Consider the following 138756-nt stretch of genomic DNA (forward strand, 5'->3'; position numbering starts at 1 on the left):
GTCAGGGAGAATACATTTTATGTGCTGTGATAAGCCACTGAGATGGGGATTTTTGTCACTGCAGCATAACCTAGCGCACTCTGACTGATGCACCAGCTGCCCACGAACAACAGCACATCTAGCCCCCTGGGGACTGCCGTCTGGGATATGACCAGTCATCCCCTCTGGATGCTGTCCCACTTCTGCTCATCTGCGTGACTCTTGTGGGCACTTAAATCTGGGATGGTATGGGAATTCCCTGGCAGTCCAGTGGCTAGGACTCTGTGCTTTCACTGCCGAGGGTGTGGGTTCGATCCCTGGTTGGGGAACCAAGGTCCTGCGAGCCATGTGGCTCGACCAAAAAAAAAAAAAAAAAAATGAGGATGGTGTGTTAGTGTGCTAAGGCGGGTGCAATAAAAGGTCACAGACTGGGCGGCTTAAACAACAGAAATGTATTCTCTCTCAGCTCTGAAGGTTGGAGACCCAAGATCAAGGTGTGGGCAGTGCTGGTTTCTTCTGAGGCCTGTGAGGGAGGATGTGCTCCAGGCCTCTGCCTCTGTCTGTCTCCTGTTTTTATAAGGACACACGTCATATTGGATTGGGGCCCACCGTATTCCAATATGACCTCATCACAACTACAGTTGCAGCGACCCTATTTCCAAATAGCATTACACTTTGAGGTATGGGGGGTCAGGACTTGAACATCTGAATTTTGGGGGGTATTCAACACACAACAGATGGCCTCCCAGAGGAAGGTCCAGGGGAGCTGGGCCAGGTGAGCCGGGCTGGACAGGGGAGGGTGGGGAAGAACCCACGTATTTCCAGCAGAAGGAACCATGTAAGCAGGACTTTCTGGCAGGGTGGTTCTAGAAGGTTCTTAAGAGACTCCCGGTGGGCACAGAAAGTATGCGAGTGCATGTGTGCGTGTATAGTGGGGGGCCCACCTCCCGCTCCTTTCCAGGGTGGAGACAGCCGGAGACATGCAGAGAAAGTGGAGGGGCGCGGGAAGGGGGGCCTGTCGGGTTTGATCTTTTTGGGTTTGTTTTTGACTTTCTGCTGACTCTGGAAATGGACTGACATGGGGGTGGGGGTGAAGGAGAGAGGCAGGAAGGCAAGGGAAGCTTTCAAAGCTGCAGCCATGGGAAATATTTTTATTTTCTGTTTGAAAGAAAATGCCAAAGAAGGATTAAAAAAAAAAAAAGGAGGGAGGGGGGTGAAGAGATTAGCGCTCGTGCGAGCATGCATGCGTGCATGTGTGTGTGTCTGTCTGTATGTGTGAGAGAGAGAGATCCTGGGAGACTGTGGGGATGGGAGACTCCTGGGAGACCTCGGAAGAAGGGTTAGGCCCTGCTGCCCCTTCACTGGAGATGCCAGCACGGGCCACAGAGGACTGGCGGGGAGCACGGGAGGTGCAGAGCTGGGCCCAAACCTGGCTGGCTTACTTGTTGCCACCCAGGCTCGGTGACTTTGGGAAGTCCCCCCACTTCTGTGGCTCACACGGACCCTTTTGACGAGTGTGTCTCTAACAGGGGCACAGATGTGTGGGACAGAACACATATGCAAGGAGCAGACACCCAGAGGAATGCCCAGAGACTGGGGTGTGTGTGTCAGAAACCGGGAGACCCAGAGCGGGAGGGGAGATGGGATTCTCCGGGTGCGTGCTGAGCCCAGAACTGGGAGCCCCGGCCCCCTGAACTCCCGACCGCAGCCCCCTCCCAGCTGGGAGTGCAGGCCAGGCTCCCGGGGTCAGCCTGACCTCGCCCTGCCCTTACTGGGCCCAGGCCAAATGGGCTCCCATTAACCTCTGACCTCTGTTGCCTCTCCCCCAGGCGAGGGCAGGAGAGAGGCCCCAGGAGAAGGCGGAGAGGATGGACGGGGTAGGACAGGAAAGGGGACGGCAGGCTGGGGGCTCCCAGGGCTGCAGGGGCTCCACATTCGTGTCCCCAGCGCCCTGCCTGGCTTAGCTGAGGAAGCCCGCCACGTCTTAGCTGTGTGGGCCTGTTGCTTCTCTTCCTGAACCTCTGGTTTCTGGCCTGTTAAATGGGCGTGACAATACCCATGTCAGAGGGCTGTCCAAGCCTGCGCGAAGCAGGGGTTTGCATCGGAAGGAATTTTCAGACCGAAAGAGAGGAGGCCGGAGGGTTCTGCTGTGGAAGGATTTGCCGGGGCCACGTGGGTCAGGCCGGTGGGAAGGGATGGAGGCGCCTGTGGGGGCCAGGCTGGTGGAGGAATTTGCTGCAGAACTCTCAGCGCGCACAGGCCTGCCCCGCAGGGGTTCAGAGGCCCGAACAAAGCTGCGAACCAGCGGCAGGAGACGGGGACCTCGAGGAGGGGACCGGGGAGCCCCCTCCTCCCCCCCAGGTACAGTGACGCCCCCCCGCCCCCCGGCAGGCACACCCCTTCCCAAACACACGTGCTGCCGGGCCCTCCATTAGTCACCCTGGTGCTGACATACATAAATCCCATTAGTCACACCGCACAGACTGGCTGGGAACACACCCAGGCACACCCGGACAAAGAAGGCCCCCAAAGAGGCCTTTTCTGCCCCTCATGACTCTTTCCCAGCGCCTAGAACAGGGCGGGGACCCTGGGCGCTCAGTGAACACGCAGTCGGCGTCCCCCAAAGCGACCACCTCCCACGGTAACATCCCCACAAGCCGGCACTGCCGCCCCGTCCCCTCCGGGCACACCAGTACCACCTAAACCCGCACGAATGCCCTTGGCCAGTGCCTCTTCCGCTTCTCTCTGGAGGGGGCACGGCTGGCATGGTGTCCCTCTCCCCACGCCTGTCCTCTTGACGGGTCTAGCAGGAAATCCATTCCCCAAGGTCAGCAGAGCTCCTCAGCAGGCGGCCCAGTGCTGATTTATTGGTGGTTTATTTGGAGAAACACAATCGCTCTTGGATTCTGGGGGAAGAAAATGCTCACGGTGGACTTTAACCTTGGGCTGAAACCGCAGAGCTTTGTTTTCGGAGGCGCTTCCTGGGGCGCCGCGGGGCTGGGGCCCAGGGGGGAGGCGCGGCTGGAATGTGGCTCAGCCGCCTCTCCACTCCCAGGCGGCGTTTCCGCCGCCGAGGCGAGTGCTCAAATTCTCCTGGGCTCGGCCAGAGGGCCTCGGTCCCTCCTCTTGTGCTTTTAGAAATTCTAGGAAGGAGCTCCCCGGGTGAGTGTTTCCCAGCAAGGTTTCCAAACCCTCCGCCTCCGGCATCTGCCACGTGCCAGTTTGCCGTCGTGTCACTGGCACAGTGAGGCTCTCGGGAGGCACCCAGAAGGGGTGAATGCCTCCCCCTTGCGCGGTTGTCCCCACCCGAAGTCCCGAGCAAGAGGTGGTGGTTCGGAGGTGGCCGTCCCCATCAATAGAGCAAACCGCCTGATGCAGGTCGCCAGCACGAAGGCCTGTTCCCCGCCCCTCTGGTAAAGAGACAAAGTTGGTGACATTAAGCGTTATTGTTGCAAATACACCCTGTGTGGATCTGCACCCCTGTGTCCCCCCACGCCCCTCCCCCCACCCGGGGCAGAAAGACTGCCGCGCCTACCAGGCTGCTACCAGCGCCGGACCAATCCCTGCTCTCCCGGTGGTTTGCCTATTTGCGCCAAAGCGGGTGGCCGACCAGGGTGCCGAACTGGGGCCAGACGGGGAAAAGCCGGAGGTGTCCCCGGCAAGGAGGAGAAGATGGGCTGGTACCGGGTGGGGAGCCAGATGAGCCCCTACCTACAGGCACGGCGCCTGCAGACACCCTGCTTGGTCCTCCGTGCACACAAAAAAAGTCCCCCTCCCCGCATGGTGCGCCCTCAGAGGGCTCCAAGGGCAGAACAATGGCCCAGGATTAAAGCACGGTCTGCAGAGAGGGGTGGCAGGCTGAGTTCTGAGAAGCCACTGTGACCCTGATGTCTCCCCTCGATGGCACAGGTAGAGCCAGAGTTGGGCTCAGGTGGGTAGTCGCGCGCCCATCCCAGCCTCACCTAGCCTTCCTAGGAGTAAGCACCCCGTCCGGGCGCCCCTACCCTAGGCAGCGATGCGGTGAGGCCCAGGCCACCTCAGGGTCCGGTGACCGCGGGGATGGAAGATGGTGGCACGGAGTGGACAGGGCCGCTCCCTCTCTCTGGTGAAAGGGGAAGCTTCTGGCTGGATTCCCTGCGCAGTCTCGGGGCCCCCAGGCCCTGACCTGGAGAGCGGGGCATCTGGTGCGGTAGGGACGCGGGGTCGACGACCGGGAGTACCCGTGCGTGCAGCGGGAAGGAGGGCCCTGCGCCGAGATTTATGGCCGCAGCCAGCCCCCTGCGCACGGAGAGTGTCTCGCTTAGAGCCAAACAGTAGAGTGGAAGACCCGACCCGGCCGGGGGAAGAGGCCAGGGCCGGAGGCGGAGCCGAGAGCCGCCGGGATCTGCCGGGGCCGGGCCTCGCACTTCGGTCCAGGCTCTGCCCGCCGTGCCCCCTGGTCCCTGCGGCTTTCGTGGCTCTGGCGCCGCGTCCTGGGTCTTTCTGGCGGGTCGGGACGCATCTCGGCTGCGCTGGCCGAACCTCGGCTCGGCGCTGAGTCGTGACTGGGCCCGTCCCAGCAAGGGGATGGCGAGCCTGGCTTTCCCGGGCGGGGCCTCTCCGGGTTTTAGCGGCACCCGGGCCAGGAGCTCCCTGGTTGTCGGACCTGGAACCTGGAAACTGGCGCTTAAAAGACAGCGTCACGGCTTCCCGAGCGGGCAGCCGAGGCCGGCGAATGCCCGGGGCTCCCTTCACCGAGAGGCTGGTGGAGGCGCGGGGATTTCGGTCCCCACCGCGAAGGGCCGTTCGGGGCGACGGGTGGAGGTGGCTCGGGTGTCCTCGCCTAGGAAAGGATGCGGGTTTCTTTTCTGGGGAAGGGGGTGGGGGAGAACGCGTCCAAGCGGTCGGCCACACCAGGATTCCGGGGAGCGCCGTGTTCGGCCCTGAATAGGACAGGATTGACCGAGGCGCTGGGGACCGAGCCCGCGAGTGACAAAGGCGTAGTCAGGGAGAGCTGAATCCAAGGTTGGCCTGTCCTTGGGTTTTAAAACAAAGCGAAATAATTTTGTCAGTCAGGCCGCGTCCACGGAGCTGGAGGCCTAGGAATATACAAAAGGCCTCGTTTCTGGCGGCCCAGGATGGCCGCGAACAAAAGCGCTGGCTTGGGCGGGTTCTCTGGGAACTGAGGTTTGGGGTTGCAAGGAGGTTCCCCCCTTCAGCCGATTTTCCAGCCAGCTAGTACAAAACACACACACACACACACACACACACACACACTGCGTCAACACACTCTTTTTGGCTCCGGATCTTGCCGAGTAAACACAAATACGTGGGGGGAGGGAGTGGAAGATGGCGGCGGGACCCGGGAGGACTGCGGGCTGCGCGTCGTTATCCGCTCCGCGCAGGGCGCCCCGGCCTGGTCTTTACGTTTCTGTGGCCACCAGAGCGGGGAGGGTGTTTCTTTCCCCAGACCCTGAAGCCCAGCCAGGGGTGTCCCCGATGCCCCCTACGAACGGCGAGGGTCTTGGAAGAAGCCCGGGCTGCGCCCACCACTCGGCTTGGGATCCGTCCCCCGCCCTAAAGATGGCTTCCGGCCGCTGCTTGCCCAGCGACTGCGGACACCCGGGCAGCGGGGCGCGGGCCGGGAGGGGGCAAAGATCGGGACGCGCGTAGGTCGTCCGAGGCGGGTGGCTCCTCGGAGTAGCCGGCTCGCGCCCCCACCCGAGCTGCAGCTCGGAGAACCGGCACTGCCGGGCAGGGTCTGTCCGGGGAGCCCCGCTGCGCGGCCGGGAACCGGGAGCCGCCGCCGCCACCTACGCGTTCCCAGGCCCTGCACCCGGGCGAGCTCTGGCGGGAGGGCCGCGCAGCGGCTCGCGCGGGTGCGGGTATGTGCAGGGAGGGGAGCGCAAGGGGGCTGCAGCCCACAAAGACCCGGGGTATGGGTGGGGGAGGGGGCCTCGCCTGCCCCGAACCTCGGCCCTAATGAAATGCAGGCTTGGTTCGCCACTCCATCCAGGCGCACACTTGGAAAATGCAAACGCCATTGGCAAATCCAGGGCAAACAGGCAGAATTTTTATTAGCAACTAAATGATTTATGGCACACATACCCCGCCGTCAAAATTACGGCGTCTTGAGCATCCAGGAGTGAAAACATTAAACATTTATAAAAATAGGCTTTTGGTTTTTTCCACCCTGCAAGTCCTTTGTATTCCCCACCCCAACTCTCTCAACATACATATTTTTTTCTTGAGCTCTATTAAAACAAAGAAAAACATTCCAGATCCCGGGACAGGGGATAATGGAATGGAGGTTCAGTGTCTGGGGTCTGAATACTGAGCGATGGGGGCTCGGGAGTGGGAGGGTTTACTAGAAACCCACAGGCCTCTGGATAAGACTGGAGGACACTCTGCGCCCACCCGGGGTGCGACCCCACGCACGGCCCCTTCCCCAGTCTTGGCTTTCAGCAGCCTCGTGCAGCTCAACTGCATTTACTTTATTTTCTGCCGTCACCCCCCCTCCCCCAAGGCACATAGACACAATACCTCCTTTCTCTAACCCCCCTCTCCTCTCCGTCTTTGCTCTGGCCGTCCCGGGGCTGCAACGGGAGCCTCCCGCCGCCCCGGCCGCTACTGAGACCTGCGTGCCCTGCTCCGCCGCTTGTTCCCCTCGGCTCCGGCTATTTTCGTGGCTTTCTTTCCTTCTCACTCCTCCCTCCCCCCCACCCCCGCCCCGCAGAGCTCCAGGTTCCAAAAGAGGGCAGCCTAGAAACCAGCGCAGGAGGCTCCAGGAAGGGCAACTTGAAACTGCCCTCAAGAGGCTGAACTTTTTTCCTCAAACTTATACTGGAATTAAATTAGACACCCCCAGTTCGCTCTCCAAGCCTACCCCCCTTCTTTTTCTAAAAGTGGCGAAAAGAAAATAGAACGAATGGGCGCTAACTAGCTCATTTTTCCCCCCTCCAGAAAAGTTGCCTTAAAAATGGATTAAAAAAAAAGGAATAAACGATGCGAAAACGCTGAGTCCGCAGCGCAGGGCGAAAGAGCGGGCTTCTCTAGTTTTAATTAAAATCTAATCACCGCGGTTGCTCTCTGAGGCAGGATCGCCAAGGATTTCTGCCCCTCCAAGCTTCCTTTTGAGGGTACGTAATGCCTAGCCGGGCACGGGTCCCTGCGGGGCTGCGGAGGGAGCGGGCCCCTAGGGCTGCCCCTCCGACCGCATCCGCACTCCTCGTGCCCGCAGCCAAGTAGGTTGCTGCGGGCAGCTCCCGGCTACTCAACCCAGAAAGGATTTTGCTGAAAGCGCAAAATAAAAGTACAAAGTCTGGGGGATTGGGGCTCCCCTCCCCCTCCGGCTGCCGCGGCCAGCCAAGCACTTTTTGGGCTTGGCTGCTGCTTCCTCTGAGCTCAACAGATTTTTTTTTCCCCCGGTCTCGCCCTCCCTGGAGGGGGCACGGCGGATGGAAGGCGAGAGAGGCCCCCAGCCAAGAGGTTTTTAATATTACACTTTAATAGGTTTCAGAAGGCCCCGTGGAGAAATGCTAATAGGCTGAAATGTCAGAATCGAGAGGGAGTCAGTTCGCGCTCAGCCGATCTAATCCTTTTTTCTGCTCTGATTTTTTTTTTGTGGGGGGAGAAAGGGAGGGGAGCGCCCACGCAAAGAGAGCCTTTGGGGAGGGGCGCGGTGCAAAGCGCCGCAGCCCGGGCCGGGGCCGAGCGGGGGGCGCGCCCTGGCCCGCGTTTCTATAGGAACCCCTTTTAGGAGATTAGAGACTCACCCGCTGCCCGCCGCCGCGGCCTCTCCAAAATATTAATCAGTAACCATCTGACACCGCGTTTCAGGGAGGAACCCGCAGACCGGGGCAAGGAAAACCGCCTTCTCGCCTGCCCATCCCACCCAACCGCGCAGTTCGGGGAGGGAATGAATCGCTGCTTTGTTTTAAAGTGGGGTGGGGGGAGGAGGGAAAAAGCAGCCCTTGTCCGTTTTGGCGTCTCCACCGCGCGTTGTAGAAGGCGCGCCCCAGGGGAGGTGGGGAGCCGGGGGCCCGGGCCCGGGGTGCAGCCCGCCGGGCCTCTGGCTCTTCCCGGCTCGCTCGGCTTGTCACCTCCTCCTGCGAGCAGGAAGCTGACAGGCGGCCCATTAAACTGCGCCTTGCAAAGCCCTGGATTGCGGCGACAACCATCTTCCTCTATTTTGATCACTCAGCCCAGACGCTGGGGGAGGGGGGAGGAAAAAGGAGGAGGAGGAAGGGGGGGGTCCGAGCTGGTGGAGGGGGAGGGCTGCCTAGAAACGGCCCGGAAAAATTCTCACCACCAGTTTTGATCATTCAGCCCCACCGAGGGGAGCCTAGAAACTGCTGGAGCCCCTAGGTCCGTAATTGGTTTTATAGGGATGGCTGAGGGCCAAGGTGTTTACATGCGCGTGATTGGCGGCGCGCGCGGCCAATGGGTGGCGGCCGGGGGCAGGCCTGGGGGGGAGGCGGGCACCCGGGAACAATGCGTGTTTCTTCGCCGTAGAGTGTTCCCCTCCCCCACCCTCCCCTTTCCCGCCCCCCCGCGGCTTTTTTTTTTTTTTTTTTTTTTTTTTTTTTTTTTAGATCCAGCGAGAGGAACTTGAAAGGGGGGTTGTGTAATGTACCTTTTCCAATCCCGGGCTGTATATGGAGATTTGGGATTCTTTAAACCGGCGCTACCTGGATTTTATTAAAAAGCGGGGAGCTCGGCGGGAGGAAAGCTGGCTTTTCCGGGGGCTGCGGGAGCCCGGCCGCGGGAGGGCGGAGGAGTTGGCGCGCCGAGCGCTCGGCCTGGGGAGCGGTTTTCTACCAAAAAAAGGAAAGGCGGGCAAAAAGTGTGAGGCGGCTGCGGGTGGCGAAGGGGAGCAGCGGCCGCGGGATGGCGGGCAGCACGGGCGCCTAGCCGCGCCGGGAGCCGGGGCCGCCACCGGAGTCGCCGTCGCCTGGAGCCGGGAGCCCTGCCGCGCCAGGTACGCCGCTGGGCCACCCGCCTGCCCCTGGCCGGGCGCGATGGTCTCCAAACTTCTCCAGATGGCCCCCCACCCCGCCTCCCCCCTCGGGGTGCGCCGGGGATACCCTCAGCTCTCCAGCTCCCGAGGACAGAATCGGGGGACCAGGGCCGGCGTGGTGGGGTGCCCCGGGAGGGGTGGGGGCAAGTCCCTGCGCCCCGGGCGCCCACCTGAGCCCCCAGCCCTGCTCTAGCCCGCCCAACCGGGCCGAGGGGCGTCGGTTCCCTTCTCGGTTCCCGGCAGGCGGTGGGGGAGCCAGGGACGCCTAGACGTTTTCGATTATAGGCTGTTTTTAATTAAAAGCCGGAATTCAGCCATTTTAACTGCATTTAAGAGGGGAAGAAAAGTAGGGAGAACGCAGCAGAGCCCGCAGATGACCGAGCCAGCTTCTCTACCAGAGCAAGGGTGTTCCGGGGGGCTTCACCCCGACTTCCCCAAAGTGGGGCGCTGGGGCATGACCCGAAGCGCTGGCTTTTAAAAGAAAGCTACACAAAGAATTTTTTTTTTTTTAAATCACGGAAAGCTCATCGCCTGACATGTATCTTCGGATGTGGCGATCTTAGATTTTTCTAAAGTAAACGCGGATCTGGTAACCAGAGCCTGATGGGAGGCAGCGAGGGAGGGAGGGGGTGTTTGTAACCAAAACCGGGTTAAAATAAGCATCCTTAGCAAAGTTGGGGAGGGAGGCTGGAGGACGCCGGGGGGTTGCGGCTGAGAGGGTCTGCAGCTCCGGGGCCTGGCCGCCGGTCGCGGGGAGCAGGGCGGGCACCCGGGAGCCGGTGGCTTTGGCTTGACCGGTGGCTCTAGGAGCGCCCGGGCCTCTTGGAATCAGGAATCCGAGCTGCTGAGGGCAGACGGAGAGCGAGGGCAGGGTTGGCTCCCAGACCGCCTCCCGCCCCCACGGGAATCGGCAAATCTTTAAAATAAACAGCTTTATACTGGAACTACAGGGGGATTTGCCCAACGCTGGGGGAGGCGCCCCCCGGTCGGCCCGCGACGCGAAGGTTTTCTTTGTAGGTTATTTTTGGGGTTGGGGGCAAGCTAGGGTAGGAGCGAGACCCTTGAGTCTCTCCCTTCCCCTCTGACGCCCCCCAAATTCCCCGCGCCAGGCCACGTCCTCGGGCCGCAGGATTCCCAGGCCAGGGCGCTGGAAAATGAAACCAAAGCTTGTTTTGAAGGATTCTTTCCAGTCCTCGGGCGAGAATGCCACGTCTCGGCTCTTCGGACTTAGGCTCTGCGACTCACAGTGGCCCGAGGGGGGTGGCACGAGGGGGCGATGAGTCTCTTTAAAAATAATAAACCCGCTTAGCACCCTCTTTCATGAAAAAACTACTAATTCCGAGGCTCGGGGCGAGCTCAGGGGAACCAAACTCAGAAAAGGGAGACAAGGGCTCCCAAAGGTTAAGTATTAAACTTTCCAGATAAGATAGTTACATAGTGTTTAGGGAGACATTTCGAACTGCTCATGGAAAGGTTTCACTGTTTGAAACCCCGGAGCATGTGACGCCCAGGAATCCAACACACTTCGGAGGTTTGTATTGACGCGCTCGGGGAGCGGCCGAGGGGCCTTCCCCAGTTTCGGGAGCACCCGTGAGCTGCCGAGGCAGAGTCTGGGGCTGGGGCGTAGCGCGCCACCGGCCACCTTTTGAGCCGTTGCCCGTGAGCCCGATGCCGCCGAAGGAAGGAGCATGGAATTTAACATTTTATGGAAAAGGGGCTACTCCCGATTTCATTTCTGGCCACCACATCGGCAGCCCCCGACCCCGAACGGCATAGACGACTTTCTGAACTTGTTTCTTTTTTCCCCTCCTTTTTCTTTTTCCCCCTTCTGTTTCTTCCGCGGCCCGTCTCCTCTCCCCGCCAAGACGCCTTGTGCGCCGCCTCGCGCAGCTCCGCCTGGCCGCCCGGAGGGGCTCCATCACCGGCCGTCTGTGCGCCTCGGGCCGCAGGCCCGCCGCCGAGCGCAAGACCCGCTGGCCGCCGCCGCCATGCACGCCGCGGAGCCCCCGCCGCCCGAGGACTCTGGGACTACGTCGAGGCCGAACTTTTAGGTCCCACTGAACTAGGCCCGCGGGCCGGGTGGGGGGCTGGCCGCGGCACTCCCGCGGAGGATGGATGGCCGAGACTTCGGGCCCCCGCGGTCTGTGCACGGCCCCCCGCCGCCGCTGCTGTCCGGCCTGGCCATGGACAGTCACCGCGTGGGCGCCGCCACGGCCGGACGCTTGCCCGCTTCAGGCTTGCCCGGCGCGCTGCCGCCCGGGAAGTACATGGCCGGCCTCAACCTCCACCCGCACCCGGGTAAGTGCCTTGCGCGATGCCCGCCCCCAGTAGTCTCCTCGGGATCCTGGGAGGGAGGCCCGGGGAAAGTGCTAGGTCCGTTCCCCCCCCACCCCCGGCGTTCGCAACGGGGGTTCGGCCCCTCCTTCTCCCTCGGCCGGTCCACTGGGTGCCCATGGGTTGCCGGCAGGCTCAGTTCCCGGGCCGGGGAGACCCCTGGGCCCGGGGCAGAGGCCAGTCTGGAGGCTCCGGTGGAGAGGGGCGCGCGACTCAGCTGCCTTCCCCGGCGCTTCGGGCCCTCCCAAGGCGCTCGAGTCTGCCGAAACCGGAGCCACCAGGGGCTATTCCAAACCCCGGGCTCCTGCAACTCGAGCCTGGGCTGGAGTTTTCAAAATCTGGGCGAGAAAAGAACAGACCAACTCCATACCCTTTGAGACATCTGCTCCCAGAGCCGGAATAGTTTTTGTGGCAAATGTTTTTTCAGGCGCCCTGGGCCTGGGTTCGTTCCTTAGCTTCTTAACTCTCGTGCGGGGTCTCCAGCCAGCCCCGGCGCCTGAGGGTGCGGACGGACGAAGACCCCAGCCCTGGGAACGCGGCCTCCGGGGGGCGGGCGGCCGGCGGCCCTTGGGAGACCCCTCATCCCCCCCCCCCCCACACCCCCGGGAAGGAGGGCAGCAACCCCGGCCCCGGGGACCCCTTGTTTTCCTGCGGGAAGGCAGGGATGCAGATCCTGGGCAGTCGCCATCCCGAAGCTAGGGGAAGGAAGTGGCGCAGGAGCGGATCCGCGGGGCACGATCGGCGGAGGGAACACCATGGGTCTGACATGGCAGCGCGGGAGGAGGTGTCCGAGAAGGCCCGGCGGCTTCTGCCGTTTCCCGAGAGGGGCTGCCCAGGCTCGGTGGGGGCCACACTGGAGAGGGAGAAGACTGCCCCACGCGGGCCTCGGCCGCTCCAGTCCGGCGGGGTGGGAAGGGAGACGCGGGGACCTCCAGACTTGCCTTCGGCCGCCGCAGAAAACCCGGTTCCTCCTCCCCCGGCTGCCTCCAGCTTTGTGCCTGGCGTCCCACGCTTCAACTTTAAAAAAAATCCACCTCGGGCTTCCCTGGTGGCGCAGTGGTTGGGAGTCCGCCTGCCGATGCAGGGGACACGGGTTCGTGCCCCGGTCCGGGAAGATCCCACATGCCGCGGAGTGGCTGGGCCCGTGAGCCATGGCCGCTGAGCCTGCGCGTCCGGAGCCTGTGCTCCACAACGGGAGAGGCCACAGCAGTGAGAGGCCCGCGTACCGCAAAAAAAAAAAAAAAAATCTACCTCTCCCACAACAAAGCGTAGTCTGGGATTCCTGTGATTTCTCGGGGAGCTCCCGACGCTCCCTTGGCCTTGGGGCCTTGGAGGGGACAGCTCTGGGCCGCAGCAGCCGCCTTGGCCCTGCCGCACCGACCCAGCCCGCTCGGCAGCACTCGCTGTTTTTGCCCCTCTCTGATTTTTCTCTTGGAACTTTTCAGGAACCAGAGTCCCAGGGCTCGGCGGGACAGAGGGCCTTTGTGAGGCGCCAGGCGGGGGAGGGGCACGCACGGGGTCGGGGGGGCCGGGAGCGCGAAGATCCCCTCCTGCCCGGGGGGCGGGGCGAGGACCGGGTCGTGGCCTTGGGGTGCGCGTGTCCCCCCCGGGAGCTCTGCCCGGCCGGCCACGCTGAGGGCTAGGCTTTTCTCCCAAGTGGTGCGCTTCCGGTGAGGGAGGGGTGCCGGAGACCCTAGAGGAAGGGCTGGGGGGCGGCCCTGGTGTACAAAGGGCCTGTCGGGCTGTTCCCTTTTGCGCGCGCCCAGAGGCCGCGGTCATTTTTGTGTTTGCGCCCTTAAGGTCGCTTGGCCCGGCCCGGAGAGGTGGCAGGGTTCTGTGGCCTAGAAGCGAGACCCCAGTCACTCTGGCTGGCAGGGCCTTCACTCGCCTTCCGAGAGTCTGGGAGAGGGCGCCGCGGACTCCCGGTGTCCAATCTGGCTGGGGCCTGGCGGCGGCCAAGTGTTCTAATGAGAAGCAGCCGGGGAAACAGCCACCGCTCAAGGGGGCCAGGGCCGCGCCGAGCCCGAGCGCAGCAGCCAGGCCCCCTAATGCCCATTAGGTGGATGGGGAGGCTGAGGCACGGGGGGAAGGGACTCGGGGGAGGGGCAGGCAGGACGAGGAAGCAGCGGGAGGTGGCCGCAGAGGCCTGTGCCTGCACTTTGTGAGTTAGGACCTGCCTGCGTTCTGCGTGCTTGGCGGCTGAGGTCATGGAGGAAAGAGCAGCCGGGCGCGGGAAGCGCCGCCACTCAGGCCGGTGCTCGCTCACCCAGCAGGGAAGGGTGGGGGGTTGACGCTGCCTCTTGCTCCCCGCCGGTCGAGTGGCCGCACTGAGACCTAGGGACCCCCAGACCCTGGGCCAACGCCCAGACCAAGCCTGGTGCTCATCCCATTAGCCAGGCGGTGGGGAACTGCTCCCCGTTCACTGCTTGGGGCGGGGCAGGCTTACAAATTTCTCAACCCAGCACCCGTCCCCGCCTTTCTTGCGGGGTGCAGGTGCTAAATTTTCCGCTTCCAAGGCGCATCACCTTCTTGGCTGTCAGCTCCCTAAGTCACGCCAAAGTTATCAGCCGCATCTTTGTTTATGCTTGTACTGGGAAGCCTGGAGAAGCTGAGCTATTTGCCTCAGGTCACACAGCTGGAGAGGCCGAGTTACCTCTGGACTCCAGCGTGGGCGGGAACTCCGGGTGAATCCAGCTTTCCGAGGCAGAGGGAGCTGCCCCCAGGAGGGCTCACAGCTGGAAGGGACCCTGGCTGTGGGGGGGTGGCTGGGACCCTATTCAAGCAGCTATTGACAGGGGGGTTGGGAGACAGCTTTCTGCATCGTGGATCCGGGTGCAGAGGGATGGTTCCTTCCTCTGCAGAAGAGGAGGTGAAATCAGGAATAAATGGGGTTTGGGATAGAGGGTCCCGGTTACCTTTCCAGTAATCTTGAGTATTGATAGGTGTGTGAGCCCTAAAATACTCACAGCAGTCGGGGAAATGGGCAAGTAAGTGACAAACGCCTGGGCGACCTGCTCCTCTGTTCTGGGGTTGGGAGGCCTGGACTCAGTTGCCCTCACCATTGCAATTAAAGAGCTATTAGCAGGATTTTGTGCTTGGATGTTTATTCTCCCTGACCCCACACCCTGGGCCGGCCCCTGGAGGATATGTGAATGGGGGGTGGGAACCCAGGGTCAGAATGGGGAGGCCCTGCACTTCGGACCGGCCAGTGGACAATAGCGGGCCGTGGGCCTTCGCCAGGGTCTGATCAGCTCTATCTCTGGAAGCCAGTCAGCCTCCTGAGATTGATTTAAGAAGATTAATCAGCGGGACTGGCTGGTGGAGGGATGTGATCCTCAAGGGAGATTTGCTGGGCGCATCCTTGTCAGGGCAGAGGCATAGGGGAGGCCTGGGGAACGTTCTAGAATCTGGAAGGGCCTCCACAGCCCCCTGGCTCTCTGAGCCTCCTGGTTCTTTAGCTCTCAGCCTCAGCACTGTCTTCTTTCCTCACTTGTTCATTTACTCAGCAAAGGATTTCCAAGTGCTTCCTGTGTGCCAGGCACTGCTCTGGCCCTGGGAATCGGCGGCGACCAAACACAGAAAAATCTTTGCCGTCATTGGAGCTCCCATCTTAGTGTGTGGGGGCCAGGCAGTAAACATAAGTCAGCGAAGGAAGTCATTTTAAAGAGAGAGATAGGCTGTGAAGGAAAGAAAATACCGAGGGACTTTTTTGGCTGGAGTGGTGAGGGGCTGTGAGCCCTGAGAATGGCCGGAGCTGGGGGGAGGGGGAGGGGGAGGGGAGGGGGGAGGGGGAGGGGGGGAGTGTGGGACCCTGTAAGTCCCTGAAGGCCAGTAATGAGGTCTTGGAATTTCAAACTCTGAGGAATGAGAAGGCAGGGTTTTAAATGGAGGGAGTGACTCAAATTGAGGGACATTTTACAGAACTAGTCTGGACTCTTAAAAAATGTCAGTGGCATGCAAGACGAAGGCTGAGAACTGTTCCTGGTTGAAGGAGATGAAAAAACTGACAGCAAAAAGGCCATATATAGCCCTCGATTGGATCTCGGATCAGGGGAGAAATTGCTCTAAAGAACATCACTGGGGCAATTGACAGAATTGGAATATGGACTGTAGGTTCGCCGATAGCATCAAGTGAATATCAGGTTTCACGAAGTTGATCACGGTAATGTGATTATGTAAGAGAACGTCCTTGCTCTTGCGAAGTAAGAACACTGAAACGTTTAGGGGCAGGGGACTTGATGAATGCAAGTACTCTCAGGAATGGCTCAGGAAAAGAAAAAAAACAATATCTAAAATTTTTAGACGTGGGAGACAACGATAAATCAACTGATTTCCAATAAATCGGCTTCTCACCCTGTCACACGTAGGGTGAGAAAGCAGTTCACAACTGCCGAACCTGGGGAAGGTCATATGGCAGTTGGACTATTTGCTAGCTGGACTGTTTCAGACTTTGAGTTTGAAATGATTTCCAAATGGGCATTTAACAAAATTAATCTGGATTGCTGGAGATCGGTAGACGGGAGGGAAGAGGGAACTTGTCCGTGGTGAGGAGGTTGTCGGGGAGGTGATAGTGACCAGGGAGGGAGGCTGGAGGTGGCCAGGGTTTCGTGTCTTGTGGAGGTGGGGCTGCCGAGATCGATGTGGAGGGGCAGATGAGGAGGACAGCAAATGGATTTTTGGTCAGTGCTACTTCTGGAGGAATGGGGAGGAACAGGTTTGAGGAGAAGCTGGTGATCGAGCGTTCTTGATCTGGATGTGGCCAGGTCGGGGTGATCTTGGCTCCTGGCGTGGACCAGTCTGCAGTCTGATCTCACGTAACTGCCACCTGGTCCCTTAGAGCCCTGTCTTTGGTCACGTGGGGTCCTGTCTTTCACCCAGAATCTACCCCCATCATGAACCTCACCTGTCCTTTACTTCCCAGCCCAGCTTTTGAAGGCACCTGTGGGAGCTGCTGCTCAGGACAGGTCTTGGGCCTCCCCAGGGGCAGTGGGGACCCCTGGCCAGTGGCCAGTCTTGGCCCTCAGGGCTAGGGTCCTTGCCACGCCAGCTGCCCGTAGAGGCCTGGCATCTGACTTTGGAGGAAATCAAGGCCATTTGATCGGAATCACGAAAACAAACCATCTTTGCATGCCGTGAAGGCATTCACCATCTGCATCCCAGGTTCTTTTATGAGCTAATGAAAGTGATGGACCCTCAGCCCAGAATAAAAAACCTGCTTCACACACTCTCAGTAATAATTTTGCATGTTCTGGGCCTTATGCACCAGCTTAGGTTCATCTTGCAATCTCCAGATAACTGCCGGGGGCAGGAGGGCTTCGGGGCTGAGGTCGGATTTTGCTCTTCCACTTACTGGGTGATGACTCTAAGCCTAGATTTTCTTATCTGTGAAATGGGTCCATTAATGGTACTGAAGTGCCTAGCGTACGAATAGCCCTGTGCAAAAGTTACAGTAAAAGTGATGGCTGTAATTAAAATTGTCCTTAACCAGTGACTCACGAATCCCTGGCTCTAGTCTGGTCCTCTCTGAGGACCTCTGAAATTGTGTACGTAGCCCCTTTGTATGGTCCACGGGCTCCTTAGACTCCAGGGTGCCAACTGGAACCCATTATTTTTATTATTCTCCTTTTCTGGTGGAATGGATACTCTGTGAAACGCTTCAATCCTGAGTGGTCAGTATTTGCAGTTTTACAAAATGAACACACTGATGTCACCACCAGCCAGCTCAAGATCAGGACGTTTCCCGCATCCAGAAGGTTCCCTCTGCTCTCTCCTGGTCACCATCCACCCCACACCCAACTTCATTCTTATTTCTGTTACCTTAGATTAGTTTTTCCTGTATTTGAACTTTCTGTGAATGGAGTCATGCAGCCTGTCCTTTTTGATTTTTAGCTGTTTTCACTCACACCAGCGTGTAAGATTCATCTGTATCTGAGGTGTGAAACTGATTTCTGGTTGCTGTATAGTATTCCACCGCGTGAATACGGCGCAGTTCACATCACTCCTGTCTGTTGATGGACATTTAGGTTGTTTCCAGTGTTTGCTATGAATAGTGCTGGTATGATCGTGCCCTTTGGGTGCATGTAGGTACACGTTTCTTTGGCCGTGTAGATAGTATCTAGGACTGCAATTGGTGGGTCACAGAGTATGTGTAGGTTCAGCTTATGTAGCTGTGAGCTTTCCAGTGGTCGCACCATTGTGCAATCCGTTCCCTGTCTTCCCAGCACGTGATATTGTCAGTTGCTTTAAATTCTATTCATTCTGGTGAGTAAGTAGTAGTACCTAATTGAGCGTGCATCCCCTCCATCCCCTCCACCCCCACCCGCTCTGCATCTTAGTTCCCCAACCAGGGATTGAACCCGTGCCCCCTGCACTGGAAGCTCAGATTCTTAACCACTGGACTGCCAGGGAAGTCCCTGTGCCTGCATCTTAAGCACTTTTTTTCCCTCATTTTTTAAAGCTTTATTGAGGAATACTTTGCATCCTGTAAAATTCACCTAGTGAAAGTATACACTTCTGTTTTATGCAGAATATAAACTTTAAAGTTAGGTGTTGTTTAAAAAGTCAGATGGTGTTAGCAGGATTATAAGGAGAACCAGCAATCCCTTGCCTCCTGTCTCCCCATTCCTGATGCCCCCTTTAAATTCTCTTGGCGTTTTTCTTTTTTGGCCTTTTCATCCCTATTTTTCTGGAATCCCCTGCGTCTACTGCTAGTTATTTTTTAGATTTTGAGATTCTTTATTGACTTTTATAGAAGATGTGGATTTTGCATAGACCGTCCAAGTCTCTATCCTGACTCTCCCATTTATTAGTGTGAGACCGTAGGCAAGTTTCTTTACCTCTCCTACCTTGATTTTCTCATCTGTAAAATGGGGATAACAATAGTATCTACTTCATGAGATTGTTATGAGGATTAAATCATTAATACACGTAAAGCATTTAGAACAGTATGTAGAAAATAAGAAGCACTTAGTACACGTTGCTTGTCGTTGTTGCCTCACGCCATCCCCCACCCCCATTCCTCCTTCCTCTCTCCTCCCAATATTTGTGAAATACAGTTTTGTTTTGTTTTTTGTTTTGGCCGTGCCACGCAGCCTGTGGGATCCTAGTTCCCCCACCAGGGATTGAACCTGGGCCCTCCTGGACCCTCGGCAGTGAAAGCACAGAGTCCCAGCCACTGGACCGCCAGGGAATTCCCGAAATACAATTTTGTTGAGATCAGTTTTATTATTATGGCTTTGGATCTGTAAATGTTTGTATTTGAGCCAAGTGATACAATAAAATTCATTTCTTTATTTCCTTGAGTTATTAATTGCCTCTTTCCCCCCCCCCATTTGCAGGGATTTCTTAGAATCTCTGTCCTCTCATCTCTTGGTATAGTTCTCATTTGGTTAGATCTGTTGGATGAGCTGCGTCTTTCTCTTCTTGGAGATTTCCTTCCTGCAGTTTTTCTTCTTCCTTCTCTAGTCTGGTTTGCCTGGTGGCTGGGCCTGTTCAGACTCACTGTCCCTCTGTGCTGTGTTGCATCTCCTGTTTCCTGATTCTCATTCCTTCCTCTTTCCTGCTTTCCTTGTTTTGGTGGAGCATATCTTGCAGTAGCATTCTGTGAAAGGATACACAGAAGGCAATTTTTTTGAGGCCTAGTGTACCTGAAGATGCCTTTATTTTACCTTCAGGCTTGACGGGCACCTTGGAAATCATTGGAGGAACTGCAACATCACCTTCCAAATTCCAGTGCAGCTTCTGAGTGTGTGATGTTATCTTGATTCTTGATCTTTGTACGTGAACTTTTTGTCTTCCCTTTTACAAACGCCTAAAATCTTCTAGAACCACGGAATAGTTATAGAGCACTGGCTCTGAAATTCTTACACATGCTCTTCCACTTGCCACATAGCCTTGGACATGTTACCTAACTCTGTAAGCTTCAGTTTTTTCTTTTGTGAAATGAGTAATAGTGCTTACCTTTTACATTTTAAATGAAGACTTTTTGAATTACTATTAATTTTATTGGTATGTTATGATTTGCTTCTCACCATTTTTGCTATTCTTTCTAGCGCCTCTATTAGATAGTGGATCTCCTAGAACGATCACCTACTTTTCTTCTACTTTCTTTGCTATTTTCCATCTCTTTGTTTCTTCTGCTTTCTAGATGGTCTCAATTGTGTCTTCTAACTGTGCAGTTTGATTTTTTAATTAAGTTGTCATATTTTTAATACCTAGGAGCTCTGTCTTATAACCTGGATGCTCCTCTCTTTTTTTAAAATATTCGTTTATTTTTATTTTTGGCTGCGTTGGGTCTTTGTTGCTGCCCATGGGCTTTGCGGGCTTTCTCTAGTTGTGGCGAGCGGGGCTACTCTTTGTTGCGGTGCGCGGGCTTCTCATTGCAGCGGCTTCTCTTGTTTCAGAGCACGGGCTCTAGGTGCACGGGCTTCAGTAGTTGTGGCGCACGGGCTTCGTTGCACCGTAGCATGTGGGATCTTCCCGGACGAGGACCAGGGATTGAACCCGTGTTCCCTGCATTGGCAGGCGGATTATTAACCACTGTGCCACTAGGCAAGTCCTTTTATTTTTTCAATCGCACCCTGTTCTTGTTTCATGGATACATTAGTTCTCATCACTTGCAGGATATTAATTATATTTTTTTCTGGAGTTTTCTTCTCTCAGGCATGGTCTCTGTTCCTCTGGGTCTTTTCTGTTCATTTGTCTTTCACGTTGGAGACTCTGCAGGTGTCTGGCTGGTTCTCTGATGTCTCTTCATATTTAAGAAAGAGGCGCTAACAGGCTGATGAGACTGGGATCCAAGGGGGGGGACTTGTTGACCATTGTGGAAGTTTCTGACAGTGTCTGTAGGTCTTCCTTTCTGTCTTCCTCAGTCTCCCAGGCTGGAGTCCTGTTAACAGCCTCCAGGGAGTTTAAACTTGGCCGCCCCTCTTCCAAGAGCTGAGTGTACCTTTTAAGGATGAGGATTTGTACTCAGATCCCATTTTCACTTTGGTCCCCACACCAGCCCTGAGAATCCAGCCTGAGACCCTCAAGGGTTCCATTCATGCGCAGAAATGTTTCCTTTTAAAACCGTGTTGCTGCCATTTTTGTGAGTGTGCTGGCACCTGGGGAAGGATTTTTTTCTTTTCTTTCTTTTTTGGGCATGTGGGATCTTAGTTCCCCAACCAGGGATCGAACCGGTGCCCCCTGCAGTGGATGCACTGGACCGCCAGGGAAGTCCTCTGGGAAAGGATTTGTCATACTAGATCTCAGTGCCCTGGGATCCGGCTGCCTCTCCTCCCCTGGCCCTGTGCCGGAGAGACCTGGTTCCTCTCTGTCTCCGCCTTCCCACTAGGACACTGCCCTGTTTTGGGCCCATAGTTCCTAGAAGGCCCTCCCTCCATCCCTATCTCTACTTCCTCTAGGCCAGGACCTCCTTTAGGGGGAAGAGAAATCAATGGGGAAATCCTCTGTAATTGCTTTAGAATTGAGAAAGTCTGGAGCCCTGGGGCGAGGCCGGGGTGGATGCATTTGCATATCATTGGCAAGGCTGAGGCCTTGACCGCTCTGGGCTGCCTTGGGATCCCCTTTATTTAGATTTGAGCACCTACTTTGTGGTCTGGGTGTCTGGTGGGAGCAAGGCAAAGTCCTAGCCTACAGGGGGCCCAGATTCTGGGCTGGGGGAGGGGCTGGAGTTAAACCCAGATCGCCCTTCTCTTGCTGTGACCTCTGCTGGGGAGGAGCTGGGAGGTCTGGGCGGCTGAAAGGTGCCTGCGGGATCCAACCGTCTTGGGGTGAGGGCTGGCTCCAGCGGGAGGGGAGGGAGGCTGGAGGTAGCACTTAGCCTGGAGGAGGGAGCTGGAGGAATAAAGCCACTCGGGCCAGCCCTCGGGCCCAGCTGGACCCCTCCCCTCGTAGGTGGGCGGGGCAGGTCAATCTGGCCTGGTGGCTTCTGAGCCTCTGCTTAGCTCAGAGGAAGAACCTCTGCAGCTCAAGATTCTCAGCCACGTGTACCGCACGGATGGGAGCTTGGGGACGTTGGCAGTGGCCACAGGTCCTGTGGCCCAGTCACAGCACCAAGAATGTGCGAAGTAAGCCCCCCACCCTCTAGCTCTGTCCCTCAGCCTTGCTGGTCTGTCTTCTTGTGTCACCTTACTCGGGGAGAGGGGAGTGCCATGAAGCGGAGGACACAGGCACGGCCCCAGGCACAGTTTCTTTCCTTTCTTGTCTGCCCTTCATTTTACTTTATTTTTAAAGGTGAGAGCTTTATTTTATTATTATTATTTTTGTTGGCCACACCTTGCAGCTTGCGGGATCTCAGTTTCCCCACCAGGGACTGAACCTGGGTCACGGCAGTGAAAGCCCGGAATCCTAACCACTAGACCACCAGCGAACTCCCGATTTTACTTGAGAGGAAAGTAAGGCTCAGAGAGGTTGTGTCATCTCCCCAAGGTCACACAGCCAGGAAGTGTGGGATCTAGGGGCCAGACCTGAGCTCTCTGGCGAGAAAGCCAGGGGCTGGGGAGAGATGGGGTATGAATGAGAATTTTTCTTTCTCTTTTCCTTTCTGGGCTCATTTTTATTTATTTACTTGTTTTTGTTTTTGCAAATTTTGTCAATGTGAGAGTTCCATGAAAATTACTCATGCTTGTGTTCAGATTGGCCTCCCTCTGCGCTCAGTTTTTTAAAGGATATTTTTTTATTGGGGCTTAAAGGACACACAGAAGTAAGCAGAGATCATAAACGTACAGTTTGGTTATTTTTTCCACAAATGGAATCAACCAGGTTAAGAAGGAAACCCAGGTGCCCTGTTCTGTCACCCTGTCCCAAGGTGACCCCAACCTGGTTTAAATCACCTGCTTTGAATTGTCTGTTGGTGCCCCTTCACGTTTGTGGAAGCATATAGTGTGTTCTCTTGGGTGTGAGTTTGTGAGATTTATCCTGCCCTGGTTGCTGTAGTGCCTTGTCCTTGCTGAAGGGGTTGCCTCCTGTGAGAACGTAACAATTTGTTTATCCAGCTCTTGTTGGACATTTGGGTTATTTTCCAGTTTTGGCGATTACTGGTGAGAAGATCTTTGAATTCCAATTTGCGATCTTTCTACGCAGACCTGCGAGGGCATTGCTGGGTCAGAAAGGTTTCTAGATTCTGCCAAACTCTTTGAGAATGGTTGTACTAACTTATGCTCCCTCTGGCCATGTATTAATATTGTCCATTTTTCCTTTTTGACACGTTAACCCTTCTGGTGGGTGTGCAGAAGTTTTCATTCGCATTTCCTCCATGGTTTATGAGGCTGAGTACCTTGTCATGGATTTACTGGACACTTGGACGTCCTTATTTGCCACTCTCCTGTTGCATCTTGCCTGTTTTTACATCGTGGTGTCTGCCTTTTGCTTGTTGATTCTCAGGCGTTCTTTATATATTTTGGATACATGCCCTTCAGTGGGGCACAGATCTTTCTCCACAAGGTGGCTCACATTTCCATTCTCCTAATGGCGTCATGTGATGAATAGACATTCCTAATGTTCATGTACTTCAGTATATCAGTCTTATCTTTATGGTCAGTGCTTTTTTTTTTTTTTATGGTCAGTGCTTTCTAATGTGGTCTTTAAGAAAGCTTTGGCTGCCCTTGGGTCGCGAAGGAATTTTCCAGTGTTTTCTTCTAGAAGCTTTTGCCTTTCCAGTGTTTTCTTCTAGAATCTTTTGCCTTTTGCCTTTCTGCAGTGCACCTGGAAGGGATTTTTAGGTATGGTGTGAAGTAGGGGGGTCAAGATTCATGGCTTTTCCCGTATGGGTGTCCAAGTGGACCAGCAGTGTTTATTGAAAAGACCATCCTTTTTCTACCCCGTGCAATGGTGGGCCTGTTTCCGAACCGTCCTGTCGCCATAGGCCTTTTCGTGTACCCATGTGCCGGTATCACACCAGCTGCATTACTGGTGTTTGATAGCCTAAGTCTTCCCACGTTATTCTTCATCTTGAAGGTTGCCCTGGCTATTCTTGCTTCTCTGTGTTTCTATATAACTGTTTCTTTTAATTAGTACAATACATGTAAGTTTGCCACTGTAACCATTTTTACGTGTACGGTTCAGTGGCATAAAGTACATTCACATTATCAGTCAAGTCACCACCATTAACAGTCACCACCATCATCTCCAGAACATTTCCATCCTCCGAACTGAAACTCTGTCCCCATGAAGCACTAACCTCCATCCCCCTCCCCCAGCCCCTGGCCCCCACCCTCTACTTCCTGTCTCTATGACTCTGGCTCCTCCAGGGACCTCCTAGAAGTACCATCATAACAATATGTGACCTGTGTCTGGCTTACTTTGCTTAGCATCCTGTCTTCAGGGTTCATCCATGTTGGGTCAGGGGTCAGAATGTCCTTTCTTTTTAAGGCTGAATGATATTTCATAGCATAAAGATAGACCGCATTTTGTTTATCCAGTGGACCCTTGGGTTGCTGCCATCTCTTCGCTGTTGTGAATGGGAATAACGCTGCTATGAACATGGGTGTGCAGAAATCTCGTCTATTTTTCACCCGACTTTCAATTCCTGTGTAACTTTTAGAGACAGTTTGTCAATTTTCACAGCCCCTCCCCCTCTCCCAACCTTTGCCCCTACTGGGGTTTGGATTGGGATTGCATTAAATCTCTCCATCAGTTTGGCTGCAGCGAGCATCCTAAGAAGTACATGTTTGCCCACAAAGGTGATTTCCTTGAGGGGGACCCCCAGAAGTGGGTCTGGGCTTTGCCAGCTTGCTGACTTGCTTTCCAAAAGCCGGGGATGGGTTGGCTGTGTCCTCACCCTCCCTCTGCTGCTCCACAGACCCCCCCCAACCCCCCCCAATCAAACTAAAAATATGCTGATTTGATAGCTGAAAATGACGTCATCCTGTCTCGGTACTTGTTTGCGATACTAACCTTTTCCTGAATTGGGTCATTATTTACTGTTCTTCATTGTGAATTGCCTGGGATTCTGATTGAACGATAAGGCCCTTTCTTTAGGAGACAGGGCATTAACCCCTGCTCTGGCTTAGATGTTACAGAAATCTTGGGATGGATGGGAGTCTGAAGGTCATTTTATCCGGAGGGTCCTCGGACTATTTTCAGTGGCTGTCATAGAAACGGCCAAGTCACATGTCTGTGCTCTGGGCTAGAATGGGCTCTTTTCTTGGGTGATAACCCTGATCTGCTCATGCTGATGAGATGCTCTGATAGCCTTTGGTGGCTTCTTAAGGAATGCAGTTCCTTTGCGAGGCCAAAACGTTTTCAAATAGGAAGGGAAAACACATTTGTCTCTTGTTTGGTTGTGGAGGGGTCTTCGGGAGTGAAGAGATGAAAACAGGGTCTCGAGTCCAGGTGCTGTGGCTGAGTGAAAAAGTGTAGTTCAGGAGTCAGAGCCTCAGTTTCCTCATCCGTAAAATGGACAAGAATCTCTCCCTCCCAGAGTTGATGGTGGGGGTGGGTAGTTTGTGGGGAGGGTGGCATGGGGGTGGCTGGATTAGAGACAGCATGAAGTGAAGCCTTGAAGCCCTACGCTGGCTGTGAAGTAGGGCCCAGGAAAGGCTCCTCTTCGTCCTTCATCCAGTTCTAACTGATCGTGACCTTGCCCATCCCTCCCATCCATAAATATTAATCGAGCACCTACTGTGTACAGTGTAGGTACACAGGGGGGCACTGGGGATGGTGTAAACCTACACTGTAAGGCAGGGGTCTGCAAACTGCCTCCGAATCTGGCCCATCTCCTGTTTTTTGTAAATAGTTTCACTGGGACAAAGCCCAGTAGTTTTAAGTATTGTCAGGCAGGCAGAATAGGCCTGCAACGCCTCAAGTATTTATTATCTGGCCCTTTCAAGAAGAATCTTGCCTACTCCTGTTCCAGTGGGTGGAGAGGGACAATAAGCAAGGAACTACAATAAAGGAGGAGCTAATGTGTATATGGTCTGATAAGTGGTGATAAGCACCGTGGAAAAAAGTCAGGAAAGGGGGTGGGGGTGGGGCAGGTTGCAGTTTATGGGGCCCTGGTGACGGAAGGCCACATTCGTTCCCTGTCACCTGGGCTGCAAGAGAAGGGAGTGAGGTATATACAGACGGGAGTATACAGATAACTTGCAGTATCTGGAGGGAGGAATGGATTCCAGGCTGAGGTGCAAAGGCCCTGGGGTGCAGCCCGTGGGGCTGTGCTGTCCCATATTCCCGCCCGCCCCGAGCATGTGATAAAGTCCTGTGAGTCCTTCATTGTTTACCAGACCTTTGTACCCACCATGATCTCATCCAAGTCCCCCTCCCCTCTCCCACCAGCGAGGACTTCAGGTATCTATTATATAGGCAGTTTCTAGAAGAAGCCCAGTGACTCCCATCCATTACAGAGGCAAGGTTCCACTGACCGGCTAAGGTGGCCTCACCGTTGCCCTCTCTAGGGACCAGCAGGTGAGCATAGTGCAGCCCCCTGTGGGGTTCATCCAGAAGGGCCTCATTCCCCAGCCCCCAGCACCTGGGAGCCCTGCCTGAGCAGTGAGGGGAGGAAGGAAGGAAGCAAACACCTCTTCAGGATTCGAGTTCTGCCTCCTGGTGACCTTGGCCAGCCTGGGAGTCGGCAGAGCCCTGAAGCCCTTCCTGTGTTCTCAGTGTGGATGAAGGAGGTGGCGATGGCTGAGAACAGGCTGGCCTGCACCCCCAAACTCATGGCTCTCTGCTGTGTTCCTGAGATGCAGTGCATGGGGTGGGAGGGCCTGGGATGTTGGCGGGTCCCAGCTTGGGAGGGCCTGTTAGCTCAGTCCTGGAGGGGCACAGGCGGGGTGGGGGGGTGCCAAGGCTGGGTGGAGTGGGGGGGCCCATGCCCAGCTCCCTGCTGCTTACATTCCCAGAGGGACCTGGCCCTCTCCCCCGGGCAGTGGCAGGGGCACGGGCACGTTGCCCCATAGCCAGGCCTCCGGACCTCCTTTCTTGCCCCGGGGGCATCCTTCCTCTCTCACTGGGACCGGAGAAGGGGAAAACCATTTTCCAAGCACCTTCGAGGGCCAGGCCCTGTGTGAGGGGGTTCCCTCACTCAGGGTCCGAGGGACAGTGGCCGGTCTGGAGCCAAGGGCCTGGCGTGCTGGGATTCCTGAGCTGAGGCCTTGCCGTGCAGTGTGCTTGTAGCACCAGCTGAGCGACTTGGTTGCCCCGGCCCGGTGATGCCAGACAGTCTCTCTGAGCCTCAGTTTCTTAGTCTGTAAAATGGGGGTAACAAGATTCCTTCACTCTTGTGGGCTGTGGGAGGGTGAGCCAGGACGGGAAGGTGCCAGCCCGGAAACCTCTGGGCCCTGGGGCGCCCTGGGCAGCGAGGTCAGGGAGAGATGCAGTGTTGGATTCAGAGGCAGAGAGAGGAGCTTACGTGTTTTTTTGTGTGTGTTTTTTTTTTAAATTGAGGTGAAATTCACACAACGCGCAATGAATTATCTGAAAGCATGCCTTTCCGTGGTAGTTAGTGCATTCATCATGGGCAACCACCAGCTCTCTCTAGTGTCAGAATTAAAAGTTTTATTTTAAGGAAGGACAGATGGAATTTGGGTAGAGGTGATAGTCCCACTTGGACCCTGACCTGGAGCAGTTGCTGGGCTTCTTCAACCCCCAGGTCACGTAGCTATAAAGAAGGAGGCCCTTCATGAAGGCGTTTCAGGAACGTGAGTTCATTTAATCTGTGTCCACCTGGAGGGGAGAGATTGCTGTTCTCCTACTCTTCAGCCTGGGGCAGTGCAGTAACTCAGACTCAGGGAGCCGTGGGCGTTGGGGCCAGGGTTTGATTTCCACTGTCCCCTGGGGACCCCCGCCTCTGTCGCACCTCTGTCCATGGTGGGGGCCTGGCCTGTCAGAGGTCCCGTCCCTGCCCTGCTCCGGTTTCCAGCAGGGAGGAGCCTTCCATCCAGACTGTGGCTAAATTAAGTCTAAATTAATTAAAATTTAATAAGATTGAAGATGCGGCTCCTCAGTCTCACCAGCCCCACGTTTCAAGTGCCCAGTGGCTCCTGGAGTGTCCAGCGAATATCTGGAACAGGTGTCTTTGATTCACCAGGTTTTGGTCTGTCCAGGATGGCGGGCAGGCCGGTGGGAACGTTTTCCCACGGGGGATCCTGGTGGCCCTCGAGTGGCTACCCTGTAGGAGGGGTGTGGGCTGCACGGCTGGGCTCCGGGTCAGCCCTGGCTCTGCCCCTGGGCCAGGGCTGTGTGGCTTTGGGATTGTCCTCTGTGCCCCATGAAAGGCCTGTGGGAAGATTCCGTGAGCGTCTCCGTGTGAAGCCCGGTGTCTGTTGAAGTTGGGTTAGGTCCCCCTTTCTAATTATGAACAGTGGTACTTTATTACGGGTTCATTGTGTGCTCTAGGCTTGGACAGTCGTGGAGTGAGATACTCGCGTGGGTGGGCAGGTGGCATGGAGGCCTCTGGTCACCAGGGGGCGGCCTGGGACCAGGGAAGGAGGGCCAGGCCTTGACCTCAGTCTGTGTTGAGAGGGATGGAGACCTCTCCCACCCCAGGCTGTGCTGGAGGACTTCCAGCCAAGTCTAGGGAAAGGCGGTGGGCTCTGGCTGGACTGTCACTGCCCCCCAGAGCCCGGAGGCCTCCACCCTTCTCTGTGAACCCAGGAGGCCACCGCTGTGTCCCCAGGGGTGGGTGTGAGTGGAGGATGTGTCCCTAGACCCTGAGGAGAGCTCCAGGGGTGGCGGGGGGGATGCGGGGGTGTGGAGCTCAGAAGCAGTCCGGAGATGCCGGTGGGGCGGGGTCGGGGGGTCAGCTGCTTGTCTTCCACCCTAGGGGGACCAGGCAGGACAGCGGGAGTGGCACATGCGTCCTCAGGTGTCAGGAGCTGTGCTTGCCTTCTCTCCTCATCCTAACATGTGTCCATCTGCTTTTGCCCTGAGAGGATCAGACACAGTGCAGTCACTTAGGCCAAGAGCTGATGCCTGCTGTGTTCCAGGCCCTGGGCACGTCGGGGGAGGCCGACTCCGCTCCTGGGGGACACAGGTCTACATTTCCACGTCGTCCTGGGTGGAGGGATTCTCTGAGGCCCAGGGAAGGCCCCGAGGTGGGAATGAGCGGAGGGGCCGGGGGAGGGAGTCCCAGCAACAGGGGGTTTATCTCATGTGTCTGAGCCCTGCCCCTCCGCCAGGGGGAAGGGAGTCCCAGCAACAGGGGGTTTATCTCATGCGTCTGAGCCCGGCCCCTCCGCTGCCTCAGGAGCATCATCGGGGGAGCGGGTGGGGACAGTGAAGTGTGCAAATAAACGCCACTGTCCTGGGCCTGGCGGTGAGGGGGGCTGGCACGCCCGGTTAACGGAGCTGCACACCGCTGCTCTGGGAGGGCCCAGGCCTGCCCGCCGGGCCCGGGGGAGGGAGTTCGGGCACCGTTGAGCCCCGTGGCAGGCGGGAGCTGTTGGCAGCATCCGGACCTGGGGTGCCGCTGGGCGGGTTTCACAAGCCCGGGCAGGGGCAGGCCCAGGGCAGGAAGAGCCCGCGGCTGATGTAAGCCCTTGCGCAAACCCCTGGCTGCCGCTTCCGGAGCCGGCCACCCGCCGCCCGCAGAGGAGGAAGCCTGGGGCCTGGCGGCCCGGAGGCCCCGCTGCCCGGGCTGGGGCTGCATGGGCCGACTGACCGGCCACCATGGCCCTGGGTCCCGAGGGCTTGGCGCTGGAGTCCGGTGAGGGGGCTGGTGGGGATGGGATGGGATGGGGGGCCCGGACGTGGGGTGGTGGTGATGCCACGTGGTGCCAGGTGTCCTCCCATCGCTCCGCCTGATGCCGGCCCCACTCTGGGCGACAGGGAGGAGGCCCTGCCCTTGTGTGCGCCCTGAAGGGCCTGGGGGGACGTTTGGGCCTCCTGTGCCCCCGGGGAGGTGGTGAGGGCGGGTCTGTAGGCCCTGCGTGGAGGGGGGACTCAGAGGGTGTGGGTGGGCGTCTGCGAGCCCCCTGAGGGCCGGGCTGGGGTCCCCTGGGCACCTGAGTCACACGTTGTCTGTGACCCCCTGCAGCCTGTCACTCTGGGCCGCTGCAAACGGCACCTGCGTCACAGGGGCTTAGAGAGGTTACCTGAGGGGCACCCGGGGAGCTCTTACCTCGGTGGCCCGAGCTGGTGCCTTCCAGTGAACGGGCGCTGCTGCCGTTTATTGTGATTATTATTGTTAAATGCGAGCTTCTTCCTTCACTGCGATTCTCAAGGGAGGCGTTATTATTATCCCCATTTTGCTGACAAGCAAACAAGAGGCCAGGGAAGGGGAGCCCCCCCCCCCCCGCCCAGGTCTCCTAGGCCTCCCCCGGCCTGTGAGCTGGGGGCCTGCCAGCGTCTTGCCCTGAAGGACGGGCACGTGGAGCTTAGGGGCAGCACCCCTGGATGGCAGGAGGGAGGACACACCCCTGCGGTGGGGGCCTGGCCACATGGGGCGTGGCAGGGGCGGGTGCGCTTCCACCCAGGCCTTAGCCGGTTGTCCTTCCTGGCATCAGTGGGCCCCCATGCCCCCATGTGAGGGACCCCAGTAGGAGGAGCTCTGCTCTCTGAAGGGACAGGCCTCCCTTGTCCACTGCTTTCATTCATTCCCTGATTCACTTGCTAATTCCCTGGAGTTCTGGGACAGGCTGCTGGGCTGCATCCAGAGCCCCTGGTCACAGCTGTGGGATCAGGCACTTCCCGTCTCTGAGCCTCAGCTTCCTCATCCGTTAAATGGGCACATGGTTCCTCCCGCAAAGGGTTGGCTGAGGGGTTGGTCCGGGCCTGTCCAGGGCTGCCTTGGGGTCCTTGGAGGCCATTCTCCAGCTCTCAGAACCTGAGCCCCCTTCCACCTCGTCACTCTGTGGCCTCTGGAGGCCCCTGCCCCGCACCGAGCCTCAGCTTTCGGGTGCAGGTGGGAAGAACCATACCCCCTCTGGTCTGGGGATGGTAACGCCCTTCTGCCAGTGTCGGGTGCCCTGGAGGCATCTGGGCTCTTACTGGGCGGTTTTCTCAAGCCCTGAGTCTGGCTGAGTTGACTCAGGGTGGTCCTGAGTCCAAGGGGCTGGGGTGGGGCTGGGCGGAGGAGGTTTGATTGGTCTCCCTGCCAGTGTCAGCCTCGAGAAGCAGGGAGAGGCGGGGATCTCGGGGCGGTGGGCTGGGCGGCGGTGGCCTGGTGGCTGCCTGACAGCCCCCCTTCTTTCTGCAGGCGAGGCCTTCTTGGGCAGCTTTGTGGCCAGCGGGATGGGGCCCTCGGCCTCATCCCATGGGAGCCCGGTGCCCCTGCCCTCTGACCTCTCCTTCCGCTCCCCCACCCCCAGCAACCTGCCCATGGTGCAGCTGTGGGCCGCCCATGCCCACGAAGGTAAGGAGCGAGCCAGGCGGGCGGGCCGAGGGCGCTGGGCCGCTGTCCCCAGCACTTCTCAAGTCTGCCGCCTCCCCTCTGTCTCCACGGCCACTCCTCCATGCGGTGGCCTGCGGGGCCCAGCTCTGGTCATCCAGCCTCCCTGCTGTTCTTCAGATGCTCAGCGCTCCCTCTTGGCGCTGTCCCAGGGCCTTTACACGTGCTGTTCCCTCCACTTGCAGCCCCGCACCGCAGCTCACTGGCTATCTCCTGTTCCTCCTCTAGGGCTTGGCTCAAACACGCCCCCCACCCCACCCCGGTTCCACCTCCCACTTGTGATGACACATTCTTCTGTGTGCTTTTTCATGAGATACCTGTTTCCCCGCCAGTGAGCTCTGAGGGCAGGGTCTAGTTTGTTCTGCTGCCTGCTGTCTCCTCAATGCACAGTCAGCTCGTCAGTGATTGTCATTGTGGGAGCAGTGGGACCAGGTGCCATTGGGCTCTCTTGTTGCTGTTCTGCGGTGACGCCCCTAACTGTGGGGAGGTCTGCCGGCTTGGCTTCCTGCCAGCCCAGAGCAAATCCTGGGCCTCCGTGGAGCCTCAGTTTCCCCTCTGTCAGTGAAGGAATGGGCCTGGGGGACTCTGAGTTCATCCTCCACCTTGGGCTCCGGTGGAGTTTAGATGCTGGGTGCTCGCTCGCTCCTGCTGCCTCCTGGGTGTCCTGGGGTGCTCCCGGGTCGGGCGCCTGTTGCAGGTTCAGGCTCTCCTGGGCCTTTCGCCGCCCACTGTCTCCCTACTTCCTTCTCTGTGCCAGTTGTCACCGAGTGCTTCCGTCCTTGTCCTGACTTGTGTGTGCCCCGCACGGAGGGGCGATCCTGCCTCTAGGTCTGGGATGGCGGGCAGTCCTTCCGGGCTGGGGTCCCATCTGAGCCTCCCATTTCCACCAGCCCAGAGCGGGGGTGCTCGAGGGGCCTGAAGGGCAGAGGCTGCCTCTGGTGCCCGTGTGGCATCAACCTGACTCCCTTTTCTCCTTTGCCGGCAGATACCGGTAATGATAGTAATGATAGCAAACGATGCAGTGTCCTTCCTATGAGCAAAGAACTGCATACTTGAGCTCACTTCGCCCTCAGAACAGGCCATGAGGAGGGACCATTATGCCCATCTTACAGATGGGAAGGCAGTGGGAACCAGTGCCTACCTGGGAGTGTTGTTTCAGTGATGAAGCGAGATAACGTCTATCAGGTGTTCCTTATCGTCTTGTGATTGTTGTTAATGTAATTGTCCTGTGGGGCTGTGGGTGAAGATGTGCGCCCAGTGTGGCCAGGGACGGGTCCTGCATCTCTGGCCTCAGAGGGAGTGACTGGGGGGCATGGGGGACCCAAGTCCCTCAGGGATGGATCACCAGTGGGTCTGAGGTCCTGTAGGACCCACCGCCCAGGAGGAGAGGCAGGATCCTCCTCCATTGCCCCGGCACCTGCTCACCTGTCTGGCCTTCCTGGCCCTGGTGAATGGCTCTTGGGCCTCCATTCCTTGTGTACTCTTTCAGGCCTCTTGTTTCTTTCTCTGTGGCCTCCGTTTCCTGTCTTCTGCACCCTGTAAGGCCCTGGTTCTGGGGCATCACTGGTGGGGTGGAGGGGGTTGTGGGAGGTTAGGAGGACCCCTGGCAGGAGGAATTCTTTCCTAGAAGCACCTGCCTGGGAGACCCAGCAGCTGGAGATGCTGGGTAGGCTGAAGTTCAGAGAAGGCAAGAGACCTGCTTGGCGTCACACAGCAGAGAAGTTAAGCCAGTAAACCACTCAACTGGGTCCATGTTGGGCTGAGGTTAAGAGTTCTGGTGACCTCAGTTCAGAGCTAGGCTCCTCTGCTGGGGGACCTCGGGCAAGTGGGCCTCTCTGAGCCTCAGTTTTCTCATCTGTAAAACGGGGATATTAAGAGTATTTGCCTCACAGGTTATTTTCCTTTGAAATTTAAATAACAAAGGCAAAGCAGTTGAAAGGGTTTGGTCTGTGATCAGAACTGCCATCTATCTTCATCATCCTCATTGCCCTGCACTGGGTCCAATTTGATTCTCTTCCTGGGGGATTGGAGAGCCCTAGCCCCTGGGGGCTGCCGGGGACTGGAGTGCCAGGATTGGGAGGGGGCAATCCTTGCTGTGGGAGCTGGTGGTAGACCTCAGGGCTCCCAGCACCAGGGGGCTGACAACCAAGACACGTTATTTCCAAGAAGCAGAGAGGGTGGAAGTAAGCTCCCGGTGGGAGGCATGAGGTGTCCCAGCTGGCTTCTTTTCTCTCTTGCAGGCTTCTCCCACCTGCCCAGCGGGCTGTACCCATCCTACCTCCACCTGAACCACCTGGAGCCCCCCAGCAGCGGGAGCCCCCTCCTCAGCCAGCTGGGCCAGCCCAGCATTTTCGATACCCAGAAAGGTCAGAGGGCAGGAGTGGGGAGACTGGGGGGAGCTGCGGAATGAGGTTGGGAGGGACCACTACCCAGTACTCCAGGCAGCATCTCAGCTGTGTTTCCCGAGACCCCAGCCCCCAAGGGCCCCCACAGGCTTTCTGGGCCCACCCATAGCCTCCTGGAACCTTCTAGTTGTCCGGCCCTCATCTAATCCTGTTGGGCCCTCTGGGCAGCTCTTAATTCTGGCCTCTCCCCCTTAAACAGATGAGAAAACTGAGGCTCAGAAAGGTTAGTAGGTGGCCAGGGCGGGGTTTCAGCTTGGTTTTATCCATTTCCAGAGGCTGCCCTCTCCTGGGGCTGCGCTGTGCATGGCCCTCCTCCTTGCCCTGGGGTCTAGGGCACCCTTTGGGGCCTCCCTTCCCTCTCCCCCGGCAGAGGGGGCACTCGCTCACGGGCTGCGCTCTTTCTTCTCTGCAGACGGCTTCTACCTGCCCGCCCCTGGAGCTCCGGGTGCCCTGCACTCTCATGCGCCCTCCTCCAGGACCCCAGGCGGCCACTCGTCGGGCGCCTCGACCAAAGGCTCTTCTCGGGAAGGTCCAGCCAAGGACCGGATGGGCCGCGGCGGGGAGCCGCCCCCACTGTTCGGCAAGAAGGACCCGCGGGCCCGCGAAGAGGCAGCGGGGCCCCGCGGCGTGGTGGACCTGACCCAAGAGGCGCGGGCGGAGGGCCGCCAGGACCGCGGGCCCCCGCGCCTCCCGGAGCGCCTGTCGCCCTTCCTGGCCGAGCCCGGGCCCCCGCGGGCACCGGGCACGGCCACCACCGAGTCCAAGGGCAAGAATCCGCCGCCGCTGCCACCACCGGCGCTGAGCCTCTGCAATGGCGCGGGGGACGCGGGGCTCCCCGCACTGGTGGCCGAGGCCGCCCGCGGCTCTAAGGAGACTGCGCGCCAGGACGAGAGCGCACGGCTGCGGCGCGCAGAGGCCCTGCTGCCGGGGCCTTGCCCCTGCCCCTCGCCGCTCCCGCCGCCGCCCGTAAGCAAGGGCCCGCCTGCGCCCCCCGCCGCCTCCGGGGCCTTCGCCGCACCGCAGCCCGCCCCCGCCGGCGTCTACACCATCTTCCCCGTGGCGGCCGCGCGTGAGGCGGGCCGTGAGCACCGTGTGGTGGCGCCCACCTTCGTGCCTTCCGTGGAGGCCTTTGACGAGCGCCCAGGGCCCATCCAGATCGCGTCGCAGGCGCGTGACGCCCGGACCCGGGAGCGCGAGGCGGGCAGGCCTGGCGTCCTGCAGGCCCCGCCCGGCTCTCCAAGGCCGCCCCCGGACCGACCCGAGAGCCTCCGCGAGAAGAGCTCCGTGATCCGCTCGCTCAAGCGGCCGCCGCCCGCCGAGGCCCCACCGGCGCGGGCCGCGCGCTCCTCCCCGGACCCCCGGGCCTACCTCCCCGCCAAGGAGCTGCTCAAGCCCGAGGCCGAGCCCCGGCCGTGCGAGCGCGCCCCGCGCGGCCCCGCTGTCGCCTCCGCCTCCCAGCAGGCAGCCAAGCTTTTCGGCCTAGAGCCAGGGCGGCCGCCCCCGCCCGCCGGCCCTGAGCACAAATGGAAACCCTTCGAGCTGGGCAACTTCGCCACGACGCAGATGGCCGTGCTGGCCGCGCAGCACCACCACGCCAGCCGTGCCGAGGAGGAGGCTGCCGCTGCCGCCGCCTCCAAGAAGGCCTACCTGGACCCCGGGGGCGCGTTGCCCCGCGCCGGGGCCACCTGCGCCAGGCCGGGCGCCGACCTGCACGCCGCGGCCCACGGGCCGGGAGAGGCCTCGGCCATGCAGAGCCTCATCAAATACAGCGGCAGCTTTGCCCGCGAGGCCGTGGCCGTGCGTCCCGGCGGCTGTGGGAAGAAGAGCCCCTTCGGAGGCCTGGGCACCATGAAGCCCGAACCCGCTCCCACGGCTGCCCCACGCGCCCAGGCCCGCCTCCCGCACCCCGCGGGCCCTGCAGCGGCAGGGGGCCGGCACCTGAAGCGGGACCCGGAGAGACCCGAGAGCGCCAAGGCCTTCGGACGCGAGGGCTCCGGTGCCCAGGGTGAGGCAGAGGTGCGACACCCACCCGTGGGCATTGCGGTGGCCGTGGCCCGGCAGAAGGACAGTGGCAGTGGCCGGCTGGTGCCTGGGCTGGCGGACCAGGAGCGTTCCCTGTCTCTGAGCAACGTCAAAGGTGGGTCCCGGGTCCCACCGCCACCCCTCACCTTTTCTTCCCCCTTCACCTCCCCACCTTTGCTCACTGCTTCTACCTGCCTTCTGCACCCCTCTCTCCCACCTTCCTGGTACTGTTTGTCCTTTATCCCCCTTGTGGGCTGTGGCTGCTGTTTAAAATTTATTGCTTTTTCTGTCACACACATAGAAAAATGTGTAAAACGCAGGAGAGGAGAAAGAAGAAAAGGGACCGTTAGATTTTTTCCACCACCCTGAACACTTGGAGCTCTTTCCGCAGATGCATTTTTCTGTTTGATCCGCAGAGCCTCCAGTGCACTGTGATCTCGGGCCTTGTGTTTTTCCCTTGTGGGTGGGCTCTTGCTTTGCCAACTCTTTATAAGTATCATTTTTAACGGTCTTTGGTGTTTTGTCCAGAGCGTGCACCGTAGCTCAGTTAGCCGTTCCCTCGTGGCATTTTAGTTTTCCCTTCTCTGATGTTTTTGTGTTTAGGAAGTTACTTTGAATACTTTCATGCATTGCGGCCTCCCTGATACTTTGAGTCATTTTCTAAGAATAGATTCCTACGAATAAATTAGCTTTAAGCGTTCAATTCCAGGTCCTTGAGGGAGGTAACCGTGCCTTACTTAACCTAGTTCAGCGTTCCCAGTACCTGGCGCATAGTAGGTGTTTGGTAAGTGAGTGAATGAGTGACTGAGTGTGACAGATGGCAACTAGGGCCCCGGCATTCCTGTGGTCTCGATATTGAATGCCTTTGTGACTTCTTAGGTAGTTAGAGAGTTTATATGCTTGTTTGCAGTCTGTTTTGTTTTAGACTCCTCAGAATTGTGTTTTAACGTTACTAAAGAAAACCCAAACAATCGTCGTTAAGTTCAGCAGGGAGGAATGGTGTGTTTTAGCTATTAGTAAAGTTGAATATCTTTCCAGAACTCGGCTGATTGGTTACATTTCCGTTTGTCCCTGGCATATTTTGCCATTGGACTCCTTCCTGAGATTTTGGAGAGTTGCTATTTGCGGCATTTTGGTTGGAACTCTGGACTTGGGCTGCCCAGAGAGAGCCCAGGATTGAGCCAAGGGCCTCACCTGTGGGTCAGGCCCTGAGGCTGCCCCGCTGCACCAGCCCGTGGTCAGTGTGTTGAGGTGTGGGGTGTTGGCAGGCTGGGGTAAGGGCCCCGGAAGGAAGGCTGTGTCCCGCTGCCCCTAGCTCATGTGACTTTTTAACAGTCGGCCTGGGTTTCCTCCCCGAGTCTCTGTCTCCGCCCCCAGTTCGCTCCCAGACGCGCCAGCTGCAAGCTCAGGCTTGGCTCACATCGCGGCCCCCGTGCGACCGGCTTCCCTGCGCCTCCTAGATTTTCCAAGGTACACAGGCATCTTGGGTGCACGTCCCTGTGTCCCCGTCCCTCCCTGAGCCTGGCCCTCCTGTGCCCGCCTGCACTGACTCCTGCCTGGGCTTCAGCCTCCGTCCACAGTGAGCGGCCAGTGCTGCGTCCTGTCACAGCTGCTTCCTAGACCCGTAGCCCCAGCCCTGCTCTCCCAGAGGAGCCTGGTGAGGCTCCAGGCTGCCCTGGGTCTCGCCCGGTCACTGCCCATCTGAATGTACCGCAGCTGCAGAGGCTCAGAGCAAGTGATGTCTCAGGGAATGTTTGTTGAACTGAGCCCATTGTTCTGTGTGGAGCCCCCCTGGAGCCAAGGGAGGCCCGTCCTCTGACCCCAGGGGCTCACAGGAGGCCCTGCCTTAGTCTGGGATTCAAAGTCTGGGCATTGGCCCGTGGCTTGGAGGTGGCCGGCTGGGTGGTGGAGAAGCCCGCTCACTAGGTGGGCAAAAGATCTTTTGGGGTCCTTTTTTTAGAAGAATGCTCGTGTGACATGATATGACACCCCAGTTAGGACTCACGGCCCCCAGAACTCATCCTGGTGGCCAGAGTACCTGGCCGTGCCCAAGGGACCTGTGTCCATGGGGTTGTGAGTGTGTGTGGGAGAATGTGTATGAGGGAGTGTGTGTGAGAGAGTGCAGGTGAGAATGTGTGTGTGTGAGCGTGTATGTGTGTGCAAGTGTCTGGGCGGGGGGAGGGGAGAGAGAGAGAGGATGGGGCAGTTTGGGGTGAGACCTTCAGGAATTATTGGGCTGAGATTGCCTTTCTGTTTGCCGGTGACCATTGGAAAGTGAGTGGAGTCTTACTCTCCTTAAAAAAAAAAAAGCCTGTAAGAAGTGGAGATTTTTCCCCAATCTGGACGACCCTGGGGGAGGCGAGAAGTTGGCATTACCCCAGCTGAGTGGTTGTTGCCAGCCCCGGGGCTCCTGGGTTTCCCGACTTCCCGGCTCCTACTTTGTGGAGTGAGCCCTCTGCCTGTCAGTGAGTTCACATCCAGGCTCTACCTTTCGCAGCTGCGTGACCTTGAACCTGAGGCCTGAGTCCTCTGGCCCCTGGTGTCCCTGTTTACTATGTGGCGCTAGGGAGGGCTTCCTCGTTCCCTGATGCCAGGTGGGCCGAGGCGCTCGTAGTAGGTGCTTCATAAACAGGCCTTCCTTTTCTCTGTTCCCATTCAGGGCCTCAAGGGCTCAGAGCTTCTGCCATGAGCCCGAGATCCTTTTATGGGAAATGCCCCGAGGGCTCACCCAGGGTCTGGTCTGGCTACAGGGGTCTTGCACCCTGAGATGGATGAAGGACGGGCTTCACGTACACCTGTGAACCCCAGACAGCAGTGCCCACGCCGAGAGGCCAGCAGACCAGCACCTTCCCTGCCGTGTAGCAGCGGGCCGTGTGCCGGCAGCCCCACGTAGCCCCGGCCACCAGCTCCTCCTGGTGGATCTCTTATTCTCCCAGCTTCACAGATGGGAGAGCAGGGCCTGTGGAGGTGAGGTGACTGGCCCTGGGTCACCCGGCTAGAAGAGGCGGGCTGAACTTGAACCCTTAAGCCCAGACCTGTGCCTCCCATCTCTCTGTCTTGCCTGTTATCACCTCTATGGTGGAGTCGAATTGGGGACCAAATCTGGGGGGCTCTGATGGTGCCCCCACCCCGCCCTGCTGCCCATCATACCGGGCAGAGCTGGGGTTGCATCGGGTGTAAGCGGTGGTATTGACCCCAGACTCTGGAAAGCACAGAATTGGCCGGAGTTGGTGGTCGCCATATCTGCAGAAATGCTCAGATGGAGTCCGGGAGGGAGTTGCCATGGGAACCAGGCCTTAGCCAGAGCCTCTGCCGTTACGGCCGGATTAGAGCATGTGACCCACGGAGGGGCTGTCAGTGCTGGGGACGTGGGCCCTGGGGCAGGGCTGCAGATGGGTGATGGCAATAGTGCTGCTGTTTCACCAGTGCCCACCCTGTGCGGGCTCTGTGTGTGGAGGGGTGTGCACCCTGGTGGTCAGGAAGACCCGGTCAGACCGCGATGCTAGCCTGATGCCTCCTTGTCAGTCAGTGGTGTGACCTGGGTAGCTAACCTTTCTGTGCCTCAGTTTCCTCATCTGGGATGGGCTGAGGGCTGGAACCCCCCTCCTGGGTCGATGACCACTGAATGAGCGTGTGTATGGAGAGGGCCCTGGGCCCTGCAGGGCACACAGGCGGCTTTGAAATGTTGGACGTCTCCAGAGCTCATGCCTCGAGGGTTGGGGTGAAGGGGTCCTGGGTGTGTGGGACCTCGGAGCAGCTGACCCCCTGCCCCACACGCCTCCCTGCTGGAGGAGCTGGTCCCTTGCCATCCTGGAGCTCAGCACAGAGAGGCGATGGGCCCTTTGGTTCGCTTGTCCACAGGGGGCTGGAGGGAGGTTGGTTTTCAAAGCCTCAGTCAGATCATGTCTCATCCCTGCTCAGAGCTTCCTCTGGCTTTCTCCTTTTACCTTGAACAGAATCTCAGCCATATTCCCTTCCACGGCCTGTACCCCGCTCTTCACCTGCACCCTCTCTTCCTTATTACTCTCTTCAACCACCGTGGCCCCCTTGGCACGCTCCTGCCTCAGGGACTTTGCACCTGCCGTTTGTTCTGTCTGCATAGCTCACTGTTCCTCTAGCTATCCTCATGAATTCATTCATTCACTTCCCACGTATTTGCTGAGCAGCTTCCTCTGTGTCAGGCATTGTGCAGGAGAGAGGTAGACAGCCAGGAGTGTGACTGCTCAAACCAGAGCAATGCACAGTCTGAGGAGGAGACAGACGGTGAACAACCAACAAGCAAAACAGCTGTGTGTTGTGCTCAGTGCTGTGAGGGAGACAAATAAGGGAGCATGAGAGAGGAGAGGTGGTCTGGGAGGGCTTCCTGGAGGAGGTAGCATATGAGCTGAGCTCTTTCTGGGGAGGCTGAGTAGTACAGAGGAAGGGCACTCTGGGTGGAGGGAATAGCGTGTGTGGCCCTGAGTGTGACTGGAGGGCAGAGAGGCTGGGGGTACACTGGAGGGGACAGCTGGGCAGCATGAGTCAGGCCCAGGGGCTTGGTTCCATGGGGCTGTCCCTCCGTAGGAGGGACAGGTGTGAGCAGGGATTAGAGGGAGCAGGTTGGAGCAGGAGGACGAGGGTGGTGCCCCGGGGCGAGGTGGTGGAGGGCATGTCACATTTCTTTGGAGATCAACTGTATTTGGAGGGAGCGGTCTGGGGCTCTGGCGTGAGTGACCCTGGGGGTGGTGGGTGCTCCCAGGTGGGCGGGCCTGCATACAGGTTTCTGGTGCAGGTGGCACCTAGGGTGGGAAGCCCCTGAGGGCCTGTGTGGTGACAGCCAGGGCAGTGGAGAGGCACCAGGCCTGAGGACAGAGGTCTTGGGGGCAGGCCACACTGCAGACGCCTGTCCCTTCTGGGGGCACCAGGAGCTCTGTGCCAAAGCCTGTCTGCCACCCCGGCGTGGCCAGTGGGCGGGAGGGTCTTCGGGGTTTCTGCGGGCCTGGGAGGCCATCCCTGCAGGAGAAGGAAGCTCAGACACATGCTCTGGTTTCCCAGTGCAGCTGAAGGACTCTGGATGGCCCTGCCTGAAAGCCCGGGATGGGAGGGGGGCCCACAAGCAGGGCCCCTTCCAGTCCTTCATAGAGGGGGTGGGCGGGCTCAGGGTCCCCTTGGATTTGGGAATCACATTGACACTGGAGGCCGGGACACCCTCACTGGGTCTCACCCCGAGTTGGCGCGGGCTTGTTCTCCCGCCTCCCGCCTTTCCCCTCTGCTTCCTGCACTTCCTGCCATGTGCTGGAACAGTCGTGGGGACCGGGCGTTGGCACAAGAAGAGTCGGCTCAGGGCTTGCATGGGGTGACTTAATGGATCGCCTGGGACGCACCTGTGTGACCCATGGGGACCAGGTCGGCAAGAAGACTCCTTCGCCCACTCCCACTCCTGCCCTGACGGTGCCCCAACTCGCTGGCTTTTCTCTGCTTAACCGCACACGCTGCTTCCTTGTCGCTCCAGTGGCTTCTGGAACTTGCAGACCCGCCCCCGGTGGCCCCTGGCCCATCTCCAGCTGCCTCTCGGGATGCGACCCTCCCTGATTCTAGGCTGCCTGCCCCCCCCCCCACCCCGTGTGCACGGTCCATCGGGCACGTGGGCTTGTGTGGCTGCCCCTCCCCGTGGGCTTCTCTTCTTTGTTCTGGGGCTGTGGGTTTCCACCTTCCCGAAGGGGAAGGAGAAGCCCCTGCATCCCTGAGCCTCTCCTGGGGGCTCTGTTCTTCCGGAGCTCCTGGTGATGGGGGTGCAGGAGGGGAGAAACGATGGGGAGATGCTCGACGGCCGCATTCCAAGCTGGGTCCCCGCCCACGAGGACCATGAATGTGGGGACTGCTGGGGGGGCCCCGGCAAGGTGGCCCTGGACGCTTGTCTCCAGCAGGGTGATAACCGATAAGGTCCGGGGCCCTGGGGGCGGCCTCCTCCCCGGGCGTACCTCCCGAGACCTGGGTGGGAGGACACCAGTCCAGCATGACTGACCCTAGAGAAGGAGTTAGTCCAGCCTCGGCGGTTTAGAAGAGTCTCAGCTGCCAGCTGAGTGGCTTCTGCCGCTGGTGATAGCGCCCGCCTCCTGGGCCCTAGCCGGCCCGGGGCGGCCACACGCGTGCTGGCTTCCGTTGTGTGGAGTAGAAAACGTCCAGGAAGAGTGGGGCAGGTGGGGTGAGGAGGGCTGGACCTTGGGTGCCCTCCACGAGCTCCTGCCCCTGCAGAACTGGCCGGGACTTGAGGACGTGCCTTCTCTGCTCTGGGGAAGGCGGGGAGCTCACGGAAGGTGCAGCTGGACCAGCCATGGGTCGAGGGACGTCCCCTGGGCACCAGGACAAGGGTGGGTGAGCCGGATGGCAGCCCGCATATCCTCCACTCGCCCACACACACATAGCGTTCTCTGGTTTCACTTTTCCGTCTTGATTTTGAAAAGATCAGCCACAGGTCTGCAGCAGACAGAACCATGACGGGGCCTCAGGGGGGAGGCTGATTTCCCGTGGCCCGGGCCTCGCTGTGCTTCTGAATAGCGACCGCTTTTTTGGGTTGTGGTTTCCCCTCCATCCTAACCTCTCCCAGAACCTGCCTTTCCGGTGATAAAGTAGTGAAACCGTGTCAGCGAATGCCACTCGGTTCATACTGTGTTGTTACTCGATCTGTGTTACGATGTTTTACTGCAATATCCCGGTTACCTGTGCGAGTTCCAGGTAGGCTCTTTGAGGGGCGATGGAGGGATGTTTCTGGGAACGGAGGGCGTCCGGCCAGGGTGAGGGAACCGCTCAGATGCTGAGGGCTTGTTGGGGCCCTGAGTGGACCTCACTTCCTGCCTGTCCCCCTGACCCAGGGCACAGCCGAGCCGACGAGGACTGTGGAGATGAGCGGGCCAGGCACCGGGAGGAGCGGCTGCTTGGGGCGCGGCTGGACCGGGACCAGGAGAAGCTGCTCAGGTGAGGGCCTGGGAGCCCCAAGGCAAGGGTGGATGACCCTACCTGGCTGCGGGGTGGTCCTGAGAGTGTGGGACACCCTCCCGAGGAAGGCCCCGGGGGCCCTTTGCCGAGCCCCAGCTGGCTCTTCTGTCCACCGGGTGCAGAGTCGGCCCAGCAGTAGCCTGGTGTCCCACGGTGACTTGGGGCGGTACCCCTTCTCTCCCACCCGCCCCTGGGACCGTCCGGCCTGTCCCTGACGCCCCTGTTTGCTTCCAGAGAAAGTAAGGAGCTGGCTGACCTGGCCCGCCTGCACCCCACCAGCTGTGCTGCTAACGGCCTGAACCCCAACCTCATGGTGACCGGGGGCCCGGCGCTGGCAGGTTCCGGTCGCTGGTCCGCTGACCCTGCGGCCCACCTGGCCACGCACCCCTGGCTGCCCCGCTCGGGCAGCACGTCCATGTGGCTCGCTGGACACCCCTACGGTGAGCGGGAGGGCGACGGTGGGCCGGGATGGGGAGGCCTGACGTGCTGGTGCAGGGACAGTACCCCTCCTCTCTTCCCCGTAGTTCAGCTCCCTCACTGCCCAAGCAGGGCCATTATTAACGGCGCCAGCATTGTGGGCCCTTGGCCAAGCCTGTTTGTGGACAGTGCCCAGAGCGGGAGGCTGGGCGCGCGTTCACAGCCCTTACCCTCGGCTTCCTGCTCGGAGGCCCAGGAAGTGGAGGATGGGGGAGTAGGCTGGGCCTGGGTCCTCAGCACTGACTCGGGCATGGGTCTCTCCTAGGCTTGGGCCCTCCTTCTCTTCACCAGGGCATGGCGCCTGCCTTTCCACCCGGCCTGGGGGGCTCCCTGCCGTCGGCCTACCAGTTCGTCAGGGACCCCCAGTCGGGCCAGCTGGTGGTCATTCCCAGTGAGCACTTGCCTCACTTTGGTAAGTGGCCTTCCACAGTGAGACTGTCCCAAATGCCGTGGGAGGAGGACTGTCCTCCTGTGGCAGGGGGTGTCCGCCCAGCAGAATAGGGTGGCTGTGTCCTAAAGCCACAGGGGTCCTTGTTTTGTGAGTTCCTACCCAGAAAGCCCACGTGGAGAACCAAAGCAGGGCTGCCCTGGTGGGAGGCCTGGACCCTCTGCCTTGGTGCCCCCATTCCTCAGGAATCCACTTTGCAGACCACTGGGTATAGTAGGAGAAGGTGTGGAGTCCCCATGTTGGCCCCGGGCCTGGGATGTGGCTGCCCCTGGCAAAGGGAGGAGGACAGGCTTCTCCGTCCCCAGGAAGCAACTGGAGGCCCAGCTGAGCCCAGCTCTGCCTCAGCTTCCCCATCTGTAAAATGGGGTGATGGGCACCAGGCGGTAGGTGCAGCCTCACTGTCTTCTTGCCCCCAGCGGAGCTGATGGAGCGGGCCGCGGTGCCACCCCTTTGGCCGGCCCTGTACCCACCAGGCCGCAGCTCCCTGCACCACGCCCAGCAGCTGCAGCTCTTCTCCCAGCAGCACTTCCTGCGGCAGCAGGAATTCCTGTACCTGCAGCAGCAGGCGGCCCAGGCCCTGGAACTGCAGAGGAGCGCCCAGCTGGTGGTGAGTTGGGGTGGGCGTGGTTCAGGAGGGCCATGGGGGCACTGGAGACCCTTGCCGGAGCTCCTCTGTTGTTGGCGAGGCAGAGGGGTCAACCAGCAGAAAGTCCGGTTCTGGACTGTGAGTCAGAAAAAATGAGAGAGGCTAGTGGTCAGGGGGGCCTCCTGGAGGAGGTGGCGTCTGCCCAGAGACCTGAAGAAGTTAGTTGTGGAGGAGCCCTCTGGGCAGAGGGGATGGTGTGAGCAAGGCTGAGAGGTGGACAGAGCCTGGCAAGGGGTGGGTGCAGGTAGCAATGGGGAAGCCAGGGCGGGAGAGGTGGCCCTGTGGACTGGAGATGTTTGCATGGGAACTGAAGGGATCCCTGTGTTCTCCCGCTGTTTCCTAAGCCCTGCCTGGCCCGGCTGGGTGCCTGATGGCCCTGGGCTCCCCTCTTGGGCCGGGGCTGGCCTCCACCCATGTTGCCTGATCACGTAAGATGGGCGACACTTGGTGTCGCCACCGTGTGGGTGGACTCCCTAAAGCTCACAGCCCTCCTGCCTCCTTGAAGGTGTTCCTGGACATTTGTCCTCTGCTTGGCCGTGCCCCTCCCTTCTTGTGCAGCAGCAGCTCTGGAGGAGTCAACCGAGGTGACACAGGCAGCAAATGGGGCCCTGGGTTTGAACTTTAGTTCTGCCATGCCTGGCTGTGTGCCCTCCAGCAAGTGAATTCACCTCTCTGGGTTTCAAGTTTCCTCCTGTGGAAGTGGAGTTGCTAGTAATTTCTGTGTCATCGGGCTGTTCAATGAGATTTAACAGCCGTGACAGTGGCTGGGGCATGGAGCCTTTCCTCCCTGTGTGATCGTGCGCGGACCGCCTGGCCCCTGGTGAGCACGGGCGAAGTTCGTGAGCCTTCCTCAAGCCATCAAAGACCGGGAAAGGCTCCCCCCGCCCACCTTTTGAGGTGTTTTGAGACCCGGGTGTGATAAGGCAGGAGAGTGCCCACAGGTAGTGAGTTCTCCGTGCAGGTAGCTGTCCTAGTGTCATGAAAGAGCCTCCCACCTCCACCGGCCCCCCGCGCCCTGACCGTGAGGGTCCCAGAGGGGCCTGGGTCTAGACCGGAGGGCCCCCTAGCCCCGTCTGCTGGAATTCTACAAGGAACGCTGTGCTTGTTATTTGTACTGTGACGGAATGTCAGTCTCGGGCTGGGGGCGTTGGCGGCCTGCAGCCCCAGACCCTGCCTGAGGTTCTCTGTGTGTCGCGGGGACCCCGGGGACAGGGCAGGTGGTGGGTGATGGGTCCTACCGCGCTGACCCTGCCTGCCGGCCCCCCCCCCAGCAGGAGCGGCTAAAGGCCCAGGAGCAGCGGGCGGAGATGGAGGAGAAGGTGAGCAAGCGGAGCCTGGACGCCGCGGGCAAGGGTGGCCTGGGCGCCTCGGGCCCCGGGCTGCTGCCTCGGAAGCCCCCTGGCCTGGCCGCTGGCCCTGCGGGCACTTACGGCAAGGCCATGAGTCCACCGCCATCTCCCCGCGCTTCCCCTGTGGCTGCCCTGAAGGCCAAGGTCATCCAGAAGCTGGAGGACGTGTCCAAGCCGTCCACCTACGCCTACCCCGCCACGCCCAGCTCCCACCCCACTAGCCCGCCGCCTGCCTCCCCGCCGCCCACCCCTGGCATCACCCGCAAGGAGGAGGCCCCCGAGAACGTCGTCGAGAAGAAGGACTTAGAATTGGAGAAGGGAGCCCCCAGCCCTTTCCAGGCCTTGTTCTCAGGTAGGAGCTGGTGAAACATCCCCATATGGTCATTCACTCATTCATTCCTTCAACCTGTCAATCCTTCTTTCTGTGTTGAGCACCTACCGTGTACCTGGCTCACCGCTGGGCTCTGGAATGAATGCCCTAGGACGCAGCTGGCCGTCATCTCTCTCTAGCCTTCCCTCAGTGGTAGGGTCAGGGGAAATGGGTGTAATGTTAGAAGTAGGTTCTAAGCTCAGGAGGGCCTGTCTGAGCATGAAACAGTAAGACCTGTAGGATATTTAGCACCATAGCTGGCCCATAACAGGTGCTGTGTTGTCGCATTGACGATAAGTGTGTTCTGAGGAGTACTCCCACCCCACACGCTGCACGCACACACGCGCCCTCTTCCCGTGTCCCGTGTTGGTCGGGACATGCAGCAGGTGGCCTTGAAGGGGCCTGAGGCCTGTGTTCCTCTTCCCGTGGGGGGACTTGAGTTCGAATTCCGAAGTTCAGATTTCTGCCACCGGAATGCTGTGTGCGATCTTGGGCAGGTGGCTGGGGAGATTCAATGTCTTGCTAATGAGGTCAAGTGTGGAGCACAGGCCTGGTCCCCGTGCAGGGTGAGGGTGCTCCGTGCGTCTGTCTCCCCCGGTTTGGTTCATACTGAGCCCCTGCTGCTTGCCCCGCTCTGGGCTGGGCCTGGGCCACTACAGACAGTCAGCTGAACACCATCCTGCTGTAAGGCAGATTACACTCAAGGGTGGGAGTTCAGAGTAAAAAAAGTGAGGGAGGGGAGCCAGCACTGTATTACTATTATTTTTTGAACAACTTGGATGCCCCACCTCTGCTTTAATGGCGTGGGGCGGGTGGCTTCTTGTGGGACGGAGGGCAGAGTCGGCACCGGCTGGGTGGGGACCATTTGGGGTCTTACTGAGCGTGTGCTTCTGGCCCAGCTTTGTGCTGGGTGCTGAGGCTGGAGGGACAGAGAAAGAGCCTTTGAGACCTGAAGACCCTCTGGGAAAGATGGTGGCCAGTTTTTCTCTCTGCGACGCAGACATGCAGAAAGGCCCTGGGGTTCCTCAGATGCCATCTGGAAGGGATCCCAGCCCCGCAGGCTGGCCCAGCAGAGAGGGTGGCTGGTGGGTGGGTGTTGATGGGGACACACGGGGGTGTCGGACATGGCAGGAGAAGGGGCCCCCGCTGACCCTTGGTGTCCTCGGCAGATATCCCACCCAGGTACCCGTTTCAAGCCCTGCCGCCACACTACGGGAGGCCCTACCCATTCCTGCTGCAGCCCACGGCGGCTGCCGATGCCGACGGCCTGGCCCCCGACGTGCCGCTCCCGGCCGATGGGCCCGAGCACCTGGCGCTCTCGCCTGAGGACAAGCCCATCCGCCTGTCCCCGTCCAAGATCCCAGAGCCGCTGAGGGAGGTCCCGGACGAAGAACCGCTGGCGGAGCGGGAGGTGAAGGCGGAGGTGGAGGACATGGACGAAGGCCCCGCAGAGCTGCCCTCCCTCGAGTCGCCACTGACGCTGCTCCCCGAGGAAGCCCTGGCGGCCCCGAGCCCGGCGGGCGGCTGCGCGGGTGGCCTGCTGGAGGCCCAGGCCCAGGCGCTGAGTGCCGGCGGCCAGGGGCCCGCGGAGCCCTCCGGCTGCCCGGACTTTGCCGAGGGGACTGAGGCGCGGGTTGATTCACCGCGCCGGACAGAGGCCTGCACGGCTGCCCCGGACCTGGGGGCGCGGCTGACGCCTGAGCCGTTGGTCAAGGCTAAGGAGGAGCCAGTGGAGGTGCCCGTGGACGTGCCCGTGGCAGAGGCAGCTCCCGAGGAAGATCTGGCCCAGGAGGCCCCGAGTGAGCCCCGGCCCAGCCTGGAACTGCCGGACTGTGACGTGCCCCCTGGGGAGGGACAGTGCCTGAGTCTGGAGGCCCCGGAGGCCACCCCTGTGCCGGGCAGCGCCTGCTTCCTGGAGGAAGCGGGCTCCGATCAGTTCCCGCCCAGCCTGGAGGACCCGCTGGCTGGCATGAATGCCCTAGCAGCCGCGGCAGAGCTGCCCCAGGCCAGGCCTCTGCCCTCCCCGGGCGCTGGAGCCCCAGCCCTGGAGAGGCTGGAGGCCGTGCAGAGCCTTGTCTCGGAGCCAAGCTTCCTGCATGGCATCGCCCTGCTGAGCGAGATCGCCGAGCTGGAGCTCGGGAAGCGGAGCCAGGAGGTGGCAGGTGAGGCGGGCCGGGCGGCTTGCTTTTTCCCGTTTTATTTATTTTTAGGCCGCGTGGCTTGCGGGATCTCAGTTCCCCAACCAGGGATTGAACCTGGGCCACGGCAGTGCAAGCCTGGAATCCTAACCACTAGGCCGCCAGGGAACTCCCGCCTTTCCCCCTTTTAAGGAAAATTTTTCAAAATAGGATTTAAAGATTTCAGAATCTCCAGGATGTGGTTTATTCGTGTGCACTTTATAAAAACTGTGGTGAAATATACATGTTGTAAACTCTTATCATTTTAACCGTTTTGAAGTGTACAGGGCAGAGGTGTTACATACAGTCACATCGTTGTGCAGCCAGTCTCTGGGTTCCTTAGTGGTGAAATTTCTGCTTGTTCTGTCAGTGGTGAGATGCTTTGGGTTGTGAGGGACCAAGACTTTTCTTTTAACTGGTTAGAAAAAGTCAGGGGAAATTTATTGGCTTGTGGAACCGAAGTATGTCAGTAATTAGAGAATATTGCAGGTATGGCTGGATCCAGGTGCTCAAACCAAGGAGTTTCTTTTCCCTCTTCCCTGTCGCCCCCCACCCACCTTGTTTCACTTCTTTCTGTTGGTTTCATTCAAGGTGGGCCCACTGCCCTTATAGTGGTCACTGATACTTTCTCCCAAGCCCATGGGCCTGCCCAGCTCAGCTCGGCAGACACACAAAAGAGGCCACCTGTTTCCACATAGCTCTGGCAAAGATGCTGTGATGCACTGTCAATGATTGGCTGACTGGGGTTCATGCTTTTTGCAGAAGCAAACCCTGTGGCCCGGGAGACGGGATGGACCAGGCTGATCATGCCCAGCCCTCGATGGGGGGGCAGCCACTTCCAGGGTGTAGGGAGGGGCGGTCCTCAGAGGGAATGGAGTGCCTTCAGCAGAGGGGGCCGTGAATTCTGGGCTGGCACAAAACCACTGACGTTCGACATAGAAATTGAGGTGCTCCAAGACGTGTGTGAAGAGGCTGAGCGGGTCAGGCACAGCCTCGCGAGCCCACGCTTGGGCCAGAAGCGGCACGGAGGAGGGGCCCAGGCCTGGCTGTGGAGGAGATAATAGCGCCGGACGTTTCGGTGTATTTCCTCTAGAATTTTTTCTACACAGATACACAGTTCCAAAATCAAGGTCATTTTGTAAACAGTGCTCTGTAACTGGCCTTTTTCACTTAGTATATGCTTTACTAAACATTTCTCAAAGCTGTGTGTTCTTAGAAATTTTGTTTTAGGGATTACACAGTTTTCTGCCTGGTGGAGGTCCCAGCCTTCAATGACCCAATCCTAGATTGTAAGGCATTTTCATTTGCCGCCTTTTTTTTTTTTTTGCTGTACGCGGGCCTCTCACTGTTGTGGCCTCTCCTGTTGCGGAGCACAGGCTCCGGACGCGCAGGCCCAGCGGCCATGGCTCACGGGCCCAGCCGCTCCAAGGCATGTGGGATCTTCCCGGACCGGGGCACGAACCTGCATCCCCTGCATCGGCAGGCGGACTCCCAACCACTGCGCCACCAGGGAAGCCCTGAATTCTTTTTTATTCCCGCCCTCCCTCCCCCTTTTCCTTCCTTCCTTCTTCCCTCCCTCCCTCCTTTCCTTCCTTTCTTAGCTGCTGTAAATGATGTGATGATTACTCTTGAAGAAAAATCCTTGTCCACACCTCTGTTTTCCCCGGGATTTGTTCCAGGGGTGGAATTGCTGGGCCAGAACCAGGCCATACTTTCAAGGCTCTTTCAAGGCTCTTTCATGTCATGGTCAGATGCCCCTTTCCAGGAAGCTTGGACGAGTGACACCCACTCCCCCTCAGGCGTCTGTTGTTTTGTTGTTCTTCTTCTAAAGTTCATTGTTTCTTTTCTCTCATTTAAATAGTTTGGTACCAAAAACAATTTTTTTCCCAGAAGAAAATGAAAACCCTCTTGATCCTACCAACTGGGGGGTTTTCAGTGGGGACCACAGAGGCCCAGGGGCATCTGGAAAGGAGGGGGCTCAGGACGGGTCACCCGGTTTGGGAGTCTCTGCACACTCTTGCCCCTTTTCACACTCCTACCTCATCCACCTACTCATTCAGCTCCTACTGTGTACCCGGCACCGTTTTGGTGCTGGGGGCCAGCGGTGAACCAGGCCATCTGCGTGCAGCCCTCAGCACTGTCAGGTGGTAAAAGGCCGGGAAGGGGACAGGGCAGGGGTGGGAAGGGTGGTCTCCTACAGCGCATGGCCACGGAAGCCCCTGTTGATGGGTGGGGGAGGAAGATTCTTCTAGGGAAATCCATGCCAGGCCTAAGGAACAGCAAGTGCAAAGGCCCTGAGGTGACTGTGTGTGTCGTGTTAGAACAAAGCCAAGGAGGCCAGGGGCAGGAGCAGAGCCGGAAGGGGAGAGTGGTGGTGAGGAGGTCCGTGGGATAACTTGGGTGAGGGGTGACCCCGGGGAGGTCTTCCACTTGGAGTGAAATGAGAGGCCGTAGGAAGGTGGTTTTGAGTTGACCTGATAGGATCAGACTTACGTGCGGTTCCTTTGTGGGCTGTGTGGAGAGCTGACGTAGGGGTGAGGGTGGAGGCGAGGAGACCCAGGCGGAGGCTCCCGTCTCCATCCAGGCCCAGGGTGGCGAGGGGCACACAGGCAAGGAGCAGGTGGGTTCTGGGTGGAAGCTAAGGTGCGGCCAGCAGGCTTTGCTGGTGGACTGAGCGTGGGTGTAAAAGGACGATGCCAAGGGTTGTGGCCTGAGCCGCTGGAAGACGAGAATTCCAGTTTCTGAGCTGGGCAGGTGGGGCGGGGAGAGCATGTGTGTGGGAAGCCCAGCAGCTGGTGTGGACACCGATGTTTGAGGTGGATGTCTGGGATGCCCTCAGGGCTCTGCAGTGGAGGCTGCGGCCCCAGGGCTGGGGGCAGCGTCTGGGCGGGTGTGCAGGGGTGTGTGCACCACAGGGGCGAGGGGGGCCCCAGTGGCCCTCCCCCTTGGACGGTCGCTGACAGACACTGAGCAGCAGTCTCCTGCACGTTCTGTACAGAGCTGGGCCACGAGTGGTCCCGGTTCGTACGGCAGGCCCAAGGCTCCTGGGCCCGTTAGCGTTTTTCCCACAGCCCGCGTCGCTTCCTGGAGCCACCGGCCCTCCCGCTCTGCCCCTCCTGCTGCGCACAGCTGCCCACAGTCAGCGAACCTGGGCGTCCCTGGGCGTGCTGGCCGTCCTTCCCGCCCTGCAGCGCCGTAGCCTCTGTGACTGACGCCTGGTCCCATGGGGGTTCCAGTGCGTGTCGGGCCCCTGTTCCAGGGCACCTCCACATTGGTAAAGCCACAAGGTTGGTGTATTAGTCAGCTCGGGCTGCTGTACCAAATACTACAGATGGGGTGGGGTGGGGTAGGGCGGGGGTCGTGGGGGGGTCTTGAATGACAGAAGTGTGTGGTTTCATGGTTCTGGAGGCTGGAAGTTCTAGATCAAGGTGTCAGCAGGTTGGGTTGGTTCCTTCTGAGGCCTCTCTCCCTGTTGGCTTGTGGATGGCTGTCCTCTCCCTGTGTCCTCCCATGGTCTTCCTCTGCGTGTCTCTGTATCCAAATGTCCTCTTTTTATAAGGACACAGTCACGTTGGGTTAGGGCCCACCCTGAAGACCTCACTTTAACTTGATTCCGTCTTTAAAGATGTTACGTTCTGGGGTGTCGGGGTTAGGGTTTAAACACGTGGATTTGGGGGCACACAGTTCAACCCACAGCTGCTGCCCTCGGGTCATCAGGCTGCCCTGGGCTGTCAGTCCTGGGGGGCCCCTGCAAAGCTGGTGTGTCAGAGGGTGAAGGAGGTGACGGAGTTGCTCTTTGGTCCCCCCTGTGACGGAGCAGGGCCCCCCCAGCAACTAAGAGATCTTACAGCTCGGAGGACCTTGGGGGGGGGGGTCTCTGCTTTGTGGCCTCAATGTCCGTAAAGACAGAAAAGCAAAACCAGTGACTCTGAACTGGCCACCGGTGACACTTGGTTGTGGCAGCTTGAGGGGAGTACTACTGACATCTAGTGGGTAAAGGTGAGGGACGCTGCTAACACCCTACACGGAAAGCCCAGGACAGCCGCCCACAGCAGAGAACAGTCTTGGAAATGTGAATGGCCCCAGGGTTCAGAAGCCCTGATCTGGGCAGTGCAATTATTAATTGCACTGTCGATTTTAGGGAACTGTGCAGTTGGTAGTAAGGAATACAGTTTTTCCCTCCAGCACATGTAGGACATTCACAAAAATGGATCATATGTTAGATCACAAAGAAAACATCAATTGAAAAATGAAAACTCATGTTACTTTAGTAGAAAGATTGTGGAGAAATAGGCTCTCAGGTACTATTGTTGAGATCCTGATCTGGTTCAGTCTCTTTGAAGGGCATTTGGAACATTTATCAGAGATAAACACATATACCTTGATCACGTTAATTGCACAGGCAGCGTATTTCCTACACGGTGCCTACCCGTTCACTACAAAAGAACAGGAGCCGCCTAAATGCCATCAGTGGGGGATCATTTAGATAAATTAAAACTCATCAATACGAGAGAATTCTAGCCTGCTGTTCCTCCCTTTGGCCATATAAAATTTCTGATATTCTAGTGTTTTCGACTTACAGAAACGGCACTTTTTGTAAGGCTCAAGCCGTAACGTGAACACGTTTGTATTTTTGTGCTAATGTGAAAAGACTTTAAGTCGAAAAAAGAGTGTGATGTGGTATTTATTGATTGATGCCATGTTTATATTTGTAAAGGATGCCTGTGTGTTACCTATGTTTGAATATGTATAAAAGTTTCTGGAACCACCTGCCAGACACTGTCAGCAGAGGCACCTCCAGGGAGGGACCTGTGTTTTGGGGAGAAGAAAGGCTTTTGTTTCGTCACACCCTCTGCTTGGTTTGTGGTTTTTATCATGTGCACATGTTACTTTTACAGTTTACAGTTTACAAAACTTATTGTGGGGCTCTTTTTTTCTTGTTTCTTTTTTTTCTCTCGCTGCGTTGGGTCTTTGTGTTGCGCGAGGGCTTTCTCTAGTTGCGGCGAGCGGGAGCTACTCTTCAATGTGGTGCGCCGGCTTCTCATTGCGGTGGCTTCTCTCGTTGCAGAGCACGGACTCTAGGCGCGCGGGCTTCAGTAGTTGCAGCATGCGGGCTTCAGTAGTTGTAGCATGTGGGCTCAGTTGTGGCACACGGGCGTAGTCTCTCCAAGGCATGTGGGATCTTCCTGGACCAGGGCTCGAACCCTTGTCCCCTGCATTGGCAGGCAGATTCTTAACCACTGCGCCGCCAGGGAAGTCCCGGGGCTCTTTTTTTCTGATCATGAAAACCATGCATACTCCTCATGGAAGATTTTAAGGACAGATAAGCAAAAAGAGAAGCGCAGTTCTAGAGAGCAGCTCTGCCGGCCTTTGTTGACTCTCCGTGAGTCTGTGTACAAGTGTGTTGTGAGGAACAGGACGGCACTGTGTGTCCCACGCTCTTACCTGTTCTCACTCAGCGCCCATTTCCGGTGTCTGGGAAAGGCCGCGGGCCGTCAGCATCCCGGGGGGGGGGGGGGGCCTGTGTGGCCTCAGGCCATCCACGAGCCTGCTCTGGGCCTTGTCCTCTTCCCGCTGGGGGCCTGAGGGGGTGGGCTGTGGTGCCTGTGATTCCGGCCCCTGGGGGCTCGGGCTCACGTCTCTCCTCCCGCAGGTGTGGAGCGGGGACCCGCGGTGCGGCCCTCTCTGGAGAGCCTGCTGGCGGCCAGCAGTCACATGCTGAAGGAGGTGTTGGACGGCCCCTTCGTGGACCCGCTGAAGAACCTGCGGCTTCCACGGGAGCTGAACCCCAACAAGAAGTACAGCTGGATGCAGAAGAAGGACGAGCGGGTGAGGTGTCCCAGGCCAGGCCTGGGGGGCTGGGGGTGCGGGTGTGGGGTGCCCCAGAGAGGCCACCTCACCTGGGCCTTGGCCGGCTTTGCGTTCGGAAGGGCCTGTTCCGCACCCAGCTTCCGCCACCGGTTTGCTGGGTGGTCCCGGGCAAGTTGTCTCCTCTTCCCGGGTCTCTGTTTATCACGTAATCACGTGTCAAGAGTGCATCCCGTGGGTGACAGCTTGAGGGCTCAGGGAGAGCAGACCTGGCTGCGCCCCTGCTGCCCGTGGGCCTTGGGCAGGCGGCTTCGTCTCCCCGTGCCCGCGACAGATGATCCAACAGGCAGCTCTGCCTGAGCGGTCCTTACGGGCCAATTCGGCCTGGACACAGCCCTGCGAAGTTGGCTTTTCGGTCCTTGGCGTGCAGCCGGGCAGTCCGTTTTGCTCAAGGCCACAGCTCGTGAGGGGTAGAAATTGGGTGTGACCCGGGCCCCTGGTCTCCGCTGTGAGGTCCCGCACCCCGGCCGAGGGCGGCGTCCTCACCCGCCCCTCCCCGCAGATGTACGCCATGAAGTCCTCCCTGGAGAGCATGGACGCCATGGAGCTGGACTTCCGGATGCGGCTGGCGGAGGTGCAGCGCCAGTACAAGGAGAAGCAGCGCGAGCTGGTGAAGCTGCAGAGGCGCCGCGATTCCGAGTGAGTGTGCCCCGCCGGCCCGCGGCCTGGGCTCTGTAGGCGCCGCGCTCAGGAGGGCGGCCGAGGCAGGCCGCCAGGTGTGCGTGGCCCCGAGTGACGTGTGCGTACCGTGCGTCCCTTCTCCGCGCCCCGCCACCCCCCGGGTGCACAGCCAAGCGTGTGATTCTCTTTAAGGGACAGGCGCGAGGAACCCCATAGAAGCTTGGCACGCAGAGGCCCTGGCAGGCCGCGGAAACGGACCCACGCCCTGAGCGCCCTGTCGCCCCCCCGCAAGAGAGGGAAGAGCCGCATCCGTAGCGGAAAGTAAGGCTGGCCCCTCGGTGGGTCGGGGACTGGCACAGAGCTCGGAGGGGAGGATCCCGGGCCTGCGCGGGGCCTGTGTGGGCGCCGGGGACCTCGCGTCCCTCAGGCTCTGACCCACCTGGATCGGCGGCTCGTGGGCAGCATGGCACGCTGCCCCGGGCGGGCCAGGAGGGCGAGCGTGGAATGGACAGGCAGACCCACCCCAGCCAGCGTGTCGAGTGTCACCCAAGCGTTGGGCCCGTCTTCCTGCCGCACCTGCTTCCTCCATGGCTAGGGGCTGATTCCCGAGCCGCTCTTTGCGGCGGGCCGCGCTCTGCTCTTGCTTGGTTCCCTCTGTGCCGGACAGCGTCACTCCCGTTCTCCTGGCTCGCTGTGCCGAACCTACTCCCTGGGACCGGGGCCGCCATCTCCGCGCACTCGGGGACAGGCCCCTTTGGGAGCAGCTGGAGCGAGAGCGCCCCCTCCAGGCCGCGTGTGGGCGGGAATGGTGCTGCGTCCTCCCAGGGCGTCTGGGGGTAGCACGAGCTGAGCGGGAAGGGGCCGGAGGGCACCTCTGCCTGGGACAGCAGGGCAGGTGGATGCCAGGGCTTGGTTGAGGAAGCAGAGGGGGCCGCCGGGTACCTTCAAAGGCGTAGGAGAGGCAGTGGGGCGGCCACAGCTCTTCTCAGGAGAAGACAGCCCCAGGGGCCCCCTCGTCTTGCATTTAACCTTCTTGGCTGTTCCTGACTGATGAGAGGATGGAGAGAGGGAGAAATACCCTGTCAGCAGCCACACAGGGAGAGCAGCTCCTGGGGAAGAGAGCAGAGGCTGGGGCTGCTAGCACGCAGAGCTGCTGGTTACCAGTGTGGACCCCGGAAGCGGAGGCACCTCCTGCCCAAGTCCCAGGTCTGCCCCTTATTGTGACCTTGGGCCAGGTGTTATCCTTTATAGATGAGTTCCTTCATCTATAAAAAGCAGTATCTAGAACATGGCATTGTTTTGTGGTTAAAGTATAAAGCACAGACATGGAGCAAGACACGTAGTACCAAGTAAAAATTATTATCATTATTATTATTACCTGTGAGGGTTTAGCTTAAGCAGGCAAAAGAGGCCTTCGAACCAGGACCATGGCCCGACTGCTTATGCTTCTAGGGGTACAGGAGACCAGCCAGCGGCTCTTCCTTCCTGGAAGCTCTTGATCTGAATCCCCCTCCCATCCTGGTAGATTTCCGTGGCATTCCTGATCCTTGTTCTTTGGTACAGAGGAATCTGACGGTGTAAAGATATGTGTGTGAGTGTGTATGTGAAGGAGCACGAGAGAGAAAGAGGCCAGCAGAGGATACACTGCTTTCAAGAAGTTCTTTTTTCCCCACTAAACTCTCATTCTGCCTCCTTCACAAGTATCCCAGAATCCCGGCGCCATAGTGCTAGATGCTCCGTCTCCCCAGACTCGTCACTCTGTCACCACGGTCTGTGCGTCGACATCCAGAGCCCACCCTTCAGGGCCACGAGGGCGGGCCCCCAGCCCGTGAGTGCCGCCTGGCCAGGGCGCTGACCGCTGGTGCATCTGGGTTTCAGGCTGAGCGGCAAGCCCCTGCTGACCTCGGACGACTGTGAGCTGGGAGCAGGGTTGAGGAAGAGACACAAGGGGCCTGAGGAGGACCACGATGCCCTTGGCGGGACCGGGAAAGCCAGGGGGAGGAGCCAGCCTTGGGACGAGCACGAAGCCTCTTCAGACTTCATGAGTCAGGTCAGTGGCCCCGCCCCGTCTTCCAGGTGTGCTGCTGGCTTGGGGCGGGAGGTCTGGAGGGGGGCGCCGGAGTTCACGCTCCCTTGGCAGGCCTGCTGGCCCTGCTGCTGCACGGAAACTGTGGAGGTGGTTGCCTTAGTGCCAGAGCGACTCTCCTCCAGTGTTCCTCACTGTGCAGAGGGGGAAAGTGAGGCTCAGGGGAGGTCAGAGACCACCAGAGTAACCCAGCCTCAGGTGGAGCTGTGTGTGTGCCACTTCCTGTGTGTGCGCTCCATGACCCGGTGCTGAAGCCGAGAAGAGAGACTGCAAGTTCTTAACCAAGTAATGCAGTCACTCTGTTGTTTCACAGTGTGAGTTTAACGAGCAGCTTCGCCACTCTAGTTCGAGGAAACAAGGGCTTGATGCCATTGTAATTTCCCCTGTGAACTGTCCTGAGGTTAGGGCGTGAGAGCCAGCACCTTGCTTTTTCTTCTTTTTGCGGAGTATTGAACTCACCCACTTAAGGCCCTCATTGCCAAATGCTTACGTACCTTGGCATCCCTCCCGGTAAAGGCCCTGTGGGAGAGAGGGCTGTTTTGGTTGACTCGGCCGTCCGAGGGAAGGACTCACATAGGGGAGACTGGGTCCAGGTGGAGGGGAGAGAGCCAGTTTGTATGTCAGGATCCTCTGTACTCTCGAATCGTGAAGGACACTTTCGTGGTTTAATTGACACTATCCCAACTTTTCTCTCCTTATGAATTGTTACCTGATTAAAGAAAATAGCGATAAAGTGTTCAAATGAGGGCCACTGAAACGGCAGGTTTCAACAACAAAGGACTACAGCCGAGGAGAGACGCGCAGGCAGGAATTTATCTGTGAAATCTCTAATCGTTCTTTCTGCTTCAGGCGTCCAGGGCACACTCGAGGCATTTTCTCCGCAGCTTTGGCCCATTTAGCTGGATGGGCTGATTCGGGCTGTGCTGTGCAGCCGTCTTCATCACCTGCTTTAGGCGATTGAGATAAGCAGATCAGCTGTGCTGTGATCTGGGTTTTCCATCTTGGGTTCATCCCTCCTCCCTTAATCCAGCCGCCTTCTCCCACGCTGCCGCGGCAGCGGTCCTTGCTTCGAGCGCTTCCCCTAGGAGGCACCAGGTAGCGCCGTGGAGAGCCAGTGGCAATGCCGGTGTCACTGATAACTGTAACCACAGTGCCTCACGTGCCTTTTCTCAGTTCGTCTTCAGAACGACCCGCTGAAGCCTGTGCGTAATTACCCCCATTTTACAGAGCAGAGGAACTGAGGCTAAGAGGAGTTAAGCGACTTGCCAGAAGCCACAGAGGCAGGGAGAAGGAGCTGGGGTTCGTCAGAGCTCGTGCGTGGAGACCCAGTGTTTGGTCAGCCGTCTTAACCTGTGACTTCCCAACTTCCCTTTCCAGCTAAAGATTAAGAAAAAGAAGATGGCCAGCGACCAAGAGCAGTTGGCAAGCAAGCTGGACAAAGCCCTCTCCCTCACAAAGCAGGACAAGTTGAAGTCGCCCTTCAAGTTCTCGGACACTTCTGGGGGGAAATCAAAGACGAGTGGGGTCTGCGGCAGGTACTTGACGCCCTACGACAGCCTGCTGGGCAAGGACAGGAAGGCGCTGGCCAAAGGCCTCAGCCTGTCTCTGAAAGCCTCCCGAGAAGGTAAACACAAAAGGGCCGCCAAAGCCAGGAAGATGGAGGTGGGGTTCAAGGCCAGAGGCCAGCCCAAGTCGGCCCACTCCCCGTTCGCCTCGGAAGTGAGCAGCTACTCCTACAGTAAGTAGAGGGCCGCGCCGCCTCAGGGCCGCTCTTTCTCTCCTTCCTCCTCTTTCCTCCTCCTCCTCCTCTTTCAGCCTCGAGAGCTCGAAAGGTCTCTCTTCCGCCTCTCTCGGCTCGAAAGCGCGAAGGTCTCTTTTCCGCCTCTGTGCGGGCCCCACCCAGGCCGGAAGCAGAAGTGCCTGTGATTGGCGGGCGCCGCGCTGGGTGCCCACCTATGATTGGTGGGTGCTCGTGATTGGCGGGCGGGTGGGAGCGGAAAGCCCCGCCAGCCCTTTCGGTGTCCGAAAGCTGTCGTGCACCACAGAGTTGGTTGCTTCTCGGCCTGGAGCGGCTGGTTGTGAGAACCGTAGAGATGACCCGGATTCCGCGGCCCGCAGGCGGCCGTCTGTCCACGGGCCCGGTGTTAGTGAGAACAGCGTTTGTGGAGCGCACGCCAGGGCTGTCTGGGCCGTATTTCCCTTTGTCTTTGCGACAGTCCGCCAAGTGGTTAACCCGTGTTGTTCCCGAGGATAGATCCTGAGGTCGGGCCGGGGTCAGGCCCAGCCTGTCCGCCTCAACTGCGCAAGACGTCCTGCCATCATGGGCGCGGCCCGTGCGCTGCCCGCACAGCAGCCGCCGGCTGCAGGCGGCTTTCGGGCCCCTGAAACGTAGCAGCTGGTGGGACTGAGGGACTGAGCTCTAACCGGAGCCTGTGGCATTGGAGCTGCTTCTCTGGGAACTCCGGGAGCATGGTTTTCCGGAGCCAGGCAGCCTTGCCCCCCCACGCGAAGCCCGACGCCCCGCCGGCTCTCTGTGGCCTCTGGTGGCCCAAAGCCCGCCGTCTAGCATGTAATAGGTGCTCAGTAAGTACTTGTGGGCGGAACGCGCAGTGCCCAGGATGGGTGGGCGTCGGTACGGTGCCCGCTGCAGCAAGGCCAGGAAGGGGCTTCTTGCCCCCTGGCCCGTCCGCAGGGTCGGTTCTGAGGCGAGCCCAGGCCGTGAGGGGGGCGGCAGGCTTTTTCATTGTTGACCGCGTGGACCTGTGTGACTGGGCCTTCGGCTGGCTCTGCCGAGCTCACGGGGTTGGGGGTGTTGAACGTGAAGTGTAAAAAATGGACCCCTTTGAGGTTACAGTGAAGAACGTCTTTATGGATTTGGAGTTCAGATGCAGAGGGCTGTCGGCAGCCCTAGGCGAGCTCACGTGGGAGAAGAGCTGGACCTGGCACCTGGCATGAGGTTAAGCTGCTGCGGGGGGGTTTTTTGGTTTGTTTTTAAGGTTCGTGGGTTTGATTGCCCCGGGTCTCCAGGGTTGATGCGCAGATAGGCGTTGGGGCAAGCAGCCCCTTTTGTGCCTTAGGTGCTGGGGACGTGTGCGAACGCCGAAGCCTCCCGGCCCTCGCGTTTGGATGGGTGTGAGCCGAGCAGCATGGCCCAGGCCCCTGGCCACTGTGGACCAGTTTCAGGGACTTGCAGCCCTGAAGGAGGAGGGAAGGGCTTTCCTCTGCCCGTTTTGGAATATTGGATAGCGAGTGGGGGAGGGTTGCCGCTCCTTTGATCTGTCAGGGGACGGTGGTCGGTGGATGTGGCCTGGCGAGTTGCTGGAAGAATCCGCCACTCCTCCCCGCCCGCAGGTGGATGTGTCAGGGTACAGGCGAGAGGCCAGAGAGAAGCTGAGGTCTCTGAGCCGCTGAGCGTACTGCAGCAGACGTGCGCGCGCGTGCAAGGCCGCGTTCCGAGTGCCGGTCTACCTGTTAGGCCTTTGTCTAAAACTGCACTGTCCCCGTGAGAGAAATGGGTTATCATTGCCACAGGGAGGGCGGAAGGCCTGTCTCCAGTTAGCTGGCGGCTATGATATGCAGCTGGCTGTGGAGAGGGCGTGTCTCTGTTTTTTACGTTGGCTTTTTCGCTGTTCGCGGTCGCTGAGAGCGCATGCGCTGTCGTGAAGAGGTCGGGGTGTTTCCAGCAGAGAAGTGCTGCGCCTGCAGGAGGTGGGAAGAGAGCACGTTGCTCTCTTGCTTTTCCACGTTGGGTTGGAGGGGTTGGGTGGCATGCTTGGTGGGTTCTGGGGAGAAGCCAAGCTGGTCGTCCTCACGCTCGGACGTCTCCAGCCTGGGTTGTGGCCTCAGGAAGGACGGGATGGAGTACACGGGCGGGAGAGCTGTGGCCAGGGCACGGGCGGAGGCTCGTCTGTGTCCTCCCTCCTTTTAGAGTGGAAAGCATAGACGGAGGAGGAGGCAGCCAGAGGACCCCTGTCCCCGAACATGCACACACCCACCCACACACACCACACCCACATGCACACACCACACACACACACCACAGACTCACACACACACCACACTCACGCACACACCCACCACACCCACGCACACCACACCCACACCCTCCACACACACCCTCCACACACAAAAATACACAGCACACACACGCACACCACGCACACACCCTCCACACACACCACACACAAAAATACACAGCACACACACACCACACCCACACGCACACACCGCACACATACAGACCACTCACGCACACACCACACACACCACACACACGCACACACCACAGACACACACCACACACACCACACACCACAGACACACACCACACACCACACACATACCACAGACACACACCACACCCACAAACAGCACACACACACCCATGCGTATCACACACATGCACCCACAAACACACCACACACACCATACCCATGCACACACTACACACACAACACACACACACCCCACACTCGCGCACACACCACACACACTACACACGCACACCACAGACACCACACCCACAAACACACCGCACACACCACACACAAAAACATACAGCAGCCGCACACCACACGCACACCCACACGCACATGCACACGCACACGCACACGCACACACACACACACAGAGTTTTTCTTGGGCTTGGAGAGAGCTGGCGTGCCAGAGCTGCGGCTGCGTCCAGTAACGTTGCCCACGTTTGGGGTGGGTTTTACCGGATCAAGGGACCCCAGTCTCTGATTGCAGAGCCTTTCCATCCGACGAAATCTTGCTTAACAGCTTCACATGTAAAACGGATCAAAGTGGAATATGTCCGGGGTGGGATTGGTAGGGGCCAGAGCTGTGCCCGTTTGACAGCCCACCTCCCCAGAGCTGGGTGATGTCTCTCAGGAAAGCCTCACCCGTATAGTAAGGTTGGAGACTTGTGGGAAGCCGGCAGCAGTGTTCTGGTAACCCGGCTCTCTGATAGGGAAAGGGTGGGGGGACAGCAGCCCGGATATCACTGCAACATCATGTGCCTGTTTCTTTGGCGTAACTGTTCAAGCCGCCGTCCTGATATTGCTGAGCAGGGGGCCGGGAACGGGGGTGCGCGATCGCCATCGTGAGCCTGCGTCCTCTGGCCCTGCACACCGCCGGGAGCTGGTGTTTGGGGAAAGAATGGCTCTAACTGAGCCCTTCCCCTCCTAGGCCTTGTCCCTCCCCACAAGGGGCCTCTGGGCCGGCTGCAGTCCCGTGGGGTAGACAGGACTTGGCGGTGCTCTCTGTGCCCTGGGCAGAGACCTTCCTGAGAGTGGCCGGGTGGTGGGGGATGCTGGCCGCAGCCGGCCTAGAAGGAGCCTGGGTCCGAACCCACGGAAGACGCCTGCAGCTCAGAGGCCTCGCGGGTGAGAGGCGAGGCCCAGGTCGGGAGGAGAGCTCCAGGTGGCGGAACTCAGCTGGTTCCACGGCCGCCGGCCCGTAGGCATCTGGACCTCTCTGTCTGGCGAGTAGGAGATTGTTCTCAAAAGCGCTGAGAATAATGGAAGAAAGACACCAGCCCCCTCCCTCCCCCCGGCGCCCTGTGACTTATCTCTATTAAAAACTACTTTGACTGCAGATACGGACTCAGAGGAAGAGGAGGAATTCCTGAAGGACGAGTGGGCTGCCCAAGGCCCCTCCAGCTCCAGACTGACATCTTCCATCCTTTGCGGCATGGTGGCGAAGAGCAGCAAGCCGGCCGGCGGCCCCAAGCTGACCGAGAGGGGCCTGGCGGCCGCCCGGACTCTGAAGCCCAAGCCGGCCGCCGGCAGGAAGCAGCCGTTTTGTTTGCTGCTTCAAGAGGTCGAGGCCCGTTCCTCCTTCAGCGATTCCTCGGAGGACTCGTTTGACCAAGGTTACTAGCTCCAAACACACAATACCTCCCGTGTTTCCTAGCGAGAGAGTGAGTGCGAGAGCGAGCGCGAGCGAGGCGGGGAGGGCGGCCGCGGCGCCGCCGGGATGGCCGGCCGGGGCGGCCGTCTGGTTCTTGGCAGCGTAGCCTGCTGTATCAGCCCGAGTCTTTGTTTTTGTTTTTATTTGTACCTGTATCATCGTGATAAGACCATTGGCTGGCTCTTTCTGAGCTTTCATATGGACTGTTTTTAGTCTTCCTCTCTTGTCCCCTCCCCTCGCCTCCCCTGCCCCCTGGACCGAAGGCCTGGGTGGGTCCTCCCGGAGGGGCCCGTGGAGGCCTCCCTCCCCGGGGACATTTTGTAAATGGAATTCTGTCGTGTGGGCGTGTGACTTGATGTTTGTACCGCGATTTTGGTAATATCGAGCTTTATTAAACATATCGAGTTCATTTTTAACTAAACCCGTGTGCCTTGTCTCTCTTGCTGTGTCCTGACTAGACCATTAGGTTGCCGCTTCCCTCATTTTGTTCCTCCTGCCCCCCTCACCCCCTTCCCCACCCCTGCCCCAGAAGGGGTAGACGGAATAATGCAGTCTGCGCTCTCTCTATTATTCAAATATCCCTGGTAGCTGTTGGCATGCCTTTCATTTTTCAGGTTTAAAGTCAACTGCTTTCACCTCCAGCTTCATCCTTTTTTTTTTTAAGCTGCTTGTTTGTCTTTTGTTTTCTTAAAGCTCTATTCTTACGCAACAGTGGTTAAAAAATATTTGCAAACACTCATTTTCTAACGCATGTTTCTGTTTCGAAGGGCAATGTAGGCAGTGCAGGGTCAAGACCGCTTGCCGTCCCTGAGTTTTGTTGTGAAATTCAAAAGGCTTCATTGCCGTGTTGGGGGGCAAAGCTCACTGCGAGTCCCAGGCTCAGTCCCGGGCTCGTCTGCTCTCAAACTCACTTACAAAGAGGGAGTTGGCCTCAGGGGCCTCTGTGAGCGCCCCGGCTCTGATTTCCCTAACGTCAGAATTCAACTTCTGGGGTTAGAAGTGTCTCAGCCTTCCAGGACCTCCAGTCACAAATGTCCTGGGGCGGGCGGGGGGGCGAGGCAGCCAGCCGATCCTTAAGTGCTTCTCGCCCTGCTTTTGGATTTGCTTCAGGGTGGACCCCCCTTTAGGGATCCCAGAGCCTGGGTAGCAGCACCTGGGGGTCAGAGCCTAGACCCCGACGCTCTGGCTGGGATACATTTTGGGTGACCTGGAGACGACGTGGGCGGGGGCCGGGTGCTCCCGGGGCTCGCGTTCTCCGGTGCTGCTGCCGTGCCTGAGCACGTACAACCCGGGCCACTAGCTCTCCGGCCAGCCTCGTCTTCCGAGGCCTCCCCCAACCTGGGCCTCTGTGGACCAGTCTGGCTAGTTCGCCATTCCCCTCTCCCCGTCTTCTGGGCTGACCCCCTATGCCTCCTCCCCCCTATCAAAGCCAGAGTTCCAGCTTCCAAGTTTTGGAGCTCTCGTGCTCCAGCCCAGACCCCATAGAGAAGCAGGCAGCCCCGCAGATCTTGTAGTGAGGGGCCCTTTGCCCAGAATGGGCAGAGGGATCCAGGGTCCAGCAAACCAGGGCCAGACACAGCAGTGGACGGAGCCCAGATAAGGGGGAGTGCAGGGGGCGAGGGGAGGGGGTCCCCGCTGCACCCAGACCGCTGGTCAGGTCTTGAAAGGGATATTTGGGTAATAGGGCCTTACTGACATCTGGTACTAAAACACCTAATTGGCTTGGCTTTTCTAGTGTGTCTGCTTTCTCCCCCAGCAGCTTGACCATACCTTCACCCTTGACCCCTACCCATGATGCTTTGAATGTCTGTTTTGGTCTCTTGCATTTGCTCTCACGCTGCACTCTGGACGCAAAGCGAAGGCTGGGAGTAGGGCAGACGGCGCAGCGGGTCACTGAGCTTGGGTCCGAGCCTGGCTCGTTGCTCCGTAGGTAGGCGAAACCCTTTTCTTTGTGTCCCCTCTGCTCCCCCCCCCTCGGGGTTTGCCCCCACCGGCTATGGCAGCAGCGGATCGCTTTGGCATTTACGGATCGGGTTTTGAAAAACCAAACCGAGTGACAACAGCCAACCCCACGTACCGAGCCAAGAGTTTTTTCTATGAAAAAAAGTTTTTCTGCATTTCCGCGGGTTTCTTTGTTGGGACTTTTTCTCCCCCTGCCCTTGGCAAACTCTGTCGCCTCAGGTGTGGACACCTCCAGAAAGGCTTTCCTGGTCCTGAGACCCCCTCCGCTGCCCCTACCCCTCGGACCCTGGCCTGAGCAGACCAGCCGCCGTCGGAGGCGGCCCTGGTGGGCTGTCAGGCTCTCGGGAGCAGGGGGCGGGGAGGGCCTCAGGAGACCACGATTACCCTCATCAGCATTTCGTGGAAAGCACACCTTTTTTCGGCCCTCTGCTTTCCAACCGTTCTTCCATCTCAGGGTGCTGGGTTGGGTTGGGGGCCGCTGCTGGCTTTCTGGGGTCCGATGTGGACATTCCAGACCTCCAGAAACCCAGAGCCAGCCCAACCCCGCCGGCAGAGAATGCTGGGCAGGAGAGAGTTCTGGAGGCTCCACACCTGAGCAGCCCCGGGAAGGCCACCTCTAGAAGGGAAAGCTGGCCCCGTGTCCAACCCCGTGCCCCGCCCCAGCCAGCCCCCCGCCCACCCCCTGCTCAGCTCGGCCAGCCCCCGGGAGGCCTGCCTGAGGTGGGGGACCCGGGCGCTGCCTGCAGTCTGCCTACACTTAGCCTGCTTTGCCGCTGTGGCCCACTGGGCGGAGACAGAGCCATGTGACGTCCGCAATGTGAATGGATCGCAAGTGTGCACTGCCTGCCTGCCACCTGCCCGCCCCGCTGGCCTCCATCCCGCTGCATCCATCGCTCTGGGAGCCGGGTCTCCGTCTTCTCACTCCTCTTAACAGACCTTCTCTCTCTCTGCCTCCTTCCTCTCTCGACTCCCTTCGGGCATTCCTTGGGCTCTTGTCTGCTTCCCTCACTGAGGGCTCCCTCGGATGAATGGGCAGACCGAACCCTGTCCTCACGGGCACTGCTGGGGCCGCCGCTCTCGGCCGCTAGCTGCACTCCAGCAGCCAGGCGTCTTGGGGCGTAGGCAGGAGAATGTGGAGTTGGCCACCGTCCAGGGCCTGTCCACCTCTGGGCCCAGACTCCCTGCCCCCAGACGACACGGAGAGACGACGGCTCATTTTCCTCCAGCCTCTTGTTGGAGAGTTGTTTCCAGCCCGGCCTGGCCCAGCCCTGGGCCAGCGGCCCCAGAGCCACCTTCACACTCCCAGCGCCCTGGGCAGACAGGCCCCCCCTGGCAGGTGTCCCTCGGCGGCTCCTTGACAGAGGTACTGGGCGCCCCCCCCCACCCGCCGCCCTTGTGGGGTTAGCTGGGCTGTGTCCCTGGAAAGGCAGGAAGCAAGCCTGTACCTCCAGAAGGTCTCTCTTTTTGGTGAGGGCTTAGTTCACATGCAGGGAGTGTCATCCTCCCTGCTGTGGCCGCCGGGCCCACAGCTTGCCCCTCCTTTGTCCCGATGGCCCAAGCTGGGCTCAGGGCTGCAGGTCCTCGGGCCGTAGGGCCAGTTTCTGGGGAGAAGCTTGTCTCTCTTCAACCGGGGAGACAGGCTGGGGCTTCCTTAGTGTCTTTCCACTAGACTGTGGGTGATGAGCCAGCCCGCCCCGGGTTCAAATCCTGCTCTGCTGCCTGAGCCCCTGACCGTGCCGAGCCTCGGCCTGCTGGAGCCGAGTGGACCCGCCCCCTGCCCCCTTCCTGCTCCCGGGGGTCGTGTAGCCCGCTTGTGGCTCCCTGGGTTGCGATGAGATGAGATTTTCACAGATAAGAAACTAGCGGCTCAGAGAGGGCCGGGGATTTGCCCCAGGCTTCCCAGTGCGGGCGTGTTGCTGGGAGTCAACTTTGGACCCCAGAGCCTGCTCAGGGTTTCCACCATGGGAGCCCCCCACCCCCCAAGAAGAGACCAAACTCCACCTTCTCCTGCTGCCAGCAGCCAGGCCTCCCACTGGTGAAGCTGCCCCCAGGCGCCTGTGTCCGAGCCTCAGCCCGAGCCCCCAGGGCCCGCCCTCCCCTCTCTGCCCCGCCCTCCCCTCTCTGCCCCGCCTTCCCCTCTTTCCTCCTCTCCCCTCCTGCCCCCTTTCCCAGCCTTCACGTTGTGCGTCGGGGCGTGTGTGTGCGCGTGCGTGCGCGTGAGACCGTGGAGAGCGCTGTCTCCAGTCCTTGTCCGTGTGTCCGTCCCCCTCCCTGCAGCACAGGTGCATGTTGGTGCTCCCCTTGCAGAAACACTCTCGACTCCCAAAGCCGCTGCCCACCTCTGGGCTGTCCAGGATGCCCAGGTCTTGGGCTCGCTTTGATGGGGGGCACTGGGCCACTGGGGGGACTTGTGGGCTGGCGAGGAGTGAGGAGCTGGGCTGGAGCCAGGGCCCCTCGCTGGCGCTCCAGCTGAGATGGGGCAGTGGGGGGAGGCGCAGGCTCGGGCCAGGGCTCTGACTCGCTCCCTGTTTTCTGCACGCCAGATGAGAGCTCCGAGGACGAGGACGAAGACGAGGAGGACGGGCTGGACGAGGAGGAGGTCGAGGCCACCGGAGGCTGTAGGCTGGGGGCCCGGGAGCGGGCGCTGTCGCCAGGCCTGGAGGAGAGCGGGCTGGGCCTGCTGGCCCGCTTTGCAGCCAGCGCCCTCCCCAGCCCCACCGTGGGCCCGTCCCTGTCAGTGGTGCAGCTGGAGGCCAAGCAGAAGGCCCGCAAGAAGGAGGAGCGGCAGAGCCTGATGGGTAAGTACCAGCAGGTGGGCTGCAGGGAGTCGGGTGTCGCTGCCCCATGCTACAGATGAGGCGTCCGAGGCTCAGATAAGCTGGGAGCCCTGCCTCCTGGGCCAGCCGTGTCCTTAGCAGAGGGCACTGGGTGTGGCGGCTGTGGCCTGCCACTCCCTGTGAGGAGTCTCCAAAACCGTGCAGTGACCTTCACTGTTGATGCTGCCAACGAACAGCACCTGATCCCTCCACCTCAGGTGCCCGACATCAGGCAGCTCAAGGAAGCAGAGGCCTCGGATCTGCGGCCCGCGGGGCTGTGGGAGCCCACGGGAGGCCCCGATCCAGCCTGGGGGGTCAGGGAGGCCGCTCCAGGTTGGCGACGCTCTGGTTGAGGCACGACAGAGAAGTGCGAGGTGGCTAAGCGTACGTAGAAGAAATCAAGGTGCAGGTGGAAGGAACAGACCATGCAGCCTTTTGGAAGAAGGGGAAGCTCTTTACACTTGGGGCAGTAGAGGGGTTTCATTCAGTGAGATGCACTGGCCCAGACAGGGCAGGACTCATGGGGCCTGGGGTCACAGCCTGGAGGAGGTCATCAGTGTGCGTGTGTGTGTGTGGGGGGGGCAGGTGTTGGGTCGCTGTGAGCCAGGCCTACCTTCCCACTGCCTGGATGGGCAGACAGGCAGCCGGCACTACCACTCGGGCAGGAGGCTCAGCCTGGTCCCGGCCCCACTTGCTCTTTCTGCATCTCCAACCATATCCTTGTCTTCTTGGGATAGACAGACGTCTTGGGACCCTCTCCTGGGCCCCCTCCCTTTCTCACGGGGCCAACTCTCCCAACATGGACCCAGCCCACCTTCACCTGGGGATGGTGTTTGCGACTGAGGTGGTCCTACATGTGTTCAGGCTGTGAGCTCACCTGGCCTCAGTAGGGGCAGCTCCTTGGCCGGGCTGCTCCGGCCTCCTTGCCCTTTTCTGGGCCTTAGCAGTATACGTGAGGCCCTCCTGGCAGGGGCCGGGGCCAGGAAAATGGGCCCTGGGTGCTACCCTACTGCCCCCCAGGCCTCCCCCAGCTGCCCTGGCTTCACGCACTCCACAGGCTTCAGGACCAAAGCCCATTCCCAGTGGCCTGCACCACCTCCCGAGACCCCATCTCTGGGGTGATGTCACTGTCTCCCCGGAGTCCACACCAGGCTCCAGGCCCTGCCCTGCCTCCCTCCTCTCCCTTCTCTCTCTCTTAGCCCCATGTTCTGCAGTTGTCCCCTGGGGGCTTCGGGCCTGGCTCCATCCAGGCCTACCCCTCTTGGGTGTTCTTTGCACAGAAGCAGCTGCAGGGCTTTTCCTCAGAGCTCACACTTGACCAGGCCACTTCTCTGTGTAGGGCCTCTGACTGGCTGCATTGCCCTCTGGACAGATAGCACCTATGTGACCCTCCACCCTCAGACTGGCTGCTCAGACAGCATCATCCTGTCCACAGCCTCCACCCCACCCCTGTTTGCACCAGGCATCCCAGAGCCCTCAGGCCTCTGCACTTGCCCCAAACATCCGTTTCATCTAAATTGTCAAACGTATTGGCAGAGAGTTCACAATTTCCCCTTTTAATGCTTTCAGTGTCCTAAGGGTCTGTGGTGATGTTGCCTTTTTCATTGCTGTTACAGATAATCTGTTTCTCTTCTTTATTTCTTGATCAGTGTGGCTAGAAGTTATTGATTTCAGCTCTTTGTTATTTCCTTCCTTCCTTCCTTCCTTTTTCTTTGGGTATAATTTACAACCACTTCCCATTTCTTCTATTTATTTATTTATTTTTAAAATTTAAAATTTATTTTTGGCTGTGTTGGGTCTTCATTGCTGCACTCGGGCTTTCTCTATTCGCGGTGAGCGGGGGTAACTCTTTGTTGCGGTGCATGGGCTTCTCATTGCGGTGGCTTCTTGTTGCGGAGCTCGGGCTCTAGGCGTGCGTGCTTCAGTAGTTGCATCATGCAGGCTCAGTACTTGCGGCACACAGGCCCTACAGCGTGCGGGCTTCAGTAATTGCAGCATGTGTGCTCAGTAGTTGCCGCGCACAGGCTCTCGGGCGCGTGGGCTTCAGTAGTTGTGGTGCACGGGCTTAGTTGCCCCGTGGCATGTGGGATCTTCCTGGCCCAGGGATCAAACCCGTGTCTCCTGCATTGGCAGGTGGATTCTTAACCACTGTGCCACCAGGGAAGTCCCTGTTTCACTTTCTTGATAGTGTTGTTTAAAACAAAAAATTTTAATTTTGATGAAATCCAATTTATCTGTTTCTTCTGATGTCACTTGTACTTCTGGTGTTATGTCAGAAAGTATTGCCTGATTCAGGGTCACAAAAATTTAGTCCTGTTTTCTCCTAAGAGTTTTATAGGTTGAGAGTTACATTTAGGTCTGTGATCCATCCTGAGTTATTTTTGTGTGCGAGTGATGTAGGGGTTTTTTGCATGTGGAGATCCATTTGCCTCAGTATCGTGTGTTGAAAAGTCTGTTCTTTCCTCATCAAATGCTCCTGGCGCCCCTGTCAAAAAGCAGTTGAACAGTTGAAAATAAATATGAAGGATTATTTCTGGATATTCAGTTCTATTCCATTGATCTGTATGTCCTTATGTCAGTACCACATTATCTTGATTACTGTGGGAGTTTTTGTAGGAAGCTTTGAAACTGGGAAGTATGAGTCCTCCATCTTTGTTGTTCTTTTTCAAGATTGGTGCTTCAGAGTCCCTTGCATTTCCATATGGATTTTAGGATCAGTTTATCCATTTCTGCAAAAAAGCCATCTGGGATTCTGATAAGAATTGTATTGAATCAGTAGATAATACTAGGGAGTATTGACTCCTCAACGATGTAAGTTTTTCAGTCCGTGAACATGGAATGTCTTTCCATTTATTTGGGTCTTTAATTTCCTTCAGCAATGTTTTGTAGTTTTCATCGTATGAGTCTTGCATTTCTCTTGTTAAATGTATTTCTAAGTAATTATTATTTTTGATGCTATTTAAATGGAATTCTTTTCATTTTTGGAGTATTCGTTGCTAATGTATAGAAGTATAATTGATTTTTGTAAATTAATCTTGTGTCTTGCAACTTTGCTAACCTCATTTATTCTAAAAGCTTTTTAGTAGATTCCTTAGGATTTTCTGTATACAACAGGGGTCCCCAACCCTCAGGCCGTGGACCGGTACTGGTCTGCAACCTGTTAGGAACTGGGCCGCACAGCAGGAGGTGAGCGGCGGGCGAGTGAGTGAGTAAGCTTCATCTGCCGCTCCCCATCTCTCCCCATGGCTCGCATTACCGGCTGAATCATCCCCCCTCCAATCCGTGGAAGAATTGTCTTCCATGAAACCAGTCCCTGGTGCCAAAAAGGTTGGGGACCGCTGATATACAAGATCATGTCACCTACAGATAGAGATAGTTTTGTCTTCCTTTCCAGTGGGTATTCCTTTTATTTGTCTTGCCTAATTGCTCTGGCTAGAATCTCCCATGCAATATTGAATAGAAGTGGTGAGAATAGGTATCTTTGTCGTTTGGTTTTTTTTCCTGCCCTCTAGATCTTAGGGAGAAAGCACTCATTCTTTTACCATTAAGTATGATGTTAGTGGTGGGTTTTTTCATAGATGTCCTTCGTCAGGTTGAGGAAGTTTCCTTCTGTTTCTCATTTGTTGAGTGATTTTATCATGAAAGGGTGTTACATTTTGTCAGTTACTTTTTCTGTGTCTGTTGTTGTGTTCATGTGGTTTTTATCCTTTATCCTATTAATATGGTGTATTACATTTATTTTTAAAGAATGATTTAAAGATTTTTTAAAGAATGTCAAACCAACCTTGCATTCCTGGAATATATCCCACTTGGTCATGGTGTATAATCTTTTTTATATGTTTCTGGATTATGTTCACATTTGTTTACGTCTTCTGATGGATTGACTATTTCATCATTTTAAAATGTCCTTCTTGGGCTTCCCTGGTGGCGCAGTGGTTGGGGGTCCGCCTGCTGATGCAGGGGGCGTGGGTTCATGCCCCGGTCTGGGAAGGTCCTGCGTGCCGCGGAGCGGCTGGGGCCGTGAGCTGTGGCCGCTGAGCCTGCGCTGTCCGTCCGGAGCCTGTGCTCCGTGACGGGAGGGGCCACAACAGTGAGAGGCCCATGTACGCAAAAAAAAAAAAAAAAAAAAAAAAAGTCCTTCCTTGTCTCTAGATTTTTATCTTAAAATCTGTTTTGTCGGATAAAAGTACAGACATACCTCAGAGATAATTGTGGGTTTAGACCAACACAATAAAGCCACAATAAAGTGAGTCACACAAATGTTTTAGTTTCCCAGTACGTATCAAAGTATACTATAGTCTTAAGGGTGCAGTAGCATTATGTTTTTAAAAAAAGGTACATGCCTTAATTAAAAAACACTTTATTGCTAAAAATTGGTAACCATCATCTGAGCCTTCATTGAGTCTTAGTAGTGACACCAAAGGTAACTGATGACAGATATAACATAACAAATATAATAATATAATAGTAATAATGAAAAACTTAGAAATATTGTGAGAATTACCAAAATGTGACACGGAGATATGGAGTAAACACTGTTGGCAAAATGGCGCTGATAGACTTGCCCAATGCAGAGTTGCCACAAATCTTGAATTTGTAAAAAGATGCATATCCGCAAAGTGCAATAAAGTGAGGTATGTCTGTATAGCCACCACAGCTCTTCCTTGGTTTCTGTTCACATCGTATGTCTTTTTTTATCCCTTGACTTTGCATCTGTGTCTTTACTCTTGTCTTCATTATTTTTTGTCTATTTTTTTTGGTCTTTTTTTTGTTCCTTTGTTCCTTTTACTGCCTGTTTTTTTGGGGGAGGAGGCATTTGCACAGGACGCTGGTTGGGAGTCAAGAACGCAGGTTCTACTCCCTGCTCCGTCCTGTCCCGCAGCGAGGCCACGGCAGATCCTTCCCTCTCTCTGGGCCTCATGCTTGTCGCCACCACAGGACCCTGACAGAGCCCGCTTCCTCTGTGCCAGGCACCATTCGTGCTGCCCCGTGGGTCTCATAAATATTTATCTTCTGACGCGATCTTACCCTTGAGGCTGCACCCTCCCCTCTTTCAAGCGAGTGTCCACTCCTGGTCACTGCTCTGTGCACTGTCCTGTACTGGCTCCCTCTGCAGGTACCTGCAGTATTCTGTGTACGTCTAGGTTTTCTGCTGTCATCAGGTGGGGTCTCATTCTGTCATACCCAAAAGCAGGACTGGCAAAGCCAGTGGTGTTTTGTGGCCTGCACACTAATTAGCCATGAAAGCCCCCAGCTGCCTCCCCCGGCAGCTCTGTTAACAAAAGATTAATTAACAGGATCATTAAGCTTTGCAAGTGCGCCTCCTCCCAGCCCCACCCTTGATACTGCGGCTGCACCTGTTGGGGTGATGGGCTGGGCGTCCCTCAGGAGCCTTTGTGGCCAGGCTGCTGGCTGCTCAAGGCTCCGCAGGCCTGGGGTGCAGGCCTGGGGTCCAGCCCTGGCTTACCAGCTCATTGGTCTGGGACCCAGGGCAAGTCCTTTGCTGGGGTGGTCAGCCCAGGGCTGTCATGGACATCTCATCTCCGGGGTCTGCCTGGAGGAGGCAGGCCCCCCTCATTCTCCCCATGGGGAGAAGCACCATTAACTCTCCGTTTAGATTCTTTCCCTGGCCACCAGCTCTGGGCCAGGCTCTGAGCTGTCCAGTGTTGTGGGCTCCAGGAGAACTCGGGGATCTATTGCTGGGGGCAGAGCAGGACGAGATAGACAAACACAGACGGGACCTCTGCAGTGTGCTGTGTGCCTGTGGTGATGGAGGGATGGCCAGAGGATTCCCCAGGACGCAGAGTGGGTCTTCTCAGAAAGGAGGCTGCAGCTGTCCAGGTAGAGGTCAGGGGAGAGATGGTACTCTGGGCAGAGGGCCAGCAGGAGCGAAGACCTGGGGGTTTAAAAGGACAGAGGACAGCAGATCCTGGTGAGAGGTTGTGCATTCAAGGAGCCCAGGAGCTGGGCCCTAGGCTCAGGGCTGCCCTGCAGCAGAGGGATGTGGGCCCCCCGGCTGTGGGAAGGGGCAGCTTCGGGGGTGAGGGGAGGGGCTGGGCCCCAGGGCTGTGTGGGTTCTGGGGAAGCCTGTCCTCTAGAAAGGGGAGTGTGTGCCAAGGACCTCCCAGCTCTGAGAAGTGGCACCAGGAAGCAGAGCGGAGGGCCCTCTGGGCTCGGGGATTTTGTGCAGGCTTTCCCACCTTCCTGCCTTAGAGCTGCTGCCCCTACAGGTGTGGGTCCTCCCCGGCTCACCTGCCCTGGCTTCCGGGACTCCTGTGGAGGCACAGGAGGGGCGGGGAAGCTCACACGTGCCCAGGCAGGAATCTTCACGTGCCCAGACGATGCTCTTGGGGTGAGGGGTCCGGAGCAGAGTCTGGGCAGCCGGCGGGGTTTGGGACGGGAGGGGCCAGCAGGGTCTGCCGCTCACAAGCATGCGGCCGGAAGCCCTCCTCCTCTGGGCCTCAGGTTCCTTCCCCGAGACGGGTTGAAGCCTCCCACGGTGACGCCATCCCCTGCAGGAGGGCTGGGCTGTGGCCTTTCTCCTGGTGGCCAGAGAGGCTGGGTGGGTGTGTGGGAAGTGGGGGCCCGGGAGCCCCTGTCTACAGCCCCTCCCTCACCCACGTGCAGGTACGGAGTTCGAGTACACCGACTCAGAGAGTGAGGTCAAGGTGCGGAAGCGGTCGCCTGCCGGGCTGCTGCGGCCCAAGAAGGGGCTGGGGGAGCCAGGTCCTGCCCTGGCTGCGCCCGGCACCCGGGGCCCCGGCAGCCCTGACAAGGCCAAGCTGGCGGCCGAGAAGGGGCGCAAGGCCCGCAAGCCGCGGGGCCCCAAGGAGCCTGGCCTGGAGGTGGGGCCCGAGGCCAGCGACGACGACCTGTGGACGCGGCGGCGCAGCGAGCGCATCTTCTTGCATGACGCGTCGGCCGTGCCCGCGCCCAGCAGCGTTGCGCCTGCTGCCACCAAGCCTGGCCGCTGCGGCAAGGCTGGCCCGCCCAGCCCACGCAAGGACGCCGGCCGCGCGAAGGACAGGAAGGACCCCAGGAAGGTAGGGTGCGGCGCGGGGCGGGGGCCCTTGGACCTCCTGTCTCGGAGTAGAGTTCTCAGACCTGGGCGAGGCACAGAGACCCCAAAGGGCGGTGGTGACCCTGAAACGCAGTCACCCACCTACCGACGACCTCTGTGATGGACACTCCTCTGGGTGCCCCTTGATGAACGTCTTTGATAAGGACACCTGCAGCCGGGCTAGCAAGTGTTGTCGTGTGAACTGATGAGCTCAGATGATATTTCAAGGTCTCTGCCATAACTGTCATGCGCTACATGACAGTAATTGCTGTTGGTGACAAAGTCTTAGCTCTCACACCCAAAGGAAAACCTCATTTCTTGAGAGGTTAGGGAAAATAGAGATGGGATTTCTTTTTCCCCATCCAAGGTTCAGAGGTCCCTGAATTCTCTCCACAGACACCGCAGGTTGAGAACACCTGCTTTTCAAGAACTCAGTGATGATTAGACCTGTTACCCTTCTTTTTTTTTTAGACCTGTTACCCTTCTTGCACTGGCTGCTAGGAAGCTCACGGCCAGTAGTTCGCTCTTTAGGTGGTCGCATTCAGACCTAATGGCCAGCTCGCGACAGTGGTCTCTGACTCAGGCCTCTCTACTCCATGTCCCTGATGGAAGGCAAACCCTCAAATAGCAGTGTCATTCTAGACAAAGCCACAAAAAGGGACCAGACTCCGCATCAATTTCCTGATAATGGGTGGTAGTGAGGAAGGGGCTGCATTTCAGTGTCATCCACAGGGATCTCTTTTTCTTGTTTTCTCACGGCTGAAGCCATCTCAGGTTTTTCTGATCCTTGGAGAGAAGGCGCTCCAATAATACATAACGATGATGATTGTACAGGGTGGCCCATGGTAGGGGCCAGGCGTGCTCTAACCAGTTTGTATACTTAATGTGTTGGTAAAGGGAAACGCGTTGCCTCTGCTCACAGCACATCTGACACTAACTCCCTGGGGTTGGTGCAGACCCCACAGTGAAGGGCTCAGTCCCACAGGACTGCCCCCACCCCATCCCCACTCCAGATGCCAGTCGCAAGTCCTAGGTTGTCACCTGTGCTTTTTGACCAACCAGCTATAGATCAAGGATTTTCATGACCCCTCTCCTCCGGTCGATAATTCACCAGAATGACAGAACTCCGGAAAACACTTTACTTACTGTTACGGTTTACTGTAAAGGATGCAACTCAGGAACAGCCAGATGGAGGAGAGGCACAGAGCAAGGTGGGTGGGAACGGGTGCAGAGCTCCCATGTCCTCTCCGGGCACACCGCCCTCCTCGGCGTGTTCACCAACCTTGAGCTCTCTGAACCCCGTCGTTGAGGGGTTTTTATGGAGGCTTCATCACAGAGGCATGATCGATTAGTAACTCAACCTCCAGCCCCTCTCCCCTCCCTGGAGGATGTGGGTGGGGCTGAAAGTTTCAAGCTTTTGGTTGTAGCTGGTCTTTCTGGTGACCGGGCCCCATCCTGAAGCCATGTAGGGACTCACCAAGAGTCACCTTATTAGAACAAAAGGCGCTCGCTCCTATGACCCAGGAAATCCAAAGGGTTTTAGGAGCTCTGTGTCAGGAACAGGGGCAGGGACCAAATATGTATTTCTTTTGACGTCACAGATGACTACTTACAAAGCCGCATGAGGTAGGTTGCTTACTCATATTAACTGCACGTTACAGGTGGCCCTGGAACCTGCCTAGTTAGCCCAGCAGCTAATGATTATCAGAGCTGAGCTTTCAACACTGGGGTCTAGCGCCAGAGCCGGGGCCTTAACCACAGGGCAAACCGGCCTCTCTGGGCCTTTCCCAGGAGGGCACCTTCTGTTGGGGAGAGAGGGACCAGGGGCTCGCGCACCTGATCTCAGCCTTCTGATGACACAGTCAGACACTGGGATGGAACCGATTCATGGTCAGCCAGAGGAGAAGTCACACACCAAGGAAATCACTCCAGGAACAACCAGTGTCCATAGTTCTGTGAGATACACTTTTGTATCCTGCTTTTTTTGTTGTTGTTGTTTTGTTTTTGCCGTACGTTGCGGAGCACAGGCTCCGGACGCGCAGGCTCAGCGGCCATGGCTCACGGGCCCAGCCGCTCCGCGGCACGTGGGATCCTCCCGGACCGGGGCACGAACCCGTGTCCCCTGCATCGGCAGGCGGACTCTCAACCACTGCACCACCAGGGAAGCCTCTGTATCCTGTTTTTCACACTTGGCGTTAGATCTTGTGCATTCCCATGTGGCATGACCGTTTATTTTACTTTTTTTTAAATCACTGTCTCCAGATGGCTGAATGACATTCCACCATCTTGCTGTCCTGTGGTTTTCAACGTCTCCTGCCATCAACCATGCTAGCCATTGGTGATCTGGTTGATGATGGTCTTTTGCCATTGTAATTACCACAGCAATGAACATCTCTGTTCTGTGTACAGAACTTGTCAGTTTTGGAGTTTTTTTATTAAAAAAAAAAAAAATCTTCCCAGAAATGGGCTTTCTGGTCAGTGGGAAAGAAAAGGTTATCAGTTTTATCTGATTGTAACAGTAATTTGCATGATAAGGAAAAGGAAGAAAATTAAATTCCATACGGAGATAACTTTTTTTTTTTTTTGTCTGTCAGTGTCTCTTGCCCCACTATGTACAGCTGCAAAGATGTGCCCCATAAGACAAGCTGTCTGTTTAATAACAGAAGTCAGGGCAAGAGGAGACATAACCACATGACAAACAGTCCTTCAACCCCCAAGATGCAGTCTGATTTCAGAAATGTGCACAGGATCAAAACATGCACCAGAAACAAGAAAATATAATGTGTGTGTGTATATATAAAAAATACATATTTCTCCCCCCAAATAGAGATTAAAATGAATACCTCTTATCGCTCTAACATTTCCCACTTTTTTCCTTTTAATGCTCTTGGGTTTGGATTTCACCCGTCTGATGTGGAAGCTGTGACTTCTGCTGTTGTCTTGGTAACATTCGCCCAGTCTTCCTTTTTTCGGTGTTTTAATTTTCCATCTCCCCTGGCCCCATGACTTGGTCGTTGGTCGTTAGGCATGTCGCTTTTAAAAAGGCATGAAGTGACCCCTGCCCCCACCGCCCGTCACCTTTGTAGCCTGAACCTGCTTCTTATACAGAGTATCATCACTTCCATTTCCTGTGCTGTCACCTCTTCCTCAGAACAGGACCCTCAGCCGCTGTGATAAAAGCTTGTAACTGTATCTACGGACGCACCAGGTTGCTGGATATCTAGGTTGTTTCCACTCTTTTGCTCTGATAAGTGGAGCCGTGCACAGTCCCCGTACGCTGGCCCAGTTTCCACTCCCCCAGCGCGGGGGGCGTCCCTGAGCCACCCTGGGGGCTTTGAGTTGGTGGGGATGTGGCACCCCACACTTCTGGGGCAAGAGGAAAGTAACGCAGGCCTCCGGAAGCAGTCGGGCAGTGGGTGTACGGTTCTAAGTGCTCCTTCCAGGAATATACCTGTAGAACTAATTGGTAGTGTCGTTTTTCTTGGCACCATCCAGCAGAGGAAAAAACAGGTGGGTGGTCGGATGAATCTCGGGTCCCCCCATCAAGGCACCTTGGGCAGCTGTTAGAATAAAACTTGACGCCACCACCTCTGTGTCTGCCAGACATACTAGGGGGAAAACGTTGCAAAGCAGAATTTTTGGTAAATTCCCATCTGTGTTTAAAAAAGAAAGTACTGTGTATACACAGATGTGTCTGCATAGCCCACATGTTTACACGGTTATGTGTGCTTGCGGAAAGCTCTGGAAGGACACACCATGCTGTTATTAGTCCCTCTAGTTACCTCTGTGGTTGGTGGGATCGTTGGAGAGGAACTCACGTATATACACTTCGGTGGTGTCTTTTTTTTTTTTTTTTTTTTTTTTACAACAAGTAATATACAGTAGTAATAAAGCAAGATTGAAACCAGAAATACTTGCCAGGAGAGGGAGGGTGTTTTGTCCTCTCTCTGGACAGTGAGCGGCGGGGCCTGGGCCCTCTCTGCCCTCTGACGGCCACCCTGTCGCTTCATCCCCAGAAGAAGAAGGGGAAGGAGGCCGCATCGGGAGCCTCGCTGCCCCCTCCCCGTGTTCCTGCCCCGCCCCCCGAGGCCCGGGCCCCTCACACCAGCTCTCCGGCCGCTGCCAAGAGGAACAAGGCCAAAGCCAAAGGGAAGGAGGTGAAGAAGGAGGTGAGGTTTCCCATGGGGCCCCAGGCTTGGGTGAATTGCGTTGCTTGGTTGACAGACGGAGGCGTCCCTGGGTGTGCCCCACCCCCATGCCCCCAGATCCCTCGTGTGGCTGGAGGCGCTGCCTCAGCCCATTTCATCCTCCCTCTGGCCTGGGGGGTGAGCCCAGCTGGGACCCCAGTCCCCCATGTGGCAGACTCCACCGAGGCCTGGCTGTGACCCCGGGATTCCAGGGAGGGTCCTAGCCGGGCAGGACTGGGATGCCGTGTCCTAAGCCGCTGGTCTTTCTTGCTCTGTCCCCAGAACCGGGGGAAGGGGGGAGCCGTGAGCAAGCTGATGGAGAGCATGGCTGCCGAGGAGGACTTTGAGCCCAACCAGGACTCGAGCTTCTCTGAGGATGAGCACCTGCCCCGAGGCGGGGCTGTGGAGAGGCCACTAACTCCCGGTGAGTGCCCACGATGCTGCGTTGGCTTGGGCCTGGGGGTGCAGGAGGTTCTCCTGGGGCAGTTACTAGGGCCTGAGCTAGCATTGGGAGGGGGAGGGAATGGGCAGCTGGGAGGGAGATGGGGGGGGGTTGAGTGCGTTAGGAGGGAGAGTACATGGGCTGTGTGAGCAGATGAGGGGAAGAGAAGGGGTGTGGATGGGTATTGGCAGGTGGTGGGGAGAAGCTGTCATCGAGACGGGTCTCAGAGGGGAGCAACTGGGCTTTGCTGGCTGGAGGCTGGGATGCTCGGAGGACATCCCAGGGAGGTGACATCCAGTAGGCACTTGGACCTGGGGGTCTGGAGCTTGAGGTTGAGGACATGAATTAGGTGGGGGTGGGGATGGATTGAGAGGAGGAGCAGGGCCAGCCCTGAGGAGCTTTGTCACCTGCTTGGGAGTGTGTCTGTCAGCTATTGCTGTGTAACAACCACGTGCTCAGACTCAGTGGAGAGTGGCAATAAGTTGTCAGCAGGGCAGCAGGGTGACCTTAGCTGGGCTTGCTCCCATGATAATGGGATGGCTAGGGGTCCACTGATTCAGGGACAGCTCTGCCCCACCTGGACCGCTGGGCTGGTCAGGGTGTGTTCTTCTCATGGCCGTGCTGCCAGAGGCTCGAGAGGGAGAGTGGGAACCAGTGAGGCCTCCCGAGACCTCGCTCGGTTCAGATTCAAGCACTTCTACCCTCGTCCATTGGCCAGAACAGGTTACGTGGTCACGCCCAAGGTCAAGAGGTGGGAAGTCCACTCCACCCGTGGTGAAGCCGTGGCAGGGGTGTGGGTGCAGGCGGGGACCAAGAAGTGGGCCTGTCATTCCGTCCACCCCAGCGAGCCATCTGGGTTTCTCTGTGTGGGGTAATGGCAGGGAGGGCCCAGGTTCAAAGTCCTATAGAGAAGAAGAGCAGGCCCAGGAGGCTGAACCAGCGTGGTCGGGCCTGGAGGGGGAGAACTGAGGAGAGGCTGGGGTGGGGGTCCCAGGAGGGGACGTGGCCCGGGGGGGTGATGGGATGTGGCAGCCTCGGGCGGAGGCCTGGTCCGGGTGGGCAGCGCTGACAGCCCAGCTGTGAGGGATTGTGTCCACCAGAACAGATAGCATCCAAGGTGGAGGAGGAGCTGGTGGAGGGGTCCCAGGGCTGTGGCTGAGGGGCGTGACGGGCTCTGATGACGCATCGCCTCATGCTGGGGCTCAGAGAGGGGTGGTCTTCAGATGAGGGTGGGGCAGCACCTGCGGGGTATCACCCCGGTTCCTCCCTGCCTGGGGTCTTTGCAGACGCGCTGGGAGGGGAGGGGCTGTGCACACCTGGCACGCATGCAGCGCCCCGCACGAGGCCCATCTGCTGGCACATAGCTGCGCGCACAGATGCACGTGTGCCTGCAGGCACCCTGGGCCTTCTGCTCTGAGAGGGGTGACGGGGCGACAGGTGGGCCTGGGGGGCAGGGCACAGGGGACGGGACGGAGGGTCTCAAGGCTGACCCCCCGCCCCCAACCCCGCTCCAACCCCGCCTCACCCGAGCCCACTCCCGCAGCCCCTCGCTCCTGCATCATCGACAAGGATGAGCTGAAGGATGGCCTGCGTGTGCTGATCCCCATGGATGACAAGCTGCTGTACGCGGGGCACGTGCAGACGGTGCACTCGCCGGACATGTGAGTGCGGGCGGGCGCCAGGCGGGGCAGCTCCGCTCAGAGCCTAAGAGCCTCGCCCAGTCCTGCACCCAGAGCCTTGCTGGGCCTCTGTGGGCGCGTCGCTTCGCCTCTTTGAGCTGTGGCTTCCCTGCATAGGACTGGGGGGCATGGGCGGGCCCCCAGGTGGGGCTCAGCGGGAAGGAGCAGGAGAGGGCGCGCTGGGCTCTCCTGGATCTGTGAACCCTGGTTGTGCAGACGAGGAAACGGGGGCGCAGAGGGGCTAGACCGGCCCCGAGTTTATGCCGCAGGTCAGCAGACCCTCAGGCTCCAACGGCACGTCCCCGTGGTGCGGGAGGTAGAGCTGGCGCGGGGGGTGCTGGGAGTCTGGGGCGTGGCGGTTCCCCTGGGGACCTCACGCCTCGCCGCCCTGGCCTCGCAGATACCGTGTGGTGGTGGAGGGCGAGCGCGGGAACCGGCCCCACATCTACTGTCTGGAGCAGCTGCTGCAGGAGGCGGTGAGGGAGGGAGACGGGGCTGGGGAGGCGGGCGCGGGGCTGCTCCTGCCCACCGCCCGCGCTCAGCCCTTCGCCTTCCCAGATCATTGACGTGAGGCCGGCCTCCACTCGCTTCTTGCCGCAAGGGACCAGGATCGCAGCCTACTGGAGCCAGCAGTACCGCTGCCTCTACCCGGGCACCGTGGTCCGAGGTGAGACCCTCCCCCGAGACCCTCCCTGGCACCCCTGTTTCCCGCCGTGTTGGCATGGATCCATTTGGTTCCTGAAACCCAAGTCAGGTGGCCTTAAGCACAGAGTTTTATCGGCTCGTCTGAGTGAAGACTTACAGGGCTTTAGGCGCGGTTGGACCCAGTCACTGTGCCACGGCGTCATCGGGGCTCAGGCTCCCAGTGTCCGTCAGCCATGCTCTCAGCTGTGCTATCATCACACCCCGCTCCTGGGGACTCTCTCTCACCTTCTGAACAAATCCTGTCATTGGAGAATCTCCCACTTTTCCCATCTGGGTCCTAGGATGGAGTCCCACTGAGCTGGCTTGGGTCACGTGGATTTCACGTGGGTCACAGGTCTTGGGCTCGTCCTTGCTGACGACTGAGGCAGCTTCCTGATTTTTGCCTGTGGACTGAGAAGGGAAGGCCGCTTCCCCAGGAACGTTGACGTTGTTAGCAGAATAAGAGATTGGAAGCTGGGCAGACAAAATAACAGGTAGCCCAGAAGATGTGGGTGTGTGGATGCCAGACCGACAAAGCCGGCAGGTAGTCAGACAGTGCACACTTAGCTATTGCAGAACCAGCACATCGGGGAGCCGGGGATCTGCGTGTGTTACAGCCCGAAGCCAAAACCAGAGGCCAAAGATAGTCCACCTCCTGGCCGCCTAACGTCATCCATACGTGCCCAGGAGATGGGAACGGGGATGCTGGGCAGGAAGTTCTCTCACAAGGGGAAAAGTTCATCTCTGTTCAGCTCTCCCGGGGCTCTCTGGCCTCTGAGCCTTGGGGGCTGATGGCTTGCTAGGCCTGCCTCACGGGTGTCACTCTTGGGATTTCCCCTTACCATCATTCTGAGAACTCCATTTCTCTCTCTCCTGTGCTGCATCCCGTGTCTTTCTCTTCCTTGTCCCTTTCCCTCCTTGTGGCAGAGGACCTTTCCGTAGCTTTCGGAGAAAAAGGGTCCATGGGAGGTAAATTCCTCAAGTACACGTGTGCCCAAGGTCTCCTTATCCTATCCTGTTCTTTTTTTTTTTTTTTTTTGCGGTACGCGGGCCTCTCACTGCTGTGGTCTCCTCCGCTGTGGAGCACAGGCTCCGGACGTGCAGGCTCAGCGGCCATGGCTCATGGGCCCAGCCGCTCCGCGGCATGTGGGATCTTCCCAGACCGGGGACGAACCCGCGTCCCCTGCATCGGCAGGTGGACTCTCAACCACTGCACCCAGGGAAGCCCCTATTCTGTTCTTTAGAGATAGTTGAGCTGGGTATATATTCTACATTGGAAATAATCTTCCTTCACCTTTTGAAAGTCACTGTTCCATCCAGATTCTGATGTCAGAGGCCCAAATCTTCATAGGAGACCCACTTTTCTCTCTCTGGAAACTCAGAATCTTCCCATTATTCCTAGATCGGGAATTTCATGTGGTCTCCCCCCCTCCCCCTTCTCTCTCTCTCTCTCTCTCTCTCTCTGTGTCTCTCTGTCTCTCTCTCTCCACCTCTCTCTCTCTCTCTCTCTCTCTCTCTCTCTCCCTCCTCTCCCTCTCTCCCTCTCTCCCTCTCTCCCTCTCTCTCTGTCTCTCTCCCCCCTCCCCCTCTCTCTGTCTTTCTCTCTCTGTCTCTCTCTCTCTCTCTCCACCTCTCTCTCTCCTCTCCCTCTCTCCCTCCCTCTCTCTCTCTCTCTCTCTCTCTCTGTCTCTCTCTCCCCCTCTCTGTCTTTCTCTCTCTCCACCTCTCTCTCTCTCTCTCTCTTTCTCTGTCTCTCTCTCCCCCCTCTCTCCCCCTCTCTCTTTCTCTCTCTCTCTCTCTCTCTCTCTCTCTCTCTCTCTCTGGGTGTGGGTGTGAGTGTGGGTGTGGGTGTGAGTGTGGGTGTGGGTGTGTGTTGCTGGGTATTTGGGGGAAGGGGGCTTTGATTCGGAAGCAGATTTCCTTTGTTCCTAGACATTTTTCTCATATTACTTCTTGCAGAGTTTCCTTCCCTCATTTACCCTCTTTTTCCTGGAACTCACACTCATCTGGTGGCCCTCAAGACTAGGATCTTTCTTCTCATTCTTGTCCATTTTTTAAATCTTTTTGTTCTACTTTCCGGAAGATTTCCTCACTTCTGCTCTCTGGCCCTTCTAGTCTATTGAATTTTGGATATTTCTGCTGTCGTTTATAGTATTCCTAAGAGTTCTTTCTTACTGTCTAAATATTCTTTTTTTTTTTTTTAAATTAGATCTCTTTTTGTTCTCATGGATTCCTTTTTTTCCGGGGACATATTGTTTCCATTTGAGGTTCCTTCAGCTCCCTTTCCTTCTGCCTTTCCCTTCCTCTCCCTGTGGGCTGTGTGTCTGTGCCTCTCTGTTCTGTGCTGTCCTTTGTCGGAGGCTGTTCCTTCGTCACTGGTGATCCTCAGCAAGCAGACTGGACGCTGTGTGTGGGCGGGGCCTCCTGAAGGCTGGGGGGGGATGTTTTGTTTAGGGACACCAGTACCAGCACCTGCGGCTCTTCACTCATCGATAGCCCATGGCTCCAGCCTCAGGGCTCAGTGTCCAGCACTTGGGAATGGGGCTGGGGTGACCCCAGCCCCATCCTTCGTTGATCTGCGGAGGGTCTCGGGACGAGTGGACACGGCCGCGCGCTCGGCTGGACTGGGAGCCGGTGCTCCCGGGACCACCTGGCTCTGAAGCCCACGTCCTGCCCGCTGCGCACCCGCCCTCCTGCATCCTGCTCCTGGGGCTGCTTCCCGGCTCGTCTCTGCTCCCCTTCGGCCCCCTGACTCCACCCCTCCTCCCACAGGCTTGCTGGGCCTTGAGGACGACGGGGACCTGATCACCGTGGAGTTCGATGACGGAGACACCGGCAGGATCCCCCTCTCGCACATCCGCCTCCTGCCCCCCGACTACAAGATCCAGTGTGAGTGGTGGTCCTGCCGCCCGGCGGGGGCCCACCCGTTGCAGGCTGGCTCTGGGCTCTGTCTGCTGTTTGGACCATTTGCACCCACAGCGGGTGGAAATGGCAGAAAGCGTGGGTGGGGGCTCCCAGAATGGTCTCGGGAGGGGGGAATCCCAGGCCTCCCCAGATCTGCACCCCGAGACTCGTGAGACCAGCCCCAGGCCGGGCAGTCCAGGCCAGGGGGGGGATCGGTAACTGTCATGGACGGTTCCACACTGTGTCCGTGATCGCGTTCTTGTCCAGTCCTGTGTGTCTGGAAATACCATCCCCTTTGGCCAGTACGAACCTCGGGTTTAAGAGGTGAAATGACTTATCCAGGGTCCCTCGACTGGTCAGAGGCAGAGCCGGGACTCGGACCCAGGACTGCCTGACTTCCAGGGGTCCAGTGTTTTCGTGAACCCTCCAAATGGATCATTAAAGCCACAGGGTCAGCCCCACCCTGGTCATTTATTCGAGGAGCCCCCGTCGCACGCATGTGCAGACACCCAAGCTACGTCCCTGCAGATGGGCCTCCCACCCGACTGCGCAGCCTAGGTGGGCAGGCCACGCAGTGTCGTCTGGTTCCTCCCCCCGCCTCCTCCCCATGACAGATGACACTCCTGTGGCCGGGAGAGTGGAGACCCGGGCCTGAGCCACTGTCTGTCCTGCCCCACAGGTGCTGAGCCATCCCCCGCCCTCCTGGTGCCTAGCGCCAAGCGCCGCAGCCGGAAGACCAGCAAAGACACCGGGGAGAGCAAAGACGGGGCCGCGCCAGGGTCCGAGGAGCCCGGCGCCAAGGCCCGGGGGCGCGGGCGGAAGCCCAGCACCAAAGCCAAGAGCGGTACGTTGGCCGTGCCCGGGCCGCCGGGACCTGGGGCCTGCTGCTCACACAGGGTCTCTGCACAGACACCGCTCCCCACCTGTGCGGGAACTTGGCGCTGCAGGGCTATTTGGACCCTGTGACAGATTAGGAAACTGAGGCTCAGGGAGGCGCGTTGACCTGTCAGAGGCAGAGCTGAGATCCAGCCAGCTGTGTTCCCTCCAGAGCAAAGTGCTTTGGGTTAAGATCCCAGGCTCCTGAGGGCCACTCTGGGGCCACCACGTGTGGACAACTAAGGCGCGAGAGCCGCTCGTCCCGAGGCCCCGAGAGGCTGCCGCCCCAGCCCCGCTCAGGACCCGGCAGAGCCGGGATGGGGACGGGCTCGCTGGTCACGAAGTCCTGGCCTCACTGGGCTGTTTCCTTCTCTCTTCTAGACAGAGCTGCCGTCCTGGAGGAGGGGGGCTCGACGGATGAGGTCCCCAGTACCCCGTTGGCCCTGGAGCCCATCAGCACCCCAGGTTCCAAGAAGAGTCCCCCAGAATCTGTGGACAAGCGGGCCAAGGCCCCCAAGGCTCGCCCAGCTCCCCGACAGCCCAGCCCAGCGCCGTCCGCCTTCACCAGCTGCCCGGCACCCGAGCCCTTTGGGGAGCTGCCGGCCCCCGCCGCGGCCCTGGCCCCCACCGCCCTCGTCGCCATGCCCATCACCATGCCCGCCACGCGCCCCAAGCCCAAGAAGGCCCGGGTTGCTGAGGAGTCGGCCCCCAAGGGCGCCCGGAGGCCCGGGGAAGAGGCCGAGCTGCTCGTCAAGCTGGACCGTGAGGGCGTGACGTCGCCCAAAAGCAAGAAGGCCAAAGAGGCCCTGCTTCTGCGGGAGGACGCTGGCGCGGGGGGCTGGCAGGAGCCCAAGGGCCTGCTGGGCCTGGGCAGCTACCCTCCGGGGGCCGGCGGCAGCGAGCCCAAGGCGGCCCGGCCCAAGGCGGGGGACGGCGACCTGGCCCAGGAGCCTGGGGCCGCGCTCACGTTCGAGGACTCGGGGAGCCCCAAGAGCCCGGACAAGGGCCAGGCCGAGCAGGACGGGGCCGAGGAGTCAGAGAGCGGCGGCAGCAGCAGCGGCGGCAGCAGCAGCGACAGCGGCAGCAGCAGCAGCAGTTCTGAGACGGAGGGAGAGGAGGACGGCCAGGGTGGCGGTGGCCGGAACTGCAGCGCCTCCAGCTCGAGGGCCTCCTCGTCGTCCTCGTCCTCGTCCTCCTCGTCGTCCTCTTCGTCCTCCTCGTCCTCATCGTCGTCCTCCTCGTCCTCGTCGTCCTCCTCGTCCTCTTCGTCCTCCTCCTCATCTTCGTCGTCCTCCTCGTCGTCGTCCTCTTCGTCCTCGTCCTCTTCCACCACGGACGACTCTTCCTGCAGCTCAGACGACGAGGCCGCCCCTGTACCGGCAGCCGGGCCCTCCGCCCCGCCGGCCCTCGCCAGCAAGGCGCCCAAGCAGGCGGCCAAGGCCCGCTCCTCGGCCCACTCTGCAGGCAAGAAGGCGCCGGCGCCCGCGCCCCAGGCCCCCCCGCCGCAGCCCCCGCAGCCTGTGCAGCCCAAGGCCCAGGCCGGGGCCAAGAGCCGGCCCAAGAAGAGGGAGGGCGTCCACCTCCCCACCACCAAGGAGCTGGCCAAGCGGCAGCGCCTGCCGTCGGTGGAGAACCGGCCCAAGATCGCCGCCTTCCTGCCCGCCCGGCAGCTCTGGAAGTGGTTCGGCAAGCCCACGCAGGTAGCTGGGGGCGGGGTCGTCCCCACGTGTCTTTCTCTGGCCTCCCAGCAGCCCCATGGCGGAGAGTCGGGGTGACGGGTGTGGAGTCCGTCTGACTCCCCCAGAGTCCTGCCCCTCACACAGCAGCACTGCCTCTGGTCCCCGGGACCCAGACCCACCCTCTGCGGGACCCACTTACCGCGCAGGCCTTCAGCTGCCATGCCGCAGGGTCTCAGAACCGCGCGGCCACACAGCCTGAGTTTCTTTGCTTTTGCTTCATTTTCCGCTGAAAACGAATGGCTCAAGGCTTCTGGTTGGCTAATTAGCAGTCGCAGCAGAAGGTACTTTCTTTCCCTCTCTTGGCCGGGCTGGGTCACTGCCTGCCCCTGAGCTAATCAGTGTGGCCCACAAGGCAGAACGTTCTGGTTGACTGGGTCTGAGTCATGTGGCCACCCCTGTAGTAGGTGGGTGTTTGTTCTCCAGAAGGAGTCCTCCATGCCCCCCCATGCCTTGGGCACACGCAGACATGCACGTGTACACACACAAATGCATGCATGTACACGTGCATGCACCTGCATATACACGCACACACGAGAAGCTTCTGTGTGCAGAAGGGGAACAGCCTGGAGGCCACCAGTCCATCCCATGCCCCTGGGCAGGAAGAGCCAGGCTCCTTGTCTACGGGTGCAGCCCGTCTGGTTTCCCCACAGCGTCTGCCGCCCTGGTCCACGGTCCTCCGAGGCCACGCCAGAGCCAGGCCCGGAGGAGGCACCTGGCTGGGTCTGGACCTTTTTAATGCCGGTGCCGCCAGGCAGGTTTTAGGGGCTGGGGGCTGGCAGCGATGAGCTTGCGGGGCCTCTGGCAGTGTACCGCTTAAGAAGCTTCTGGCATGTTTGCACTGTATCAGCTCCCTGGCTGCGTTAGCAAGGCCGGAGAAGTTGTAGGATGTTCTGAATCAAGACTAGCTTGGGGGTTTCTGTCTTAGCAGCAGCCTTTTAGGGCTCCCCACTGTGCCACCCAGGGTCAGTTGGATCCCCGGGGGGTTGGTGGGTGGACAACTCCACCTGCCACAGGCTGCACCCTCAAAGCCTCCTTAGAATAGGGTGGGGAACTCCCCCCTTGGTCAGGCAAGGGCTGCAGAGTGGGAAGTCGGGGAGGGTCCCCCCCGACCCCCGCAGCTCCTGCTCTCCTTCTGGTTTCCCTGCCTTTGCGGCACCGCCTTGAATCTGGGGCAGATGATCTGCTGCTCCGACCCTGCAAGGTGTGAGTTGTCGGACTTTACGTGCGTCCCCCACCCCCCGATTGCTGGCTCCAGGCTGAAAGGGCCTCTCTTAGCAGGGCCACCACTTGAGATAGCAAACTTGAATGTGTAGCTTCTTGTAGAATCTTCCCTGACGAGCCGCACTCAGACATTCCAGACCAGCCCCTCTGGAGCTCTGGTCCCAGCAGGCACTGTATCCAGGGCCGTATCAAGGAGTGATGGCTTCTGAGCCGAGGACAGGGGTGTCCTCACTGTCCTGCCCCCACGGCGATTGGCCAGTTCCTTATCTTAGCATCTCCCACGTGCCAGCGTCAGCGTTGCTCGGGGCGTTTGCTGCTGTAGGGTCAGAGCCCAGGGCCAAAGTCTAGGGTGTCCGGCTTCAGGTACAGCTGGATCCAGGGGCCTGAGGGCTGTCTTCAGACCCACTCTCGGGCTCGTGCTCCAGGCTTGAGTTTCTCCTCCCTTCCTCTGTACTGGTCTCCTTCTCCGGCAGCCCCTCTCCTGCTGGCAACAGGCAGCCCCAGCAGCTTTCAGCTGACCTGCCAGCTCAGAAGTGACAGTAGGAAGGAGGTGTTTTTTTTAGGGTTCAAGCTAAAGTTGCTGGCACGTCTTTGGCTTAGGTCCCGGGTGCACCCTTGAGCCAGTCACAATGGCCAGGAGAAGGATGGGATGTTTGGATTGGCCAGACCAAGTCCTGTGCTGGCCACAGGGGCCCAAGGGGGATCTGTGAGGAGAGTGGCCGTGGATGCCTAGAAACATACCTGCTGTCAGATGCGTTGGTTTAGAGATCTTAGCCGTCGCTGTCACCTTGAATCAGTTAGTACCATGCTTTCAGCTGAAATAATTTGAGCAGTTTACAGAACCCGTAAGAAACCTGGACATTAAAAAGTCTGTCACAGAATTCCCTGGCAGTCCAGTGGTTAGGACTCCATGCTTCCACTGCAGGGGGCGCGGGTTTGATCCCTGGTTGGGGAACTAAGATCCCACTTGCTGCGATGCGGCCAAAAAAAAAGTCTCACCAGGAATCCGGTGAATTAAAAGTAGAAAAGGGACAGCTGGATAAGGTAGGAAATTAGCCTGTGGGTTTTTCTTGTTTAGACAAAAAAAGAAAGACAAAAACGCTTTGGCGCCGCCTAGTGGCCAGTCCGAGAAGGGAAACGAGTTTTACAGGTTAGTCGAGGAGAAGGCGCGCTGGCTCCACTGGAGGGCAGAGCAGAGCTTTGCATAGGCCTGGCTTCTCCGTGTTTGCCTGGGGACAGCGACAGGTCCCAGAGCTGCCTGGAGCTGGGTTTTGGATTCTGGTGGCTGGTCTCTTCCCTCCTTGGAGCCTGCCCATCTGTGTGTCCCAGTGCCAGCCCAGGCGGGGGCACTGAGGCGGCTTCAGGAAATGTTTGTTGAGTGAATTAAAAAAAAAATCCAGCCACACTGTGGGTCTGGCAGACGTGGGCCCAGTGCTGGATCCCGCCGGGCTGGGCTCTGATCTGTTAGTGGCTTTCCTGGGGAAATGGGCGGGGGGTGGGGGGGGGTGGGCCGGGGCAATCGGCCGTGCCTGGGGGTTGACGCTGCCCACGCCCCACTCCCTCACCTCTGCTCGGACGCTTGCGGGGCTGACTGGTACTGAGCCCCCGCGCTGCTCAGGGTGGTGTAGACTGAGGCTGTGCCGTGAGCAAGAGGCTCTGTGACCCCGGCAGGTATTGAGTGAACCTGCTTCGTTGTAGCTCCGACGTGCGGGGCAGCGTGGGGGGGAGCGATGTGCTCTGTCCGGAGACGCAGCCGTGTCCCCTCCTGGGACCTCCCGGTCCCTGTCTGGAAATAGGGGGCCAACAGGGGCCGCTGTGCCTCGAGGGCTGGTGTCAGGACCCAGTGGGAGGAGCAGGGATCCTGCTGGGCCCCAGCAGTGGCTGTGGCGTCTGCCGCACAAACGCTCGCGTGTGGGGCGTCCCTGGGGCCCCGCCGGCACCGTTGGCCGACACGGCTCAGCAACGGGGAGTTGGAAGTCGCTCCCAGCTGCAGGGTCCTTAGTTCACGTGGAGTCTCTCTTGGAAACCCGGTCGGCCAAGGGGATGAGCGAGGGCTCCCCGATCAGAGCAAGCAGGGGGCTTCTCCCCTGGCGCCGCTGCTGTGGAACCCCGGGGTCAGGGCGGGGGCGGGGGCGGGGCGCGTGCCCTGACCCGACTCGCCCGCCCACAGCGCCGCGGCATGAAGGGCAAGGCCCGCAAGCTCTTCTACAAGGCCATCGTGCGCGGCAAGGAGATGATCCGCATCGGGGACTGCGCCGTCTTCTTGTCGGCTGGCCGCCCCAACCTGCCCTACATCGGCCGCATCCAGAGCATGTGGGAGTCGTGGGGCAGCAACATGGTGGTCCGCGTCAAGTGGTTCTACCACCCCGAGGAGACCAGCCCGGGCAAGCGCCTCCACGAGGGCCAGGTGGGCCGGGGCCTCGGCGTCGGCCGTGCTGGGGGGCGTGGCCGGGGCGGTCCCTCCCCTGGGGTCGGGGTCGGGGGTCAGGCAAGGCGGGGCCCGGGCTCACTGCAGCCCCGGTCTGCGCTCATAGCACTGGGACCAGAAGCCCGGCCGCAGCCTCCCCGCAGCCCTGCGAGCCTCCAGCCAGAGGAAGGACTTCATGGAGGTAGGAGAGCGCGCGGCGCCGGTGGGGCCTCCGATAACCCTCCCCACGCGGCCTCGGGAGGGGCCGGGCTCCCTCGGCCTCCCCGCCCAGTCTCTCTGACCCTGAGCTGCTGTTTCCTGGTCTCTCCCAGCCGCTGCCTCTGCGTCTGTCACCCTTGGTTTCTTACTCTGCAGGTCTCTGTGTCTGTTTCTTGATCTCCTAGTCTCTGGGTGTCTCCCTTGGTCTCTGTCCATCCTCGTCCTCAGCCCCACTGTGTTTCTCGAGTTCTCTCTGGGGATCTCTCCCTGGTCCTTCGGGTCTGGGAGGGGTCTTCCCCCTGACGCCCGCCCGTGTGCCCGCAGCGCGCCCTGTACCAGTCCTCCCACGTGGACGAGAACGACGTGCAGACGGTGTCGCACAAGTGCCTGGTGGTGGGCCTGGAGCAGTACGAGCAGATGCTCAAGACCAAGAAGTACCAGGACAGCGAGGGCCTGTACTACCTGGCGGGCACCTACGAGCCCACCACGGGCATGATCTTCTCTACCGACGGCGTGCCTGTGCTCTGCTGAGCGCCCGGCCCGGCGGGGCCCTCCCCATCACTGCCACGGCTCGGCGGCCTCGTGCGTTGGTTGCGTGCATGCAAGTGTGCCCACGGACAGCCTGGCGCGTAAGTGTACATGTGTGTGCCCGTATGCATGCACGTGTGTGCGCACATGTGCACACGTCCAGACCCCCTTCCTGACTCCTCGGTGCCCCCACGAGAGGGCTCCTCGCGATCAGGGTAGGGCTCTGCCGGCCCCTCACGGGTCCCAGCACCTTGTAAGCGCTCGGCCAGGTCCCGGTGCCAACTGGGGATTCGGTGGGAGGGGGTTTCCGAGCAACCCACCTGATGCTCGCTTGGGGGGGGAGGTTCCCGCTGCTTGGGGGGGTCCTCCCAGTGCCTGGCCCCCTCGGCACGGAGCCCGCCCTGAGCCTCCCACCGTGGGATGGGGGCGCTCCCATGCCCCCCCAGCCTCAGCGACCAGGCCGGGCCTGTTCTGGGGTGCCTGCCCGGGGCCCGGCCTCCACCCTCTCAGGACGGCCTGGACTTGGGGAACAGAGCCAGGTGTGTGTGTGTGGGGGGGGGTGCCCAGGAGCACCGGCCAGGCACCAGGGGGAGGGGGCTGTGTGCCCCGAGGCCCCGGGAGGGCCCACCCCACTGGTCCAGACCCTCACACTACAGACAACCCCCATGGTGCTGAAATCCTCGTCCCGGCCATACCCGGAGGGAGGCGGCAGTTCTTAACCTGTACAGTTTTATTGTACCAAGAGACTCTCCCCTGTATCATACGCCTTCAAATGGAGTCAACTTTTTAATTATATATATAAAGATAAATATATATAAATATATAAATATAAACTTTTTAAAACTGTGAAAAAAAATAGCTATGAAATTATAAAAAAAAGCGAACACATTCTGACGTGCAGAATATTATTTTTTATTTCCTGTTAGATGAGCGTGTCTAGCACCCAGCTTCACGGGCCCCCTGTCCCAACCTCACCCCACACGCCCCCCCGGCCCAGGTGTACTGTACTCGCCCCCAGGATGGAGAAGGACTTAGGGAGAGCAGAGGCTGAGGGAGGGGAGAGGGAGCCGGCAAGCTTGCAGCCCTGCTCAGCCCACGAAAGCACTTACAGCCCCCGCGCCTTCCGGGGGACCGGAGGCCTCGTCCAGACAATCTTATGGGAAGGAAAAGCCAGACTTCGGTTTTGTTTTTTGGGGGAATTATTGTTTTCCTTTTTTTTTAAGTTTCTTTTGGAATTTTGTTTGTTGGCAAATTCTGTGTGATCTTTTTCATAAAAAAAAGAAAAGAAAAAAAGCTATAATTGGAAAAGTACCGTTGTCTGGAGTGGTTCATTTCGGGGGCTGGGGTGGGCTTGGTGTCAGGATGCAGATCCTGGAGGGAGGAGCCACATGTGGCTGTTTAAACACGAGCTAGTTTGAATGAAAAGAAAGAAATGAAAAGTTTCTTGGCTGCACTGACGCTGGCTTTGGTGGTCAACAGTCAGACAAGGTCAGTGGGCTGCTGTATGTGGCTGGCCCGCATCCGTCAGTGCAGAAAGTTCCCTCGGCCAGACTGGAGCTGGAGATCACCCAAGGTGGCAGAGTAGAAAGGCCCTGAGCTCACCTCCTCTCACGAGCACACCAATAGCACAGTGAAAGAGACCCAACCTACCAAAAAGATCTACAACCAAAGACACGAAGAAGGAACCACAGTGAGACAGTTAAGAGGGGTGGACGTGCTGTACAGTCGGGCCCACATCCCCAGGCGGGTGACCCACGAACGAGAAAAACTAACATGGCAGAGGTTCTCCCACAGGAGGGAGAGTTCTGAGCCCCACATCAGGCCGCCCCGCCCAGGGGTCCTACCCTGGGAAAATGCGCCCCCAGAGCATTTGGCTTTGAAGGCTAGTGGGGCTTAATTTCAGGAGTTCCACAGGACTGGGGGGAAGAAAGACTTCCCTCTTAAAGGGCACACACAAAGTCTCCCACGCTCCGGGACCTGGGGCCAAAGCTGTAATTTCCTGGCATCTTGGGCCAGACCTACCTGCTGGTCTTCCAAAGTCTCCTGGAGAGGCGGGAAGCAGCTACGGCTCGCCCTGGGGACACAGACGCTGGCGGCAGCCGTTCCTGGGCCTCCTGCGGGTGTATGCTGGGGCTGGCAGGTACCGCTGTGGGATCCTCCCTCTAGCTCCTCTGGCGCCAAGACTGGGCCCCACCCAGCAGCCTGCAGGCACTGGTGCTGGGACCCCTCGGCCGAACAGGGCTTGGGACACAGCCCCACCCAGCAGCAGACAGGCTGCCTGGAGACCGCCTGAGGACACAACCCTGCCCACCAGACGGCCCAGGACTCAGCTCCAGCCCCCAGTGAGCGGGCACCAGCCCCAGGCCCTGCCACCCCCACCAGGGGGCACACGCCAGACACAAGAGAACTCCAATCCCTCAGCCTGCCCACGGCACGCCAGACCTTGCCCTGGGACGAGCTGGGCCCGGGGCCCTGGCCACTAGGAGGCCAGCACACGCTTCAGGACACCCCGCACCCAACTGTGTTAGGAACAACCTGACCACCCCCAGCCCAGTGATCTTACACCAGCTCTGGGACCTCTGGGTCCTGCAACCAGGCTTAGGGGACCCAGCTCTGCCTGCCAGCAGTCTGGCACTGACCCCAGGACCCCCCCAGTGGGCAAGCAACTGCCCTGGAGTCTCCTGGACCCTGACTTCACCCACCAGTGAGCCAGCACTAGCCCTGGGGCCCCCTGGGGTGTGACCGGGCCCTGCCAAGCGGCAGCCAGCAGCCTCCACATGAGGCAGAGCCTGGCAACCAGCTGGGCGAGGGCCACGCGGGCCTGCCCACGCAGCCCGCCGCTACAGAAAGACCCACGCAGCCTTCATGGGGAAACCCTAGAGCATACGGCTTGGGTGACGAGGGGCGTGCACTGCTGGGATGCATGGGACATCTCCTACGAAAGGCCACTTCCCCAAGGTCGGGAAACGTAAGCAACCTACCAGATACATAAAAATACAAACAGCAGCTTAGGCAAAATGAGGCGACAGAGGCACATGTTCCAGATGAAGGAACAAGATAAAAGCCCAGAAGAAGAGCTAAGTGAAGTGGAGATCGGCAGTCTACCCGAGAAGGAGTTCAGGGTAGTGACTGTAACGATGATCAAAAAACTCAGGAGAAGAATGGACACACAGTGCAAGAAATTAGAAGCTTTTAACAGAAAATATAAAGAACGACCAGAGATGAAGAATAACAAATGAAAAATAGAAGGAATCAACAGTAGACGAAATGATACAGAGAAACAGGTCAACGAGCTGGAAGACAAGAGTAGTGGAAACCACTGATGCTGAGAGAAGAAACAATGAAAAGAAATGAGGACAGTTTAAGAGACCTCTGGGACAACATCAAGCATGTTAATATTCGCATTACAGGGGTCCCAGAAGGAGAAGAGACAGAAAGGGGTTGAGAACATATCTGAATACATAATAGCTAAAAACTTCCCTAACCTGGAAAAGGAAACAGTCATACAAGTCCAGAAAGCACAGAGAGTCCAACACAGGATTAACCCAAGGAGGAACACACCAAGACACATTGTAATTAAAACAGCAAAAATTAAAGAGGGATTATTAAAAGCAGCAAGGGAAAAACAACAACACACAAGGGAACTCCGGAACTCCCATAAGGCTATCAGCTGACTTTTCAGCCGAACGCCTACAGGCCAGAAGGGAGTGGCACGATATATTTACAGTGAACAAGAAAAACCTACAGCCAAGACTCTACCTAGCGAGGCTCTTGTTCAGACTGGATGCAGAAACAAAGCTTTACAGACAAGCAAAAGCTAAAAGAGTTCAGCACCACCAAACAAGCTTTATAACAAATGTTAAAGAAACCTCTAAGTGAACAAGAAAAGGCCACAACTAAAAATATGAAAATTATGAAAGGAAAAAACACATCAGTAAAGGCAAACGTACAGTAAAGGTAGGAAATCATTCACGCACCAAGCTAGTAGGAAGGTTAAAAGACAGTAGTAGTAAGGCCACCTAAACCTACAATAAGCAGTTAAGGGATACACAAAATAATTAGATGTAAAATATGATATCAAAAACAGTAATCAGGGACTTTCCTAGTGGTGCAGTGGTTAAGAATCTGCCTGCCAATGCATGGGACATGGGTTCGAGCCCTGGTCCAGGAAGATCCCACATGTCACGGAACAACTAAGCCCATGTGCCACAACTACTGAGCCAGCGCACTACAGCCCGTGAGCCACAACTACTGAGCCTGCATGCCTAGAGCCCATGCTCTGCAACGAGAAGCCACTGCAATGAGAAGCCCACGCACCGCAACGAAGAGTAGCCCCTGCTCACTGCAACTAGAGAAAGCCTGTGCGCAGCAATGAAGACCCAATGCAGCCAAAACAAAATAGATAATATAAATAAAAATAACTTTATATAAAAAAATCAGTAATCGTGAGGGGAGGAGGGTACAAATGTACGGTATTTCAAATGCATTTGAAGTTAAGAGGTTGGCAACTTAAAACAATTACGTATATATATAGACTGCTACATGAAAATCTCATGGTAACCACAAACCAAAAATCTCAGAGGCATAACCCTCTCAGACTTCAGAAAATACTACAGACCTACAGTAATCAAAACAGCGTGGTATTGGCACAAAAACAGACATATGCATCAATGGAACAGAACAGAGAGCCCAGAAATAAACCCACACATTTATGGTCAATTAATCTTTGACAGAGGAGGCAAGAATATACAATGGAAAAAAACAGTCTCTTCAGCAAGTGGTGAAAAGACTGTCACCATACACAAAAATAAACTCACCATACACAAAAATAAACTCAAAATGGCTTAAAGACTTAAACATAAGACATGACACCATAAAACTCCTAGAGGAGATCATAGGCAAAACATTCTCTGACATAAATTGTACCCATGTTTCCTTAAGTCAGTCTCCTAAAGCAATAGAAATAAAACCAAAAATAAACAAATGGGACCTTATCAAACTTACAAGCTTTTGCACAGCAAAGAAAACCATAAAAAAAAAAAAAGACAACCTACAGAACAGGAGTAAATATTTGCAAACTATGTAACCAACAAGGGCTTAATTTACAAAATACACACACAGCTCATACAACTCAACAACAACAAAAAAATCCAATCGAAAAATGGGCAGAAGACCTAAATAGACATTTCTCCAAAGAAGACATTCAGATAACCAATAGGCACATGAAAAGGTGCTCTATATTGCTAATTATTAGAGAAATGCAAATCAAAACTACAATGAGGTACCACCTCAAACTGGTCAGAATGGCCATCATTAAAGTCTACAAGTAACAAACGCTGGAGAGGATGTGGAGAAAAGGGAATCCTCCTAACACTGTTGGTGGGAATGTAAGTTGGTGCAGCCATTGTGGAAAACAGTATGGAGGTTTCTCAGAAAACTAAAAATAGAATTACCATACGATCCAGCTATTCCACTCCTGGGCATATATCCAGACAAAACTATAATTCAAAAAGATATATGCACCCCTATGTTCGTAGCAGCATTATTCACAACAGCCAAGACATGGAAACAACCTAAATGTTCATCAACAGATAAATGGATAAAGAAGATGTGGTACATGTATACAACGGACTACTACTCAGCTACGAAAAAGAATGAAATAATGCCATTTGCAGCAATGTGGATGCAACTAGAGATTATCATACTAAGTGCAGTCAGACAAAGACAAATACCATAATGATATCACTTATATATGAAATCGAAAATATGACACAAATGAACCTATCTATGAAACAGAATCACATACATAGAGAACAGACTGGTGGTTGCCAAGGGGGAGGTAGTTGGGGGAGGGATGGAGTGGGAGGCTGGGGTTAGCAGATGTAAGCTTTTCTATATATAGAATGGATAAACAAGGTCTTGCTGTATAGCACAGAGAACTATATTCAATATCCTATGACAAACTATAATGGAAAAGAATATTAAAAATAATGTATATATGTGTAAAACTGAGTCACTTTGCTGTACAGCAGAAATTAACACAACACTGCAAATCAACTATATTTCAGTAAAAATACTAAAACAAAAAAACATCAAAACCTATAATAGATACACATACAAACAGAAAAAGGAATACAATACACTAAAGACAGTCATCAAATCACAAGGGAACAAAAGAAGAAAGGAAAAGAAGACCTACAAACACAACCCCCAAACAATTAGCAAAATGGCAATAAAAACATACATATCAATAATTACCTTAAATGTAAATAAATAGACTGAATGCTCCAATCAAAAGACACAGAGTGGCTGAATTGATAAAAAAAAAAAAAAGACCTGCATATATATTGCCTATGAGAGACTCACTTCAGATTTAGAGACACATAACAGACTGAAAGTGAGGGGATGGAAAAAGATATTCCATGCAAATGGAAATCAAAACTAAGCTAGAGTAGCAATACTTTTCAGACAAAATAGACTTCAGGATTTTTTTTTTTTTTTTTTGGCCACGCCATGCAGCTTGTGGGATCTTAGTTCCTTCCCTGACCAGGGATCAAACCCGGGCCTCCTGCAGTGAAAGCGTGGAGTCCTAACCACTGGACCGCCAGGGAATTCCCCAAAATAGAGTTCAAATAAAGACTGTTGTTAGAAGAGACAAAGAAGGACACTACAAAGAAGGATCAAGGGATCAATCCAAGAAGAAAATGTAACAATTGTAAATATATATGCAAACAACACAGGAGTACCTAAAATACATAAGGAAAACATTAACAGACATAAAGAAAGAAACTGACAGTAACATAATAATAGTAAGGGACTTTAACACCCCACTTACATCAGTGAACAGATCATCCATTGATAGAAAATCAGTAAGGAAACATGGCCTTAAATGACACATTAGACCAGATGGATTCAACTGATATACATAGAACATTCCATCTGAAAGCAGCAGAATACAAATTCAAGTGCACACAGAACATTCTCCAGGATAGATCACATGCTGGGCCACAAAACAAGCTTCAGTAAACTTAAGAAAATTAAAATTATATCAAGCAGCTTTTCCGACCACAATGCTATGAAACTAGAAATCAACTATAAAGAAAAAACTGCAAAAAACACAAACGTGAAGGCTAAACTATATGTTACTGAACAACCAATGGATCACTGAAGAAATCAAAGAGGGAATAAAGAAATACCTAGAGAGAAGTGGAAACGAAAAAAATGATGATCCAAAATCTATGGGACAGAGCAAAGGCAGTTCTAAGAGGGAAGTTTATAGTGATACAAGCTTACCTCAGAAAACAAAAATGTCAAACAATCTAACCTTACACCTGAAGGAACTACAAAAAGAACAAACAAAACCCAAAGTTAGTAGAAGAAAAGACATCATAAAGATCAGAACAGAAATAAATGAAATAGAGACAAAAAAGAAAGAAAGAAAAAAGAACTAAAAGCTGAAACTAAAAGTTGGTTCTTAGAAAAGATAAACAAATTTGATAAACCTTTAGCCAGACTTACCAAGAAAAAAAAAAGGGGGGGGGGAGCAGGCCCAAAGCAATAAAATCGAAAATGAAAAAGAAGTACAACTGACACCACAGAAATACAAAAGATCTTAAGAGACTACTACAAGCAACTATATGCCAATAAAATGGACAACCTAGAAGAAATGGACAAATTCTTAGAAATATACAATCCCCCAGGACTGAACCAGGAAGAAATAGAAAATATGAACAGACCAATTACCAGTAATGAAACTGAATCAGTAATTTAGAAACTCCCAACAAACAAAAGTCCAGGACCAGATGGCTTCACTGGTGAATCCAATCGAACATTTAGAAAAAACTTAACACCTATCTTCCTCCAACTATTCCAAAAAATTGCAGAGGAAGGAACACTTCCAAGTACATTCTATGAGGCAAGCATCACTCTGATACCAAAACCAGACAAAGATATCTCGAAAAACAAAACTAAAGGCCAATATCACTGATGACACAGATGCAAAAATCCTCAAAAATATTAGCAAACCAAATCCAACAGTACATTAAAAGGATGATACACCATGATCAAGTGGGACATCCCAGGAATGTAAGGATCTTCTTCAATATCTGCAAATCTATCAATGTGATACACCAAATTACAAACTGAAGAATAAAAACCAAATGATCATCTCAATAAATACAGAAAAAGCTTTTGACAAAATTCCACATCCACTATGATAAAAAAACTCTCCATAAAGTGGGCATAGAAGGAACATACCTCAACATAATAAACGCCATATATGACAAACCCACAGTTAAAATCATTCTCAATGGTGAAAAACTGCAAGCATTCCAAGATTAGGGACAAGAATGCCCATTCTCGCCACTTTTATTCAATATAGTATTGGAAGTCCTAGGCACAGCAATTAGGCAAGAAAAAGAAAAAGGAATCCAAACTGGAAAGGAAGAAGTAAAACGATCACTGTTTGCAAATAACATGATACTATACGTAGAAAATCCTAAAGATACCACCAGAAAACTACTAGACCTCATCAGTGAATTTGGTAAAATTGGAGGATACAAAATTAATATACAAAAATTGGCTGCATCCCGAATCACTAACAATGAACTATCAGAAAGAGAAATCAAGGAACAATCCTATTTACCATCACATCAAAAATAAAAAAATACCTAGGGGAAAAAACCTGTATTCTGAAAACTGTAAGACATTAATGAAAGAAATTGAAGATGACACAAACAGATGGAAATATACACTGTCTTCTTGGACTGGAAGAATTGATATTGTTAAAATGCTCATACTACCCAAGGTAATCTACAGATTCAGTGCAATCCCAATCAAAATACCAATGGCATTTTTCACAGAAATAGAACAAATAATTTTAAAATTTGTATGGAAACACAAAATAGACAAAACAGTCTCAAAAAAGAAGAACAGAGCTGAAGGAATCATGCTCCCTGACTTCAGACTGTACTACAAAGCTACAATAATCAAAACACTAAGGTACTGACACAAAAGCATACAAATAGATCAACAGAACAGAGAGCCCACAAATAAACTTGTGCACTTATGGCCAATTAATCTATAACAAAGTAGGCAAGAATATACAGTGGAGAAGACAGTCTCTTCAACAAGTGGTGCTAGGAAAACTGGACAACTACATATAAAGAATGAAATTGGAACACTTTCTAACACCATATACAAAAATAAACTCAAAATGGATCAAGGACCTAAATGTTAAGACCAGAAACCATAAAAATCCTAGAAGAAAACATAGGCAGAACACTCTTTGACATAAATCGTAGCAGTGTTGTTTTGGATCTGTTTCCTAAAGCAAAGAAAATAAAAGCAAAAACAAACAAATGGGTCCTAATTAAACTTAAAAGCCTTTTGCACAGCAAAGGAAATCATCAACAAAACGAAAAGACATCCTATTGCATGGGAGAAAATATTTGTTAACGATATGACCAATGAGGGGTTAATATCTAGAATATCAATATATAGTTCATACAACTCAACATAAAAAAAAATACCTGATTAAAAAATGGGCAGAAGAACTGAACAGACGTTTTTCCAAAGAAGACATACAGATAGCCAACAGGCATGTGAAAAGACGCTCAACATCACCAATCATCAGGGAAATGCACATCAAAACCACAATGAGATATCACCTCATACCTGTCAGAATGGCTATCATCAAAAAGAACATAAATAATAAATAGGGGCGAGGATGTAGAGAAAAGGGAACCCTTGTACACTGTTGGGATGTAAACTGGTGCAGCCACTGTGGAAACCAGTATGGAGGTTTCTCAAAAAACTAAAAATTGAACTACCGTATGACCCAGCAATTCCACTCCTGGGTATATATACAAAAAAAACCCCAAAACACTAATTCAAAAAGATACATGCAACCCCCCGTTCACTGCAGCATTATTTACAACTGCCAAGATGTGGAAGCAATCTAAGTGTCCAACAACAGATGAATGGATAAAGAAGGTGTGGAACACATATACTATGGAATACTACTCAGCCATAAAAAAGAACGAAATGTTGCCATATGCAACAACATGGATGGACTTGGGAGGGCATTATGCTAAGTGAGATAAGTCAGACAGAGAAAGACAAATACTGTGATATCACCTATATGTGGAATCTAAAAGATACAACAAACTAGTGACTATAACGTAAAAAAAACAGACTCACAGATAGAACAAACTAGTGGTGACCAGTGGGGAGAGGAAAAGGAGGAAGGGAAAGATAGGGGTAGGGGAGTAAGAGGTACAAGCTATTAGGTGTAAAATTAGCTACAAGGATATTTGTACAACATGGAGAATATAGCCAATATTTTATAATAACTATAAATGAAGTTCAATCCTTATAAACTGTGAGTCACTATACTATACACCTGTAACTCACATAATACTGTACATCAGTCACACTTCAGAAAAAAAGGAGGAGAGTGGAGGAGGCTACAACTGGGACTGCTGTTAAGAGCAAGGCAGTAACAAAACGCAGAACAACAACACGTGGCGCAGAGCCCTCCTGGCTGCACCCACACTGGAAGGAATGACAGCAGTGCTGCCAGTCTGGGTGGCCCTGAGCCAGTGTGCAATGGAGGGGCGGCAGCCCTGCCGGGACTGGGGAGGCTGGGCCCAGGTCCTGGCGTTGCCACCTGCCCCCTACCCAGGGCAGCTCAGGCCGGCCCCCACGGGCACCTGCCCAGCAACCCAGCGCACCGCACGTGGATGGGACACGGACGGCCATCCGGCTTTGCTATTCGAGGGCGGTGTGTGGAGGGAACGGTGAGGCCATGACGAAAGCAGTCAGCTCAGCGTGTGGCTGGGGAAGGGCTCCGACGGTCCTCCCGTTTCAGAGAAACTGAGTCACGAGGTAGTGCGTGCCCCACCCCCACATACCCAGTCTCGGAAGGAGCGGCACGCTGGCGCCACCAATCGGCCCCTGGTGCGGCGCCCCGCGTGGTCTTGACCCACGTGGCTGCAGGGGGCGGTGTCTGTCCGGAGGTGGGTGGGTCCCCAAGGTCGCGGGCCTGCCTGGAGCACAGGCCACCCTCAGGCAGCCGGCCTCCTCCTCCCCAACCCTTCTCCACGGAACCCACGTCGAAGAGCGGGGCAACCCGTCTTGGGGAAACTGAAACATAGGATAGTGGAGGAATTTGTCCAAACCACACACATCAGCAACAGAGCCGGGATGGGACCCCAGAACGCTCAGCGTCCGGTCCTGGCTCTGACCCCTCCGGGCAGGGGGCAAGCTATCTCCCCTCCTTTTCTCCCCCTTCGAGTGGGCGCGACGCAGCCACTGTCTCTGACTGTTCTGAGGGCCAAAGGGGCACCAAGGTGCCCTTTAAACCCCAAATGCTTCCTCTCCCCACCCCAACTGTCCGCCCCTCCACACAAATCTGTCCTGGGCCTACCAGGTGTCTGGAGGGAAGCCTGCGTTCCCAGTCGTGGGCCGTGTCCCGCCAGGACCCCTCCTCCCACCGCAGGGGCTGCGATGGCGGCACAGACGCTACTTGGAGGCGGCGGTGGGGCAGTTGCTCTGCCCTCATCTTTAATGGCCAGTGCGGTACAGTTAGTGGACAGACGGGTGGACACCAGACGCAGAGGGGCAGGGTGGTCACAGCGGTGCCGTGGGTACCTGTCCTCCCCGTAGAGAAGCCCGTCTTTGGCAGGATGATCTGGGAATGCCCCCAGCTCGGGGCACCGAGCCAGCCCGGACCTCTGAAGGGACCCCACCCCTTCCTACTTGCCAGGGACTCCGGCATGTCTGTCCCTCCTTGGGCCTCCCCGGACAGGGCCCAAGGCCTAGGTCACAGGGTGACTTTAGCCAGGGTGTGGGCCCTGCTTTGCGGCCCCCAAACTGTCCCCCTCCTGTATCACAGGTGGAGGATCCGGAGAAGTCATCGGGGGTCCCCAGGCAGGCACAGACGCCCAGGCCTGTGGCATCAGGTGGGTACCAGGGTGCACGCGGGGTGCTGGCATGGGGTGGGTGCACCCAGGCCAGCACCAAAGCTGGGGTTGCAAAAAGGCCAGCGCAGACCGTGGTCTGAAACCATTCAGACCCAGAGCTTACAGCTCCTTCACGGCAAACGCATTTTACTGGGGAGACCCAGCGTTTAAGAACTGGGATGGGGGAGACCTGGGGGCAAGGGGTCCCCAGTGAAGGAGGTGCTGAGGACGGTGTGGCTGGGGCCATGGGGCCCTCAAAGCAGAGCCAGGTGAGGGTCACCAGAAGGGGACACCGGCTGGTGGTCTGTCACTGTCCTGGCTGGCACTGGGACCACCAGACACACGCAGGTGGCAAAGGGCGGCGTGAGACGGAACACAGAACACAGTGCTGGCGGGACCCTGTGGCAGCCACATGTCCAGGCCTCCGAGAACTTGGCAGAACCTTGGGGCCGGAGTGAGGGCAGGTGGGCCCAGAGAGGGTGGCGGTATTGGCACGGGGAGGAGGCCGGGGCCCCGCAGGCACTGCAGGCAGGGGTGGGGAAGGGCCCCGGCAGCCCTCCCTGGGCAGGGCTGGGGGCCCAGGCCTGGCTCAGAGGCCAGCGGGGAAAGAGGCGTTGGCGGCGGAGCGGTCGGGGCAGGTGCCGTGGGCGTCCCGCGTGAGGCTGTAGGTACAGTAGGCCACGGCCGAGCCCAGCGTCAGCCCCGTCATGTAGGACACGGTCATGGTGTTCCCTGCAGACAGGACCAGACCTCAGCTGGCGGGAGGGGGGCCACAGCGAGGGCTGGAGCCGAAGCCCTAGCTTCTCAGGTGTGAAGCAGTGACCACGGCCAGCTCCCACCTGGGAGGTGGCCGCCCCAGGACTGTTCCACCCTGACTGAAAGTGCTGGGCGCTCCAGGCCTCGCCTGCTTCTCTTTCTCTCCAGCCTCCTACCTCCAACTGCTTCCTCGTCATGGACCACTTAGGATGTCTACTGGGCTTCCTGAACCTACTGTGTCCAGAACCCCCCTCCAGTGCCCCTTCCCACATGGCCCCCTCCCCATCTCACTTGACGGCAATCCAACCTTCTTGCCCTGAGCAGCAGGCCCCCCTTGGGAGTCCTTCTTGACCTCCCCCCTCGCCCCACCCCCCGTCCTTTTCTCATACTGCATCTCCTAGTCCATCAGCTGGCCCCGTGGGCCCTGCAGTCAAAACGGATCCAGAATCCAGCACTTTCTTCCAGGCCCCTCCCACCTGTTTACTACTCCACTGCCGCCCCCTGCCCCAGGGCCTTTGCACATGCTATCCCCGCCACTCCGAACACTCTTCCCTTGCATTGTCACGTGGCCCCTCACTACCTTCTCCAGGTCTCTGCTCAAGTCACCTCCTCAGTGAAGCCTTCCCAGACTGCTCTGCTTCCACTGTGAACCCCCTACCCCGACTCCCTCCTCCCATTACTCTGTTTTACATTCCTCAACCACACTCATCACCTTCCAACACATTACATCATTTTGTTGTCTCTGTCACCTCTGGACTGTCAACCCCACAAACACAGGGATCACTGTTTTGTCACCAGTGTCCCCAGAACCTAGAACAGTGCCTGGTGCACGGTAGGGGCTCACCAAGCAGCTGTGAGATGAACGAGGGGGGAAGCGGTTGGCGAACGTCCCCAAGCTACGAGCTCCGAGGCTGACTTGACCCTGGGACCCAAAGGTAGCTTCTCGTTGTGTGGTCTTGACTCCTACGGGCCTGGGTTTCCCTGCCTGACAGTGGACAGTCCTGCAGGCGAGCAGGGCCTTACCTGCTAGCTCCCGCTGCTTGGGGCTCACTTTGCCCGCCGCCAGGATCATGGGCACGCTGCCGAAGTAGCCGTTGCTGATGCCCATGAGCAGGGAGAGGATGCAGGGCCAGGCCGGGTGGCGGAGGGCGGGCGTGCTGCTGGGGTAGACGCACAGGATGAAGAGGGGGATGAAGACCACACGGAGGCAGGCGCAGGCCAGCAAGTGGGTGCCCTGCCAGTCCATGGGCAGCGCCGCCAGGATCTGTGGGGAGACAGACATGTGGGCCCATGCCACTCCCCTTGCGTCTTCCCGGCAGCCTCCAGACACTCCCCTATCCCTAGACACTCCCGGCTCAGGCTGTGTCCCCATCCTTTCCCACCTTTGTCCACCAAACCCCACCAAACCCCTCATATGGCGACACACAGTCCTCGCTGTGTGCCCGGCACCCAGCTAAACACGACACACGTGCCCCTGTTCAGCCTGCACAGCACCCTCGCCGGGTGGTGCTCTTGACATTATTTGAGAAACGAGGATACAGAGGCCCAGAGGATCAGGCCCACCTGCATCAACACGTACGAAGCGGCAGCAACTGAACCCACTAACTAAGCTTTGCTCCCTCGGTAAGCACAGACTCGAGTTTCTCAGACCTCCCAGCTGTGGGACCCCAAGCAGATGGCTTTCCCTCTCTAAGCCTTGCGTTCTTCTACATAAGACCAACGACAGGCCAGCCATTTCTGGGTGCCCTCCTCCGTGTGCCCCCACCTGTGCTCAACTAGTGAGTGTGGGGCAAGCGCCGCCTCCCCCAACTGCTCCCAGCTGCGGTCTGGACCGTGGCTCTGCTCCCGCCCTCCCCACCAGGAGCCACGTGCAGCCTCTGCTTGGGGCCTGCGCCTCCCCGGGGACCCTCCCCGCGGCTCCCGCAGTGACCCTGGCGTCTGCTGCCCCCACCCACGGCGTCCTCCCCCAGGGCCGGGAGGGTTGGCGGGGGCGCCCACCTTGCCCACGAAGTCAGAGAGGTTGAACACGGCCATGATGAGAATGGGCAGCCACTCGCCCAGGATGCAGTGGTGGATCTCGGACTCGAGACCCGGAAACAGGCACAGCGTGATGAAGTAGGTCACGGCAATGGAGAGCATGTCCGCCCAGATGACGCGGGCCACCACGTAGCGGTGCAGCAGCAGGGCTGTGGGCGGCCGGCGGCGTCAGGAGGCCGCACACCTAAGCGGCCCCAGCCCACCGGAACACCCCTTGCCCTCCGCGCGCAGACGAGACACGGGACGCCGGGGCCCAGCCCGCCCCACCTCGGAAGGAGGGCCAGCTGCGCCTGGTTCTCGGCCGAGGCACATCAAAGCGCGTGTAGGCTCCCCCGCCGCCGGCCACCTCGTGGGCTGGGCTGTCCTTTGGGGACCCGCCGTTGGCCAGGCCTGGGCCCTGGTGCTCCTGGAGGGGGTACAGGGTGGGACGCGTTTGGGCGAGAGGCCCCCGCAGGCTCCTGCCGGCTGCTTCCTCGCTGCCCCGCAAACACGCCAAGCTCCTCCCACGCCCCGGAGCCTCTGCGCGTGCGCTTCCCTCTGCCCACCCCCCCCACGCCCCGCCCCCATGCCTTTCGTATGGGTCCTCACACCCCTCCGCACGGCTCAGGTCTCAGCCCAGAGCCACTCGCGGACCCTCCGTGACCATTAAGGGGGCCCCGGTTTCTGACGTGGGCCTTGTCTCAGCTGGCCTCTGGCTCCGCGCAGTGTCCGGGGCGCCCCAGCTCCCCAGGATGGCTCCGGGCGGGCCTGCGGGGGAGGCCACAGGTGTGGGCCATCACACCGGGGGCGTGGGGAGGTTAAGGCCTCAGGTGTGGGCTGTCACAGCCAGGGGGCCTCAGGCCTCAGGTGTGTGGTGTCACCAAGGGATGAAACCTTCATCCACAGGACGAAGGAGGGCCCGTGGGTAGGAGCCTCGGGCCACAGGAGGAGCTGGAGCCTGAGACAACAGCGACAGCGGGGCGCGGCTGGAGGAGCTCGGCTGGGACGGGGCGGCGGCCGTGCCGGGCCTCCCGGCTCCCTCCGCGGACCTCGCGACTTACAAAGTGCACGTCCTCGGCGGCCACGTCGTGGTGCACGCGGTAGCCGGCCGTGTGGTTGGGGCGGGGCCGCGCCGTGTGGTAGAGCACGAAGCGGCTGCCCCGCACCAGCAGGTGCAGCAGGAAGCAGAGCAGCTCCAGGCCCGCGGAGACCAGGAAGAAGATGAGCGTGCCGGCCCGCTCGTCGGGTAGCAGCAGCTTCGTGAGGATACGGCTCAGGGAGACCATCACGCCCGCCGTGCCTGCGGGGGCCGGGGCCGTGATGCGGGCGACCCCGCCCACTCGGCCCCGCCCCGCAGCCCTGGGACGCGGACACGCTGTGGCTGCCCACAGGATGCGCCGGCGCAGCCCGCCCCTCTCTGGCCCCTGCTTACGGCTCACACACACCCCACCCCAGGCGCACTGATCACGTGTCTGCTGTGTGCCCGGCACCGTCCGCCCTGAGGACACAGTGGGGGCGACGCATGCAGGCCCTTCCTTCTGGGCTCGTTGGGGAGAGACCCCAAACAGGTCGCAGAAAAACACCAATGATTGTGCAGGATTTGGGGGGACAGGCAGAGACGAGGGGGCGAGCGTCCATTGGCAGAGGGCGGGCATGAGCTCTACATGTTTGTGTTTGCGGAGCTGAAAGGAAGTGGTGGGCTTGGAACCAGGTGGGTGGGGTCCTAAGGTCACAGGGGAAGGTGGTGGGGGTCACGGCAGCGGGGTACCTTCCCGGAACCAAACTCCACAGACGCGAGGCTTGGAGCCCTGGGGGCACCTGGTGGGCCTCACCGTATGTAGAGGGTACAGAGCACCCCAAAGGGGAGAAATGGGGCCCAGAGTCCACCTGAGTCCTGCCCCACAGCACGGCTGAGCCTGGCCCATCCAGGCCCGGAAGGAAGACTGAGGACATCTGGACGAGGTGCTCCGAAGTGCTTGCAGCTGGGCTGAGGGTGGGGCAGCCCCCGTGCTGGAGGGCAGCAAGACAAGAGGTGGAGTCGGCTGCTTGGACCGGGGCTGGGGCGCAGGGATCACCCCGGAGGGCAGGTCCACATGACTTGCAGTGACTTAGAGCACTGGGTGTCGGGTAGGTCTCAGGTTTGAGCAAGGGGGTGCCCTTCACTGAGCAGGGGCCGGTGGGATGACGTGTTGGGCTTGGGAAAGGGAGTCTGAGTTGCCAAGTGGGGGTGGGGCTCTGAGGAGAGCTTGGTGCTGGGGGCCGGCACTTGACATCACGGGTGTAGATGAGCTGCCCTGCACACACATGCACACACGAAACGCACGCCTTGCACAGACGCTGCGAGACACTCGAGACCCATGCTCAGAGTGTGGCACGTGCTCCTCACATCACAGAGGACCCTGCACCCAAAGAGACCACGCCTATCACAACCTCATCCCTCCTGTCTGGGAGTCCGGCCCCCCACCAGCCAGGCGATCGCCAGCCCCGCCTCGGTCCCAGGAAGAGGGTCGCAGAGCCTAGGCAGCTCTGGGGTCCGCAGATACTCACTCTCCCCCGTCATCACCCCCTGCGTGTACCTCTTGGGCAGCATCCCCGTGTACCCGTAGAAGCTGGATTGCTGCACTTGAGAGAGAGAGAGAGAGAAGTAACCATGAGACACCACTTATCACCTGTTTGCTTGGAACAGAATTCAGAAGTTTGAGAACACTGCTGGCAAGGGTTGCTGGGAAAAGACATTAACACCACTGGGGGCAGAGGGACCTTGTCCAATCCCCTCGTGGGGTGGGGTGGAAACAGCACCACCCCCTGCATAGCACAGTCCTGCCTTCGACGTCCCCGCCCCGGGGCTGGCCAGGCTCCCCAACCTCCTCTGGTCATTGACACCCAAGCAGAAATGACACGCGTCACTCCTGGACCAGGTAGGAAAAGCCCACATGGTCTTCTGGTCTGTCTTTCCCCAGGGGCGGCCACAGAAGAGGCCATGGGTTACAGACGGGGAGCCACCGGCAGTCCGAGTGAGTGTGGAAATAACCCCACCGACACGCTGGACGTGCAGCAAGGGCCAGAAATAAGGCCGGTTCTGAGAAGCCACTGAGATCTCTGGGCTCGTTTGTTACCACAGCATAACGTCTCATCCTGACCAACAAGACAGACGTGCAGCAGTATCTGGGGAGAATGAAAATGTACCGGCTCAAGCCCTGCGGTCTAGTGACTCCACGCCTGGAAGTAAACCCTGGAGCAGGGCTGGCAAACTAGCATCTCCTTCCTGGTGGGGTTATCAGCATTTTTTTTTTTAACGAAATAGAACAGAGCAGACCTGAGTACAAAGCCTGGATTGAGAATATTATTTCACAGAGCCTTGATTTCATTTATAAACACACACACACATACACACGCACACATGTGTGCTGGGTCATAATGTGAAATGTATCTCTTTCTGGAAGTCACGATCGACAGAACAATTGGCCTGGACCTTTGCAAACATCATTGCCACAGAAGACAGAGAAAGGCTGAGGACCTTTCGGATTAAAGGAGACTAAAGATGTGACCAGTGATGTAACGTGTGATCCTGGGCTGGGTCCTGGGTCAGAAAAAACAAATGCTGTACAGGACATTACCGCGACAAACAGTGAAATGATTATGGCTTGTAGATCTGATGATAGTATTGTATCAATGTTAAATGTCCCAATTTTGGCAATTGTAAATGTGGTTCTAGAAGAGATGTTTTAGGTTTAGCTGTTAAACACCCTGAACTGTTACCATTTAGGCAAAGAAGCATGATGATGTCTGCAAGTAATTCCCAAACGGTTTAAGGACAAAACATACATTTTCTATTTATATATATTTAGGGGAAATTTCATATATATACATATACTTTAGAAGGTGGAGGAGGGGGACTTCCCTGGTGGTCCAGTGGTTAAGACTCCGCGCTCCCAGTGCAGGGGGCCCGGCTTCGATCCCTGTTCAGGGAACTAGATCCCGCATGCCGCGACTAAAGCTCCCACACTCGGCAGCGAAGATCCTGCGTGCCGCAACTAAGACCCAGCGCAGCCAAATAAATAAATACATATTTTTAAAAAGATTCTTATTAAAAAAAAAAAAAAGAAGTTGGGGGCAGGGAGGGGGAACAGAGAAAGCCAGCAAAGGAAAGAAAGCACATGTGGCAAAATGTTAACAATTGGTGAATCTAGGTGAAAGGTATATGGGAACTCATTATATTATTCTTAACTTTCCATAGGTTTGAAACAGTTTCAAAATAAAAAGTTAAAAAAAAAAATTTTGAAAGCTACCGCCCAAGAGAAACACAGTGACACGGTGACATGGGCAGGAGAGGTTGTGAAGCCCGGTTTATACCTGAGAAAACCAGGGAACTGCCTCCATGTCCACATGACATGGGGCATGTGGACATGTGTGTGGAGTGTGTGCTCTGACTGTGTGTGTGACCAGCGCACGCAGCCCTTTGGGTGTGCAGTGTGCGTGCATGTGTGAAAGTAGACGTGCACGTGTGAAAGCAGACTCGCCCATGTGCACATGGAAACGTGCCGGCACTGAGCCTGGCTCACCCTGTATTAACATGCCCCCAGCACACGAACAGGGCCGGTGGGACGGCCCGCAGTGGGCACCCAGGGGCTCAGCCCACCCCGGCCCCTGGCCCTACCTGTGCAGCCGAAGGCCACGGTGCCCACCGCAGCCAGGTTGATGGCATAAGCCTGGTCCCGAGAGAAGAGCTGCAGCCACACGTCGCAGATGCTGATGAACAGGAGGGGGCCCAAGGCTAAGAGGTAGCCTGTGTGGGGAGAGGCCAGAGAGGTGGCACTCGATGGTGGGCTGGGGGAGCCCCTCATCCCCCAACATGGAGCCAGGTCTGAGGTGCCCTCTCTCTGCCGTTCCCCTTAATACTGGGAGGGCGGGGCCATCTTAGAGTTCTAGGAGGGGCACCCAGAAGGCTTCCTGGAGGAGGTGCCTCGAGCTGGGATTTGAAGCTGAATGTTACCATGGAGACAAATGGGAGAGGAAGAGCAGGGAAGAGCAAGGGCCCCGGGACACACGGGGGGTGCACGGCAGCCTCGCCAGGCGCAGGCATCACGCCAGCACGTGTTACACGCACATGGGCCTGACACTGTTTTCATAGTTGAACCCCATGACGTTCCTAGGAGGTGCGCCCATCTTACAGACGAGGAGAGTGAGGCGCACGCAGGGAATGGAGGGCATGTGACGGACAGGTGTGAGGGCCGGGAGCCGGGTGGGCAGCGGGCAGCGTACCCGCGGTGATCCTCGTGTGCAGGCTCAGCCTCTCCACCAGCGCGTTGTTCAGGAGCACAGCCACCAGCGCCACCAGGATGTAGGTGAGGCTCATGTCAAACACAATCGAGGTCCCTGGTGGGGGGGAGGGTAACGGGTTCAGGGGAGCCCCACCCTCTGCACCTGCCCCCGCCAGGCACTGCTTCCTCCCTCTGCCCCAAAGGGGCCGACAGCCCAGAGAGGGTGAGTGGCTGCCCTTGGGGTCACACAGCAATTCACAGCCGAGCTAGGGTTTGAATAAAATGGGCTCCCCAAGTGGGGTCCTGCCCAAGGGGTTTCTGGAGGGTGGCAGCCTGAGCCACGTGTGCAGGGCAGCATGCGATGGCAGGACGCGACTGTGGGGGACCCACCTGGGTACTTGTGGTGCAGGTAGTCCACGTCGGTGATGAAGCTATTGTACGGCAGCAGGAAGCCCACACCAGCCAGGAGCGTTGCAAAGTAGACGGCGCGGTAGCGGTCGTCAGGCACCGGCTCCTCTGCCCGCAAACCCAGACGCCAGGTGAGACGCGGACCAGCCCATTCGCGGCCGCGACCACCACATCGGGGCCACAGTCCACCACGGCACCCCCATCACGACCACCATAGCCACAGCCACTCCGGCTGCCACCCGAACCACAGACACGGCCTCCCACCATGCATCTGTCACTGCCACCAGAAGCACTGCCACCTTAGCTACCATCACCATGGCCACTCTCACCATAGCCAAGCCACCAAAGCCATCATGACCGTGGCTACTCTCCGTCACTATGGCCACAGCTGCCCACGCCACCACCATCATGGCCATTATCAAAAGTCACCAAACACCATGGCCACTGTCACCATCGTACCCACCATCATGACCACCATCACCATACCCACGGTCCATCATCACTGTGGCCACTGCCACTGTATCCAGCAGCATCACGGCTGCCGTCACCCTGGCCACCATCCATCCCCATCACAGCTGCTACATCACAGCCGTTATCATCACCTTACAGCCACTGTAACCATGGTCACCGTCACCGTGGCCGCTCTCCACCTTCACGGCCCCAGCTGCCCCAGTCATCATAGTCATGGCTGCCAGACATACAACCACCAATACCACGGCCAGTGCAGCTATCACCACAGCCACTGTCCGTTACCAAGAGGCTGCTGCCACCATGACTCTCACCATCATGGCCACGGAAGCAGCTGGCTGGAGAGAACAGTGAAACGGCCTTTTGGAGACTCAGCTCTGGGACCAGCTGGGTGGCCAGACCTGGTGGGGCTGAGGCAGTGTCCTCTGGGAGGCCACCGATGATCTAAACCAGCGTCCAATATACAGGGCTGATTCTCCTATAGTTAGTGTTCACACATCCAGGAACCACGGGCACAAGTGCAGGTGGGACCACTCACTACGCCCCTTAGACATTCACCAGCGAAATGTTTGCTTCCCACCCCCAGGACTTGAGGCTCCGCTGGGCCAGAGGGCTTTGCTCCAAAGGGAGGAACGGTTCCCCCCCGAGACACAGTGATCCTGCAGGGAGCAGGGTGGCTGCTCTGGCTGTGGGGACAGATCCTGACCGTCATCACTGGGAAATCAGGTTGCTCCCGTGTGGGAGTGAGAGAGTAGGTCCGTGAGACAGGAGATTCCTCACGGCCTCTCTCAGGATGTGCAATCCCTGGGACACAGTCAATGGAAAATGATACCAACCCAAGTCCAGCAGGACTGCTAGTGATCCAGAGCTTTCAAGAATGAAGGTTGGGGGAATTCCCTGCTGGTCCAGTGGTTACGAGTTGGCACTCTCGCTGCTGGGGCCCCAGGTTTGATCCCTGGTCAGGGAACTAAAATTCCATAAGCCACGTGGCGTGGCCAAGAAAAAAAAAAATAATGAAGCTTGGGTCACCCACCGGGCAAAGAACCGTGACCAGTTAAGATACTTGTGGTGGGCAAATGGAATATGGGCTGGGTGGTGGGAGAAGGTAGTTATGAATACCAGCTACAATCATGGGACTGGTCACAGACACGAGGACTGATACTGTTATGAGTATTGCTTCCTTTTTTTGATATGAATATGTGTGTGTATGTATTAATCAAATGCTTTTATTTTATTCACTTTCTCACCCCCGTATCATCTAACGTAAGATGTGTTCGTAACGGTTAACCCTGTATCTCAGTATTGAAGTTTGGGGGATCAAAGGAGAAGTGTGAACATCAACGCACAAGGACTTTGCGTCTTTGGGGAAAGGGTTAGCGTGTTTTTGTTCATATGGGGGTCCGTTACGTCCTGGTAGTTGGGGGGTTGACTGTTAGTGTCTTTCTCTGGAGACTAAGTATGGTGTAGGGAGCTGTGTATAGGAGGCAAGCTGGTAAGGGGTGGACTGTAATGGTCAGTTTGTAGGTCAACTTGGAGGCTGAACCACAGTCCTGCTGTTCAATCAAACACCGACCGAGGTGCTGCTGTGAAAAGATTTTTCTTTCACAGAAAAATCACACAAAGGCCCTCCTTAGTTACTTTAAGTTTGATCAAAAGAGAGTTTACCCTGGGTGGGCCTGACCTAATCAGGTAAGACCTTGAGGCCTTCCCAGAACTCAGGGACCCCAAACGGCTCGTGCCCCTGGGATTCCAGCCTGCTTGTCATCTTCCGTCCTGACCACCTGCCTGATGGACTTCAGACTGGCTTAGCCAGCCTCCTCTTTAGCCAGCCAATGTCCTATAATAAATGCATATGGATATCTATATGTCTATATCTGTATTGCATCTTTAACTCTCTTTCTAGCTCTGTCTCCTGCTGGCTCTGGTAGAACCCTGGCTGATGCAGCCACCGTCACCATAGCCATTACAGCTAAAATCACCACTGCCCTGGTCACCATGGCCACCATCCAATTCTACGGCCATGGCAACATGGCATCCACTGCCTGGCCAGAAGCCTGGGGATGGGCCCCGTCCATACACACGGGTGCAGGGAGATTATCTCAACCCAACATGGGTCTCAGCCCGCAGAATCTCCACTCCCCATCTGCAAAGAGAGGGGATGGAAGCTGAGAGTAAGTCTCCATGTCGGAGCCTGAAGTGGTCCTAGTATAACCTGTAGCCAGCCCCCAAATGAGCTATCACTTACAGGGGGGCCTCCTGAGCGCCGGGAAACGTCTTAAGCCACATTTTGTGGATCCAGTTGCAAGCACATTAGGGTGGCCCCAGGATCATTCCCCTTTTCCAGATGAAGAAACTGAGGCCCAGAGAACAGTGACTTACCCAAGGTCCCTGAGTGGACAGAGACAGGAGCTGGGGTTGAACCCAAATCTGCCTAACTCCAGACCTGCACACTGCCCACTCTGCAAGTCTGATCTCACAGGCAGCTGGACTATTTCCTCCATGTAGGGAACCTGAGGCTGCGAAAGGTTGAGGCACTTGCCCTAGGACACACAGATACGTGGAAAACCGGATATTTCTTTCTTGGGGTTTTTTTTTGGGCTGTGCTGTGCAGCTTGTGGGATCTTAGTTCCCTGACCAGGGATTGAACCTGGACCCTCGGCAGTGAAAGTGCGGAGTCCTAACCACTGGACCGCCAGGGAAGTCCTCAAAACTGGGGGGTTTGAACCTCACATCAATCCTCTTTTCGGACACTTTCCCATCTCCACTGAAGTGAGGCATGGCTTGCTCTGACCCAAGAATGCAGCCAACGCCATATGCGTCAGTCGCAGACAGAAGTTTACATACAGGTCAGTGCCTGGTTCACCCTGTGCCCTCCCACCTCCTCAGCGGTCGTGGAAACCCACGTTAAGATGGAGCCTTCCCCGGGCACCCGGCATTAGTGAAGGCACTGGGCCGGTGGGCTCGTTTGTTACCACGGCAGATCTCATCCATCCTGACCGACGCTGCCTCCCGGGCTCAGTGACCCCCCCACAAGGTTCCCCATCCCGGGAAGGCTCCCACAGCCGTCCCTGCTTTGGGGCAGACGCGCACCCTGGCCGCACGCTCACTCACCAGAGTCCGTGAAAATCGGGATGCCCCTGGCCCTACTGCCCTGGGCCTGGGCTACCCCGGCCGCCACCTCCTCCAGCGGGCCGCTGTCGAAGCTCATCACCACGCTCCTGTGCGGCGTGCTCGCCACGCTGGGCTCCTGGAGGTGCTGGCTGCCCACCGAGCCCATGGCAGCCCTGCTGCGGGGAAAGCAGATGACGCAGGCTGGGGAGGCCAGGAGGGGATCCCTGCCCCACTGCCACGCGGCCAAGCCTGCACCCCCGGGGGACCACCGTCTCTATCCACCCCACCCACCTTGAAACAGCACGCAGGGGCACACAAACCTGAACGGACGAGCGACGTCCCGTGACTTGTGTCTTATGATGCTCCCTGGCTGCAGTGGAGAGCAAGGCTGGAGGCCTGCGTGAGGGCAGCGGCAGCGGGCACAGCAGAGAGAAAGAGACAGGGGGAGAAATATTCTGAACACTTGTGTGCCAGCACCGTGCTCGAGCGTCCCACAAACCATCTCCCTCTGGGAGGGGGTTCCGACATTCACTCATCTGACAGCCGATGTTAGAGCGTGAACGTCCCGCCGGCCCACCACCCCGATCTCACAGGCAGTAAGCGGTGGGGCCTGAACCCGGACCCAGGCCTGTGGGACCGTGAGCCACCGTTCTGGGGCCGACCACGTGGGGGAGCAGGAAGTCCTCCCTTTGGTCTTCCTCCGTTTCTCTTGCCTCAGCTCAAAGCTGTATCCCTTATCTTTGGAGGAAAGGAAGGAGCTGATTGACCCTCGAGGGAGTAACACCCCCATTGTGTAGGTGACCCTGTGGGTGTTGGGGGGTCTAGTTCTTTCCCTGAAACATTGATCAGTTTGTTCTTCTGACAACTTTTTTTTTTTTTTTTTGGTACACGGGCCTCTCACTGCCGTGGCCTCTCCCGTTGCGGAGCACAGGCTCCGGACGCGCAGGCTCAGCGGCCATGGCTCACGGGCCCAGCCGCTCCGCGGCATGTGGGATCCTCCCGGACCGGGGCACGAACCCGCGCCCCCTGCATCGTCAAGGCGGACTCTCAACCACTGCGCCACCAGGGAAGCCCTCTGACAACTTTTATTAATTTATCTGATTGCCAAAAGGATACACATTCGCTGTAGAGAATTTGAGACAAAGATGGGACACGGAAGCACTGGGTACTGAGCGTAGCACTTCCGCTTCCTGGGCCGCCCCGAGCACGTATGGGGGAACCGACGGAAGAAGCCGGGAGACAGACCGCTTCCCGAGGGATCCCACGTGCCCGGCGCTACTCCGAGTCTCTCTGAGGATGGCGCCGGCCACGCCCAGCTCCCCCACCTCTGCTTGTCCCATCTAACGTCCTTCCTGCCTCAGTTTACCTGCTCCCCAGCCTCCAGACGGGTGTGCTGACCAGTTACGGAGTGCCTCCCCTGGGCTTCCCCCCTTCCTTGCTCCCCATAGAGTTTTAGTGGGGGTCTGAGAGGCTGGAACCATCCCTGATTCAGGTGGGCCCTGGGGACTGGGTAAATTCTGGTCTTGCATCCGGGGGTGACCCGGCTTGATGCGCACCCAGGAGCAGCAGAGAGGAGGGTTGCAGGCTTCTCCTTCCGGGGCCTGGGAAGCCAGGCGTGAACCCCTCTGGTCTCGGTGCTCTTCCTGTTGCCCCCAGCCCCGGGCCTCCTGCCACATCTGGAGCTGGGGGGGCCGAACAAGACACAGGACAGAGCTTGGCCTGGGTTTGAATGACTGTGGCCTTAGGCAGGACCCTGCACTGGAGGCTTGGACACCCTCGGTCCCCAGCCACCCTGCGTCCTGGGTGGGGCCGGGGAAGGGGCCAGCGGCAGAGCGGCGGTCTACAACAACGGACACTCCTCCCTCCAGCCCTGGAGGATGTGCACCCCCGACCCCCTGGGCCGTGTTCCCCACAGAGACGCGGCGGCGCCCCAAACCTGCCGGGCCTCCCCGCTGAGGTCTCCGCCCCGCCCAGAGGCCACGCCCCCCGGGAAGGCGGACGTGTTCCGCGACAAGCCCGGAGGCCGCCCAACTGCTCCCTCCCGCTCAGCGGGTGAGGCGGGCAGCTGCCACCCACAGGGCCCCCCTCAGCCACTGTCCCCACGTGCTCCTGCAGTCCGCCTCCCGGGAGGTGCTCTGGCTCCCCCTGCGGCGGCCCCATGACCCCTGATACCACCTTCCATGGTGGCAGGGCAGGGGGTGCCCCGAGGCTGCCCCCACCTCTCCTGGGCTGCAGGCCTCAACCCGCCCCTCCAGAACACCCCCTCCAACTCCACGCCCGCAGCCCAGAGCCCCAGCTCTCCCCCCATCCGCCCCTCCTCTTCCCGGGTCCCCCTTTAATGAAAATTTATGGACAGACAGGTCAGGGATCTTCTGACCCCAGCAGTCCTGAAGGCCCGGCTCATGCCCCCACTTTGCAGAAAGAGAAACTGAGGCACAGAGAGCCAGGTCCAGGGGTCCAGCTTCTATTGGGAGCCCCGCCAGGCCGACCACCTTTGGCTCCCCCCATTTCAGAGGCAACTGAGTGGACAAGGGTTCTAACTGTGCCCCAGGGCACTGTGAAGACGCTGGGTGTCTGAACCCCAAGGCCAGGATGACCCCTCTCAGGGGCTGCGCTCCAGCCGGAGGGCACAAGGGAGCCTGAATTCCATCTGGAAAGCCAGCCTGTTAGCTCTCCTCGAGCCTCAGGCTCCTCACGAGCCCCAAGCCCTGGCTGGCTGGACGCCCTTGGCTGGTCCTGGTCCCCCGTGCCTGGGCCAGCTTATGAGCTCTGCTGTTCTTTCCCCAGCCAAGCTTTCTGGACTGGCCCAACTCCTCCCTGTTGGCTCTGCCCACAGGAAAGTGGGTTTCAAGACCCTGGGGCCACCCGCTTCCTGGAGCCCGGGGAGGATGCATGAATGCACTGGCCACAGGAGCTGGCTGGCTCCTAGGGTGCCCAGCCCCAGGCCCTGGCCCCTGGCCTTGGTGCTGCAGCTCCCCCACCCACAGGCTCTTTCTGCGAGACCAGCCCCGTCGGCAACAAAGTTGGTTCCCAGGCCTGCGCTCCCAGGCGAAGGGCAGACCCCAGGACCAGCCTGAGGCGACCGCTGGGCGCAGGCCACACCTCTTCCAGCCCTTTCCCAAGAGCTGGGAGGGGACCGGCAGGGGGAAGGGGTGAGGGGGCGCGGTGGAGGTTCCAGGAGGGAACTCGGGATGGAAGGACGCTTAGGGTGTGCCCGGGGACGCAGAGGCGCCTGGCCCTGAGCAGGGCCTGGAGCCACCGGCCACTCTCCCCCTTTCCCGGGTATGGGTCCTGCGCTCGCAGATGGGCTGGTGGGGGGCTGGTCCGGTCCAGATGCTGGATAGGGTGGGGGTGGGAGCCCGCTCATTCCGGGATAGGGGTGGGAAGGTGAGGGACTCGGGGTCCCCGGGGTCACGTGCCCCCATCCCTGGACTCGGCGGCCGGAGCCGGCGCGGAGCCGGGCCGCGCGCGCCTCAGACAAAGGCTCCGACAGGTCCCCGCGTCTCAGCCGGTCCGCCCCCCGCCCACCGCCCGCCTCCCCCGCGGTGACCGCTTACCTCGGCCCGGTCGGGTCCTGGGGTCCTCCAAGCTCCCAGCCCCGCCCGCGCCCAACGCCCCCGCGCCGGGACCCCCGGGCGCCCGCGCCCCGCACCGCTGCGCCCCGCTCCCCGCACCGCTCCTCGGGCCGAGCGCGGCCGGCGTCCTCCGCGGGTCCCGGGTCGGCCGGCCCCGGCGTCGGCGACCGCGTCCGGGGGGCGCAGCAGCAGCAGCGGCAGCGGCAGCGGCGAGCACGGCGGGGACTCCCGCGCTCCGCCCCGGCCCGCCACCCCCGCGGAGCCCCGCCCCTTTCTCCCCTCCTCCTTTCCCGCCCTCCTCCTCCGTCTCCCGCCCGCTGCGCCCGCAGAGGCGGGGGAGGGGCGGAGGTTGAGGTCGCGGCCCCAGACGCCCCGGGGGACGTGGTGGTCCCGGCGACCCTGGGGTGACCTGTGGCTGATCTAGTCGCCATCCCCCATGCCCACCTCCCCGCCTGGGTGCCCAGGCCTACTGCCCCCCTCCCCGCACCCCGTCCACCCCTACCAACCCTTGTCGCCTCGCGGGGGAGGCCTGCGGTGCTCGAGGAGTGGGTGGGACAGGTTACCCGGTGAGCTGATCCAAGTTTTGAAGGATGAGTAGGATTCCGCGGGCAGGAGAAACGTGTGGATTCCACAGAGGTCTAGGGGCTGCCGCAGCCCCCTGTGCCGCTCCTTCGCGTGGTCCCCACCCCTGCCCGCGGTCCCCCTGCTCGCCGCTTGGGATCAGACCCTGACGAGGTCGCTTCCTATCACTGAGCCTCAGTTTTCTCCCAGGAAGGTGGAATTATAACCCTCCCCAGGGCTGTCAGTCCCGGCGCGCACCTCTCTCCCAGCCTCCAATTGCGCATCTGTAACCTGGCCCTAAGAGAAGAGACCCGTGCTGAGGCCCTGGGAGGAGTCCACGATGAGGGGAGGGGGTGTTCCTTGCCCGGAAAGGGGTCCAGCCTCAAGGGGAGAACAAGAACCAGGTGGGAGGTAGATGAGCCTGCCCATGGGAAGCCCCCAACCAGGGCTGAGCCCTCCCTGTGGGATCAACAGAGGTGCCTGCCAGGACTCGTGCCAAGCCCCTACGTGGATGCCCTCCCCTCACTTTCCACCAGACTAGCCCCTCTTCCTGCCTGGAGACCCACCCCTGGTGAGCGAGGGTGGGCCAGGGGGACGTGGCCCGTTGTTCAGTCATTAATCTCAAAGTCAATGAGCCTGATGCTTCCCACGGCCCCAGAGCTTTGAAAGGGCCAGTGCAGGAAACCATGCAGAGCCGCCCTGGGTGTAAATAAAAATTATTCGGTGCCTGTGAGACACTGTTCTGGATTCAGGGGACACATCAGAGTCCCTGCCCCCATGGGGTTTCATAGGCAATAAACAGGTACAATCATTTGCGGAAGCATCAGATGGCAGACGGTGGTGGGACAGACAATGGCATGTGTCTATGGGAATGGGTGGGCATTATTGTCTAGTGGTCAGGGAAGGCCACTCTGAGAAGGTGACGCTGGGCCTGAGAGACTAGCCCCTGGTGGGGAGGTTTGTGGGAAGGGGCTTCTAGGCAGAGGGACAGCCAGGGCAAAGTCCTGAGACCAGAGAAAGCTCATTCTATTTGGGGACAGAAAGAAGGCTGGTGGATCTGGAACAGAGGAAGGGAGAAGCCATTCCGGGGAAGCGGGCAGAGAGCCGGAGCCAGCCTGGGGGAGGGGGTCTTGTTGGAGCCCCTGGAGTGTTTTAGTCAGAGTAGGTTTTTAAACCTAGATTCCAGGTGGGAGTGCAAATTGGAACAACCCTTCTGGAAAGTAAGTTAGCCTTAAAAAAAAACAAAAAACAACCTTTCATCCAGATAATCTAGCCTAAGGAAATAATTCTAAATACAGAAAGGGCCTTATATACAAAAATGTCCATCATATTGTAATAGCCAAACATTGCAAATAGCCTGATTACCCAAGAAGAGACGATAAGGAATCTTCATCATGGTGGGAGACAGATGACATGATTGTTATATTTGAAAAAAAAAACCAAGAAAGCTAATGGAATAACATGTCACCACTAGAATGTACAGTTATGAAGGATTGATAATAATGTGGAAAACACAGAAACAGGAAGAAATGGGAATACAAAAGATACTTTGCACTTTGTGCCCCCAAATTGGAAAAACCAGGTAAAAGGATTTTCTGGGAAAATAAAAAATGAGCAGACAAGCTGCCATCAGACGAGAACTAAAATCTAAGTAGAACACATACTGGGGAGGAAATAGAGAATTTTGTTAAAGAACTACTTCGCCTCTGCTCCCAAACCCCAGGTGTGAGCAGTTTCACAGAATTACGGAATTCTACCCAACTTTTAAAGAACAGAGAGCCACGATGCAACTTAATCATTCCAGAGCACAGGAAGAAAGAAAGAACATCCTAAACCTGATGAAGTTTTCTCTAAGAAAACAACAGACGGGTCTGGCCTGTGAATACCGGTATAAAACCCTAAATACAATATTAGCAAATAGTGATTGCTTCAGAGAAAGGAGATGGGGGGCGGGGGTCAGAGAAAGGACACATTATTTACTGTAGCCTTTTGTAGATTTTGATTTTTTTAATGTTAAGTGGACAAGCCTGATACACAATTATGCATAGAAGGAAATGTAGTAAAATGTTAAACTGTGGTCGTCATTGAATGTGGGGACAGGACAGGCATCATTGTCTTCTCTATTTTTCTGCCTTTTCTATACAAAGTCCATCAGTTTGCTAAGTCGGCTGAGAAACTTTGGGGTTTAGATTAGGGTCAAGGTCTGGGAGGGTGATGGATTTCTCCCAGTGTCCAAAGGACCTTATAGCAAGGGCTGGTGTTGTGATGGGGAGTTCAGGGCTGTGTCCTGGGGGCTTGGAGGGGCCCGGTGGCGGCAGGTGCATTTGAGGTGGGCTCAGAACTGAGAGGGGCAGGCCACCCCCACAGCCAGCTGTGTCAGGACCCTTCCTCAGGGCCAGTCCAGCCGTGAGATGTGAAAACCACACACGCTTACTGTCTATGCCACTGACCTTTGGTGCGTGTTTGTTACGCAGCATAGTCGTGGCTGTGATAACAGATACACTGGTTGATTGACTTGTCCTGTGCCCTGGTGTTGAATGTCGATCCCTTGCCCTGCACCATGCTGTGGGTCTCGTGCACGAGGACCTTGCTTCACCCTCTAAGGGAGATAGCATGCCTTCATTTCCCCACGGGGACCCTCAGCCCTCCGGCAGCTCAGCAGCTGGTAAGAGCTCAGCCTTCCTGCTATGTGACCCTGGGCCATTCACCGCCCCTCTCTGTGCCTCACATGGAAAAGGGGCCCTGTGAGGAGTAAAAGACATAACATGCTTCACAGGGGGGCTGACACTTGCTCAGTCCTCGGGAAACACTTTACAGACATCCTTCCATTGACTGCTCCCAGCTGCCCTGTGCTGGGAGACCGCTCCTGTCATCACCCATTTTACGTGTGAGCAAACTGAGGCCCAGAAGGGTCCCCAGCTGGCAGGTCAAAGCTGAGTCTTGCGGCTCTGCATCCTGCGTATTTGCCGCTAGCCGTGGATTCGTCTGTTGGGGGTGAGTGGCAGGCCCAGGAAATGGTTCTCTGGGGGGGTGCCAGGGTGGATGCCAGGCTTGGGGCCAGCCCTGCTGTCACTCCGATGACACCCAAGCTTCACTGACAGCAGCAATGACTCTGCTAATCGATGCCTGTTCCCCTGTCCCTGTTAGCTACCTTCCCTTGGAGAAAAGCCTCCTGCCAGGATGAAAAACGCAGCCAATGAAGGCCTCGTGGAATAAGCAGCTGACGGGCCATGGCAGGATTGAGGGACAGGCCTGCAGCTACCCCTGTTCTGTCACCTGGGCTCACGAAGGCAGCTGCGTTAGCGCAGGGAGAGGCTGGGGTGGGGTCCGCACCATGGGCAGAGTGACCAGGGGGCTGCCACGGCCAGGGACTAAGGCCCCTGCTTGGCCCTCACTTGGCAAGTGCTGGGCGCTGTTCTCAGTGGCCTCAGACACTCCCCCAAAGGTCCTCTTTCAGTAGGATGGCTACCGGGGCCTCCTCCTTGGTCTCTCGTCCTCCCCCACTGTGCCCTCTGACCCAGCTCCCCAGGCAGACAGAGCGAGCTTTCTAAAAGGTGTCCTTCCCCCACTACCCCTCTCCCATGATTCCTCAGGGCCTGCAGGGGTCACACCCAAAGCCCAGAGTGTTCTGACCCCAGCTGACCCCTCCCTGTTTCCTCCTGCACACTCACTTCTGAGGAATGGGCGGGAAGGGGGGGTGGCCTAGTGAGTTCTTATGCCTCAGGTCCCACCAGCAGGGATGTGGCTCAGCTCCTCATTCCAAGCTGATATAATTGCTTTAAAAACTTCGTGGGGACTTCCCTGGTGGCACAGCGGCTGACTCCACGCTCCCAATGCAGGGGGCCCGGGTTGGATCCCTGGTCAGGAACTAGATCCTACACGCATGCCGCAACAAAGAGTTCGCCTGCCACAACCAAGGAGCCGGCGAGCCGCAACGAAGGAGCCCGCCTGCCGCAACTGAGACCCGGCGCAACCAAATAAGTAAATAGTTTAAAAATAATAATAATAAAATAAATAAAAACTCTGTGGGCTTCCTGTGTACCAGATTATAATACAATCCACTAGGAAAAAGCCGCACCCACGCATCTCTCTGTGCTGGGCTGTGGAACAAGGGCCTTATGATTTTTAGAGGCTCTCTCGTCTAACAGAGAAAGTCTAAGATGCACGCTTTTAAGATTCTTAGAAGCCTTTTCCTCTAGCTGAGGGTGTTTCAAGACACTACCTTAAATATTCCTTAACCATGCCCTTAACACGTGACAGTGATATCTTGAGAGTTTGCTTGACCTGAGACCGTGTTTTATCGACAATACTCTACATTTGATCTCTGTCTTAGGGTGACTCCTTTCCTGGGGGCTCTTGGGTTTGTGACTCCTGGTGGCCCACCCTCCAGGTGGGTGCCCTTGTGCACGAATCTCAGAGGAGGCACTTTGGGCCCAAGGTAGCCTTTTTAGAATAATTCCCACTGTCTCAGTGGCAACAGCTTCCAGCCTGCCCACCCACCGTCCATCCCTTCTCAGGGAGTAGGCACCACCCCAGACCACCATGGCCCACCAAGGTGACTCTAGGGCGAGCTGCCCGCCCAAAGACCAGCGGGTGTGCTGAGGTATTCTCCTGTCCCCTCCAGCTACAGAGTGGGCTGGGCTTGTTGGAGGGGGAGGGAGGGACTGAAGATAATCTTGAAAATAAACTAAGTGTCCGCAGAGAGACATACACGGATTTTATGCATAATAGGAGAAACCTGGAAACAGCCCAGGGCCCTTCAAGGAGAGATGGTTAAACAGGCTGTGGTCCATCCCTACCACGGAATACTACTTGGCAACGAAGAGGAACACGCTGCTGGTGCCCCCAAACTGGATGAATGTCAAGTGCCTTATCCTGAGTGGAAAAGACAGACACAGAACACGTGTCATAGGGTTCCATTCACGTGAAATTCTAGAATAGGCGAGATGAATCCAAGGTGATCAAGATGGTGATTACCTTTGGGGTGGGGGCAGGGGTGGGGCGGAAGGAGTGAGCAATGCTCTATATTTTGATAGCGATTTGGCTAATCCAATGTGTCCATCTGTCAAAACTCAGCAAATGTTCACTTCAGATTTGTGCCTTTCACTGTTGGTAAATTGTGTCTAAAACAATCCCTCAACCCAAACCAAATAATGACCTCTAGCTAACACCGTGCAGGTTTAGGGGTGAAGTGTCCTGATGTCTGCCACTGACTTTGAACTGCATTTAAGAAAGGAAGGTGGGTTGGTGGATGGATAGGGTGTCGGAGAGATGGACGGCTCTCTCAGAGCAAAATGTAGGCAGGGAGCCTCTGGGGGTTCCCTGCATAATTCTTCCGACTCTCCTTTATGTTGAAAATGTTTGTGATAGAGTGTCGGGGGTAGGAGAGAAGGAAGAGAGCCCAGCGGTCCTAACCACCTTCACCCCACCTCCAGCCCTGCTCCGACCAGGCTGTCCCAGGCCACCGTGGCTCTGCCATCTGTTTCCTGCAGAGCTCCAACCTAATTTATTCCCAACTTATTAACTTAAAGCCCATTAGAATCTTCCCATCAACGTGTACATGCAGCCAAGAGCCAGACAGAGACAGGAGTGAGGACCCTGCCTAGGACACAGCCGGGGAGGGAGGGGCAGCCGGCTGGCCAGGTCCAGGGGCCCTGGCTGGGCAGAGATGGGGCACCGGGCAGGGCCAGGCCTCAGCAGGTGGTGGAGGGGTGAGGGTCTCCCCCCCCCGGCGCAGGGAGCAGCCTTCATCTGCGTCACCTCCTCTAATTCTTATAGGGACCGGGGTACCCTGGGAGCCCCCGCTTAGAGCCGAGGAAGCCAGCGGGGGAGTGATGATGCCGGGATGACGGAGATAATGGGTCTCGTAACCATGACCCTGGTCACAGTCATAGCCATACGTGAGCCGGATTTCGCGCTCACAGTGACCCCGGGACACGGGTATTGTCGGTCACCTTAGGGCAGGTGCAGGGACCAGGCTTCTGACCTGGACAGAGAGGCCCCCTGGGACTGCTTGGACTGCCCCCCCGCCCCCCAGCTCAAGGCGAGCAGGCCCCCGGCAGCATCACAGGCCCGGAGGCCGTCAGCCCCGTCCCTGCTTGTGCCCCTGCCTCTGAGCACTGTGGCATCAAACTCGAGAGAAAATGAGACCCAACCGTCTGGGCAAAAAAGGCAAATGGAGTAAATAAAACCCCAGGATTCTCTCCAAGACGACAGGGGTGGTGGTGAGGTGCTGAGTGGGACGCGGTAGGGGGAGGAGTTGGCGCTGACGGACACCCGCTGGGAGCCAGGCCCGGCCAAGGTCAGCACTGTCTGCTCAGACCCTCACAGTGACTCTGGGACGGGAGGGCCCGAGGCTCAGAGAGGTGGCTTGCCTGAGCCAAGTCACACAGCAAGGCCAGACCGATGCCGGCCTCTCCTCAGCAACCCTGTCTGTCCTGGGGGCCATGCTGCCCCCCAGAAGCCCACCCCCAGGCCAGCCAGCCAACGGGCATGAAGGCTCCCGGGAGCCGCTGCTGGAGGCTGGCCAGGACGGCGGCAGCTGCTGGCCTGGCTCCAGGAGCGCGTAGCTGCAAGAGCTCTTCATTGCCGCCTTGGAGGATGCGGTGGGGGGATGGGAGCCCCGGGGACCCTGGGCTGCTGCCCCACCGGGAGCAGATCTCCCTCACGGCTCCAGGCTCCCACGCGCTCCCGCCCACCCCCCAGCCCCTCCCTTGAGGCACCAGCCGCACCCAGTTTCCTTGGCTTCCCCTCCCTCAACAACGAGGCGACTCCTCCCAAGCTTTTACCCACTTAGTTCCCTCCACCTGGAGGGCCTGCCCATCAACACACACTCCCCGGCACCCACCAGCGCCTACTCATCCGTAAAGACTCAGCACCACTGTCCCCTCCTCCAGGGAGTTCCCCTGATGTTGGCATGCCAGGGGTGGCCCTGGTGCCCAGAGTCGCACGGCTGAGAAGCCTCGAGAAGTCTGGGCCTCTCTGGGCCTCGGGGCCAGGCCAGGTCTGGAGGAGGTCTCGGTCAGTGAGAGGGGCTGGGTGAACCAGCTACCGTCGGGGTCGGGGGCACAGTGGCACTGGACCCGGGGCCACCATGCTGATCTCAGAGGATGGCATTACGGCAGGGTGGCCAGGCTCTTACCGATACTCTGATTCCTAGAGCACCCAAACGATAGCTCACGTCCGGCTCCTTTGCAATCAGCGTGCCCATTTCAGAGATGAGAAGACAGATGCCAGAGGCCGGCCCAAGGTTTCCCAGCCAGGCTTCTGGGAGTGACAGAACCAGGACTGGAACCCAGACCGGCCGACGCTCCTGGCCCCACCTGGGCCCCACCTGGGCCTTACCTGAGGCTTACCTGGGACTTTCCTGTGCTCCCTCTGAGGCTTCTCCCGGTGGAGTCAGAATTTGCTGTCAGACACGCGGTGCGAAGGAGCCTTTGTACTCTCTATTTACAAGAGGACGCTTGTGAGCAAATTAGCAGGGTAACCAGGGAAAATGTTTGGCTTCCGTGGGTGGGAGCTGAAGCCATCTGTTCCCAAGTGCTGAGAGAACACCCGAGCAGTCACTGGGGCCGCCGTGCCCAGCAGAGCGGCAGAGGGCGCTACCGGACCCCGCAGGCTGTGTGCCCCGGGGCAGGGCCCTCACCCTCTCTGGGCCTCGGGATCTGCCCCTGTAAAGCTGAGGGGGCCTGTCCAGCCTTGGAGCTCCAGAATGCTCCCTGCCCGCCTCTCTCGTCCTCACTGCCCACCCCTTACTGTATAGACGCGCCCCTCCCCGGCAGGGGGAGGCTGCCAGCCACGAGGAGGACAGCGCCGGCCTCCCCAGCAACGGTCTTTGGGGTTTTATTTACCATTGGACTCATATGTTCTCAAGCTGAAAATAGCTTTGTTTCCTCTGATTATAAAGATGATAATTCACCAACCCAGAAATTTATGCCATAGAAAAGTCAACCGGGAGATACACCTCTCCTTGTGAATGGAGAGCATCTGTCCAGAGGCCTCTCTCTAAGCAGGGGGGGTCCATGTAGGGGGTGAGATTGACTAGGCTATTTCAGAGATGGAGGTGGAGAGAGAGGTTTACCACCCTCATCTGAGGACTCTTTCGCTCCTTGTCAAGGTCCCCAGAGACTGTGCCTTGTTTTTGTCCCCAGTCGGGAGAGCAGAAACGTTGAGTCTGAGCCTTGCCATCGGACAGGTCTGGGTTTGACCTGAGCCTTCTGCCTCCCAGCTGTATGACCTGTGACGTGCCTTAGCCTCGCTGAGCTGGGCTCTGTTGCCTCATCTGTAAAATGGGGTAACGACGGTAGCTGTGTCGTCACAGCTAAATCACATTAACCACGTGTGACAGTCATCGATCCCGGCCTGGTACTCTGGCCGTTGGCCTGTGACTGGCAGGGTCAACAATCAATGCCCGGGGCACCTTGCCAGTCAGTAGTAACTGTTCACTGGGGGGCTGGCACCAGGTGGGCAGGACTTCCGGGTGAGTCCGGACTGTCCCACCTGAGGATGGACTTGGACATCCAGGTCGTTTCCCCCGGGCCGTTTTGTTGAAGGGAAAAGCTTCGGCTGCAGGGGGTTCTGGGACAGCTGACCAGTGACCCGCGTGGTCTGGTGGTGGTGGACGCCCCTCCGCCTGAGCAGTTCCAGATCATCCAGGCTGCAGGGTAGGGGGACCAGCGACCAGGGCAGACCCCAGCTGGGGTTCCCCTCCTCTTGCGGTGGGGTGGGTGGGGAGAGGAGCTGGGAACGCTTAGGGCATGTGGGCTGGGATGCAGGGCGGACACAGGACGTCTCCACCAGGGATGGCGTGGGGATCGGCAGGTGTGGTCGGCATCTGGGGCCGGGCTGCCCTCAGGGTGAGAACGAGGCTGGACGTGGCCCTTGGGGGCAGTGGGCACAGTTCCCCCGTAACCCCCCATCCCACGGTGCACTTAATGAGGGAACATTCTAGATGCCACGCTCCGCCTTCCCACTGCTGTGCGGGAGCTGTTCCTACCAGCCCTGAGAGCCAATTATTACATTCTTAGGAAATTTTGCTAGACAGTTGTTAAACTCAGCCATTGTTAAAAATTAAATAAACTTACCAAGGTAATACATACTCAGAACTCACGGCGTCCTAATTATTTTACTATTATTTATGCTGTCGAGGTCATGTCCACTGTATCGAGATGGTGGGAATACCACGTGTAGGTGGGCTACCTCATTTCTCTTCCCAACTCTGTTCCATGACATCATGCTGGCATCTTGAAATCAGCCAGGCTTGGGAGAATTTACACCAGGGAAATCAGCTGAGGCTACAAATCAGGGCTTTTCTCACCAGAGGGCCAGTTGTTAAGGGCTTACCAGCACACCACATCCCAGACTCCTGTGCCCTGGACTCCAGCCTGGGGTCACCTCTCCATCCCGTCTCCGTGGCACTGCTCTGCCCCCTCCAACCTCCTCCGCCCACGGTGTCCAGAGGCATCTCTCCCAGCACGAAGCTGACGGTGCCTCCCGCGGCTCCAAATCCTCCCATGGCTCCCACCTGCCCTCAGGATAAACCCAAGCTCCTGGACCAGGCTCTTGAGGTCCTGCAGGGGTGGCGGCCACCAGCTGTCTGCCTCACTGTGCACTCCCAGATTCTGCCAGACGGACACTGCCAAGTGGAACCACTCTTAAGCCCTGGTCAGGGGCCCCTTCCCGAGGCCCCACTCTGGTCCTCCTCAGCATCCTGGGCTTCACCATCCCAGCAGTCCCAAGCCCCTGAGGGCCGGCCACACGGCTGGCGTGTGCAGCCCGAGACCGAGGGTGACCAAGGGGCGTGCATGTACACACAGGATGCGACGTCCGTGCTCACGCATCCTGACGGGGAGTTCAGCTCATCCCTGGCCTTCCAGGTTCTTAGACAGGTGAAGACAGGACACATTTGCTTAATATTGGCTCTATTTCTAACTCTTAAACATCTAGACCTACAGCGTGTGGGCTTTTCCCCATGTGACCCTTGCCCCAGGCCCTGCCAATTTAGGAGCAGATCTGATTCCAAGTTCCAGACTCCACACCTTTGTTTGTGCGGTTTTCCCAGCCCAGAATCCCTGCCCCCTGGGAAGCCTTCCTGGGCTGTCAGAACACCACTGATGTAATCACGGGCTGTAGCATCATTAGGTGGAGACGTCCGAGGCCCAGGGGTGTTTGCTGCGGGGCCCACTCTATCCTCCAGAGGCCGGTCCCAGTTCCGGAGAAGCGCAGTGCTGGGGAAAGGTAGCTGGCTCCCTGGAAGGAGCTTATCTTGGCTGAATTCCCCTAATCCTCTCGGAGGATTAAGGAAACAATGCACGTATGTCCTCTGATAATGCGTTTAAGGATTTAATAGGCTTCAGGCTTTCTCAGAGGAAGCCCAGATGACTTTGTTCTCAACTCTCTGGGTGACCTTGATCTGTGGCTCCATTCATTCACCTGTAAAGGGAAGGAGTTGATGGTGGTCTGTGGTCCCTGAAACGTTGCAGGTGAGCTGGGGTTGCCATAGTGAGTGCTGGCTGGGAAATCCTCCCCAGCCCATCGCCCCAAGGGGGAGGTAGGGCTGTCGGTCTCAAAGCAGGAGGCCAGTCATGGGACGGCACCACTGGAACACGGTGGCTGGTTGGGGACGGGCATACGGCTTGAGGCTGGCCTACCAGAGTCTTCCTTGGAACAGACAATAAACATCTGTTGTGTATTAGTTTGCTCGGGCTGCCGTAACAAAGTACTACGGTCAGGGCGGCTTAAACAACAGAAATTTGTGAGCTCCCAGTTCTGGAGGTTGGAAGTCCAAGATCAAGGTGTTTGCAGGGTCGGTGTCTCCTGAGGCCTCTCTCCTTGGCTTGCAGATGGCCGTCTTCTCCCTGTGTCCTCCCACGGTCCTCCCTCTGTGTCTGTGTCCTAGTCTCCTTCTGCTGGAAGGATCCCTCTCCCACCTCCATGACCTCATTTTTCCTTAATTACCCCTTTAAAGGCCCCATCTCCCGATACAGTCACATTCTGAAGTGCTGGGGGTTTGGACTTCAACCTATGAATTTGGGGGGACACAGTTCAGCCCGTATGACGTTTTCGTAAGTCGCCCAGCTGGTGGAACTTTGCTCTAGCCGCCACAGGAAACTCATACGTGATAGCTCAGGGCTCACAGGCCGGGTTTCTCAAGAGACCCTGCGTGGCCTTTTCTGACACAGCCTCCGTTGTCATCACTTCCGCCTCGTTCTGCTCTTTTTTTTTTTTTTTTTTTTTTTTGCGTTACGCGGGCCTCTCACTGTTGTGGCCTCTCCCGTTGCGGAGCACCCGCTCCGGACTCGCAGGCTCAGCGGCCATGGCTCACGGGGCCCAGCCGCTCCGCGGCATGTGGGATCTTCCCGGACCGGGGCACAAACCCGCGTCCCCTGCATCGGCAGGCGGACTCTCAACCACTGCGCCACCAGGGAAGCCCATGCTCTTTTTTATTTTTTATTTTTGGCCGCACGGCATGTAGGATCTTAGTTCCCCAACCGGGATCGAACCCGTGCCCCCTGCAGTGGAAGCACGGAATCCTAACCACTGGACCACCAGGGAAGTCCCAGGGACGCCCCCTCTTGATGGGCGAATGGCAAAGAATTTGCAGATGCCCTTGGACTCCCACTGCGGGGTGGATGGCTTGGTAAGAAAGGAAAGAGGGAGAAGGAGGGTTATTAAAAAGAAAGATGGAGGACTTCCCTGGCGGTCCAGTGGTTAAGACTCTGCGCTCCCACTGCAGAGGGGGGCGGGTTCGATCCCCGGTCGGGGAACTAAGATCCCACATGCCACGCGGCACAGCCCAAAAAATTAAATTAAAAAAATATAAATTAAAAAAATTTAAAAACTAAAAGAAAAAGGAAGATGGTAATGAAATGAAATAATATACACACTAGAACATCCAGGGGAAACGCAGAAACTGCATCGCCTTATGACACACGTGTCAGCCAGGTTTTACGGGGCTTCATAAATAAATCTGTGGGGAAAAGAAAGCCATGCCCTTGGCCAAACGTTCGTCTCTGGGTTCTTGAGCGTTTGTCTGTGGAGTCCAGGAGGGTGGAGGATTCGAACAATATGCCTCGTCCATCCCTCCGTGTTGCTGACACGGAGTCACATGTCACAGTGCCCCCGTCCCCAAGGTGCCCCAGGGACGCAGCCTACCTGAAGACCCTCCCGTGGTTTGCAAAATCTCGCTCTCAGCAGGCATTTGTCCTTCTCCCAGGGAGCCTCAGACTTGGGAGCTCTAGGCTCCTGAGATTGTGGGTTGACACCCCACTCCCACCCGGACCTAATTCTCCATTTTTAGCCAAAGGCTGGGAGGGGGCTGATGGCTTCCAGCCTATCCCATCCCAGCCCATCTCAGTTTTCTCTGGCTTTTAAGGGATATTTAATAATTGATGGCATGGCTGCCTTTTGAGCCACGGGGAGCCCAGGGAGCTTTGGGTTTCTCCACTTTGACCCGTAAGAGGAGGAGAAGCTGCAGCCCCCCAGGAGCTTCTCTGGGACTCTGTCTCCCAGCACCCCAGCCGTGTGACCTCAGGCAGGTCCCACCTCCACCCCGGGCCTAGTCATCACTTCCCGTGAGATGGGCGTGTTGTCGGGCCAGGGCAGGTGGAGTCCTGATCTCCGAACCACCAACCAGCGACGTCTTACCGGCCAAAAGCTGCTCGTGTGCCCGTGTGCTTTCCACCCACGGCTCCCCGTTCCCAGACGCCTCCGCCAGCCCTGCCTGGGGCCCTCTTCTCTGCAAAGCGCTCGCCCTGCTGGGGGATCGGGACTTGGGGAGTTGCGGGGAACACAAGCCCAGCTCATGTAGCCAGGGTGGGGCTGGGCCTCAGAAGCAGCTGGACTCAGGGACAAGCATGCTGGCAGTGGGGGCAAGGGTCTCTGTCTCTGGCCACCCACAGCGCCTGGTCCGCCACTACCGCTGCCACCTCCCAAGATGCCTGACCCTTCTCTGTTGGGCCAGGAACGCTGGTTGGTCCAGTGCTGGTCGCAGGGCCACCGGTGGCTGGGAGTAGGGCAGTCAGAGGGTCAGACACAAGGCTGGGGGTGCTAGAGGCTCTTCTCTAGAAGGGGTGCTCTTTCAGGACAGCGGAGGGTGCCGGCGTTCAGCACTGTAGCATCTAGAATCTGCTGCGGAGGGAGGAAGTTTAGGGGAGAAAAGCTTCTCAGAGTTAGTGGGAAGCAGAGCCCTTGAGTCTGGTCCCTTTGATTCTTATCGGTGTTGTCAGTTCCGTGACGAGGACATGAACGCTCTTCAGCCTCCAGTGAGTTTTTGTAAGCAAACAAGTTTGTATTTTTATCTCTATGAATCCTCTCCAGCGGTTGTGTTCTCAAGAGCTGGGGTCGGGCACGGAAGGGTCTCGGGGCCCACGGTGCCCCTGGGGATGGGGGCCACTCTGCCTAGGCTCTGACCAAGGGGGCTGCCTGGGACTCTGCTGTGTGACATCATTTCTCATTTCTGCCGCAAGCCTGGCCTCTGTCTGGCTCCCGCGCCCTTCCCCCTCCCCAGCTCCTGGCTGCGGCCCAGCTGTGTGTCCTTTGCCTCTTCAGGGACGTTTGCAAGCAAATTGGAGAGTGTCACCTACTCGCTCAGACTGGATTTCACTTGAAACTGCAATCTTCAGCTTGCGAGGCGAGACACACGGTGACACTCACACAATGACACACGGTGACACACACAGACACGGTGACACGCACACATGTAAACACCCCCAACACACAGAGAAATGCACGTACACTCTGACACACACACAGATAACACACAGACACACACAGACACACACATGCACACAGACACACACACTCAGACACACACACACAGACACACACACACAGACACACAGACACACACACACAGACACACAGACACAGACACACACACAGACACACACACACACAGACACAGACACACACACACAGACACACATACACAGACACACACACACCCAGACACACACACACACCCAGACACACACCCAGACACACACACACAGAGACACACACACACACCCAGACACACACCCAGACAGACACACACACACCCGGACACACACACCCAGACACAGAGACACACACACACACAGACACACAGACACAGACACACAGACACACACACACACGCTGCCTTCCTCCCTCTCTCTGCTGACCAGTCTCTCCATGCCGGTGTCAAGGCAGCCCTGGATTCAAACCTTGGCTCTGCTGTGTGTCTTTGATCACATATCTCAACCTCTCTGAGCCTCAGATTTCTTGTAAAATGGGAAAAACCCATCTGGTGCTGACGTAAGGACCAACGGTCGCTTGGGAATGCCCCACGTGGAGCCTGGTGCCTGGTGGGTGCTCAGCAGAAACGGAGCTCAGCCTTGCGAGGAAGAGAGAGCTCTCTGTGAGGTCTGCGTGCTGCTGGAGCCCACGGCCCTGGGCCAGTGCCAACCTCAGTCCAACTGCTACAGTCCCAGGGCCGCACTGGGCGTGTGCCCGCCAGCCCCTTCGTGGCTTGGGCGGTGGATCTCTGCTGCTCATGAGTACATCCAGGGGTGAAATTTGGGGGCCTGCCAGCCCCCGCAGCCTTGTCCCCTCCCGTGCTGTCCCCCACGCTGCCCAGAGCACCCTAAACACCAGTGATCTGTGCCTCAGGACCTTTGCACAGCTGGCCCTCTGCCTGCCCAGCCTCCCCTTTCTGGACCATCAAAGCCCCGTCGTCTGCTCTTCCTCGTGGGTGTTAATCCCTGACTCCCGCCTGCTGGCCTCAAAGCAGGACCTGGGGGACATTCACGTCGCAAACTGGGCTGGGGTTGTCTCTTTTGTGTGTGTCTTCCCACGGACCTACCAGCTCCAGAGCACAGAGGCCGGGCCTGCTCCCATCCCCAGAACCTGACACTCCGCTTGGCAGGTAGCAGGAGATCAGGGTTCTCGGGTGGGACCGAATGGGGTCAAAGACACAGCGACCTGAGCCGCTGCCAGCAGGCCGCTTTGGAGCTGGTGGGAATGATTTCTTCTGAGATGTTAGAGGTAAAAGAGATTTCTCACCTTCCCGAAAGGGCGTCCCAGGCCTGTGAGGGGCCCCAGCTGCCGCGGCCCAGGCTGAGGGCCTCGGGGGCGGCACGGCCGGGCCCCTGGCCCCTCAGCAGGCGGGCATCCCCCACAGCCTCTCCCGGGGGCCCCCGTGATGCAGGAGCCGGAAACGCCCTCCCACCTCTCGGCTCTGCCCCGCAGAGTGGCTGAGAGGCGCATCCTTCTGCAAACACTTCACGCCTCCTGAGATTGTGAACCCTGAGCGCTGCTGCAGGCGAGGCTTCCCGGTGAGTGGCTCTTACAGACTCTTCATGGGTCCCTGACCTCAGGAGAGGGCTCGTCAGCTCTGGCTCGGGGAGAAGATGGGCATGTGCTGTGCAGACAGAACAGCCTGCCGCGTGGGCATGGGGGCAGAGGGGGCACGGGGGGCATGGGGGCACGGGGGGCACAGGGGGCACGGGGGCACGGGGGCACAGGGGGCATGGGGGCACGGGGGCACAGGGGGCACGTGGGCACGTGGGCACGGGGGCACGGGGGGCACGGGGGGCACAGGGGGCATGAGGGGCACGGAGGGCACGGGGGGCACAGGGGGCACAGGGGCACGGGGGGCACAGGGGGCACAGGGGCACAGGGGGCACAGGGGTTGTGTCTGGCCCGCTGACCTCGCCTCTGCGGCGGGGAGGGAATAGCTCAGTCTGACTGGCCATGATGAGGGATAACCAGCCTGCTGCAGGCGTCTGTCACGCCCTCCAGACACCTTGGCCCCGCCAGCCCTGGAGGCAGACACCGGGCAGAGGGCCTAGGACACCAGCAGGAGCGGAGGGGACCGGGTGTCTGGGGGTCAGGCCGCCAGGCGATCTCTTCTGCCCACAGACCCGGGAAGCAGGACTTTGGTCTGGTGGACGGGTGACCAGGGATGGCAGGACAGCAGGGCTCAGTGACCGGAGCCAGGGTCAACGCTGGGACTCGGAGGGTGTGTTTCACTTGCTAGGGTGGCGCTTCTGTCTCTCTCCTTGTCTCTATCCCCCTCGCCCCTTCTGTCTCCCCCATCTCTCCACCGGCAACCCCTACAGCTGGGGGTACAAGCCCCCTACATCTTAACTTACCTATCTACCTGCAAATGCCTGCACCTCCCACCTGAGGGCGCTCCCGGCCCAGACACACAGGTGAACATGCTGTCCCAGGAGCCACCTGTCCTGGGAGGGGCCCCAGCCCGAGATGGGTGGCAGCTGGTGGATAAGTCTCCCAGGTTCCTTGTCCCTGGGGTGGGAGAGCTCAGAGGCCCCCCCAGGCTGAGCTCTGTGGCACTGACACCCTCTAGCCCCCAGGGACATTCTTCTCTCTGGTTCTGCCTCTAGGGCAGCCTAAAACTAGCCCCAAGTCACTCTTACAAAATGTTGAAAGAGGGAATTCCCTGGTGGCCCAGTGGTTAGGACTCTGAACTCCCAGGTTCAATCCCTGGTTGGGGAACCAAGTTCCTGCCAGCCGCGTGGCACAAGAATAGGGCAGTGAAAACCTATAGACCCTTCCCCTCGAGTCACAAGTTGGTAAGATCACCATCTTGCATTATTGATGTCCAGTGTTTTATTATTGCGTGCACATCAATTTTTTTTTTTCCGCACCGCGAGGCTTGCAGGATCTTAGCTCCCTGACCAGGGATTGAACCCAGGCCACAGCAGTGAAAGCGCGGAGTCCTAACCACTGGACAACCAGGGAAGTCCCAGGTGCTCATCATTTTTAAAAATTAATTAATTTATTTTTGGCTGCGTTGGGTCTTTGTTGCTGTGCGCGGGCTTTCTCTAGATGAGGTGAGCAGGGGCTACTCTTCCTTGTGGTGTGCGGGCTTCTCATTGAGGTGGCTTCTCTTGTTGTGGAGCACGGGCTCTAGGCACGGGCTTCAGTAGTTGTGGCACGTGGGCTCAGTAGTTGTGGCTCATGGGCTCTAGAGCGCAGCCTCAGTAGTTGTGGCACATGGGCTTAGTTGCTCCGTGGCATGTGGGATCTTCCCGGACCAGGGCTCGAACACATGCCCCCTGCGTTGTCAGGCGGATTCTTAACCACTGCACCACCCGGGGTAGTCCCCAGGTGCACATCATTGTAAACCATCCCCCAACAAGTCATTATTACTGTTTTTATTTTTCTGTAATCATCCGTATGTCTTTATATCCACCAACAGATTTTCCATGTCTTTGCTCATCATTCCTTTATTTTTTTAAATGGGATACATTTTTTTTCTTTTATTCTTGGTTTTTTTTTATTCTTGTTTTTTTTTAAATATCTCTCTGGAGAAATATATAATTGTTCACTCATTCAACAAGTATTTCTTGGGCAGCTGCAGACATTGTAGCCCTTTTCCTAGAAATCCTACTCATTTCTCATCACATTAAATGAATTACTCAGTGTTTTATATCTTTGCCGCTACTGTGAGCGACAGCCTATTGTAGTGGGTTTCTGTCACCGTTCTATTTTCTAACTAAGTATCCCCTGGTCTGTAGAAAACCATTGACTTGTATTAATTCGTAACCACACACCTAGTTGAGCATCCTTATTGGTCCTAACACATTCCCGTGGTTTTCCAGGTAGACAGTCACATTGTTTGAGGATAATGATAATTCTGTCTCCTCCTTTCCAATATTTTTTGGCTTTTTTTGTTTTTATATTTTATAGTAAAATATACATAACAAGATCTCCCATCTGAGCCATTTTTAAGTGCACTGATCCGTGGCTTTAAGCATATTCACACGCTGTGTAACCAGCACCTCAATCTATTTCCAGAACCTTTTTATCACTCCAGACAGAAACTCTGTCCCCCTTATGCAGTCACTCCCCACCACCCCTGCCCCGGGCCCTGGCACCCACTCCAGGCCCCCTGGGCGATGCAAGCGTCCTGAGTCTTCTTCAGGGCTTGTGGCTGGGGCTGTCTTGCCCCTTTTCCCTGGGCAGCGCCTAGTGATTCGTGTTTGGAAAAGCAGCCTCTTTTCCTGTCTCCAACCTCAAACGGATTCAAGATCCAGCCCCGAGTGGGGGTCTGCCCCTGGGGTCTGTACCCCAGGCCCCTGTCCCGGAAACCCAGTCTCACTGCTTTGCCTTTGAATCTCTCAACCTGAGAATTTCTCCTTTTTTCTTTGGAGCTCAGTTATGCATTTGCGTGTACAGCCGAGAGCAGGGGTGTCTGTATCCACCAGTTTATTCCTGTTGCTCAAACCCTCCACCAGACCACACAGCCTCCTGCAGCCTTCCATTCACGGAGCAGGACCAACGAAGCCTACATCCCCGCCGTCCGTCCGCACACCCCCAGGACACGAGCTGAGGCTCTCAGGGCCTCTCTCTGGACAAGTGAATAGTGTTATCTATTCAATGACCAGTCTAAAATCAAAGTAAGGCAAACCCTTGAAAGGATTTGAGGGCTGAACACGAATTCTAGATGATGCCGGCTGGGTAGTCGCATCTCTTAACTGGCCTGTTCCTTTACCAGGTTTTATTTTAAGCGCTTCAGAGCATTTGTGTTGCTCTTGCGAACATTTGCTCAGAGCTCGTTGGCGGCCCAGCCCTCCCCCAGCTTATGCAGATATCAATCCCCCCACAAGGCGGCTCCCACGAGACTGCAAAGGACAGAGACGGCACATTCCGCAAAGCTCTGGGTCCTCAACCACCGGGGGCCATGGTCGGGGGAGGCGGGGCTTGGGGGCGAGGCAGCCTCTCCGCCGCCCCCAGAGCCTCGATTCAGCTCTCCTGTGATGGAGTTGGTGAAGCCTCCTGGACGCAGGGCTGCCGCGTGAAAGGCTCCTCTTCTTGTGTTTTAAAAATATGAATGTATCACAGATGTTCAGCGTAGTACGGGGTTGGGGAAGATGTGAATCAGTCGGAAGTCTCACATGCTGCAAGTGAGAACCGGTGCAATCCTGGGGTTTCCCCCAAAGGCGGTGACCATCACCCCGTCCTTCCTGCAGGTCACCGCTGGTCAAGGGAGTGGATTTCCCTCCCTTAAACCTGCCCTGATCTCCTGGCTGGTTTTGGCCAAGAGAATGAAGTCCAAGTGACACTGCCACTTATTATGTTATTATTATTATTAATTTATATTTTTGGCATGTCACGTGGCACACGGGGTCTTCATTCCCCCACCACGGATCGAACCCGTGCCCCCTACGGTGGAAGCGTGGAGTCCTAACCACTGGACTGCCAGGGAAGTCCCTATTACTATTATCTTTAAAGAAGCCTGACAGCTTCCACTTCCACTCTTGGGAAGTCAGCCACGGGGTAAGAAGTCTGGTGCCTGGGGGCCGCCATGCTGTGAGGAAGCCCAGGCAGCCACGTGGAGGGGGAGGGGTGGCATCTCAGGGCTATTCCAGCCAAGTGAGTGAAGATGCTTCCGGGATGTTCCGGAGAGTGGAGAGAAGCAGGGCCCAGCCAGATTGCCGAGGAACAAGAAATCGTTTAAAAGCCAAGTTTGGGGTGATTCGTCACGCAGCAGGAGAGCTCTAGCAACAACCATTTTGGAAAACACTTTGGCGCTGTCTTCTAAAGCTGGACATTTGCATATCTCGTGCCCCAGACCCCCCACTCCTCGGCATTAACCCCACAGGAATGCCCCCAAAGATGCAGGCACACAGTGTGTAATAGCCCAAAGTGAAAACACCCACCTGTCCGTCCACAGGACGAATGCCGCTGCTCTCACACGACGGAGAAATACACAGCAAGGAGAACACACAAATTCCTGCCGCGCACCAGGATGGGCCTCACAGATGTAACGCTGAGTGAAAGAACCAGACACAAGAGCGTGGCGTTGGGTCTCCGTTTCTAGCAACCGGACGCAGTTCCTCGTAGACCAGGGGCAGCATGGAGGCGGGGAGGCGGCCCCAGAGGCCTCTGCGGTGCCCAGGAGGGCGGAGAGGAAGGCTCGCCAGGACGA

At 57.4% G+C, this 138756-nt stretch overlaps 2 protein-coding genes and 2 long non-coding RNA genes across 23 annotated transcripts; 2 read left to right on the forward strand and 2 right to left on the reverse strand.

Annotated features, from left to right (window-relative positions):
- The first annotated feature begins 2121 nt into the window (after positions 1-2121).
- TNRC18 (trinucleotide repeat containing 18) lies at positions 2122-92030 on the forward strand. Of its 11 annotated transcripts, none has more exons than XM_012532722.3 (30): positions 8552-8938; positions 10843-11275; positions 30450-30605; positions 32882-33007; positions 33459-35183; positions 41920-42022; positions 42278-42483; positions 42786-42932; positions 43385-43575; positions 44886-45315; positions 46503-47495; positions 53164-53339; positions 53881-54017; positions 54192-54320; positions 55878-56049; positions 57463-57823; positions 61682-61957; positions 66501-66755; positions 73401-73816; positions 77850-78002; positions 78303-78444; positions 80006-80123; positions 80542-80617; positions 80700-80808; positions 83598-83714; positions 84409-84573; positions 84987-86305; positions 89736-89972; positions 90100-90174; positions 90516-92030. In XM_012532722.3, exons 2-30 carry the CDS (start codon positions 11089-11091, stop codon positions 90720-90722), a joined length of 8904 nt encoding a protein of 2967 aa, XP_012388176.2. In that variant the 5' UTR covers positions 8552-8938; positions 10843-11088; the 3' UTR covers positions 90723-92030. The 11 variants fall into 11 exon arrangements, with proteins under 11 accessions (XP_033282534.2, XP_012388176.2, XP_033282533.2 ...); XM_033426642.2 differs by having other exon boundaries at positions 44889-45315; XM_033426643.2 differs by lacking the exons at positions 8552-8938; positions 10843-11275 and adding an exon at positions 2122-2340.
- Positions 91919-98918, reverse strand: LOC125961377 (uncharacterized). Its single transcript, XR_007472032.1, has 2 exons — positions 92742-98918; positions 91919-92378 (listed from the first exon to the last, which is right to left on the reverse strand). It is a non-coding gene; the product is annotated as an uncharacterized LOC125961377 (long non-coding RNA).
- A 2290-nt stretch (positions 98919-101208) lies between these two features.
- Positions 101209-118514, reverse strand: SLC29A4 (solute carrier family 29 member 4). Of its 10 annotated transcripts, none has more exons than XM_033426655.2 (12): positions 115023-115597; positions 114703-114878; positions 111106-111231; positions 110717-110830; positions 110112-110240; positions 108002-108076; positions 107342-107464; positions 106516-106754; positions 105743-105881; positions 105437-105624; positions 104462-104702; positions 101209-103414 (listed from the first exon to the last, which is right to left on the reverse strand). In XM_033426655.2, the coding sequence occupies exons 1-12, from the start codon at positions 115202-115204 to the stop codon at positions 103272-103274; spliced, it is 1875 nt and encodes a 624-aa protein (XP_033282546.1). In that variant the 5' UTR covers positions 115205-115597; the 3' UTR covers positions 101209-103271. The 10 variants fall into 10 exon arrangements, with proteins under 10 accessions (XP_033282546.1, XP_033282550.1, XP_033282548.1 ...); XM_033426657.2 differs by adding an exon at positions 118260-118514 and having other exon boundaries at positions 103329-104702; positions 114703-114875; positions 115023-115090; XM_033426658.2 differs by adding an exon at positions 118260-118514 and having other exon boundaries at positions 103329-104702; positions 115023-115090.
- LOC125961378 (uncharacterized) lies at positions 102566-109533 on the forward strand. Its single transcript, XR_007472033.1, has 2 exons — positions 102566-102682; positions 108415-109533. It is a non-coding gene; the product is annotated as an uncharacterized LOC125961378 (long non-coding RNA).
- Positions 118515-138756: the final 20242 nt, after the last annotated feature.

Source organism: Orcinus orca, chromosome 16, assembly GCF_937001465.1.
Source record: "Orcinus orca chromosome 16, mOrcOrc1.1, whole genome shotgun sequence".
In the NCBI taxonomy this organism is placed as follows: domain Eukaryota; kingdom Metazoa; phylum Chordata; class Mammalia; order Artiodactyla; family Delphinidae; genus Orcinus; species Orcinus orca.

Excerpts from the sequence above, each read along its gene's own strand:
- SLC29A4 (XM_033426651.2), bottom strand. The coding sequence starts at position 115,204 with ATGGTTTGTGGGACGCTCGAGCACGGTGCTGGCACACAAGTGTTCAGA. Across the intron at positions 105,882-106,515 it reads CCGCCGAGGACGTGCACTTT|GAGCACCAGGGCCCAGGCCT; the intron begins GTAAGTCGCGAG and ends TACCCCCTCCAG. Across the intron at positions 104,703-105,436 it reads TCTCTGACTTCGTGGGCAAG|ATCCTGGCGGCGCTGCCCAT; the intron begins GTGGGCGCCCCC and ends GTCTCCCCACAG.
- TNRC18 (XM_012532722.3), top strand. The coding sequence starts at position 11,089 with ATGGATGGCCGAGACTTCGGGCCCCCGCGGTCTGTGCACGGCCCCCCG. Across the intron at positions 78,445-80,005 it reads GGAGAGGCCACTAACTCCCG|CCCCTCGCTCCTGCATCATC; the intron begins GTGAGTGCCCAC and ends CCACTCCCGCAG. Across the intron at positions 90,175-90,515 it reads AGAGGAAGGACTTCATGGAG|CGCGCCCTGTACCAGTCCTC; the intron begins GTAGGAGAGCGC and ends GTGTGCCCGCAG.